This window comes from Oncorhynchus clarkii, chromosome 25 (genome assembly GCF_045791955.1).
Source record: "Oncorhynchus clarkii lewisi isolate Uvic-CL-2024 chromosome 25, UVic_Ocla_1.0, whole genome shotgun sequence".
NCBI classification, from domain to species: domain Eukaryota; kingdom Metazoa; phylum Chordata; class Actinopteri; order Salmoniformes; family Salmonidae; genus Oncorhynchus; species Oncorhynchus clarkii.
This window is the reverse complement of record NC_092171.1, coordinates 47,365,522-47,509,700: the sequence shown is the minus strand read 5'-3', so window position 1 is coordinate 47,509,700 and position 144,179 is coordinate 47,365,522. Positions and strand designations below refer to the sequence as shown.

General features: G+C 38.9%; 23 non-coding genes across 23 annotated transcripts; 21 read left to right on the top strand and 2 right to left on the bottom strand.

The window, feature by feature from the left end:
- Nucleotides 1–17,765: 17,765 nt before the first annotated feature.
- Nucleotides 17,766–17,956, bottom strand: LOC139384240 (U2 spliceosomal RNA). Its single transcript, XR_011628830.1, has one exon. It is a non-coding gene; the product is annotated as a U2 spliceosomal RNA (small nuclear RNA).
- A 22,841-nt stretch (nt 17,957–40,797) lies between these two features.
- trnaf-gaa (transfer RNA phenylalanine (anticodon GAA)) lies at nt 40,798–40,870 on the bottom strand. Its single transcript has one exon. It is a non-coding gene; the product is annotated as a tRNA-Phe (tRNA).
- Nucleotides 40,871–52,100: 11,230 nt separating this feature from the next.
- Nucleotides 52,101–52,172, top strand: trnat-ugu (transfer RNA threonine (anticodon UGU)). The gene has a single exon. It is a non-coding gene; the product is annotated as a tRNA-Thr (tRNA).
- A 1,503-nt stretch (nt 52,173–53,675) lies between these two features.
- On the top strand, nt 53,676–53,747 carry trnaa-cgc (transfer RNA alanine (anticodon CGC)). The gene has a single exon. It is a non-coding gene; the product is annotated as a tRNA-Ala (tRNA).
- Nucleotides 53,748–54,133: 386 nt separating this feature from the next.
- trnat-ugu (transfer RNA threonine (anticodon UGU)) lies at nt 54,134–54,205 on the top strand. The gene has a single exon. It is a non-coding gene; the product is annotated as a tRNA-Thr (tRNA).
- A 1,499-nt stretch (nt 54,206–55,704) lies between these two features.
- Nucleotides 55,705–55,776, top strand: trnaa-cgc (transfer RNA alanine (anticodon CGC)). Its single transcript has one exon. It is a non-coding gene; the product is annotated as a tRNA-Ala (tRNA).
- A 494-nt stretch (nt 55,777–56,270) lies between these two features.
- Nucleotides 56,271–56,342, top strand: trnat-ugu (transfer RNA threonine (anticodon UGU)). The gene has a single exon. It is a non-coding gene; the product is annotated as a tRNA-Thr (tRNA).
- A 1,502-nt stretch (nt 56,343–57,844) lies between these two features.
- trnaa-cgc (transfer RNA alanine (anticodon CGC)) lies at nt 57,845–57,916 on the top strand. The gene has a single exon. It is a non-coding gene; the product is annotated as a tRNA-Ala (tRNA).
- A 392-nt stretch (nt 57,917–58,308) lies between these two features.
- Nucleotides 58,309–58,380, top strand: trnat-ugu (transfer RNA threonine (anticodon UGU)). The gene has a single exon. It is a non-coding gene; the product is annotated as a tRNA-Thr (tRNA).
- A 92-nt stretch (nt 58,381–58,472) lies between these two features.
- trnat-ugu (transfer RNA threonine (anticodon UGU)) lies at nt 58,473–58,544 on the top strand. Its single transcript has one exon. It is a non-coding gene; the product is annotated as a tRNA-Thr (tRNA).
- A 2,494-nt stretch (nt 58,545–61,038) lies between these two features.
- On the top strand, nt 61,039–61,110 carry trnaa-cgc (transfer RNA alanine (anticodon CGC)). The gene has a single exon. It is a non-coding gene; the product is annotated as a tRNA-Ala (tRNA).
- Nucleotides 61,111–61,502: 392 nt separating this feature from the next.
- On the top strand, nt 61,503–61,574 carry trnat-ugu (transfer RNA threonine (anticodon UGU)). Its single transcript has one exon. It is a non-coding gene; the product is annotated as a tRNA-Thr (tRNA).
- A 1,500-nt stretch (nt 61,575–63,074) lies between these two features.
- On the top strand, nt 63,075–63,146 carry trnaa-cgc (transfer RNA alanine (anticodon CGC)). Its single transcript has one exon. It is a non-coding gene; the product is annotated as a tRNA-Ala (tRNA).
- Nucleotides 63,147–63,538: 392 nt separating this feature from the next.
- Nucleotides 63,539–63,610, top strand: trnat-ugu (transfer RNA threonine (anticodon UGU)). Its single transcript has one exon. It is a non-coding gene; the product is annotated as a tRNA-Thr (tRNA).
- A 1,355-nt stretch (nt 63,611–64,965) lies between these two features.
- Nucleotides 64,966–65,037, top strand: trnaa-cgc (transfer RNA alanine (anticodon CGC)). Its single transcript has one exon. It is a non-coding gene; the product is annotated as a tRNA-Ala (tRNA).
- Nucleotides 65,038–65,429: 392 nt separating this feature from the next.
- On the top strand, nt 65,430–65,501 carry trnat-ugu (transfer RNA threonine (anticodon UGU)). The gene has a single exon. It is a non-coding gene; the product is annotated as a tRNA-Thr (tRNA).
- A 1,499-nt stretch (nt 65,502–67,000) lies between these two features.
- Nucleotides 67,001–67,072, top strand: trnaa-cgc (transfer RNA alanine (anticodon CGC)). The gene has a single exon. It is a non-coding gene; the product is annotated as a tRNA-Ala (tRNA).
- Nucleotides 67,073–67,466: 394 nt separating this feature from the next.
- trnat-ugu (transfer RNA threonine (anticodon UGU)) lies at nt 67,467–67,538 on the top strand. The gene has a single exon. It is a non-coding gene; the product is annotated as a tRNA-Thr (tRNA).
- A 1,500-nt stretch (nt 67,539–69,038) lies between these two features.
- Nucleotides 69,039–69,110, top strand: trnaa-cgc (transfer RNA alanine (anticodon CGC)). The gene has a single exon. It is a non-coding gene; the product is annotated as a tRNA-Ala (tRNA).
- Nucleotides 69,111–69,502: 392 nt separating this feature from the next.
- On the top strand, nt 69,503–69,574 carry trnat-ugu (transfer RNA threonine (anticodon UGU)). The gene has a single exon. It is a non-coding gene; the product is annotated as a tRNA-Thr (tRNA).
- A 1,500-nt stretch (nt 69,575–71,074) lies between these two features.
- On the top strand, nt 71,075–71,146 carry trnaa-cgc (transfer RNA alanine (anticodon CGC)). Its single transcript has one exon. It is a non-coding gene; the product is annotated as a tRNA-Ala (tRNA).
- Nucleotides 71,147–71,532: 386 nt separating this feature from the next.
- On the top strand, nt 71,533–71,604 carry trnat-ugu (transfer RNA threonine (anticodon UGU)). Its single transcript has one exon. It is a non-coding gene; the product is annotated as a tRNA-Thr (tRNA).
- A 1,940-nt stretch (nt 71,605–73,544) lies between these two features.
- Nucleotides 73,545–73,616, top strand: trnaa-cgc (transfer RNA alanine (anticodon CGC)). Its single transcript has one exon. It is a non-coding gene; the product is annotated as a tRNA-Ala (tRNA).
- Nucleotides 73,617–144,179: the final 70,563 nt, after the last annotated feature.

Below are 144,179 nucleotides of genomic sequence, written 5' to 3'. Positions count from 1 at the left end.
GTCTCTTTGATTACATTGTTCATCACAACCATGTTGGATCAGACTCCGGAAACCATTAATTCTGCTCCTCATATTCCACTGATAGTCTTGATATGATTATTTTCTGATTCTTTTCTAATTTCTGTGGTACCCAGTTGTCATTATGAAAGTAACAACGCGCGTCTCTGTCATTCGCTAGATGCCTGGTGGGCTGCTGCATTTACCCTTTCTTCAAGAATGAGTGTCTGGACACAGTCTACCACTGCCCTATCTGCAACACTTCGCTGGTTGAAATAAAGAAGTGAAGTGTAGCAGCCATATGGTCCGGACAACTGTACGGTTTCATATGAACCTAAACCTGTGAATATGTTCCTATTCATAATATTTTCTGTTGAACGTCTGTCAATAAAGAGACCAGACTCCAAGAAATTGGGTCCTTGTCATTTATTCACATAGATACCACAGGTTGATCCACGACACACACGTCTATATCACTGTGACAAGTGAGAAAACACAAAGGGGGATCGCCCAATCACACAGGAGCCTATTCTGCTATTTGGACGATTGTTCCCTTGTTGTGGCCAGTGCATTATTCAGTTCAAATAACTAATAAAAAAAAGACAAAGAAAACGTGTTAAATAACTCATTCGAAGGAGACGTAGGGTCTATCCTGGAGGGACTGCTGTGGACATTGTTTTCATTTCTTCTGAAGCGCCGGGTCAGGCCAGCTGATTTTGTGTATTGCTGATGCAGCTCCTGACAACTGGGCTGTAACCACAACACACAACACACTCAGAGGTCCTTGAAAATATTAATAATAGCCGTAACAATATACCAACTTCTCCGGAGACCTGCAGGCTGTCAGCCTGTAGGGCGTGCGGTTTAGGTGCGTTTCAGCTCTAGGCTCTCTTTGTTTCTCAGCTCAGGTGGAGGTGGAGACGTTAGAGAGGGTTGAGTACCTTACATGAAGCTGGATTGTGAATTGTAAGGGTTGATGCTTCTGCTCATGTAGTCTCGGGCTGAGGGTATGGTCACAGTTTCCGGGATGTCTCTGGACATCAACCAGGATTATTTCATGCTTCCCCTTTAGAACGGTCGAAGTCAGCACCATGGTCACCACGTACATGATGTAGATTATGTTGAACACGGCGATAGCACAACATGTTATGCAGCCCCTGAGCATGGCTGATCAGAGGTCGGTAAAGCAACTCCATGCAGCCCGTGATCACAGCCATGAACAGCTCAGTGTTCATCATGATGAGGTACGCCAGCACGGTCCTGGTGCTCTTGGTGGACTCCGGACCCCTGTATGAGCCCTCAGTTGTCCATTTTCCGTTTGCTCTTGGAGGCGAAGTAGCTGAGCACAATACTCACGACCATGGCCAGGCACCCGAGCGTGATGAGGGCTATCTCCGAGTGGGTGTAAGCGTACTCGTAGTCGGGTCTGCCCTCGGAAGGTGACGACTTGGAGTCTGCGTCCAGCTTGCCCGTGGTTCTCGTACTGTGCTTGTTGTTGATGAAGTACAGAATGTTGTTAGGGATGGTCAGAAGCCCCACAATGAGAGAGGTGATTTTATTTGATTTGATTTTATTAGGATCTCTTTTAGTCCCCATTTGGACTAATCTTCCAAGAGTCCTTAACATATACTATAACCAACAGAGATTCATTGACTATACTGACTCGGCTCTAACGGCGTTGGGGGAACAGGTACAGGCTACCAGTAAAATGTCAAAATAGACAGGCTCTCAATTGGCTTTTGGCAGAGAAGGGTGGAGTTTGTGTTATGTACGGGGATGATTGTTGCACCTTTATTCCCAATAACACTGCGCCTAATGGATCTTTTGCAATCGCTATGGCTAAACTTAAAGGTTTACGAGCAGAGGTTAAGGCAAATGCTGGGGTTGACTCTCATGTTTGGGATTGGTTGGACGTAGCATTGGGAAAATGGGGAGCTATGTTTGCTAGGATGGCCATTATGCTGGGCGGGGGGTTATTGGCTCTGGGTATTGTATTTTGTTGTGTTTTACCCTTGGTGAAATCACTTGTGATCCAGACAACGGTTAATTAAGCAGATGTTTGTAAGTAGAGCTGACCCTCCGGTGATAGTTAATCCTGTGCCGGGTAGCCCAGGCCACTATACTGATGAAAATGGACAGTTATGCAATGCGGTTGGTGGACCCCTTGACTGCCCCTTTGGTAATCCAAACTGCCTGTATGGAGTGGTCCCTGGAGGTTGGTACGCTTGCCATGGTTTTCGTAAGGAAGGTTTACCTGTATATGCTGTCATTCCAAATTCATAAGAAAGTATACTGATACATATCCACAAAAAGGGTCATTTCCGTAGTAAATGCAAGAGGTGCTATGTAAGGTTTTAATATATCTGCTTTTGCTCACGGCCTCGTGTTTTTGTATGTTTTGTTGAATGTGTTTGATAGGTATATCAATGAATATATCTGGTTTCTTTTAATTAAAAGTTAGTTTTGCCTTCTAAATACTAGGTTAATTTTAAAAACATGTAGGTAACAGTGGGATATCCCGGTTACAAGTGTCTATGTCCTTAAACTTTTAACCTGTTGGATCTCTAGGGGCGCTATTTCATTTTGGACAAAAAACGTTCCCGTTTAAAGCGCGATATTTTGTCACGAAAAGATGCTTGACTATGCATATTCTTGACAGTTTTTGAAAGAAAACACTCTGAAGTTTCAGAATCTGCAAAGATATGGTCTGTAAGTGCCCCAGAACTCATTCTACAGGCGAAACCAAGATGAAACGTCAAACAGGAAATTAGCAGAATTTCTGAAGCTCTGTTTTCTAATGTCTCCTTATATGGCTGTGAATGCGACAGGAATAAGCTTAGCCCTTCTGCCGTTTCCCCAAGATGTCGGCAGCATTGTGACGCATTTGTAGGCATATCATTGGAAGATTGACCATAAGAGACTACATTTTCCAAGTGTCCGCCTGGTGTCCTGCGTCGAAATTGGTGCGCAAAGCCAGCTGCAAGTATTTTTCCATTTGATTGAGAGGAGAAACCATGCTTCCACGAACGATATATCATCGAAGAGATATGTGAAAAACACCTTGAGGATTGTTTCTAAACCACGTTTGCCATGTTTTCAGTCGATATTATGGAGTTAATTTGGAAAAAAGTTCGCGTTTTGAGGACTGAATTTTCGGGGGTTTTTTGTAGCCAAATGTGATGTACAAAACGGAGCTATTTCTAATACACAAAGAATCTTTTTGGAAAAAACTGAGCATTTGCTATCTAACTGAGAGTTTCCTCATTGAAAACATCCAAAGTTCTTCAAAGGTAAATGTTTTTGTTGAAATGTTGCGTGCTGGATGCTAACGCTAATGCTAACGCTAAATGCTACGCTAGCTAGCTACTTTTACACAAATTATTGTTTTCCTATGGTTGAGAAGCATATTTTGAAAATCTGAGATGACAGTGTTGTTTACAAAAGGCTAAGCTTGAGAGATGGCATATTTATTTCATTTCATTTGCGATTTTCATGAATAGTTAACGTTGCGTTATGGTAATGAGCTTGAGTCTGTATTCACGATACCGGATCCGGGATGGGGAGATCAGAGAGGCTAACAGAGGTTGGTATCGCTGGTATCACTGTTGTTGGAGAGGTGTCTGAGAGGGAGGATCATGTTGAAAGCTTAAATTTAGAATGATGTTGTGTCAATTTTATTTTGTAACTGCATGGAGGCCTCGTGTTTTCTCATATTCAATTTATTATTATACTCATTGCTTTATTATATATATTTTTTTCACATAACTGAGATAACCTCAGGCAAGGCAATGTAATTACATGCTCATGCTTCAACAAAATGTTATGTATTATTTTTATTGTTTCTATACCGAACTAGATCTTTTACTCTTATGAAATACTAGAGATGTTTGGTCTAGTTAGGTTTTCTTTCATATGTTTCTAATTAGATCTTTTACTCCTAGATATGTTACTGTTTGGAGATGTTTGGTCTAGTTGGGTTTTGTAAGTCTTTTATGTTTCAAATAGGATCTGGAGATGTTTGGTCAAGGTGATGTGTAAGTTTTGTTTTTTGTTAATCAACTGTTGGTATTATGCTCCATATATGTCCTTTTAAGTTTTTGGTGCTTATTAAAACCTCTTACTTCTACCCCCTCCTTTTTCGAAAATTCTGTTAAAAATCGCGCAACTTTTCAGCGTCCTGCTACTCATGCCAGGAATATAGTATATGCATATGATTAGTATGTGTGGATAGAAAACACTCTGAAGTTTATAAAACTGGTTAAATCACGGCTGTGACTATAACAGATCGTGTGTTTCATTGAAAAACGCAAGAAAAACTGCTCTCTGAAAGCTAAAAATAATTTCCATAAGTCACTTCCACGAGTTGTTAAAAGAGAACAGAATTGAATATCGACCTGCCTGCAATTCATACAAATTCCACACGATGTCGCCATTGTCGTCATTTTCAATTGAATTAATTGTTGGAAAATCCATCTATCTGGCATCCATTTTCCCAGTCTTCACCCGGATGTTGTTGATGAAGACATTAGCAGCCATTGATTTGCAAGCGAAGACCTATTGAAAATACATCGCCCTGTAATCATTTTGATAGATTATAAACGTTTACTAATACCTAAAGTTGGATTACAAAAGGATTTCGAAGTGTTTTGTGAAAGTTTATCGTCGACTTTTTTAATTTTAAAAAATTACGCAGCGTTTAAAAACTATGTTTTTTTCTGAATGACACAGCTTCCATACAAAGCTATTTTGGGTATATATGGACCGATTTAAACGAAAAAAAGACCCAATAGTGATGTTTATGGGGCATATAGGAGTGCCAAGAAAGAAGCTCGTCAAAGGTAATGAATGTTTTATATTTTATTTCTGCGTTTTGGGTAGCGCCGGCTACCGCAAAATCTGTTGTTTACGTGTCGTGCTGGCATTTTGGGGGGTGCATGCTATCAGATAATAGCTTCTCATGCTTTCGCCGAAAAGCATTTTAAAAATCTGACTTGCTGGCTAGGTTCACAACGAGTGTAGCTTTAATTCAATACCCTGCTTGTGAATTTTGATCAAAGATTGAGTTGTAACGAGTACATTTAGCATTTAGCGTAGCGCATTTGCATTTCCAGGTGCATACTTGAGACGTCTGCGTCTCAAGTATGGTCAAGAAGTTAATTAAGCACCAGATGAGGGTTATTTGGGAGAATGATGTACATATATGGAGGAACAATATACTGTAACAGAAGAGAGAGATACATTTATAGGATATGTAGGATGGACTCATGTATTGTATGTATATAAATCAGAGCCAGAAACTCTGAAAAGGTGTGTGTTCCGCGGACCACTAAGTTCTGCGGACTTAAACACAACTTCGTCTACTACGACAGCAGCAGGGCCATGATCGGAACCTACACCATCGTCATCCCGACAACCGGGAAAGGCAATAGGAAGCCGTACGTACTTCATGCAAGAGGTACTGTTTGTCCTGGGACTCGAGAGCCTCAAGTTCTTGAAAAAGGTCATGGGTAACAAGTTTGAATTGCGGGACATGACCCTCGAGGTGCCCACGCACTTCACAGCTCTCACTCCTTACTTTCAACAAATCTAGCCTGTCCAGTTGTTGCGCACCGAGGACAAAACCATGTCTACCCAGAACAACAATGAGGCGCTGGTCTCTCGCATGGAAGAGATAAACCGTGAGGCCAGCGTTGATTGTTTCACCGAAAACCAAGTGATCTGAAGCACTTCTGCTACGAGAACGGTGGCACTCGCACTGTCTACTTTAGAAGGAGCGGTAAGTTACTGGATGGCCAGCGGTGAACCTGGTACCGGTTGTCATTTTGAGAAAGGGTCAGGCTCAGGCTCCTGAGTTGTACGTGAGGTTTTGCAGGGCTGTGAAGCAATGTTGCGTCAAGGGCAACGGGGAGCTAGTGAGCTGTTGGAATGACACTCTAAAGGAATTGGAGAGGGAGACTTATCACCGGAACCGACATTTATCAGGAGATACACAATCCTGCCTTGAAAGCGTTCATCAAGAGTGTGAATCCAAACAGCTGGCACAATTACATACCAAAGCACGTGGAGTGTATAATTATGGACCCTATCATGGTTGAGGTGGTGGAATCGGACATTAAATTAATTGACAGCAAGATTCCCAATGCGTTCACAGTGGCACAGCTGCTATATTGCCCGACTGAGAAAGTGCAATAATACCTGAAGTTTTGGAATATGTATTCCTCTGACAATATCATTCACATGACCGTAAAAAAGAAGCGTATCAGTATGGTGGAGCAGCAGATGAGAATGGCCTGGGTGGCGTTTCCAGTTACAGTCGAAAGAGATATGGTGATGATATGGAACATCGAAATGGTCTCAGCGTGTGAAGTCTTGTTCAAACATCAGACCCCGGACAACATAGCCAAAAACCCGGGATATGTGGCACGCCCTGATCAAACATGAAACACGCAAGATCAAGGACAAGGAGTTGGTACAGATGTATGCCACCGCCATGGTGCTCTTTATAAAACTCGACACTTATCACAACAAATTGAAGCAAGGGCTGAAGGTAGGAGAAGGAGAGCGTTGTGATCCAGAAAGCGGTTCATCCTCCCCACACTCTACCGAAGTTCAAGATGCTGATGTGTCCTCTAAGTGTCTGGCTGAGTTCGAGGAACACAGCCAAGACGAGGTTATGGCTGGTGTCAGTGAGAAAAATTACAGTCTTTATTCTATCATCACACCGGAATCCATTCCGATTTCCACATGGATCAAGAACATGTTGACTGTGCTGCTGAGCGAACCCTGGTTGAACGATGATAATAATCTCAGGAGAGAAGGTGTTTGTACTCTCCTAGGATTGGATAACACTCTCGTGGATAGAAGATACGGTGACATCCTTCGCGATTGGGTCATTAACCTCCCTGGGATATTCGGGACGCTAGCGTCCCACCTCAACAGCCAGTGAAATTGCAGGGCGCCAAATTCAAAACAACAGAAATCCCTTCATTAAAATTCCTCTAACATATAATTATTTTACACCATTTTAAAGATAAACTTGTTGTAAATCCAGCCACAGTGTCCGATTTCAAAAAGGCTTTACGACGAATGCACACCAAATGATTGTTTGGTCAGCACCTAGTCACAGAAAAACACAGACATTTTTCCAGCCAAGGCGAGGAGTCACAAAAAGCAGAAATAGAGAGAAAATGTATCACTAACCTTTGATGATCTTCATCAGATGACACTCATCAAATCAAATCATATAGCCCTTCGTACATCAGCTGATATCTCAAAGTGCTGTACAGAAACCCAGCCTAAAACCCCAAACAGCAAGCAATGCAGGTGTAGAAGCACGGTGGCTAGGAAAAATCTCCCTAGAAAGGCCTAAACCTAGGAAGAAACCTAGAGAGGAACCAGGCTATGTGGGGTGGCCAGTCCTCTTCTGGCTGTGCCGGGTGGAGATTATAACAGAACAACGCCAAGATGTTCATAAATGACCAGCATGGTCAAATAATAATAATCAAAGGCAGAACAGTTGAAACTGAAGCAGCAGCACGGCCAGGTGGACTGGGGACAGCAAGGAGTCATCATGTCAGGTAGTCCTGACGCATGGTCCTTGGGCTCAGGTCCTCCGAGAGAGAGAAAGAGAGAATTAGAGAGAGCATACTTAAATTCACACAGGACACCAGATAAGACAGAAGAAATACTACAGATATAACAAACTGACCCTAGCCCCTCGACACAAACTACTGCAGCATAAATACTGGAGGCTGAGACAGGAGGGGTCAGGAGACACTGTGGCACCATCCGATGAGACCCCCGGACAGGGCCAAACAGAAAGGATATAACCCCACCCACCCACTTTGCCAAAGCTCTACACAATATTGTGCTGCTGATGCCAGGTGCCATAGCATTCTCTTTCTGCTGTAAAGCAGAGGGTCAGCAGCATGTGGCGCAGGTGATGGGGGACTTAATTTAGCAAAGAACACAGCGACGCCTCCATGCTGTGCCCTTTTGGCCCTGAGGCACATCCATGTCTGCAGAAATACATTTGGGCAGATGAACACCACTTGTGGCAGGAGCTGGATGAACCAGCTTCAGTGGGGGATGGAAACCTTGGCCCTGGGGGCTGCCATTCGGAGTCAGTGTCACTGTGAAAGAAAATGTTCATTGAGAATAGTTTTACATATGAGTCCTGTGTTAACAGGTATAATAAACAGATATATCATTGGGTTAAAATACAGTCAATCAACGAAACAGCGGGCAAATCATTGATGCACAATGATGCCATGACTTGTCTTCAAATCGGTTTCTTTCAGTCAATACGTCCCGCGAAATGACCCATCAGGTTTGATTGTGTTACAAACAAACTAGTTGATTGCAGTGAAACCAAACATGACTGGAAAAGTCACGTTCTGTGTGGGTTATTTACCTGGAATGTGTTGTTGAAAATGGAATGAGACGGAGTTCACGACACAAGAGGTTCACAAAATGTTTCGTGTTAGGCTATAAAAACGGATTTTATCAAACAAAAGATCATTCATTGTGTAACAATGAGCATTGGAATTGCAAACAGACGAAGATCGTCAAAGGTATGCAGTTTGATTATGTTACGCCTGTGCTGGTTGAAATAGTTGTTTTTTATGGGGCTCTATGCTCAGATAATCGCATCGCATTCGCAGTTGGATTAGCAAGATTATAGGCTTTCGATACATGTGAGACACTTGTATTTTCATGAATGTTTAATATGACTATTTATGTAGCGATCACCGTATGTTGTGGAATTTCAGCCCGCTAGCAGGTTCCGTGCTCAGAGGGGTTAATGGTGTTCATGTGTTTTTGATAACAACTTAGCCTGTGGTCATGTCTGGTGTGATGTACCCCTTCTGGTGATTTCTCATACCCCATCCCATGTAGGGATTATCAATGAAAACGTACAGAGATTCCTGGAGATATTCTCTGCATACACTGTGACTCGTGCTATGAGCGTGCGGACACTACGGTCAAATCGGAACACATAACCGAACAGTTAGATAATCCATTGAATGTTTTACCTTTGCCTATGTCCTGTAGTGATCTTGTGATGGAGCAGTCCGCTGATCCTACCTTTATCAGACATTGAAGTCACTGTTACGTGCGTGCTGCACTGAATTAAAGCGTGACTGGGAAGAGGGTTTACGCTGGGAAGAGGGTTTACGCTGGTTTCGGTTATATTGTCCATGTTCCTCTTGATGTATTAAAGGAGCATTGGAAGGTGGTTGAGCCTCCCCCAAATTTGTCATATGTTAGTGTTTCTGACACCGGTTGTATGTAGCTTGTGAAATGGCTAAAGAAAAACTACCTTCCTCTCAGGTGAGGTTGAAAATGTTGTTTGACCGGCGAGATGAGCCGCGACAATTTAATCCAGAGGACCAGGTTCTGGCCCTGTTGCCCATTGTTGGTTCTCCTTTACAGGCCAAATTCAGCGGACCATGTACTGTGGTTTGCCAATTGTCCGATCTGATTGCTACCCCTGAGCGCAGAAAGGCGAATCAGCTCTGCAATGTCAATTTGTTAAAGCCCTATTATGCTAATTTGTCTTCTGAATTGGCTAAAACTGACGTTGTTAGTCCTGTTCTTTTTTGGTGGAATCCGTTGAACTGAGGTCAGCCACTTCACCTTAACATGTAGTGTGATGAACAGGGGGTGCCGGGCCCTGATGGTGGTATTTTGCAGGGTAGGTTGAATTCTGAGTCCCTTGCGAACTTGGAGAGTTTGTTTGGTCACCTGTCTGATTGTCAAGCAGAGTTAACTGATTTGATCACTGATTTTCAGTCTTGTTTTGCTGACACGGATATGGTAGGAGAAAATTAAAAGAACTACTTCTTTCCGAATGAAATATTATAGTTTAATTATATTTTAGGGTACTTGAGGATTAAATAGAAACGCATTGTGACTTGTTGAAACAAAGTTTAGGCGTAGATTTTTGGATTCCTTTCTCTGCATGTTGAACGAGTGGATTACTCAAATCGATGGCGCCAACTAATCGACTTTTTGGGATATGAAGAAGGATGTTATCTAACAAAACAACACTACATGTTATAGCTGTGACCCTTTGGATGATAAATCAGAGGAAGATTTTAAAAAAGTGAATATTTAATTGCTATTTGTGATTTTATGAAACCTGTGACGGTGGAAAAATGTTGTGGGGCGCCGTCCTGAAACACAAGCATGGCATGCTTTTGCTGTAAAGTCTACTGTGATTTGGACACTGCAGTTAGATTAACAAGCTTTCAACCAATAAGACACTTATATGTACGTAAATGTTTAATATCCATAATTTTTAAGATTATTTATTTGAATTGCGAAACCTTCGGTGTCAGCGGAATAGGTCCCTCTAGCGGGACGGCTAGCCTTAAGAAGTTTTAAGTACTTGCTGGATAACCTCTGACTTCCGTTCACGCATGAGGGAGCGTAATCATCGACTGACACGAATTATCATAACGCAACGGACAGAAATATTCCTAGAAAATATTCCTATTCATGAAAATCACAAGTGAAATATATTGAGACACAGCTTAGCCTTTTGTTAATCACCCTGTCATCTCAGATGTTCAAAATATACTTTACAGCCAAAGCTAGACAAGCATTTGTGTAAGTTTATCGATAGCCTAGCATAGCATTTTGTACAGCTAGCAGCAGCTAACTTGGTCACGGAAATCAGAAAATAAATTAAATTGTTTACCTTTAATGAGCTTTGGATGTTTCACTCACGAGACTCCCAGTTAGATAGCCAATGTTCCTTTTTTCCCAAAATATTATTTTTGTAGGCGAAATAGTTCCGTTTGTTCTTCACGTTTGGCTGAGAAATCGCCCGGAAATTGCAGTCACGAAAACGCCGAAAAATATTCCAAATTAGCTCCATAATATCGACAGAAACATGGCAAATATTGTTTATAATCAATCCTCAAGGTGTTTTTCAAATATCTATTCGATAATATATCCACCGGGAAAATTGGTTTTTCAGTAGGACCGATTGGAATAATGGCTACCTCTGTATTTTATGCGAGAGTCACTCTGGGAGCCATCAGGTGACCAGTTGCGCAATGTAGCCGCTTACGGGTATTCTTCAACATAAATGCATAAAACTATGTCACAATGCTGTAGACACCTTGGGGAATATGTAGAAAAAGTAATCTGGTTGATAGCCCATTCATTGCTCAATAGGGACGCATTGGAACGCAGCGCTTTCAAAACATGAGGGACTTCCGGATTTGGATTTTTCTCAGGCAATATCAGTTCTGTTATACTCACAGACAATATTTTTACAGTTTTGGAAACATTAGTGTTTTCTATCCTAAACTGTCAATTATATGCATATTCTAGCATCTTGTCTTGACAAAATATCCCGTTTACTACTGGAACGTTATTTTTCCAAAAATGAAAATACTGCCCCCTAGTCACAAAAGGTTAATGATATCGCTGTACCATCAATCTCCAGTTGGGCCTCCCGTGTCTCTTGGTGAGCAAGCCAGATGGTTCTCTTAAATTTTGCACTGAGTACCGGAAGGTTAGTGTGACACAACCGGACTGTTACCCACTCCCACGGATGGAAGATTGTGTTTACCAGGTTGGTGCTGCCCGGTTTTTCAACAAGTTTGATTGTGGTGCCCAGTCCTGCCTCTCCCTCTCTCGCTCCACAAGCACCATTTTGTTTTGTGATCTGGTTGATTGTTTTTGATTAGGCGCACCGATCAATACTTACACACATTTTACCTTCATCCATGCATCTCCATTACACCCCTCACATGCCTACTTTCACACTTCACAAGTTAGTTTTCTCGTTCAAATCTAGGCTAAGCACTATGCCTCCCTCAACAGTCATATGTCGAACAACATCCCTTATTATACAATTAATTTCCCTCCCAGGAACACTGTACTTCTGACTCAGATACGATACTCCCCATCACTTTATTAGCACAGTTAGCAAAAACCCTTGCCAAAATCTTATCACTATTCCGTAAACTTAAAGGCCTAACATTTTCCAGCCTCTCCCTGCTCCATTTGTTTTTTAATATTTAACACAATGACAATGATTCTGGAACTACCTGTGCCCGTTCCAACAATGCAGGTGCTAAAATATCCACAAATTGATGATACAACTCACTTTTCAGCCCATCTGATCCCTGACTTGTATTCCTATTACAGGCCAATATATCCTCCCGTATCTCCTTAACCATTATATATTTTGTCATACATTTTTCATTCAGCAACAGATCATTTGGCATCAATAAAACATCACACCTCACTACAGCATTGATCGCCCCCCCCCCCCTCTGTCACATCATGACCCTCCACCGTCTCAACTTTTTCCAGCTCTATGTCAAGTAGTTTATAGAGCTATACTCTCCCTCTTTAAAAGAAAATTCCTCCATCTTGAACACTCAACCCTCTAATCTTCTCTTTTAGACCCTCCCACCACAATCCAATATTAACACATTTAAAATCACTCAACGTTTCTGTTTAATTCAATCATCATTCACATCAATATATTTGTATTCTTTTAGTATCTCAGCATTCAAACACCATACACCACCCCCTCTAGTAGGCACACTATGACCCAGCAGGAACCCAAGCGAGGCATGATCACTTACATTTAAATCATACCTAATCTTGTGAACATATTGCACCACATTTACAGCCGCTAAACAATAATCAATGTGGCTTTGCCTGAGACTGTTTAAAACAACCTGCCTCCTCAAGAAAGCTCTCTCACCTGGATGCATACCCTGACATACATCACTCAATGATCCTTCATTACCCCCAGCAAGACTAGCCTAAATGCACTCCTTGACGTGTCCAGTTTAGTAAAACTAATGTTAAAGTTACCCCCACAATGTTGCTCAGGTGACTGAAAAAACACGGTTCGGTCAATCTCATTATTAGGTGCATGAACATTGAAAAAATGTAACACTTAAAAGCCTACCCTCATCCGTGTGCACTTCCCTAATATTCTGCAGACTATCCCGCTTAATTAAAAGACCCCACACATCCTCTCCCTAACATTATTAAAATAAAGCAAATCCATCCATCATACTGTCAGTCCAGTGTCTCTCGAAGGCATTAAATATCAGCCTGAAGTAGGATTACTGTCTGGTCTAACTTTTCCATATGTCTTAGTCTCATTAATATTGACAGATAATGCCCACCATGAGTAGGAGCATTATGTTTATTGTTTCCATCATCAAGACCCAGTTTTTTTCTTCTTGATCTTGACATGCATCCTCACCCTTTGGACTTCATCCGAGGACACATCACCTAAGGAGTCCTGTGTGAGGAGTCACCCTTCACCTCCATACTTTCAGGACTAGTGTCAGATATAAAACCTTCATGCACCTTCAGACAGATCCTGTCACGACCTGGTCTTAGTATTTTGTGTTTTCTTTATTTATTTGGTCAGGCCAGGGTGTGACATGTTTTTTTTTTATGTGGTGTGTTTGTCTTGGGGTTTTTGTTAGGTATTGGGTTTGTGGCTTAGTTGGTGTATCTAGCATAGTCTATGGCTGTCTGGAGTGGTTCTCAATCAGAGGCAGGTGTTTATCGTTGTCACCAAATTTAGGCAGCCATATTCTTTGAGTGTTTCGTGGGTGATTGTTCCTATCTCTGTGTTTGCACCAAATAGGACTGTTTAGGTTTTTCGCACATTTATTGTTTTGTTAGTTTATTCATGTATAGTTCCTTTATTAAAGAACAATGAATAACAACCACGCTGAATTTTGGTCCGCCTCTCTTTCACCCGAAGAAAACCGTTACAGATCCGTGGCCGACACTCCTCCTCCACCCTCCGGCTCCTTTCCATCTTTGACGACGCCGTCCAAGAACTCTCCGTCCATGCTAGACCCGATTCCATCCCCATCTGCCACAGATTCATTACCCGCTTCTCCTTCACCATCCTGGCCTCCTTTTTCTCCATCCTGTCCCCCTCCTCCGCCACACTCTACCACCTCCTCCTGTTCCATGTCATCACCATCTGTCGGCCCAGTACACGCGCAGTGGATGCCGCTCTCACCAGAGCCATTGCAAGGTCTCCCCGTTTTCGTGACGCACTCTCGCATAATGCCCTTGTATTCTGCATCGCCGACATAAAAAAATCATGGCAGTCCCAGACTGCGTGGCCAGGCTGAATACAAATTCGGCACACTTTAACTTGCCTGATGTGTGTCACACAGAAGTATTTGGGCCCCTCCAACATCTCAAACTTTGTTGAATATGGTAAAGAGTGCACCAAGTCTGTGAACCGGACCTTGCAGAGTTTTGTGACATCCGCAATCTCCATTGCCAGCCATTATCTCCTCTTAATCAGAAACTGCCGACACACCCCAATTTGGCAACAACAGCATCATCGCTAATATAAACAGATATATTCATGAAGAACGCAACCAGTTCATCCAATGAAACGCCCCTCGCCATTACAGTACACGATTTGATTTTCAGTCCATCCATCAGTCACTCCTTCCCATGGACATGCAACATCGTTATCTCGTACTCCTGATCCCCCTTGAATCTGTACCCTGTCACTGCCTTGTCATCGTTAGTTTACGATTCCCAGTGATATCCACCACCACAGTACAAGCCCTATCATAGAACTTCTCCCTCGATGGTTATTTTCTCCATGTGCCGCACTCTTTCAGTTTCCTCATGTTGGTCATAGAAGCCATTGTAATCCGTCCGGTTACACAAAGAGACCTTTCCCCCAACACCACAAGCTGCTAGGGGAAAATCAACTCAACTAATAATAAAAATAAACTATTTCAAACAACTTGACAAACAAAATATGTATACCAAAAAGCAGCAAACAATTCCCTCTCCTACAAACCAACTTGCCTGCAACAACTTCCTCAATCACTGACCCTGCTTAGCTTCCTCAGTCGCAGACCAGGCTAGCAGGCCACCCCAGCTAGCAGACAACACAAAACTGAAGACTGTGGGAGGAAAGATAAAAGGATACACAGGGGAGGGGAAATGCAGAAAAGAAAAAAAGAAAATATAAATTAACCTGATGACGGGTTAGGGATCCCTTTTGGGAACGACCCCTCCCACGTTCAGCTGGAACGTGGCGCATGGAACACAAAACTATTCTTAGAAATATTTAACCTCCACACATTAACAAGTCCAATACCTCAAATGAAAGATAAACACCTTGTTCATCTACCCAGCATGTCAGATTTTTTAAATGTTTTACGGCGAAAACACACCACATATTTATATTAGACCACGACCGAAACGAAGACAAGAGGCAGCCATTTTGTCCCAGAAAATATAAAATTATAAAAGCAGGATTAAAAAATAAATCATTCACTAACCTTTAGAAAAACTTCATCAGATGACAGTAATAGGACATGTTACACAGTACATTTTTTTTTTCAACAATATGCCATTTATATCCATAAATGTCCATTTACATTGAATTCATGTTGAGAAAATACTCAAAAATGTCAGCAGAAAATATAGGTAGCGCCGCAAGATAACGTAAATAGACATCAAACTTTGACTAAATATACATGTTCTACATATAGTTAGAAAGATACACTGCTTCTTAATGCAATCGCTTTGTTAAATTTCTTTTTAACGTTACAGAAATCGCTCACTATTCAATATTCTGAGACGGCAATAAGCAATATTTCTCCGCTACAATTTAAGCATAAATATTCCCTTACCTTTGATGGTCTTCGTTCTGAATGTACTGGAAGGGTTCATACTTACCCAAAACATTGTTTGGTTTCAAGTCTTGTGTCTTTGTATTAGCATCTGCTAACAATATGAGCTGAAATGCACCCAAAATGTCCTCTGGTCCGGAAAAGTTGCGCATCAAAACTTCAAAATTACATATTATATGTCGACTAAACAGGTCAAACTAAGTGCAGAATCAAGCTTTAGGATGTTCTAAACGTACAAAACAATTTTCAATTGTTAGTTCTCCTCCGGAGTGCTGGAACAAAGGAATGGCTGGGACCAATTCGCGCCCTAACGCACAGGTATTTTCTCGCGGCACTCACTCAATTCACTCCCATAGGGCCAAAACTCGCGGGATTTGAACGATTAATGCTCTACTGAATGGAAGACATAGAAAGTGTCCCCAGATCCATAGCTGGTTGGGAAGGGTGGGGGCGATCACGTCAAAGTTGCCCCAACTTTCATGACCACAAAACTAGTTTGGAAGAATGCCTGCCCTGTGAGTTCTGCTATACTTAGACATAATTCCAACGGTTTTAGAAGCTTTAGAGTGTTTTCTATCCAATAATAATTATTATATGCATATATTAGCAATTTTTGATAGATTTTTTTTCAGTTTACTATGGGCACGCAATTCCTCCAAAGGGGGCAGTATTCTGCCTAGCCTTAAGAGGTTTTAATAAAGAAAGAAAGGAAAAGTTCCAGCGGGCCTGTAGTCTACCACCAAGACCACCACCTTACCCAGGACAAAATAAAATAATTGTGAAACAGAACAACAATAATACACTTAACAAAAAAACTATTAACCGGGCGCCCTCCGTCCTATGATCTCCTCTCCGATCAAGTGCATTAACTTCTTCGATATAGGGGGCGCTCTTTTAATTTTTGGATGAAAAACGTTCCCGTTTTTAACAAGATATTTTGTCACGAAAAGATGCTTGACTATGCATATAATTGACAGCTTTGGAAAGAAAACACTCTGACGTTTCCAAAACTGCAAAGATATTGTCTGTGAGTGCCACAGAACTGATGTTACAGAAAAAACCCAGATAAAAATACAATCAGGAAGTACCGCATTTTTTGAAACCGCCTCATGGCAATGACTCCTTATATGGCTGTGGAGGAGCTAGGAGTCAGCTTACCTTTTCCACGTTTTCCCCAAGGTGTCTGCAGCACTGTGACGTATTTGTAGGCATATCATTGGAAGATTGACCATAAGAGACTACATTTACCAGGTGCTCGCTTGGTGTCCTCCGTTGCAATTATTGCGTAATCTCCACATGCGTGTATTTTTCCATTTTCTTCAGAGGAGAAACCCAACTGCCACGAATTATTTATCATCGAATAGATATGTGAAAAACACCTTGAGGATTGATTCTAAACAAAGTTTGCCATGTTTCAGTCAATATTATGGAGTTAATTTGGAAAAAGTTTGGCGTTGTAATGACTGAATTTTCGGGGTTTTTTCTTAGCCAAACGTGATGAACAAAACGGAGCGATTTCTCCTACACAACTAATCTTTTGCTATCTGAGAGTCTCCTCATTGAAAAGATCCGAAGTTCTTCAAAGGTAAATTATTTTATTTTAATGCTTTTCTTGTTTTTGTGAAAATGTTGCCTGCTGAATGCTAGGCTATCAATGCTTGTGTAGTTATGGTTGAAAAGCATATTTTGAAAATCTGAGATGACAGTGTTGTTAACAAATTGTGAGCCAATATAGTTATTTCATTTCATTTGCGATTTTCATTAATAGTTAACGTTGCGTTATGGTAATGAGCTTGAGGCTATGATTATGCTCCCGGATACGGAATTGCTCGACGCAAGAAGTTAACTGTAAAAAACTACACTAAGAACAGTTTTTTTTTTTTAAGTTTTGTGACATTTCCTTTTAAACAGCTCTTATATACATAAAAACAGGATTTGAATATTACATTTGAATTTGTTAAAACGGGGGACCACATGAAGGGCACTTCGTCCTTCTTTCAGTTTGGATGTTTATTATTTTTTCTTTCCTTCTCTTCTTCTGCTAACTGTTTACATAGCTTGGTGTATTTTTTTTCCTTGACAATGGGCGAAAAGTGTTGCACCGTTCCTGGAGGTACTGGGTCGATGCGTGGAGCGGAAGGACCGGGTCGATGCGTGGAGCGGAAGGAGCAAGCCTCATTTCCGACTCCCTGTTTGAAAAATCTATTTAATATGTAGTCCCCCGATGGGGGATGTATCAGATATTAAACTGATGAGAACAGATGATGATGATTAAAAGTTTTATTCTTCCTTTCATACATCCAAACGGTGAACAATTCACACATTTATAACATACCCATACAAAAGGTTTTCATAACAAAAAAGCCACTGGTTTCAAAACGTTGTACCACCACATCTTAACCACTTTAGATCCTTGAGGCAGGGTAGTCTAGTGGTTAGCGCGTTGGACTAGTAACCGGAAGGTTGCAAGTTCAAACCCCCGAGCTGAAAAGGTACAAATCTGTCGTTCTGCCCCTGAACAGGCAGTTAACCCCCTAGGCCGTCATTAAAAATAAGAATTTGTTCTTAGCTGACTTGCCTAGTTAAATAAAGGTAAAATTAAAAGTAAGCTGAAAAATGATGTAGGCTAAATACAGAAGGGAAGGCAGTACATCCACCTTCACGGCCAGGACCTTGCCCAAGAAAGACAAGGATCTGTCCTTCCACATTACCAGCTTCCATAATACTAAAAACTTAGATTTTTTCCTTAACCTTGTTCCACCATAAACACTTACATTCTCTTTCTGCTTATCCTCCATTTCACATGTTATCAAAGATGTAAGTTGTTTACAATAATCCTCATCCCCCAAATAACTCTCATTCATACACCACGTACCACCCCCTGTTCTTTCCATACATAAGGGAACATTTCGGCATTTCGTGTATGATCAGTGAGAAAGTCCATATTGCAAATGTACGGTCCCTTACTAGACGTCCGAAATCGTTTGTAAAATTCGCGGTCGGCGTCGGGCCGTGCGGTAGGGCCAGACCTACCGGGAAGTCATCAAATGAACTTTGTCGGACATTCGGTTTCCGTTTTATAAAATAAACAAGTTTTTGACCGTTTTTCCGCTATTACGGAATCATATGGCAATTTGGCAAAACATCACGAATCACGACGGGGCCTTATCTCGAAAACGGAAAATATTTTGAAGCCGAAACTTGGTGAGCGTAGGTTTGGCATAATGGGCAGTTGGCCCCGAACAAGATGGCGTCTAGGCCTCGACGGTTTTTGAGTTATGGCCGTTTTTCTGGGATTAAAGGTCCTAAATGGAAATAGAGAAATTATTTTTCCACTTCAGGTCAAAGTCAAGGAGCCTCCGGTGTCAATAAAAAAAGAACCAGCCATTTATCTATCGTCATTTAAGAGAAACGGAACAATGACAACTTGGCGATGGTCACAAATAGGCGGGTTTTTTTTTCAACGGTTACAGATCCAGTTGCAGGGTGTTCATACGAATCTTTTTAAAGTGTGCTGCGGAGCTCTGCGAGATTTCTGTGATTTTCTATGATTTTCTGAAATAACACACACATACTAAACCCTCCGTAAATAACTCAGTTCTTAACGTAAAGACTTAAAACTCAGGATTCTGTAAAAGCATACCCCAATGAGGATATGTGGTGAATTATAGCTTCCTGTGCCAACCGGAAGTGCCTTAAATGGTGTCTCAGGGGCTGTTTCGAAGGGTTAAAAAAGTCAGATCTGTCCAAAACTTCATATATGTGATTAGGCAACCCCCATGAACTGTAAATCAGTCATTTTTCCCCAAAAAATTCAAAGGAAAAAAAAATCACACTAAAACACAACTTGAATGGAGGGACGTATTGGGGTGCGTAGAGACAGACAGTGGCTGCAATAGTTAGCTTTGTTCGAGCTAAAAAAGAACCGTCAGACCTAGAGTTCCGAAACTTTAGAAACCTGTTCTAGACCTCCGGTCGATGGTGCGTGGTGAGTTACGTGGCTCTAGACGGTTCTCGGACCGAGAAACAGCCTCGTACATTTGCAATACCTTCAATTCATTTTGACCATTACGAAAATGACGACGTTTAGAAAAGTCTCAGAGACGCAAGGCTAGGTGCATTGAAACCGGCTCGGCCCATAGAGACAGACCCCAACGTTTCTGTCCGATAGCTCGTTCAAGGACCCCGTAGCAAGGCATGGAAAAAAGTGGATTTTCAGCACCAATTAGGGTTTTTCTCGGACACCAAATGACCTATCGAGCCGAAACTCGGGATTCGGGGTCGCCTCACATAGGACTTCACATAATGTCCGAACTGGACCCGCAGCTAGAACGTAACTATGTGTTTTACCTTTTTATTATGTTTTAAACTAAAGGCGCTGTGAATTATGGGACTGCTCTGACATATGTGATAGTTGGCTTCTAAATGAGTAGTAAAAAGTGGGTTTGGTGTCATAATGACATCTAATTGACTGATGGACACTGACTTGCTAGTTGACTTTTGTGCATTTGCAATATGTTTAAACGGAGAGGGACCATCACCAAAATGGCATTCTGAAATCAACACAAAAAATGGCATCACCATAGTCTCCAGACTGTGCTGAGTTCAACGAGCTATCCCGCTTGACCGTAGCTCGCTCGGTCTAAGCGCAACGACCATTAGAAAAGTAGGCCCAAAATGAAGCCTGCCCCACAATGTCATTTGCTTTTGAGTGACAGTGAGAGAACCGTTAGGGTGAGAAGAAAAATTCCACCACATGAATGTTCCTAAGGTCCTCCCGATCTGTACAAGCCTAACCTTGACCGTGTGGCATTAACCCTTAAGAGTAAAACAGTGTTTTTTGATCTCACAGATTACAGTGTCATCTCTCCCCATAGGAATACATTGCCTGCACCCCTAATTTCAACCTGAAGTCTATATGGGTTATGAATGCCGTATGAACCTGTCTTCGGTACCAGTCCATCAGGCCACTATGAGGTCTACCTGTGTTGATTCTGAGCTTCCTGGACAAACCGGAAGTGGTTAGAATGCCCCTAAAAGTGTTTACCCATACCCTGCCTGCAGTTTGACAGACATAGTGCATTCAACCCTGTGTAAATCAGTCAGTTCTTAACGTAAGGACTTAAAACTCAGGATTCTGTAACAGCATACCCCAATGGGGATATGTGTTGATTTATAGCTTCCTGTGCCAACCGGAAGTGCCATAATTGGTGTCTCAGGTGTTGTTTCGAAAGGTTAAAAAAGTCAAAACTTCATATGTGTGATTAGGCAACCCCATGAACTGTAAATCAGTCATTTCTCCCATAAAATGTCGAAAAAAAACTAAATCACACACACACACAGCTTGGAAGGAGGGACACATTGGGGTGCGTAGAGACATACACTGCCTGCATTAGTTAACCTTGTTCGAACTTTTAAAGAACCGTCAGACCTAGAGTTCTGAAACTTTAGAAACTTGTTCTAGACCTCAGGTCGATAGTGCGTGGTGAGTTAGGTGGCTCTAGAAGGTTCTCGGACCGAGAACATTTGCAATGACTTCAATTCATTTTGACCATTACGAAAATGACGACATTTAGAAAAGTCTCAGAGACGCAAGACTAGGTGCATTGAAACCGGCTCGGCCCATATAGACGGACCCCAACGTTTCTGTCCGATAGCTCATTCAAGGACCCCGTAGCAAGTCATGGAAAAAAGTGGATTTTCAGCACCAATTAGGGTCTTGCTCGGGCACCAAATGACCTATCGAGCCGAAACGTGGGAGTCGCCTCAGCTAGGCCTACACATAACATCAGAACTGGATCCGTAGCTAGACTGTAACTATGTGTTTTACGTTTTTATTATGGTTTGAACAGAAGGCGTCGTGAATTTTGGCCAGCTCTGAAGTATGTGATAGTTGGCTACTAAACGAGTTGGAAAAAATGGGTTTGGTGTCAGTTTGGTGTCAGAATGATATCTAATTGACTGATGGACGGTGACTTGCTGGTGTCTCTTGTCCATTTGCAATTTGTTTAAACAGTGAGGTATCATCACCAAAGTGACATTCTGAAATCAACCCTAACGATCGATGGAGAGGAACCAGAATCACGTGCATTTGCAATATGATTCAATAGTGAAAAAAACATCACCAATTGGACATGATGAAATCAACACAACGAGCGATGTAAAGGAGCAACAATCACTGCCCGGAAATCCTGTGTCCATCAGGTCAGTCAATTTTGCATTTCTGCAGGATTTTTGAGCATGCCAAATTCGTGATGGTAAATGCCCATTGAAACATATTACAAATGCACATGCATTTGTAATATGATTCTATAGTGAAAAAAACATCACCAAATGGACATGATGAAATCAACACAACGAGTGATGGGAAAGGAACAACTATCACTGCCCGGCCATCCCGAGTTCATCAGGCCAGTCAATTTTGCATTTCTGAGCATGTCAAATTTCTTATGGCATTTGGCCCCAAAAAAGTGACTTTTGACTTTGACTTCCTATGAAATCATATTGCAAATGGACAAAACATATGCCTTATGCACAAGTAAAAAAAAAAAAAAAATGATGATAATAAAAGTTGACAAAAGTTTAGTTTGAGCAAAGTATAGTTTGACTTTTGAGCATACCACATTCGTGATGGTAAATGCCCATTGAAACATATTCAAATCAAATCAAATTTTATTTGTCACATACACATGGTTAGCAGATGTTAATGCGAGTGTAGCGAAATGCTTGTGCTTCTAGGTCCGACAATGCAGTAATAACCAACAAGTAATCTAGCTAACAATTCCAAAACTACTACCTTATAGACACAAGTGTAAGGGGATAAAGAATATGTACATAAAGATATATGAATGAGTGATGGTACAGAGCGGCATAGGCAAGATACAGTAGATGGTATTGAGTGCAGTATATACATGTGAGATGAGTATGTAAACAAAGTGGCATAGTTTAAAGTGGCTAGTGATACATGTATTACATAAAGATGCAGTAGATGATATAGAGTACAGTATATACGTATACATATGAGATGAATAATGTAGGTATGTAAACATTATATTAGGTAGCATTGTTTAAAGTGGCTAGTGATATATTTTACATAATTTCCCATAAATTCCCATTATTAAAGTGGCTGGAGTTGAGTCAGTGTGTTGGCAGCAGCCACTCAATGTTAGTGGTGGCTGTTTAACAGTCTGATGGCCTTGAGATAGAAGCTGTTTTTCAGTCTCTCGGTCCCAGCTTTGATGCACCTGTACTGACCTCGCCTTCTGGATGATAGCGGGGTGAACAGGCAGTGGCTCGGGTGGTTGTTGTCCTTGATGATCTTTATGGCCTTCCTGTGACATCGGGTTTTGTAGGTGTCCTGGAGGGCAGGTAGTTTGCCCCCGGTGATGCGTTGTGTAGACCTCACTAACCTCTGGAGAGCCTTACGGTTGTGGGCGGAGCAGTTGCAGGTACCAGGCGGTGATACAGCCCGACAGGATGCTCTCGATTGTGCATCTGTAGAAGTTTGTGAGTGCTTTTGGTGACAAGCCGAATTTCTTCAGCCTCCTGAGGTTCTTCACGATGCTGTCTGTGTGGGTGGACCAATTCAGTTTGTCTGTGATGTGTACACCGAGGAACTTAAAACTTACTACCCTCTCCACTACTGTTCCATCGATGTGGATAGGGGGGTGTTCCCTCTGCTGTTTCCTGAAGTCCACAATCATCTCCTTAGTTTTGTTGACGTTGAGTGTGAGGTTATTTTCCTGACACTACACTCCGAGGCCCTCACCTCCTCCCTGTAGGCCTTCTCGTCGTTGTTGGTAATCAAGCCTACCACTGTTGTGTCGTCCGCAAACTTGATGATTGAGTTGGAGGCGTGCGTGGCCACGCAGTCGTGGGTGAACAGGGAGTTCAGGAGAGGGCTCAGAACGCACCCTTGTAGGGCCCCAGTGTTGAGGATCAGCGGGGTGGAGATGTTGTTGCCTACCCTCACCACCTGGGGGCGGCCCGTCATGAAGTCCAGTACCCAGTTGCACAGGGCGGGGTCGAGACCCAGGGTCTCGAGCTTGATGACGAGCTTGGAGGGCAATATGGTGTTAAATTCCGAGCTGTAGTCGATGAACAGCATTCTCACATAGGTATTCCTTTTGTCCAGATGGGTTAGGGCAGTGTGCAGTGTGGTTGAGATTGCATCGTCTGTGGACCTATTTGGGCGGTAAGCAAATTGGAGTGGGTCTAGGGTGTCAGGTAGGGTGGAGGTGATATGGTCCTTGACTAGTCTCTCAAAGCACTTCATGATGACGGAAGTGAGTGCTACGGGGCGGTAGTCGTTTAGCTCAGTTACCTTAGCTTTCTTGGGAACAGGAACAATGGTGGTCCTCTTGAAGCATGTGGGAACAACAGACTGGGATAGGGATTGATTGAATATGTCCGTAAACACACCAGCCAGCTGGTCTGCGCATGCTCTGAGGGCGCGGCTGGGGATTCCGTCTGGGCCTGCAGCCTTACGAGGGTTAACACGTTTAAATGTTTTCCTCATGTCGGCTGCAGTGAAGGAGAGTCCGCATGTTTTGGTTGCGGGCCGTGTCAGTGGCACTGTATTGTCCTCAAAGCGGGCAAAAAAGTTATTTAGTCTGCCTGGGAGCAAGACATCCTGGTCCGTGACGGGGCAGGTTTTCTTTTTGTAATCTGTGATTGACTGTAGACCCTGCCACATACCTCTTGTGTCTGAGCCGTTGAATTGAGATTCTACTTTGTCTCCATACTGACGCTTAGCTTGTTTGATTGCCTTGCGGAGGGAATAGCTACACTGTTTGTATTCGGTCATGTTTCCGGTCACCTTGCCCTGATTAAAAGCAGTGGTTCGCGCTTTCAGTTTCACGCGAATGCTGCCATCAATCCACGGTTTCTGGTTTGGGAATGTTTTAATCGTTGCTATGGGAACGACATCTTCAACGCACGTTCTAATGAACTCGCTCACCGAATCAGCGTATTCGTCAATGTTGTTGTTTGATGCACGTGCATTTGCAATATGATTCAACAGTGAAAAAACATCACCAAATGGACATGATGAAGTCAACACAACGAGAGATGGAAAAGAGCAACTATCACTGCCCGGCCATCCTGTGTTCATCAGGCCAGTCAATTTTGCATTTCTGCAGGATTTTTGAGTATGTCAAATTTCTTATGGCATTTGCCCACCCAAAAAGTTACTTTTGACTTCCTATGAAATCATATTGCAAATGGACAAAACATATGCCTTATGCACAAGTAAAAAAAAATAAATGATAATAAAATATGACTAAAGTATGTTGATACAGTTCTTATACGTGTGTCAAAAGAATTTCGAAAAACGGTCCAGAAAGCACTTTTTTAAGGGTGTGTGAAGTTTTTTAATTTTTTTTTGCTATTTTTGACTTTTAACTTCCTATGAAATCATATTGCAAATGGACAAAACATCTGCCTTATGCGCAAGTAAAACAATTTAAAACATTTATAATAAAATTGGACAAAAGTATATTCATAGAGTTCTTACACATGTGTAATTGACAAAAAAATCGAAAGATTTTTGAAAAACGGTCCAGAAAGCACTTCATTAAGGGGTTGCTAGGTTTTTGATTTTTTTTCACTTTTTCAAAATGTTGCTTTTGGATGTTGACTTGTGTTGCATTTGCAATATGAAAAACTACGGTGGAGCGCGCTCGCCACCTGTTGGATTTTCAAAGTGTTACACCCGGCATTTGCCATATGACATTTGCAATCAACTTTGAACGAAACGACGCCAAATTGAGTGTTATTGGACACCGTGTATATGGTTTGTCCAGTGCCGATGACTTCCCATTCATTTTTGTCCATTTCAGGGGGGTGTTCCCTTACATACTCTCCAAGCATATCTATAGCTGTCTCTGGAATCACCTGCGACACACTTTCCATATCACTCTCTTCCTCTCACTCCATAGCCACACTCCCCTCATCTTCTTCAGTAATGAGGTCCATTGTTTGCAGAAATAAGACATCATTCCCCTTCTTACGTTTACATCTGTCTTTAGGCCTGTCACACCTTCTACACATATCACCGATGTTCGAACATTCTCTGGCATAATGTCCTTGTTCACCACATTTTTGACATATAAATTCTGGACATTCTTTAAGTATGTGAATACATAGTCTACATACCTTAACTTGGTGATCATGGATCACTCGGAAATATTCAAATCCCTCGCCTGTAGAACTTTGTTGAGTAAGGCAATGATTGCACACTGTCCGTAAACTTCACCTTACAAAATCTCGTCCCGTCGACAATGTCCGTTCCTGGCCACATCCTCCTCTTGATTGGTGTTGTCGCGTTCACTTTCCATCCTTGTAATTTCTCATATATGTCTTCATCCGTAATATGTGCGGGCAAGTTCAAAAAGGACACCACAGGTTCATCGTTCCCCAGTTCTTTTGCCATGACTTGACAGCTCTTTATTTTTAGTCTTTCTTTTCCCTTCACATGCGACATGGTTATTTCGAACTTATTTCTGTCTTTCGTTCAACATCCCAAAATCGTTCCACATACTTATTTTATTCCTCTCAGCAATTCCATCATTGTCATTTTTTCTTCACCACGTTCACCGTCAGTTCTTTCTCATATTTTCTTCTCCTCAACTCTTTTTTTCTCCGTTGTCCATTCTCATTGTTGTCGTTATTCTTGATGGCGAAGCCTTTGAATCCGTCCGGTTATTTTACGTAGAATCCCCCAAACAGCTCACGCCGTTGGGGGATAAAAACGCAAACATTTACAGAGAAAATAAACTACACTCCCCAAACAAACTTCCAAACTTAAAGTATATAAACCACCAAAAACAAAAACAATTTTCTCTATCCAAACAATCAAACACCTGCTTCTCACTCACTTCCTGAAACTTCCAAAAAGGGGCGTACTCAGGCCGGTATGGTCGTAAGCGAGAAATTATCTCTTGATGCACTATTTAAAGTCAAAGTGAGTCTGATTAACAGATGTTGCATTTTCACCATTTAGATAAGCATCTTTGTGTCACTTAAAAAGTGGAAGAAATTGCATATACTGTAGCCATAATTTGTAGCACATATCGTTGGATGAAATACAAACTAACCTTGCTTACTTATTTCAAAGCGAGGGCACATATTTCAGCCTTGTGGGAAAAAACGGACAAAGAGTTTAAATTCCACAAGGCAGTGATGCTGATGAAATGATGCAAGAGCACCGCCTAGTGGACAAGAAGCGTACAGCACCTGGTATTCCCAGACGGTCTCCCATCCAAGTACTAACCAGGCCCAACCCTGCTTAGCTTCTGAGATCTGACGAGATCAGGCAGACTTTTTTCTTTTTTTTATGCGAAACAGACAATTTTACAGCATTTCAATCATAATTAAAGGATGAACAATTCACCCTTTTACAAAATCAGAAAGAAAATACAATCAATTGACATTTAAATACCTCACTAAATCCAAATTAGTAATTAAAGTAATACCAAACAGAAAAAATATCCTCCATTCCAACCCATAAAAAATCTCCTCCCCCCAATGTTTTACTAAAAGCAATTTTAAAAACACATGAAACCCTCTTAATCTACTACATCCAATGAAAAAGTGCATATAATCTTCCACCCCTATACGACAAATGTCACATTCTCTATTAATATCTCTATTGATTGGATGTAAAACCACATTAGTAAAAATCCTATTATGTTTGACTTTAAAATCATTATCTTCACATTCTATTGAATTACATTTTACATTAACATTCTTCCATGTTGACTTCACATCCAAATCCACAAAAACCTTCAACCACACTTTCTCCGAGGCAGGAACTTTTATCTCCTGCAAAATACATTTACTATATACTGTTTTAACTTTCAAACCTGACAAATCATTTTTCACTCCATTACTTTCATAAAATAAAACCGGTAAACCCCCAGCTCTCTTAACCACCTCTGTATTTATTAAAAACACCCACTCCTCAGGAATACACCTCACAATTTTCTTATACATATTTCCTACAGTAGTTTTGCTTATTTCATCCTCCACCTCAACAATATTGTCATAAATAGCCTGTACAGGAAGAAACCCTGGAATGACTTCATATAAAATATCACAAATCTGTCTCATCCCAGCCCTCAGAGAATATTTACAAAACAACATTGTATTATTATACTTGATCTTTGGATTCAAAAATATTGGCTGATTTAAAATATTTTCCAAAATGTTACAATCATAAGAAATGTGTGGTAAAAACTGCCCCCAAGCCTCAAAAACTTCCTTGTAAAACAAAGGTATATTTCCCAACATTTCCTGTTTTACACACATTAATAAACCATTATCCCCGATCCTCCCAACCTCCTGCAAATACTCGGTAAAAAACTTTTTCCACCCGTAATCTAATTCACCATATAAATACTTCCGAACCATTTTCACTCTTATCGCTATTCTCCTCACCTTTAGATCCACTAACTTCAAACCCCGCTCCTCATAACCTGCAATCAAAGTTTTAAAAGCAATTTTCGCCCCCTTCCCATCCCATAAAAAAATCAACTAAAATCTTATTTATTTCGGATAAAACCCTAAAACATTCATGACGTGAACAAAAATTGACATCAGTAATGAATTTATAACAATAACCTTCCTCTTTAATTTTAGACTTCCATTCCACATATTTACAACCTTCCTAACTTTATTTATCACACCATTCCATGTCAAATCCCTAGCTTCCTTTTCTTTTAACCCTAAAAACACTCCTAACACCTTAAAATAATCTTTGAAAAAATATCATTAACCTTCCCAATATACATTACAACAGACTTTTCCATATTAACTTTAGCCCCTGATGCTCTTCCATATATTTGAAAACCTTCTATTACCCTTTTTACACTGTCCTCATCTCTAACTGTTATAGTTGTGTCATCTGAATATTGGTGAATCAAACTAAAACCCCCCTGTGGAGTCTGGACACAATTAATAAAATTATCCTTCTTAAGAAAAGCCGCTAAAGGTTCAACTGATAAAACATACAATAAAGCTGATAAAGGACATCCCTGTCTTACCGATCTCTCAAGAGTAAAAGAGTCAGTTAAAATCCCATTGTATTTCACCCTACTTTTTGCATTTCTATATAATAATCTAATCCACCCTATTATTTTATTCCCAAAGCCAAATCTTTCCAAAACCCTAAACAGAAAATCATGTTCTTCCCTATCAAAAGCCTTATTTGAATCTATGCTTAACACAATATCCCCATTCATTTTGTGTATCACGTCTCTAATTGTATTAATTGTGTCAGCTATGTCCCTCCCAGGAACACTATAATTCTGTGTTGGTGCAATAATATAATGTAAAACTCTCTTCATCCTATTCGCTAACCTTTTGGCTAAAATCTTGTAATCCACAATCAATAAACTAATAGGCCCATACTTTTCCAATTTTACCTTACTCCCTTTATTTTTATATAAAATAGTTATCATCCCTGTCACCATCGATTCTGAAACACAGTCATTCTCCTCCATATAGTGGTAAACCTCCAATAAAATAGGTGCTAAAAGACATTCATACATTTTATAAAACTCTGCAATGATCCCATCTACACCAGGGCTCTTATTCACCTGTAAATCCTTAATCGTCCCATCACATCTATAACTTCATTTACTGTAATCGTCCCATCACACATCAGCTTATCCTCTACATTAATTTTCACCTCCACACTATCTAAAATCTCCTGTACACACCCCTCATTCACCTCCCCTTTCTTAAATAAGTCCCTATAAAAATTCTGAACCGTCTCTAAAATCTCTACATAATCATCTACTACTTCACCCTTTACATTTTCAATCTGTCTAAGATATGTTCTCCTACTCTTCTCTAATCCTAGAAAAAAAGAAGTCCATTTCTCCCCCTCCAAAAAATACTTTGCTTTGCTTCTTATAATAGCCCCCTTACACTTATCTATGTCATATTTACTCAATTTAGCTTTCAACTTTAAAAACTTTTCTATATTATAATTAGGTTCACTGTCACACTTCCCCATTTCTTCATCCAATTTAGCTCTCAACTCATTTTCTTCTCTTTTCATCCTACCCCTCAGTTTCCTTGCATATCTTATACTAAAACCTTAGATTTTTTCCTTAACCTTGTCCCACCATAAACACTTATCATTATCTTTCTGCTTATCCTCCATTTCACATGTTATCAAAGATTTAAGTTGTTTACAATAATCCTCATCCCCAAATACAGTGCCTTGCGAAAGTATTCGGCCCCCTTGAACTTTGCGACCTTTTGCCACATTTCAGGCTTCAAACATAAAGATATAAAACTGTATTTTTTTGTGAAGAATCAACAACAAGTGGGACACAATCATGAAGTGGAACGACATTTATTGGGTATTTCAAACTTTTTTAACAAATCAAAAACTGAAAAATTGGGCGTGCAAAATTATTCAGCCCCTTTACTTTCAGTGCAGCAAACTCTCTCCAGAAGTTCAGTGAGGATCTCTGAATGATCCAATGTTGACCTAAATGACTAATGATGATAAATACAATCCACCTGTGTGTAATCAAGTCTCCGTATAAATGCACCTGCACTGTGATAGTCTCAGAGGTCCGATAAAAGCGCAGAGAGCATCATGAAGAACAAGGAACACACCAGGCAGGTCCGAGATACTGTTGTGAAGAAGTTTAAAGCCGGATTTGGATACAAAAAGATTTCCCAAGCTTTAAACATCCCAAGGAGCACTGTGCAAGCGATAATATTGAAATGGAAGGAGTATCAGACCACTGCAAATCTACCAAGACCTGGCCGTCCCTCTAAACTTTCAGCTCATACAAGGAGATGACTGATCAGAGATGCAGCCAAGAGGCCCATGATCACTCTGGATGAACTGCAGAGATCTGCAGCTGAGGTGGGAGACTCTGTCCATAGGACAACAATCAGTCGTATATTGCACAAATCTGGCCTTTATGGAAGAGTGGCAAGAAGAAAGCCATTTCTTAAAGATATCCATAAAAAGTGTTGTTTAAAGTTTGCCACAAGCCACCTGGGAGACACACCAAACATGTGGAAGAAGGTGCTCTGGTCAGATGAAACCAAAATGGAACTTTTTGGCAACAATGCAAAACGTTATGTTTGGCGTAAAAGCAACACAGCTGAACACACCATCCCCACTGTCAAACATGGTGGTGGCAGCATCATGGTTTGGGCCTGCTTTTCTTCAACAGGGACAGGGAAGATGGTTAAAATTGATGGGAAGATGGATGAAGCCAAATACAGGACCATTCTGGAAGAAAACCTGATGGAGTCTGCAAAAGACCTGAGACTGGGACGGAGATTTGTCTTCCAACAAGACAATGATCCAAAACATAAAGCAAAATCTACAATGGAATGGTTCAAAAATAAACATATCCAGGTGTTAGAATGGCCAAGTCAAAGTCCAGACCTGAATCCAATCGAGAATCTGTGGAAAGAACTGAAAACTGCTGTTCACAAATGCTCTCCATCCAACCTCACTGAACTCGAGCTGTTTTGCAAGGAGGAATGGGAAAAAATTTCAGTCTCTCGATGTGCAAAACTGATAGAGACATACCCCAAGCGACTTACAGCTGTAATCGCAGCAAAAGGTGGCGCTACAAAGTATTAACTTAAGGGGGCTGAATAATTTTGCACGCCCAATTTTTCAGTTTTTGATTTGTTAAAAAAGTTTGAAATATCCAATAAATGTCGTTCCACTTCATGATTGTGTCCCACTTGTTGTTGATTCTTCACAAAAAAATACAGTTTTATATCTTTATGTTTGAAGCCTGAAATGTGGCAAAAGGTCGCAAAGTTCAAGGGGGCCGAATACTTTCGCAAGGCACTGTAACTATCATTCATACACCACGTACCACCCCCTGTTCCTTCCTTTTCTAAACCCACAAGAAAATTATATATGTAAACACAAGATATCCACGTTCTTCATTTGAACTATATTTTGAAATTTGTCCATTGTCCTTAAACCATTTACATTTAGGGACATAAAATTAACCATTAAAATAAATAATACAATTTTAAAAAGTAACTTAATTATCCTTTACTTGTTGACTTGTTTTTTCCTTTTCCATCCTTTTTCACGTCCCCCGATTTCCACTTCATTAGGCCTCCTCTTATTCTCTCTACCTTTTCAGTGTCGTCTGTATCCGAAACCAACTCTAAATCCATCTCATCTCATCCAACCAAGTCAACTTCTTCTTTCTCGTGTCTGTTGTGCTTTCTGTATCCATTTCCGACTCCTCTATCGTTGTCAGCGTCCCACTCCTCTCCGCTTCCTCTCCTCCCGAGGCACCCGCATGGGCCGAGGCTCCGCTCAAAACCTGTGCGTCCCCAATGCCTCCACCCAGCCCACTCCCCCCTCACCCTGAAAGCTCCCTCTTCTCATCTCTGAATCCATGCTGCTCCCTATTTCATCCTCCCTCTGCTTCGCCACCTTCTCGCTCTCCTCATCTCCGCTCTTTTCCACGTCCTCTTCTGTCATTTTCTTCACCAAGCGGTGATACAGCTGCTTCATCGAATAGCTCTTGACTTCTCTCCACCGGCAAAACCTCTCCACACTTGCACTCCTCTGTTCTTAACCTGCATCCTCCGCAAACTGCCCTCTCCCTTACTCCGACACATTCTCTGGCATAGTGTCCCTGGTTTCCGCACTTAAAACACCTAAAGTCAGGGCAGTCTTTTAAAATATGTCCAGGTTGAATACACAGACGACACACCCTGACCTGCTTGTCATGAATCACCCTGAAATATTCGCCCCCCCTCCTGTGTCTCGAACTTTGTGGAGTACGGCAAAGACTGCACGGTGTCCGTGAACTTCACCTTCTCGTTCCATCCACGATCTCCGTCCCCGGCCAAACTCTCCTTCGGATATCCGTGATGGCGGCTACACCCCAGCTGCGCAGCTTTTCCATTATAGCGCCGTCTCCAATATAAACCGGCAAGTTCATAAACGAGACTATTAGTTCATTTGTCATCACCTCTCTCGCCATTATCTTTGTGTCCTTCATCATGAAACCATCCATTAACCTCTCTTTTCCTTTTGCATCCCGCATCGTAACCTCATATTTCCTGTCTCCTTTTATTCTGCACCCCACAACCTCTCCGCACACTTCCTTAATTGATTTGAATAATTCCATCGTCGTTATTCTGTCTTCTCCCATCAATTCTACTACCACCGTTCGTTCTTTTCCATATTTTAACCCATCTTCAGGTCCATGTTTTGTCCGTTGTACATTGCCTTTGTCCTTGTCCATTCCCTTGTTCTTTGCCATGTTGTCCGTCATAATAAACCAAAATACGCAGCAAAACTCTCCCCCAAGCAGCAAAACTGCAAGGGGGGGAAGAACGAACCAAACTTAAAACTTATTCAACTGCAAAAAACAAGCTTATATTTCGAAAACTGTTGAAATATAACCAAAAAAAGCGCTCAAGAAAAACTCTTGCGCAAACACTCACTCACAGCTCTATCAACCGCACCTGTCTCACTTTCCTCACCGGAAGCGCGTACTCAGGCCGGTATGGTCGTAAGCAAGAAACTATCTCTTGGTGCACTATATAAAGTCAAAGTGAGTCTGATTAACAGATGTTGCATTTTCACCATTTAGATAAGCATCTTTGTGTCACTTAAAAAGTGGAAGAAATTGCATATACTGTAGCCATAATTTGTAGCACATATCGTTGGATGAAATACAAACTAACCTTGCTTACTTATTTCAAAGCGAGGGCACATATTTCAGCCTTGTGGGAAAAAACGGACAAAGAGTTAAAATTCCACAAGGCAGTGATGCTGATGAAATGATGCAAGAAAGCGTATAGCACCTGGTATTCCCAGGCGGTCTCCCATCCAAGTACTAACCAGGCCCGACCCTGCTTAGCTTCCGAGATCAGACGAGATCAGGCGTACTTTTTTTATATATATTTTTTATTATAAAAAAAGTTTCAATTATAATATTTTATAAAATGTACAATACACAAAAACCGAGACTAACATAGGCAGGTGAACAATTCACCCCCTATCAAATCAAAGAACTCAAATAAATAAAATACAACAAATACTAATAAAAACATAACATAAATTCTAATCTCACAAAACAGGCATGTTGAAATCAACTCCCGAACAACTATAAAAACCAAAAGGAAATTAACATACTAATACTTTCAAAAATATAAGTAATTCTTCCTCCATCCACCCTTGAAATCAACCCACTCACCTCCACAAAAGCTTCATCAAAACATTCCCTTCCATAACAATGAAACATATCTATATGCTTTTTAAACAATAGTACAAAAATATCCCACACCCTTACCCTCTTCCCCTCAAGAAAAAGCATAATTCCTCCTACAAACAATAGCATACCTCACAAAACTCAAAGCAACATTCAACAAAACAACATTAACCTGTTGCGTCGACCAAACCCGGATCCGGGATTCTATTTACAGACCTAAGCTCATTACCATAACGCAACGTTAACTATTCATGAAAATCGCAAATGAAATGAAATAAATATGCCATCTCTCAAGCTTAGCCTTTTGTAAACAACACTGTCATCTCAGATTTTCAAAATATGCTTCTCAACCATAGGAAAACAATAATTTGTGTAAAAGTGGCTAGCTAGCGTAGCATTTAGCGTTAGCATTAGCGTTAGCATCCAGCACGCAAGATTTCAACAAAAACATAAAAGCCTTCAAATAAAATCATTTACCTTTGAAGAACTTCGGATGTTTTCAATGAGGAGACTCTCAGTTAGATAGCAGATGCTCAGTTTTTCCAAAAAAGATTCTTTGTGTATTAGAAATAGCTCCGTTTTGTACATCACATTTGGCTACCAAAAAAAAAACGAAAATTCAGTCCTCAAAACGCGAACTTTTTTCCAAATTAACTCCATAATATCGACTGAAAACATGGCAAACGTTGTTTAGAATCAATCCTCAAAGTGTTTTTCACATATCTCTTCAATGATATATCGTTCGTGGAAGCATGGTTTCTCCCCTCAATCAAATGGAAAAGTACAAGCAGCTGGCGTTTGCGCACCGAATTCCACGCAGGACACCAGGCGGACACTTGGAAAATGTAGTCTCTTATGGTCAATCTTCCAATGATATGCCTACAAATACGTCACAATGCTGTAAACACCTTGGGGAAACGACAGAAAGTGTAGGCTCATTCCTTGCGCAATCACAGCCATATAAGGAGACAATGGAAAACAGAGCTTCAGAGATTCTGCTCATTTCCTGCTTGACTCATCATCTTGGTTTCGCCTGTAGAATGAGTTCTGGGGCACTTACAGACAATATATTTGCAGATTCTGAAACTTCAGAGTGTTTTCTTTCAAAAACTGTCAAGAATATGCATAGTCGAGCATCTTTTCGTGACAAAATATCGCGCTTAAAACGGGAACGTTTTTTATCCAAAAATGAAATAGCGCCCCTAGAGATCCAACAGGTTAACACCCTCGCATTTACCAGCCGCGCCAAATAACACCAATTAATTCCACACATATTTTTTTTAAATATCACCCTTCCAGTTTCTATATATCATTCCCTTTACCTTACAAAATAAATATTTTAACTCCTCACATTCCACAAACAAATGCAGTAAATTTTCCGGTGACTCATGACATAAGTTACATTCTCTTTTTATTTCCCTATTGATTTGATGTAAAACCACCTTTGTATATATACGATTATGCCTTATTTTAAAATCGTTACTTTCACATTCCATACTATTATATTTTACATTTAAAGTTTTCCATATTTTTTTACGTCCAAAGTTGGAAGAATTCCTTTCCAAACTTTCTCCGCAGCTGGCCTTTTCACATTTTTCTCTACCATTATTTTAATAGAATCTTTTCACTGGGATACTAGATAAATGAGCCTTCTCCTTACTGTTACCAATAAACAAATTAGGAAAGACAAATAAATATTCTCTAACAACTTCACTATTCATTAAATCCACCCATGTGCTTGGTATACTTTCTTTTATCTTCTCGTACATATTCTTCACTGTTCCCCTACCCACCTCTACATCCCATTCATGGATAGTGTCAAAAATAGCTTCTTCAGGAAAAAAACCTGGAATTACCTCATATGTGTAGTCTTTTATCTGTCTAAGACCTGCACTCATGAATACTTCACTATTTAACACCTTTTCTTCGTACTTAATTTTCTCATTCAGAAAAACAGGGTGATTCATAATTAGGTCAATATGCCCACACTCATAATACACATTAGGCAACAACTCTGCCCATGCATTTAGCACTTCTTTATAAAAATCTGGTACCTTTTCACACATTTTCCTTTTAAGACCCATCAACAAACCATTATCTTCACATCCACCACTCTCATCCAAATAGACAAATATTTCTTTACTGTTTTTATCCTAATAGCTTTTCTTTTAACGTCAAAATCTACAAGTTTTAAACCTCCATCATAGTCTGCTATCAATGTTTTCTGCACAATTCTAACACCTTTACCATCCCATATAAAATTAGACACCACATTATTCAATTCATTTATAACCCACTCTGGCATGTCTAGAACTCCCAAAATATACACAAGTTTAGATGATACCAAAGCATTTACAACAATTACTTTACCTTTTAATTTTAATTTTCTATTTTTCCAGAAATTCAAAGTTAGCTTGATTTTATTGAGGATCCCCGTCCAAGTTATATCCCTTGCCTCTTTCTCCTCTACACCAATATTTACTCCCAGCACCTTCATAAAATCCTTAGCTACCTTAAATGGAATCTCACACTTATTTGCATTGATATCCCCAAAAAACATAATTTCCGTCTTCTCTATATTAACTTCAGCCCCCGATGCCTTACAGTAGATATCTATGATTTTCATAATGCTTTCAATGCTACCTACATCCTTCACAGTAAAAGTAGTGTCATCAGCGTACTGATGTATAACACTGACACCACCACCTGGGATTCCAACACCCCTCACCTCTTTGTCTCCAAGTATAAAACAGCTAAAGGTTCCGTAGAAACACTGTACAATAGAGCTGACAAAGGACAACCCTGCCTCCGTTACATTTAACACAACTTTTTGCTCCACTATACAACAATTAATCCAAGATACAAATTTTGGCCCAAAACCAAACCTCTCCAAAGTCTGTAGCAGAAAACTATGTTCCACTTTATCAAAAGCTTTCTTAAAATCTAAACTTAAAACTATACCACCTTCATTTTTCATTTGCTTAACAACATCTCTAATTGTACAAATTATATCTGCAACATCTCTTCCAGGTATTCCGTAGGCTTGTGTTGATGTAATAATACTCCCAATCACCTTTTTCATCCTATTAGCTAAAACTTTAGTCAGTATTTTATAATCTGAATTTAGAAGACTAATAGGTCTATAATTTTCTAACTTTAACCTACTGCCTCTATTTTTAAATAAGATGGTTAACATACCAATTGACAGACTCAGGGATTTCCTTATTCTCTTCCATATACTGGGTGCCAAAGTATCCACAAAAGCTTTATAGAATTCATTTGTTAAACCATCCAAACCTGGACTTTTATTTCCTTGAGTGTTCTCAATTGCTTCCTTGATTTCTATAATTGAAATCTCTTCATCACACATCCTTCTATCTGCCTGAGATACTTTGGCACTGATTTTCTACAACACTTTTGCAACACACACTTTGTCCACATCATTATTTTTATAAAGATTTCTGTAAAAGGATTCAACTGAATCTACGATGTCAACAAAATCATTTACCTTTACACCTTTTTCATTTTCCAATTCTAAAATATAACTCTTAAATTGCTTTCGTTTTTCAAGACTCAGAAAAAAGAAAAAAGGAAGTACATTTCTCTCCCTCCAAGGCGTACTGTGCCTTACTCCTAACAATAGCACCTAAACATTTCTTTTTTTCCTAAAACCCTAGCTCTGCATGGATTTTCAAATAGTTCTCAACATCATAGTCTGGATCAGCATCTGCCTTTTCAAGTTCACGTAACATCCTATTTCTAAGCATTTTTTCTTTCACCTTATCTACACGGTTACGATTTTTAGAGTACCTAATACCTAATACTTTTTTACTTTAACTTTCACTTCCTCCCACCATAAACACACATTCTCTTTTAACAGTACATTAGACATTTCATCCTCGATACATTCAACAATTTCCTTTATATAACTTTCCTCCTTTAACAGACTGGCATTTAAACACCAGACACCTCCCCCTCTCATCTCCACAGCAAAACCTATCTGAAATGACATTACTGCATGATCACTGTATGCTGTAAAATTATATGACATCTTCTGAACCTGCTGTATCACATCTTCTTTTACTAAACATAAATCAATTCTGCTTTGTTTTAGTTCATTTAACACCACCTGCCTTCTCAAAAACACTCTTCTATTTAAATTTTCAGCCCTCCATATATCTACAAGATTCCCATTTTTCACTAATTCCCATAAAGCATATCTAGACAAATCATGTTTGAAACTATCACATCTCGAGACATCCATTCTAGTACACTTCACGTTAAAATCTCCTACCAGTATACAATTTTCTGAACACAGTGATCTTAGGTTATTAAACATATCTCTCCTTTCTGATTCAATATTCGAAGCATAAACATTAATTAGACGAAAAATGACATTTTGCACTTCAAACTCAATAACAATAAGTCTGCCCTGATTATCTGCATATACCTGCTTGACATTTTGAACCACATCATTTTTTACCAAAATAGCTACTCCACATGTTGTTTCACTTCCGTGACTACAAAACATTAGCTCAGACCATTTGCTCTTAATCTCCAACATGTTGGAGTCTGTCCAATTAGTCTCTTGAAAACACCACGTCAGCTTTCACAGACACCAAAACCTGCTCCAATTTGTTCATATTTCTCAGACTGTTCCTATTTAGTGATGCAACTTTAATCATTGTTAATGTATGCAGAAATATAGTCAAAGACAAACATGTCATTTCAAAATAGACTTTTTCTTTTTACCAGATCCCATCACCTCCCAAGCTTTCGTCAATGATCTCTTATTTCTAGCAAACAGCTGAAAATCCTCACTCTCTATTTCTTCGTCCGACTCATGACTTGGACTTATGAGGGGAGCAACATTCAAGCCTTTTGTAAAATGCGCTTTAACCGTGCCATCAACTCCAGTGGACCCAGCCCTCTCCTTGGTGTCATTTTCACACAGGCTTAAAGCTGGTTCAGGCACCTGAGAAGTACCTTGCACCATCTCTACCTGTGTGTCTAATTCACCAATCCTGTGCTGCTGCTCCACCTTGTCAGCAGCAGAGACCAAGACTGCGTCTCGAGTACTGCCAGAAGGAATTGCATACTCTCCAAGCACATCTATAGCTGTCTCTGGAATCACCTGCGACACACTTTCCATATCACTCTCTTCCTCTCTCTCCATAGCCACACTCCCCTCATCTTCTTCAGTAATGAGGTCCATTGTTTGCAGAAATAAGACATCACTCCCCTTTTTACATTTACATCTGTCCTTAGGTCTGTCACACCTTCTACACATATCACCGATGTTCGAACATTCCCTGGCATAATGCCCTTGTTCACCACATTTATGACATATACATTCTGGACATTCTTTAAGTATGTGTCCCGGTTGAATACATAGTCTACATACCTTAACTTGGTTATCGTGGATCACTCGGAAATATTCAAATCCTTTGACTGTATTGAACTTTGTTGAGTAAGGCAATGATTGCACACTCTCCGTAAACTTCACCTTAAAAAATCTCGTCCCGTCCACAATGTCCGTTACTGGCCACATCCTCCTCTTGATTGGTGTTGTCGCGTTCACTTTCCATCCTTGTAATTTCTCATATATTTCATAATCCGTAATATATGCCGGCAAGTTCAAAAAGGACACCACAAGTTCATCGTTCCCCAGTTCTTTCGCCATGACTTGACAGCTCTTTATTTTTAGCCTGTCTATTAGTCTTTCTTTTCCCTTCGCATGCGACAAGGTTATTTCGTACTTATTTCTTTCGTTCTACATCCCGAAATCGTTCCACATACTTCTTTTATTCCTCTCAGCAATTCCATCGTTGTTATTTTTTCTTCACCAATAACTTCCACGTTCACCGTCAGTTCTTTCTCATATTTTCTTCTCCTCCTCTTCATTCAACGCTCTTTTTTCTTGGTTGTCCATTCTCATTGTTGTCGTTATTCTTGATGGCGAAGCCTTTGAATTCGTCCGGTTATTTTACGTAGAATCCCTCAAACCGCTCACGCCGTTGGGGCATAAAAACGCAAATATTTACAAAGAAAATAAACTACACTCCCCACACAAACTTCCAAACTAAAATTATATAAACCACCAAAAACAAAAACAATTTTCTCTCTCCAAATAATCAAACACCTGCTGCTCACTCACTTCCTGAAACTTCCAAAAAGGGGCATACTCAGGCCGGTTTGGTCGTCACCCTTGACAATTCACAAGCATGTAACTCACATTGTCATTGAGACCCAAAATGTACTTCATAGCTAGTGACCCATGACCTTGGAGTTATTAGCACCATGACAAGAAACTGTCATGTAACAATGACAAGAAACTCTCATGTAACACTGATGTCACAATGTCAGATGAAAAAGTAAGACGTTACTTACTTTCAGAGAGCAGCGTATCACACACTCTAACCAACTGAGCTAACCGGCCGCTAGCTATTGGGCGCAATTTTTGAGATGCACCGAGCCTCTGGAAGTGCTGGAGCGCAAACAAACAAGTCCACCAACAGTATAGCCTGACAAGACTGGACCCTCTAGGTTGCTTCTTGCGTAAATTCCAAACGGCTGGGGAATTAGCTCAAATACTTTGCATGCGTGAGGTAGTGGGATCGATGCCCGCATGCACCAAAATCACATTGTTTTATGGATCCAAGAAAACTCCAGTTCACACTTCATGCAGCCTTGTCGTACGACAACCTACTGTCATGTAACAATGACAAGCAACTTTCCTGTAACACTGATGTCAAAATGTCAGATGAAAAAGCAAGACATTGCTTACTTTCAGAGGAGCAGCGTAGCATACAACATTGAGGCCCACAAACAAACCTGTGTATAGTTTCCTTGAAGCCAGAGCATAAAGAAAGAACAAATACAAATGCCAAAACCCAGGATCTAACCAGGGACCTTTAGATCTTCAGTCTAACGCTCTCCCAACTGAGCTATTTCGGCAATACACTAATTTATTTCTGTGGCACCCTTGACAATTCACATGCATGTGACTCACAATTTTGACACTCAAAATGTACATCACAGCCAGTACGGGGATCAAACCCATGACCTTGGCATTATTAGCACCAGACTCTAACCAACTGAGCTAACCGGCCATTTGTTATTTTGCTCAATTGTTGAAATGCACCGAGCCTCTGCAAGTGCTGGCACGTAAACAAACAAGTCCACCAACAGCATAGCCTGACAAGACTGGACCTTCTAGGTTGCTTCTTGCGGAAATTCCAAACGGCTGGGGAATTAGCTCAAATGCTTTGCATGCGTGAGGTAGTGGGAAATTCCAAACGGCTGGGGAATTAGCTCAAATGCTTTGCATGCGTGAGGTAGTGGGATCGATGCCTGCGTTCTCCAAAAGCAAATTCTTTCATGGATCCAAGAAAACTCCTGTTCATACTTCATGCAGCCTTGTCTTACGACAACCTACTTTCATGTAAACAATGACAAGAAACTGTCATGGAACAATGACAAGAAACTCTCATGTAACACTGATGTCACAATGTCAGATGAAAAAACAAGACATTACTTACTTTCAGAGAGCAGCGTATCACACACGCTAACCAACTGAGCTAACCGGCCGCTGGCTACAGAGCACAGTTGTTGAGATGCACCGAGCCTCTGCAAGTGCTGGAGCGCAAACTAACAAGTCCACCACGACAAGACTGGACACTCTTGGTTGCTCCTTGTGGCAATTCCAAACAGCTGGGGAATTTGATCAATTGGTATTGTGTTTGCTTAGCATGCTATAGGTAGTGGGATCGATGCCCGCATTCCCCAAAAACACATGTATTTGTGGGTCCAAGAAAGCTCCAGTTCACACTTCATGCACCCTTGTCGTTCGACAACCTACTGTCATGTAACAATGACGTCAAAATGTCAGATGAAAAAGCAAGACATTACTTACTTTCAGAGGAGCAGCGTAGCACACACCATTGAGGCCCACAAACAAAGCTGTGTATAGTTTCCTTGAAGCCAGAGCATAAAGAAAGAACAAATACAATACCGAAACCCAGGATCAAATCAGGGACCTTTAGATCTTCAGTCTAACGGTCTCCCAACTGAGCTATTTCGGGAATTCACTAAAATGTATTCTGTGGCACCCTTTACAATTCACATGCATGTGACTCACAATTTTGACACTCATAATGTACATCATTGCCATTACGGGGATCGAACCCATGACCTTGGCGTTATTAGCGCCACACTCTAACCAACTGAGCTAACCGGCCACTTGCTATTGTGCTCAATTGTTGTAAGGGAATACCCCCCTGAAATGGACAAAAATGAATGGCAACATATTAGGTATGTAAGGGCTATCAATGAGTATGCTGAACTATTCAACACGCAACAGACCGAAGAGAAATGCACACTAGCATTTTTCATAGCGAATAGCGAAGAGAAAGGGGAGCAGGCGAGGAGGAGTGAGGATCGGAGCAGGCAGAGAGACAGTCAACCGTGCGCATAGGGTATACCAGTGGTTCCTAACTTTTTTGGTTACTGTACCACCAACCGAATTTAGCCTTGCCCAGAGTACCCCCCCATGTGCATTTTACCAGTAAGCCTATGATCTCAAGTACCCCCTGTGGTTAGACCAAGAACCCTCAGGGGTCCTAGTACCCCTGGTTGGGAACCACTGGGCTATACTGTATGTTCCCCTCTCACCGGGCTCGAATATGACTCTCACATTATTAACTCATGTAGAGTATCTCAACAGCATGGGATGTTAGGTGAGAAGGACATCTCCAATAAGAATCCCTATTGTAAACTGTCTAGGGTGATGACAATAGGGTATTAACTAGAGGTCGGCCGATTAATTAGGGCCGATTTCAAGTTTTCATAACAATCGGAAATCGGTAAATTTGGGCGCCGATTTTGCACCCTTTCCCTTTACCTATTGCAGATTCAGTCTTCCCAGCCTGGTACAGGTCTACAATTTTGTTTCTGGTGTCCTTTGACAGCTCTATGGTCTTGGCCATAGTGGAGTTTGGAGTGTGACTGTTTGAGGTTGTGGACAGGTGTCTTTTATACTGATAACAAGTTCAAACAGGTGCCATTAATACAGGTAACGAGTGGAGGACAGAGGAGCCTCTTAAAGAAGAAGTTACAGGTCTGTGAGAGCCCAAAATCTTGCTTGTTTGTAGGTGACCAAATACTTATTTTCCACCATAATTTGCAAATAAATTCATAAAAAATCCTACAATGTGATTTTCTGGATTTTTTTCTCTCATTTGTCTGTCACAGTTGAAGTGACAGAAGTGTAATGATGAAAATTACAGGCCTCTCTCATCTTTTTAAGTGGGAGAACTTGCACAACTGGTGGCTGACTAAATACTTTTTTGCCCCACTGTATATATATATATATACATACATACATTTTTAATCGGTATCGGTGTTTTTGTGTCCTCCAATAATCGGTATCGGCGTAGAAAAATCATATTCGTTCGACCTCTAGTATTAACTTCAGATGAAATGATTATGAGTTTCTGTTATTGTATCAGGACAGGCTATCCCATGAATTAAATTGAAACAGTAAATGACTCCACCAAGGCAACATACATAAGGTTCAATATGTGAATTATTACATTTTCATAGCACAACATCAAAAATATATAAAAATAATAAACCCCAATGAGTCGTGCACAACCCATGTCCAAATTATTTCAAGCTTATTAACCCGTTGGAGCTTAAAAAAATCAGACAACACACAAAGTCCAGAAGCACCTCTCGTTGTGATTACTCACTACTTGTAGATATTCCTTCAGCGAAGTATGGCAGTTCCTTGCAGGTTTCCTCACAACATCCACAGCAAGCACCACTATCAATGCAGACAGTACTCCTTAGCCGTAACCGATATCCCATGGGAAAATGAACTCGTTAAGCTTTCCCAACCAATTATCTCTCGGTGTTACACAATGCTAGGCTAACCTCAAGGCTGTCAAATACCTCCACGATGAGACGGCAGCTTCAGTCTTTACTAAGTCTTAACAAACTTATAACAACTCTCTTATCAAATTAAATCGGTATTTCCATTCATGTCTTAGTAGGTATGGGTTTTGTTCTCGCTTTGTTGTAATGTAAAACGTCCATCTTTTCTCAACGTCTCTTTCCCTCTTTTTTCCCCAACCTCCCATTAACCAGGTCCACTCTCCCATTGGCCACAGCTTAATTAACAAGCAACCTTATTGGTTAAAACTTTAACTTCAAATCAAACCCAACCATTCACTTACACATTAAATAAATATTTATTCAAAAATAAATGCATTAACAACATTACAATTTAGGAGCAATTCAATCATCTTTTAAATATAATGCCAACTAATTATAACAAATAAACTCAATATTTGGTTTCAACAAGAATATACTCAATACCTAGTTCAAAATCTATTGTTGGCTAAATCTGGAGAAATTACGGACCATGTAAAAAACTGTTGGTCACTAAATCCGGCTAGAAGGACCAAGTAAAAAATGGTTGGCTGGAATGCCCTCACCCGTCTGAGCGGTCGGCTGTGAATGCCTTCACCCACTATATACAGTAGCGACCCGCACAGACAGCTGTATTTTATGTGCTAGGCTATTAGTTGGTTGTGTTGTACTTACCAGTACCCAGTGTTCGCGGGGTCCGACATGCCAATCAACCTGCTATCTGCCAATCACGGATAATTCCTGGAATGTTCTGATGCCAGGCACCCTGGTGGTTGGCGGAGTGGCGTGGAGGGGGGTTGGGCAGGGGGATGGAGCATTGGAAGTTTCCTATAGGGGAAATATACCGTTGAAGTCGGAAGTGTTGATGATTAGTTACAGGAGAAACGAGACCAGATGAGACTCTGGACAAGGCGGATACGGTATATTAAAGGCCGTTTATTCAAGCGTAATGATATCTGGCAAAACGTGCTGCACGGCCCCCATTCGTCCAGCTCTTAGGGAACTATCGGAAGAAGAGAGCTAAAAACATATTGTGCAGTTCATTTTATGCATTGAAATGACGTAGGTAGATTCTGGTAGTCCTGGCTTCTGGTAGATTGCTTGTAGGTGATAGACAGTCCTCTCCAGCCTGGTGTCAGTATCCCATTGGTTCTCGACAGAGTTCTTTGTCTTTGGAGCCCCTCCCGAAGGGTTTAGAGTGTGTGCGTGTATTTATGGGTTTCAGTGTGTACGTTATCTTAGTCAGCCACCAGTGCGGGGGGATTCCAGTGCAGTTAGTATATACAGAAAACAGAGAGAGGGGGAAGGTATAACACAGAGTGCAAGCCAAATTTGCATGGTTAGGCCACAGGCAGACAACAGTCAGTGAATGCGTTATTACATGTGTTAATATGTTATTACAAATCCCCCTCTTCACCTCTAAATAGTAAGAAAAATAGAACAGGAAAATTGTAGTCCCCCTCTTCACGTCTCCAAAGAGAAAACTACTCATATATACATGTTTCAAACTCCACCGGAGGATCCTCCTGTTGTAGGAGGGGGAGCATCAGTGCAGGGTCATTATTTGGTGTAATAGCAGAAGTAATAACTCGAGAAAGCAGGGAGCGGGCACATGGGATGCAACAACAGCCACAGAGGGTTAATATTGCAACAAACACAGAGATAGAGACCAGAATAGAAGAGACCAGGACCTTATATTTACCAAATGCATCCATCCAGGAGTCCCACGTGCTGGTATCAACCCCAGAGTGGGATTTCATTTTACCATTCAGGGTACGCAGGCCTTCTAACGCAACAGTGAGACTGCCACCAGAGGCTGTGTTATTGGGGATAAATGTGCAACATTGCTCCCCAAACATAAAACATATCCCACCCTTCTCAGCCAGCAACATGTCAACGGCAATGCGATTTTGAAAAGCCATAAGGGAGGTGGCAGCCAGTTGACCATGTACGGCCTCAAAACCTTGTTGAGTCCAGTTACCTAATTTTTGGACATTGAAATGTGTATAGTTAATGCGGTCAACATTTTTATTCACAGTGCACCACCAGCAGAGAGATGATTCAAAACCTGCGGCGACCTGGTCCACCAGCTTGTACTCATCAGGGACCCCCCTAGGAACACCTATAGCATCAATATACGTGGGATCCCCAACAGTCAGGGCTGCTTTCCGCTTGGTTCTGGTAGGCAGAAACTGTGGGTCCACAGCCTGTATCCGGGTCACCAAATCACCCACACCTATAGGGTAAACAGAGATAGGCAGCAGAAGTGTTACAAGCGCACAAGTACCCGTAGCATTATTGGGAGTTCTGTCAAAAAACCGAGGTCCCCCACACCACCACCAGATGTCAGCCCTGATCACTGGCTTAAAACCACCAACTACTACGATAGTATTTGTACACCAACCCACAGGGAGCAAACCTAACTGTATTACACCCCCTGTCATGTTAATACAGGAGAATTCGGCCCAGGCAACATCAGAGGAAAATACTGGTGCCCTGACCGTAGCGGGGACAACAGGGTAAACTGCATCCCACAAGGAGCAATTACCAGTCGGATTGTCTTTGTCCATAAGGGGCATTAAACATCCGATCTCGACAGTGGCCGGGACAATGCGGAGCAATGGTCTGGCACCCATGCAAACTACGCAACTAGTGGGGGTTGTATTGGCTGCTTGTTCGGTCAATAATAACCAATTGTTAGACAAACCTGAAACACCTGTAGCAACCCGAATGTTCTCATCCGGGGTAGGGGTAGTGACCACTAAAACAGCAGAACCCCACCCATCCCTGTGCTGGGGTAGGGTATGTGGCTTTGCCATACTGTCACACACCGTCACAGAAGTAGGCTGTGGTTGTGGCGTAAAACAGATATATAGTGTGAAATAGACTTCAGTCCTTTTGATATCTACATATGGGGCCAACGTAAAAACCTGGCAACCCATAGTGGTCCCAGGTCGTACAATCAGCTTTAGTTAAAAACCAGTGCGTGAAAGTGTAAGCCGTTTGCGGCAGGCAAGGACAACCCGTCCCTTGGAATAGCTGGACCAGTCATATCCTGTTTCCGCCACCAAGTTTTTCCAAGACCACTCACCATATCCCCCTTTGGTTATATACCAGTTAAAACTGGAATAGGTCCAGGCAGGTAGCCCCAGACTATTTCGCGCATTACCCAAAAGGCTCCAAGGCAGGTAAGCGGTGGTGGTGGCATTGAAAGGCAAACACAAGGTGGTGCTCTTCAACTCCTGGGGGGTGCACTTAGTGACCCCCACCTCACGCCTAGAAACGGTATGGTCTTGTGGTAGATAAGAGGGAAAAGAGAGAGAGTTAGTTTCACCTGGCAGAGTAGAATTCAGTGTGTGAATCTGTAGTGGGTGCATCTGTTGGTCTATAAGCCATGTGAGTGTGCATACAGTGACTCCTCCTATGAGAAGAAAAATAACAAACAGGGGTCCGGAGATCCCCAACCGTTCCCAAGGAGTACGGTGTGACTTAGTCAGTGAATATGGGGCTGAACCTCCCATTTTCCCTGGCTAAATAGATGTAGAATTTGGGACCGAATGTACACTTCTGTCAGTGTGCGGGAAGGGGTTGGAGCTGGTGTACAATGTGTGAGGTGGTGCCAAGGTGCGCCCAATTTACCTTTGACCTGGACTGAGTGTGAAGTAACCTCCTTCACTTCGTACGGACCAGTCCACCTGGGTTCCAGCCACTTTCTCTTGTGGACCTTTACCCTTACCCAGTCTCCAACTTTTACCTTCAGTGGTGGCGTGTCCCCCGGCAGCTCCCCCTCCTGGACCTTGTGAACCTGGGTAGAGAGTGCTGCAGAGAGAACCGTCAGTTTTTTCACATAATTAGACATTACAATTTATTGCACATCAAGGGCGGGCATATGACCTCCCTCCCTTGGTGGGCCAGGCATGACTCTACCAGTCATTATCTCATGAGGAGAGAGATGGGTGCCTGACCCTGGTGAGGCTCTCATGGCCATCAACGCCAGGGGCAGGGCTTCGACCCATTTCAACTTCGACCCGGGACATACGTTTGACTTGCGCGTTCCATGAGACCTTGGGATTGTGGCCTATAACTGATTTCGCATCCTCCCCCGCCGTTGGAATTGCCTCTACCCATTTGGAAAACCTATCCACCATCACTAATAGGTATTGTTTCCCATTAACCACATCATTCGTCCCCATGTCAGTGTAATCTATGCTAATATCCTGAAATCATGCATTAGGTACTGGGTATGAGCCCATTGGTGTTCGATATGGTTTCTTTGGGTTGTGTCTGTCACAAACATTGCATTCATCACAAAATAAATCATCGTCATAAAATAAGTCAGTCATATTTTTTATGTGAGGGTGCCACCAGATGTGCGAGGCCTTTTGGAGGGTCTTTAGTTTGCCTTAGTGTGTGGGGCCATGTGCTTCTCATAAAAGTTCTGGGTCCATCAGTGTGGACTGCTTCATGGGCATAGGCTGAGTCTCTATAGATATTCAGTCTTTCCTTTTCCTCTGATGAGGGCCTGCGTCAATCCGATGATTTCAGCTAATTGGGCCGATGCTGGTTGAGGGATGATGGCTGATTGAAGGGTGACATCACGAGGTGAGCTGTTTTTTTTCAATAGCTTTTGCTACTGCAGCAACGTATCTGGAGCATGTTGTCTGTCCTACCTCAATGTGGTCAAGTTTGGAAGAGTAGTACATCAAGACCCTTCTCTCCCCCTCTTGTTTCTGGAATAGGACGGATGAGGTGAATCCTTCCCTTTCAGAAACATCCAAATGGAACTTGTTCTTGTAGTCAGGTGCAGTCAGAGCTGCTGCTGCTGATAGATCTGTTTTCAGGAGTGCTATGGCTGTTGATGCTTCAGCTGTCCAGGCCAGGGGTGCATGGAGGTTCCTTGATCGTAGGATGACCGGTGCTGCCACCCCCTCTGGGCCACACACAATGGTACAACACCTGATAGGTGAGGTCAGGTGCATCATGTCTTCGTCCCAGTCTGCAGTGTAGAGGCAGTCATCAGTTTCTGTTGCATTGAGTGTGCAATGGATCTCAGCTTGGGGAGTCTTATATGGGTGCAGAGTGTAGATTTGAGCTTTCAGTTGGTTGAACTTAAACTGGATGTGAGGGGTGGCAGGCCCTGTGGGTAGGCATTTTAGCCAGTACACTTCTGGGGTTTCAGACAGTGTGGGCATCTTTTATGGCCAGGGCATGGTGTTCCCTGCCATACCTTGAAACTGTGGTTGGTTGTAATCTTGCTGTTGCTGCTGCATGTGGCTGGGTCCTGGGTGGTTGTATTGTAGAGGAGGGGGTCCTCTTCTTCCTCCTCCTCATCCTGTGTTCGTGGCTTTGGCTAGTAGTGTTTTCATTGCAGTTGGTGTAGCCATGTAGCGGCTCCTCCATGTAGGCTGGGCATCTGTGCCATCAATGTGGTCTTCCAAGGCTGGTACTCAACGAAGCGTGGATCAGCTGCTGGGCGTAGGGGAAGTTGGTAGGCCCCTTCCTGCTCCTTTCAGTGCTTGTGTCAAGCCTATGATTTCAGCTAATTGTCTGTGTTTGGAGTAGAGGAGAACTGAATAAGATCGTGGCCTCTCTTTAGGAGGCCCGGTTGAGATCCACCTTCCCTTCCTTGTGGGTAGTTCGGCAGGGACCCACCTGGGCCTTGTAATGCTGTGGGGCTTGAGCAATCGGGCCTTTCTTCACAGACGAGGAGGCCTTCTTGAATCCCCACAGTCATGTTCCCTTTTAGCTGTCCTCCCTGCACCATGAAGACCGGGGCCTGTATGGCAGCTGGTGTGGTGTGGGTTTTAAATGGGTTGTGTGGGTGGTGCGCTAATGGATTTTGTGAATAGGGAGGTGGCACTGCAGTCTTCTCTTCCTGTGGCAGTGGCGGGTATAGAGAGAGCGGGGCCGATGGGGTGGTCACGGTGGGCGGTGGTGTTTTGTGGTTGTTGATTGTGCCTTTGCTGACGTCATCTGAGGCCCCAGCAAGCACACCCATCATATCAGGTTTATTTTGTGGGCGTGTCCTTTTTGTCTCCTCTATTGCCCATGTCCCTATTCTCAGCTCCGCCTCCGCTCTCTCTCTATCCTTCGTTCCCTTTTTCTTGAAAAAAAATGGCTGCTATTCTTTTCTGCCTCACTCTCTCTCCAGTGCCTGACTGCCTCCTCTAATTCTCTTTCCATAGTGCTGAGTTGTTCCCTGGATGGGGCAACTCCACCAATGTAACCTGCCTGGGTCCATCTCAGCCTAATTCCCCCCCCATATCTTCTTTATTGATTTATATTCCTGTTTTCCTCCTGCCCTTTCCTGTATTCTCTGATCTAAATATTCATTGAATTTGAGTTTGGGAACGGTAATTGAGGCCATATTGACGATTCACTATGTCTGGGTCGGATAAAAAATTATGTAAAACAATTAAAAACAACTAAATGTTGCACATTGCACTATGGCCCTCCGCAACTATGTGCACTTAGCCCGTCACTTGGTCGAAACCAGCGATGTATCCCTGGTGCCCACACAGACTTATCTCTCGTGTCTCACCCTCGTGCACACAGAGTTTTGTAGAATTGCTGTACTATAATATCGCAAAGGGATATTCGCGAGATAATTATGCGTCTAGGGTATTTTACTGGAGTAATTTTACAGGTTCACACATTTCTACTGCCTGGCGAAATGTTAGTGTCCCAAACGCCTACTTTTGGGTCAATGTCAATGCATTCAGATGCCTTCTATAATATTTGTCAAATTAATTCTAGGCAACCCCAACAGCACAAAGAGAACAGAAATCAATTCGTTACACGGCACGGCGGCCGCACAGCCCCGCCCAAACTTTTGACTCGGCGGTCAAATTTAGAGCCGGTGGTCAGTATCCCTCGGTCTCATGGAACGGTGAATCAGTGACATTAATCTGGAGAGATCAGGTTTAATTCCTTCACTCCTAGTCCAATTATTTAGCTTATTAACTGTTGCTCCTAGTGGGATGCTACTCCACTAGTTACAGTCTTAAATATACGTCTCGATCAATTAACAAAACATTTCATCATCTCATTCATATTTCATTTCACTGAGTTATCGAATCCCTCACCGTAACACCTAAACGATTGCTAAATCGAAAATTGCCAGACTATCTGGACCCGATTAAAACAGTGCATCACATTCCATCAAATTCTGTTATCAAATCCTTCACCGTAACACCTAGTCGATTTACATATCAACTACTGCCAGCCTATTTGGATTAAATTTTAAACAATATATCACATCATATCACATTCTGTCCTCCAATTCCTCACCACGACACCCAGTAATTTTATTACTGTTGCTGGACTATTTGAATCAGATTTGAACAATATATTTACACAGATATCATTATGCAAATGCCTTTGGTTATCGGAACAATTTTCATAAATTTAACGGCAATTCATACTCACGCACTCAGTACTTCTGACCATAATTTGGATATTGAGTTGAATCCCCGATGGCTCCTGTAGACAGGTCGCCCGTCCTTCTAGAATCTGTCGTCAACTTGTCTTTTCTCTCATCAAATCTATGGACCGAATTCATGGATTTCTACCATCCTCTAGCTACCAATTTGTCAATGATTAGTTATTGGAGAAACAAGACCAAGATGAGACTCTGGACAAGGCGGATACGGTATATTTGAGGCTTTTAATCAAGCATAGTGATAGCTGGCAAACGTGCAGCACGGCTCCTATCGTCCACTCTTAGGGAGCTTTCGGAAAAAGAGGGCGTAACACATATTTGGGCAGTACATTTATACATTGAAATGACGTAGGTAGATTCTAGTAGTCCTGGCTCCTGGTTGGTTGTTCGTAGGTGATAGACAGTCCTCTCCAGCCTGTTGTCAGTATCCCATTGGTTCTTGACAGAGTTCTTTGTCTTTGTAGCCCATCCCAAAGGGTTTTGAGCAGTGTATATTCATGGGTTATCAGTGTGTTTAACAACAGTCAGTGAATGCGTCATTACATGTTTTAATATGTTATTACAACACTGTCCATACTTGTATTAAGAATTGCTGCTATCATTTCATTGTAGATTCAATGGAGTGGTGTATATAAAAAGTACATTGTATTAATATTGCATTTTACCTGCAAATAAAATGGGATGGAAGCTCAGAGGGGGAGTGCATGCTATGGTTCAATCCCAAGGTTCTCCACTGAGTTTATCTGTGTGCCAAATTCACATTACACAACTACTACTTTCCAGAATGTTGATAAATATTTTGCAGCGTAGATTGGCATGGTGGCCAAGTGGCAAGGTGTCGGTCTTGTAAACCGAAGATCATGGGTTCAAATCCCATCTGTGCCTTGCTGAAAATTAACTGGTACCATGGAGAGGTTCTTTAACAGGAGGAATTTGAAGAAAAGGCAAGTTGTCTCAATATGGCAACCCTGCTAATATATTGTAAGGGGATGTGTCTCTACGTTAGAGCTAATACTTGAAGTGTATGTGGTCTGAAGTTAATCCACAACTTCTCTGATGAGTATATTTAGTTGTTAAATTAGCATTTGCACAACTCCCACTTTCCAGAATGTTGACATTTTAATAAGGAAATAGATGTGCTAAGTCATCTGTTTTTGTAAACTGAAGCACGTGGGTTCAATCCTTGTTTGACGTTTATGGAAGCTAGCTGATATTATGAAAATGTACTTTCATTAGAACAGTGTAAAGAAAAGGTCAATTGCGTCCAGACTGCAAATGAATCGCACATGCGGGAAGCTGCCGCTGGCTGATCCCGCCCTGGCTTACACAAAAAAAAAACACAATTAACCTGATTTAGAGCCAGACTAGTTACCGTAATTTTCTCACATTGCCATTGCCATTTTTTTCTATTGTCTCTTTTTGGTCCATTTAGATTGCTAATGTCGATTGTATACCATTTCTTTTTTCTAAATGTTAAGGTTAAAAATGTCAAATGTTTTAGGCTCCTAAGTGGACCATAAGGTTAAAAACCAAAACAAATTAAGAAAACTAAACTGAAAAACTAAAAACAAAGAATAAAATAAAAAGGTCATGAAAAACTAAGTAGCTCCGCTCCGCCAGTATGTCTCTTTTGGTTCACTTTTGCCGGTCTCAAGCCAGCCGGGTAAAGGACGAGGGTTGGAATTGTATCATAAAAAAACAAGGATCGACAGAAGAAAGTTCATTTGTAGTTCCAAACATATTTAGGGAGTTTTTTACTCACTTTTTGTCTCTCCCACAATGTTATTCCTCACTCCTACAGTGTCCTTCACATTTACATGCACATTGCCAATTCTGCAAATTAGGTGATGACATGTTTTAGCAACTTCTAGCGACTTTTAGGACAGCCAATAGCTACTTTCCTTACTGAGGTGTTGGCAACACTGCTGACTTTAAACATCGGCTATCTGAGCAGCTAACTGATCGCTGCAGCTGTACATAGCCCATCTGTAAATAGCCCACCCAATCTACCTACCTCATCCCCATATTGTTTTAATTTACATTCTGCTCTTTGCACACCAGTATTTCTACTTGCACATCATCATTTGCTCATCTATCACTCCAGTGTTCATTTGCTAAATTGTAATTACTTCGCTACTATGGCCTATTTATTGCCCTACCTCCATTTGAACGCACTGTATATAGACTTTCTTTTTTTTTTTCTATTGTGTTATTGACTGTACTCTTTATTATTCCATCTGTAACTCTGTGTTGTTGTTTGTGTTGCGCTGCTTTCCTTTATCTTGGCTAGGTCGCAGTTGTAAATGAAAACTTGTTCTCAACTAGCTTACCTGGTTATATAAAGGTGAAATTAAAAAAAACAAGAACAATTTTTCTTTTTCCCAGAAAGGGGATGTAGCTCAGTGGTAGAGCGCATGCTTCGCATGTATGAGGTCCTGGGTTCAATCCCCAGCTTCTCCATTGAAACCTTTGCAATGGCCCATCTCCTACTTTCCAGAATGTTGAAATTCTCAGCAGGAAACAGAAGTGGTTGCCAACTTCAATTGCATCATTTTCAAAAACTGAAGTTCATGGGTTCGATGACTGTCCATACTTGTATTAAGAATTGCTGCTATCATTTCATTGTAGATTCAATGGAGTGGTGTATATAAAAAGTACATTGTATTAATATTGCATTTTACCTGCAAATAAAATGGGATGGAAGCTCAGAGGGGGAGTGCATGCTATTTATGCATGAGGTCCTTGGTTCAATCCCAAGGTTCTCCACTGAGTTTATTTGTGTGCCAAATTCACATTACACAACTACTACTTTCCAGAATGTTGATAAATATTTTGCAGCATAGATTGGCATGGTGGCCAAGTGGCAAGGCGTCGGTCTTGTAAACCGAAGATCATGGGTTCAAATCCCATCTGTGCCTTACTGAAAATTAGCTAGTACGTTTGGAGAGGTTCTTTAACTGGAGGAATTTGAAGAAAAGGCAAGTTGTCTCAATATGGCAACCCTGCTAATATATTGTAAGGGGATGTGTCTCTACGTTAGAGCTAATACTTGAAGTGTATGTGGTCTGAAGTTAATCCACAACTTCTCTGATGAGTATATTTAGTTGTTAAATTAGCATTTGCACAACTCCCACTTTCCAGAATGTTGACATTTTAATAAGGAAATAGATGTGCTAAGTCATCTGTTTTTGTAAACTGAAGCACGTGGGTTCAATCCTTGTTTGACGTTTATGGAAGCTAGCTGATATTATGAAAATGTACTTTCATTAGAACAGTGTAAAGAAAAGGTCAATTGCGTCCAGACTGCAAATGAATCGCACATGCGGGAAGCTGTCGCTGGCTGATCCCGCCCTGGCTTACACAAAAAAAAAACACAATTAACCTGATTTAGAGCCAGACTAGTTACCGTAATTTTCAAAAATTGCCATTTTTTTCTATTGTCTCTTTTTGGTCCATTTAGATTGCTAATGTCGATTGTATACCCTTTCTTTTTTCTAAATGTTAAGGTTAAAAATGTCAAATGTTTTAGGCTCCTAAGTGGACCATAAGGTTAAAAACCAAAACAAATTAAGAAAACTAAACTGAAAAACTAAAAACAAAGAATAAAATAAAAAGGTCATGAAAAACTAAGTAGCTCCGCTCCGCCAGTATGTCTCTTTTTGTTCACTTTTGCCGGTCTCAAGCCAGCCGGGTAAAGGACGAGGGTTGGAATTGTATCATAAAAAAACAAGGATCGACAGAAGAAAGCTCATTTGTAGTTCCAAACATATTTAGGGAGTTTTTTACTCACTTTTTGTCTCTCCCACAATGTTATTCCTCACTCCTACAGTGTCCTTCACATTTACATGCACATTGCCAATTCTGCAAATTAGGTGATGACATGTTTTAGCAACTTCTAGCGACTTTTAGGACAGCCAATAGCTACTTTCCTTACTGAGGTGTTGGCAACACTGCTGACTTTAAACATCGGCTATCTGAGCAGCTAACTGATCGCTGCAGCTGTACATAGCCCATCTGTAAATAGCCCACCCAATCTACCTACCTCATCCCCATATTGTTTTAATTTACATTCTGCTCTTTGCACACCAGTATTTCTACTTGCACATCATCATTTGCTCATCTATCACTCCAGTGTTCATTTGCTAAATTGTAATTACTTCGCTACTATGGCCTATTTATTGCCCTACCTCCATTTGCACGCACTGTATATAGACTTTCTTTTTTTTCTTCTATTGTGTTATTGACTGTACTCTTTATTATTCCATCTGTAACTCTGTGTTGTTGTTTGTGTTGCGCTGCTTTCCTTTATCTTGGCTAGGTCGCAGTTGTAAATGAAAACTTGTTCTCAACTAGCTTACCTGGTTATATAAAGGTGAAATTAAAAAAAACAAGAACAATTTTTTATTTTTCCCAGAAAGGGGATGTAGCTCAGTGGTAGAGCGCATGCTTCGCATGTATGAGGTCCTGGGTTCAATCCCCAGCTACTCCATTGAAACCTTTGCAATGGCCCATCTCCTACTTTCCAGAATGTTGAAATTCTCAGCAGGAAACAGAAGTGGTTGCCAACTTCAATTGCATTATTTTCAAAAACTGAAGTTCATGGGTTCGATGACTGGTCCATACTTGTATTAAGAATTGCTGCTATCATTTCATTGTAGATTCAATGGAGTGGTGTATATAAAAAGTACATTGTATTAATATTGTATTTTACCTGCAAATAAAATGGGATGGAAGCTCAGAGGGGGAGTGCATGCTATTTATGCATGAGGTCCTGCGTTCAATCCCCAGCTTCTCCATTGAAACTTTGGCAACGGCCCATCTCCTACTTTCCGGGATGGAAGCTCAGAGGGGGAGTGCATGCTATTTATGCGTGAGGTCCTTGGTTCAATCCCAAGGTTCTCCACTGAGTTTATTTCTGTGCCAAATTCACATTACACAACTACTACTTTCCAGAATGTTGATAAATATTTTGCAGCATAGATTGGCATGGTGGCCAAGTGGCAAGGCGTCGGTCTTGTAAACTGAAGATCATGGGTTCAAATCCCATCTGTGCCTTACTGAAAATTAGCTGTTACCATGGAGAGCTTCTTTAACTGGAGGAATTTGAAGAAAAGGCAAGTTGTCTCAATATGGCAACCCTGCTAATATATTGTAAGGGGATGTGTCTCTACGGTAGAGCTAATACTTGAAGTGTATGCGGTCTGAAGTTAATCCACAACTTCTCTGATGAGTATATATAGTTGTTAAATTAGCATTTGCACAACTCCCACTTTCCAGAATGTTGACATTTTAATAAGGAAATAGATGTGCTAAGTCATCTGTTTTTGTAAACTGAAGCACGTGGGTTCAATCCTTGTTTGACGTTTATGGAAGCTAGCTGATATTATGAAAATGTACTTTCATTAGAACAGTGTAAAGAAAAGGTCAATTGCGTCCAGACTGCAAATGAATCGCACATGCGGGAAGCTGCCGCTGGCTGATCCCGCCCTGGCTTACACAAAAAAAAACACAATTAACCTGATTTAGAGCCAGACTAGTTACCGTAATTTTCTCACATTGCCATTGCCATTTTTTTCTATTGTCTCTTTTTGGTCCATTTAGATTGCTAATGTCGATTGTATACCATTTCTTTTTTCTAAATGTTAAGGTTAAAAATGTCAAATGTTTTAGGCTCCTAAGTGGACCATAAGGTTAAAAACCAAAACAAATTAAGAAAACTAAACTGAAAAACTAAAAACAAAGAATAAAATAAAAAGGTCATGAAAAACTAAGTAGCTCCGCTCCGCCAGTATGTCTCTTTTGGTTCACTTTTGCCGGTCTCAAGCCAGCCGGGTAAAGGACGAGGGTTGGAATTGTATCATAAAAAAACAAGGATCGACAGAAGAAAGTTCATTTGTAGTTCCAAACATATTTAGGGAGTTTTTTACTCACTTTTTGTCTCTCCCACAATGTTATTCCTCACTCCTACAGTGTCCTTCACATTTACATGCACATTGCCAATTCTGCAAATGAGGTGATGACATGTTTTAGCAACTTCTAGCGACTTTTAGGACAGCCAATAGCTACTTTCCTTACTGAGGTGTTGGCAACACTGCTGACTTTAAACATCGGCTATCTGAGCAGCTAACTGATCGCTGCAGCTGTACATAGCCCATCTGTAAATAGCCCACCCAATCTACCTACCTCATCCCCATATTGTTTTAATTTACATTCTGCTCTTTGCACACCAGTATTTCTACTTGCACATCCTCATTTGCTCATCTATCACTCCAGTGTTCATTTGCTAAATTGTAATTACTTCGCTACTATGGCCTATTTATTGCCCTACCTCCATTTGCACGCACTGTATATAGACTTTCTTTTTTTTCTTCTATTGTGTTATTGACTGTACTCTTTATTATTCCATCTGTAACTCTGTGTTGTTGTTTGTGTTGCGCTGCTTTCCTTTATCTTGGCTAGGTCGCAGTTGTAAATGAAAACTTGTTCTCAACTAGCTTACCTGGTTATATAAAGGTGAAATTTAAAAAAACAAGAAACATTTCTCTTTTTCCCAGAAAGGGGATGTAGCTCAGTGGTAGAGCGCATGCTTCGCATGTATGAGGTCCTGGGTTCAATCCCCAGCTTCTCCATTGAAACCTTTGCAATGGCCCATCTCCTACTTTCCAGAATGTTGAAATTCTCAGCAGGAAACAGTAGTGGTATGGTTGCCAACTTCAATTGCATCATTTTCAAAAACTGAAGTTCATGGGTTCGATGACTGGTCCATACTTGTATTAAGAATTGCTGCTATCATTTCATTGTAGATTCAATGGAGTGGTGTATATAAAAAGTACATTGTATTAATATTGTATTTTACCTGCAAATAAAATGGGATGGAAGCTCAGAGGGGGAGTGTATGCTATTTATGCATGAGGTCCTTGGTTCAATCCCAAGGTTCTCCACTGAGTTTATTTGTGTGCCAAATTCACATTACACAACTACTACTTTCCAGAATGTTGATAAATATTTTGCAGCATAGATTGGCATGGTGGCCAAGTGGCAAGGCGTCGGTCTTGTAAACCGAAGATCATGGGTTCAAATCCCATCTGTGCCTTACTGAAAATTAGCTGGTACCATGGAGAGTTAAATTCACATTACACAACTACTACTTTCCAGAATGTTGATAAATATTTTGCAGCATAGATTGGCATGGTGGCCAAGTGGCAAGGCGTCGGTCTTGTAAACCGAAGATCATGGGTTCAAATCCCATCTGTGCCTTACTGAAAATTAGCTGGTACCAATTTAGCAAATGAACACTGGAGTGATAGATGAGCAAATGAGGATGTGCAAGTAGAAATACTGGTGTGCAAAGAGCAGAATGTAAATTAAAACAATATGGGGATGAGGTAGGTAGATTGGGTGGGCTATTTACAGATGGGCTATGTACAGCTGCAGCGATCAGTTAGCTGCTCAGATAGCCGATGTTTAAAGTCAGCAGTGTTGCCAACACCTCAGTAAGGAAAGTAGCTATTGGCTGTCCTAAAAGTCGCTAGAAGTTGCTAAAACATGTCATCACCTCATTTGCAGAATTGGCAATGTGCATGTAAATGTGAAGGACACTGTAGGAGTGAGGAATAACATTGTGGGAGAGACAAAAAGTGAGTAAAAAACTCCCTAAATATGTTTGGAACTACAAATGAACTTTCTTCTGTCGATCCTTGTTTTTTTATGATACAATTCCAACCCTCGTCCTTTACCCGGCTGGCTTGAGACCGGCAAAAGTGAACCAAAAGAGACATACTGGCGGAGCGGAGCTACTTAGTTTTTCATGACCTTTTTATTTTATTCTTTGTTTTTAGTTTTTCAGTTTAGTTTTCTTAATTTGTTTTGGTTTTTAACCTTATGGTCCACTTAGGAGCCTAAAACATTTGACATTTTTAACCTTAACATTTAGAAAAAAGAAATGGTATACAATCGACATTAGCAATCTAAATGGACCAAAAAGAGACAATAGAAAAAAATGGCAATGGCAATGTGAGAAAATTACGGTAACTAGTCTGGCTCTAAATCAGGTTAATTGTGTTTTTTTTTGTGTAAGCCAGGGCGGGATCAGCCAGCGGCAGCTTCCCGCATGTGCGATTCATTTGCAGTCTGGACGCAATTGACCTTTTCTTTACACTGTTCTAATGAAAGTACATTTTCATAATATCAGCTAGCTTCCATAAACGTCAAACAAGGATTGAACCCACGTGCTTCAGTTTACAAAAACAGATGACTTAGCACATCTATTTCCTTATTAAAATGTCTTTAACTGGAGGAATTTGAAGAAAAGGCAAGTTGTCTCAATATGGCAACCCTGCTAATATATTGTAAGGGGATGTGTCTCTACGGTAGAGCTAATACTTGAAGTGTATGTGGTCTGAAGTTAATCCACAACTTCTCTGATGAGTATATTTAGTTGTTAAATTAGCATTTGCACAACTCCCACTTTCCAGAATGTTGACATTTTAATAAGGAAATAGATGTGCTAAGTCATCTGTTTTTGTAAACTGAAGCACGTGGGTTCAATCCTTGTTTGACGTTTATGGAAGCTAGCTGATATTATGAAAATGTACTTTCATTAGAACAGTGTAAAGAAAAGGTCAATTGCGTCCAGACTGCAAATGAATCGCACATGCGGGAAGCTGCCGCTGGCTGATCCCGCCCTGGCTTACACAAAAAAAAAACACAATTAACCTGATTTAGAGCCAGACTAGTTACCGTAATTTTCTCACATTGCCATTGCCATTTTTTTCTATTGTCTCTTTTTGGTCCATTTAGATTGCTAATGTCGATTGTATACCATTTCTTTTTTCTAAATGTTAAGGTTAAAAATGTCAAATGTTTTAGGCTCCTAAGTGGACCATAAGGTTAAAACCAAAACAAATTAAGAAAACTAAACTGAAAAACTAAAAACAAAGAATAAAATAAAAAGGTCATGAAAAACTAAGTAGCTCCGCTCCGCCAGTATGTCTCTTTTGGTTCACTTTTGCCGGTCTCAAGCCAGCCGGGTAAAGGACGAGGGTTGGAATTGTATCATAATAAAACAAGGATCGACAGAAGAAAGTTCATTTGTAGTTCCAAACATATTTAGGGAGTTTTTTACTCACTTTTTGTCTCTCCCACAATGTTATTCCTCACTCCTCCTTCCTTCACATTTACATGCACATTGCCAATTCTGCAAATTAGGTGATGACATGTTTTAGCAACTTCTAGCGACTTTTAGGACAGCCAATAGCTACTTTCCTTACTGAGGTGTTGGCAACACTGCTGACTTTAAACATCGGCTATCTGAGCAGCTAACTGATTGCTGCAGCTGTACATAGCCCATCTGTAAATAGCCCACCCAATCTACCTACCTCATCCCCATATTGTTTTAATTTACATTCTGCTCTTTGCACACCAGTATTTCTACTTGCACATCATCATTTGCTCATCTATCACTCCAGTGTTCATTTGCTAAATTGTAATTACTTCGCTACTATGGCCTATTTATTGCCCTACCTCCATTTGCACGCACTGTATATAGACTTTCTTTTTTTTCTTCTATTGTGTTATTGACTGTACTCTTTATTATTCCATCTGTAACTCTGTGTTGTTGTTTGTGTTGCGCTGCTTTCCTTTATCTTGGCTAGGTCGCAGTTGTAAATGAAAACTTGTTCTCAACTAGCTTACCTGGTTATATAAAGGTGAAATTTAAAAAAACAAGAAACATTTTTATTTTTCCCAGAAAGGGGATGTAGCTCAGTGGTAGAGCGCATGCTTCGCATGTATGAGGTCCTGGGTTCAATCCCCAGCTTCTCCATTGAAACCTTTGCACTGGCCCATCTCCTACTTTCCAGAATGTTGAAATTCTCAGCAGGAAACAGAAGTGGTATGGTTGCCAACTTCAATTGCATCATTTTCAAAAACTGAAGTTCATGGGTTCAATGACTGGTCCATACTTGTATTAAGAATTGCTGCTATCATTTCATTGTAGATTCAATGGAGTGGTGTATGTAAAAAGTACATTGTATTAATATTGTATTTTACCTGCAAATAAAATGGGATGGAAGCTCAGAGGGGGAGTGCATGCTATTTATGCATGAGGTCCTTGGTTCAATCCCAAGGTTCTCCACTGGGTTCATTTGTGTGCCAAATTCACATTACACAACTACTACTTTCCAGAATGTTGATAAATATTTTGCAGCATAGATTGGCATGGTGGCCAAGTGGCAAGGCGTCGGTCTTGTAAACCGAAGATCATGGGTTCAAATCCCATCTGTGCCTTACTGAACATTAGCTGGTACCATGGAGAGGTTCTTTAACTGGAGGAATTTGAAGAAAAGGCAAGTTGTCTCAATATGGCAACCCTGCTAATATATTGTAAAGGGATGTATCTCTACGGTAGAGCTAATACTTGAAGTGTATGTGGTCTGAAGTTAATCCACAACTTCTCTGATGAGTATATTTAGTTGTTAAATTAGCATTTGCACAACTCCCACTTTCCAGAATGTTGACATTCTAATAAGGAAATAGATGTGCTAAGTCATCTGTTTTTGTAAACTGAAGCACGTGGGTTCAATCCTTGTTTGACGTTTATGGAAGCTAGCTGATATTATGAAAATGTACTTTCATTAGAACAGTGTAAAGAAAAGGCCAATTGCGTCCAGACTGCAAATGAATCGCACATGCGGGAAGCTGCCGCTGGCTGATCCCGCCCTGGCTTACACAAAAAAAAAACACAATTAACCTGATTTAGAGCCAGACTAGTTACCGTAATTTTCTCACATTGCCATTGCCATTTTTTTCTATTGTCTCTTTTTGGTCCATTTAGATTGCTAATGTCGATTGTATACCATTTCTTTTTTCTAAATGTTAAGGTTAAAAATGTCAAATGTTTTAGGCTCCTAAGTGGACCATAAGGTTAAAAACCAAAACAAATTAAGAAAACTAAACTGAAAAACTAAAAACAAAGAATAAAATAAAAAGGTAATGAAAAACTAAGTAGCTCCGCTCCGCCAGTATGTCTCTTTTGGTTCACTTTTGCCGGTCTCAAGCCAGCCGGGTAAAGGACGAGGCTTGGAATTGTATCATAAAAAAACAAGGATCGACAGAAGAAAGTTCATTTGTAGTTCCAAACATATTTAGGGAGTTTTTTACTCACTTTTTGTCTCTCCCACAATGTTATTCCTCACTCCTCCTTCCTTCACATTTACATGCACATTGCCAATTCTGCAAATTAGGTGATGACATGTTTTAGCAACTTCTAGCGACTTTTAGGACAGCCAATAGCTACTTTCCTTACTGAGGTGTTGGCAACACTGCTGACTTTAAACATCGGCTATCTGAGCAGCTAACTGATTGCTGCAGCTGTACATAGCCCATCTGTAAATAGCCCACCCAATCTACCTACCTCATCCCCATATTGTTTTAATTTACATTCTGCTCTTTGCACACCAGTATTTCTACTTGCACATCATCATTTGCTCATCTATCACTCCAGTGTTCATTTGCTAAATTGTAATTACTTCGCTACTATGGCCTATTTATTGCCCTACCTCCATTTGCACGCACTGTATATAGACTTTCTTTTTTTTCTTCTATTGTGTTATTGACTGTACTCTTTATTATTCCATCTGTAACTCTGTGTTGTTGTTTGTGTTGCGCTGCTTTCCTTTATCTTGGCTAGGTCGCAGTTGTAAATGAAAACTTGTTCTCAACTAGCTTACCTGGTTATATAAAGGTGAAATTTAAAAAAACAAGAAACATTTTTCTTTTTCCCAGAAAGGGGATGTAGCTCAGTGGTAGAGCGCATGCTTCGCATGTATGAGGTCCTGGGTTCAATCCCCAGCTTCTCCATTGAAACCTTTGCAACGGCCCATCTCCTACTTTCCAGAATGTTGAAATTCTCAGCAGGAAACAGAAGTGGTATGGTTGCCAACTTCAATTGCATCATTTTCAAAAACTGAAGTTCATGGGTTCGATGACTGGTCCATACTTGTATTAAGAATTGCTGCTATCATTTCATTGTAGATTCAATGGAGTGGTGTATATAAAAAGTACATTGTATTAATATTGTATTTTACCTGCAAATAAAATGGGATGGAAGCTCAGAGGGGGAGTGCATGCTATTTATGCATGAGGTCCTTGCTTCAATCCCAAGGTTCTCCACTGAGTTTATTTGTGTGCCAAATTCACATTACACAACTACTACTTTCCAGAATGTTGATAAATATTTTGCAGCATAGATTGGCATGGTGGCCAAGTGGCAAGGCGTCGGTCTTGTAAACCAAAGATCATGGGTTCAAATCCCATCTGTGCCTTACTGAAAATTAGCTGGTACCATGGAGAGGTTCTTTAACTGGAGGAATTTGAAGAAAAGGCAAGTTGTCTCAATATGGCAACCCTGCTAATATATTGTAAGGGGATGTGTCTCTACGGGAGAGCTAATACTTGAAGTGTATGTGGTCTGAAGTTAATCCACAACTTCTCTGATGAGTATATTTAGTTGTTAAATTAGCATTTGCACAACTCCCACTTTCCAGAATGTTGACATTTTAATAAGGAAATAGATGTGCTAAGTCATCTGTTTTTGTAAACTGAAGCACGTGGGTTCAATCCTTGTTTGACGTTTATGGAAGCTAGCTGATATTATGAAAATGTACTTTCATTAGAACAGTGTAAAGAAAAGGTCAATTGCGTCCAGACTGCAAATGAATCGCACATGCGGGAAGCTGCCGCTGGCTGATCCCGCCCTGGCTTACACAAAAAAAAAACACAATTAACCTGATTTAGAGCCAGACTAGTTACCGTAATTTTCTCACATTGCCATTGCCATTTTTTTCTATTGTCTCTTTTTGGTCCATTTAGATTGCTAATGTCAATTGTATACCATTTCTTTTTTCTAAATGTTAAGGTTAAAAATGTCAAATGTTTTAGGCTCCTAAGTGGACCATAAGGTTAAAAACCAAAACAAATTAAGAAAACTAAACTGAAAAACTAAAAACAAAGAATAAAATAAAAAGGTCATGAAAAACTAAGTAGCTCCGCTCCGCCAGTATGTCTCTTTTGGTTCACTTTTGCCGGTCTCAAGCCAGCCGGGTAAAGGACGAGGGTTGGAATTGTATCATAAAAAAACAAGGATCGACAGAAGAAAGTTCATTTGTAGTTCCAAACATATTTAGGGAGTTTTTTACTCACTTTTTGTCTCTCCCACAATGTTATTCCTCACTCCTCCTTCCTTCACATTTACATGCACATTGCCAATTCTGCAAATTAGGTGATGACATGTTTTAGCAACTTCTAGCGACTTTTAGGACAGCCAATAGCTACTTTCCTTACTGAGGTGTTGGCAACACTGCTGACTTTAAACATCGGCTATCTGAGCAGCTAACTGATCGCTGCAGCTGTACATAGCCCATCTGTAAATAGCCCACCCAATCTACCTACCTCCATTTGCACGCACTGTATATAGACTTTCTTTTTTTTCTTCTATTGTGTTATTGACTGTACTCTTTATTATTCCATCTGTAACTCTGTGTTGTTGTTTGTGTTGCGCTGCTTTCCTTTAACTTGGCTAGGTCGCAGTTGTAAATGAAAACTTGTTCTCAACTAGCTTACCTGGTTATATAAAGGTGAAATTTAAAAAAACAAGAAACATTTTTCTTTTTCCCAGAAAGGGGATGTAGCTCAGTGGTAGAGCGCATGCTTCGCATGTATGAGGTCCTGGGTTCAATCCCCAGCTTCTCCATTGAAACCTTTGCAATGGCCCATCTCCTACTTTCCAGAATGTTGAAATTCTCAGCAGGAAACAGAAGTGGTATGGTTGCCAACTTCAATTGCATCATTTTAAAAAACTGAAGTTCATGGGTTCAATGACTGGTCCATACTTGTATTAAGAATTGCTGCTATCATTTCATTGTAGATTCAATGGAGTGGTGTATATAAAAAGTACATTGTATTAATATTGTATTTTACCTGCAAATAAAATGGGATGGAAGCTCAGAGGGGGAGTGCATGCTATTTATGCATGAGGTCCTTGGTTCAATCCCAAGGTTCTCCACTGAGTTTATTTGTGTGCCAAATTCACATTACACAACTACTACTTTCCAGAATGTTGATAAATATTTTGCAGCATAGATTGGCATGGTGGCCAAGTGGCAAGGCATCGGTCTTGTAAACCGAAGATCATGGGTTCAAATCCCATCTGTGCCTTACTGAAAATTAGCTGGTACCATGCAGAGGTTCTTTAACTGGAGGAATTTGAAGAAAAGGCAAGTTGTCTCAATATGGCAACCCTGCTAATATATTGTAAGGGGATGTGTCTCTACGGTAGAGCTAATACTTGAAGTGTATGTGGTCTGAAGTTAATCCACAACTTCTCTGATGAGTATATTTCGTTGTTAAATTAGCATTTGCACAACTCCCACTTTCCAGAATGTTGACATTTTAATAAGGAAATAGATGTGCTCAGTCATCTGTTTTTGTAAACTGAAGCACGTGGGTTCAATCCTTGTTTGACGTTTATGGAAGCTAGCTGATATTATGAAAATGTACTTTCATTAGAACAGTGTAAAGAAAAGGTCAATTGCGTCCAGACTGCAAATGAATCGCACATGCGGGAAGCTGCCGCTGGCTGATCCCGCCCTGGCTTACACAAAAAAAAAACACAATTAACCTGATTTTGAGCCAGACTAGTTACCGTAATTTTCTCACATTGCCATTGCCATTTTTTTCTATTGTCTCTTTTTGGTCCATTTAGATTGCTAATGTCGATTGTATACCATTTCTTTTTTCTAAATGTTAAGGTTAAAAATGTCAAATGTTTTAGGCTCCTAAGTGGACCATAAGGTTAAAACCAAAACAAATTAAGAAAACTAAACTGAAAAACTAAAAACAAAGAATAAAATAAAAAGGTCATGAAAAACTAAGTAGCTCCGCTCCGCCAGTATGTCTCTTTTGGTTCACTTTTGCCGGTCTCAAGCCAGCCGGATAAAGGACGAGGGTTGGAATTGTATCATAAAAAAACAAGGATCGACAGAAGAAAGTTCATTTGTAGTTCCAAACATATTTAGGGAGTTTTTTACTCACTTTTTGTCTCTCCCACAATGTTATTCCTCACTCCTCCTTCCTTCACATTTACATGCACATTGCCAATTCTGCAAATTAGGTGATGACATGTTTTAGCAACTTCTAGCGACTTTTAGGACAGCCAATAGCTACTTTCCTTACTGAGGTGTTGGCAACACTGCTGACTTTAAACATCGGCTATCTGAGCAGCTAACTGATCGCTGCAGCTGTACATAGCCCATCTGTAAATAGCCCACCCAATCTACCTACCTCATCCCCATATTGTTTTAATTTACATTCTGCTCTTTGCACACCAGTATTTCTACTTGCACATCATCATTTGCTCATCTATCACTCCAGTGTTCATTTGCTAAATTGTAATTACTTCGCTACTATGGCCTATTTATTGCCCTACCTCCATTTGCACGCACTGTATATAGACTTTCTTTTTTTTCTTCTATTGTGTTATTGACTGTACTCTTTATTATTCCATCTGTAACTCTGTGTTGTTGTTTGTGTTGCGCTGCTTTCCTTTATCTTGGCTAGGTCGCAGTTGTAAATGAAAACTTGTTCTCAACTAGCTTACCTGGTTATATAAAGGTGAAATTTAAAAAAACAAGAAACATTTTTCTTTTTCCCAGAAAGGGGATGTAGCTCAGTGGTAGAGCGCATGCTTCGCATGTATGAGGTCCTGGGTTCAATCCCCAGCTTCTCCATTGAAACCTTTGCAATGGCCCATCTCCTACTTTCCAGAATGTTGAAATTCTCAGCAGGAAACAGACGTGGTATGGTAGCCAACTTCAATTGCATCATTTTCAAAAACTGAAGTTCATGGGTTCGATGACTGTCCATACTTGTATTAAGAATTGCTGCTATCATTTCATTGTAGATTCAATGGAGAATAAAAATATATAAAAAGTACATTTTATTAATATTGTATTTTACCTGCAAATAAAATGGGATGGAAGCTCAGAGGGGGAGTGCATGCTATTTATGCATGAGGTCCTTGGTTCAATCCCAAGGTTCTCCACTGGGTTCATTTGTGTGCCAAATTCACATTACACAACTACTACTTTCCAGAATGTTGATAAATATTTTGCAGCATAGATTGGCATGGTGGCCAAGTGGCAAGGCGTCGGTCTTGTAAACCGAAGATCATGGTTTCAAATCCCATCTGTGCCTTACTGAAAATTAGCTGGTACCATGGAGAGGTTCTTTAACTGGAGGAATTTGAAGAAAAGGCAAGTTGTCTCAATATGGCCACCCTGCTAATATATTGTAAGGGGATGTGTCTCTACGGTAGAGCTAATACTTGAAGTGTATGTGGTCTGAAGTTAATCCACAACTTCTCTGATGATTATATTTAGTTGTTAAATTAGCATTTGCACAACTCCCACTTTCCAGAATGTTGACATTCTAATAAGGAAATAGATGTGCTAAGTCATCTGTTTTTGTAAACTGAAGCACGTGGGTTCAATCCTTGTTTGACGTTTATGGAAGCTAGCTGATATTATGAAAATGTACTTTCATTAGAACAGTGTAAAGAAAAGGTCAATTGCGTCCAGACTGCAAATGAATCGCACATGCGGGAAGCTGCCGCTGGCTGATCCCGCCCTGGCTTACACAAAAAAAAAACACAATTAACCTGATTTAGAGCCAGACTAGTTACCGTAATTTTCTCACATTGCCATTGCCATTTTTTTCTATTGTCTCTTTTTGGTCCATTTAGATTGCTAATGTCGATTGTATACCATTTCTTTTTTCTAAATGTTAAGGTTAAAAATGTCAAATGTTTTAGGCTCCTAAGTGGACCATAAGGTTAAAAACCAAAACAAATTAAGAAAACTAAACTGAAAAACTAAAAACAAAGAATAAAATAAAAAGGTAATGAAAAACTAAGTAGCTCCGCTCCGCCAGTATGTCTCTTTTGGTTCACTTTTGCCGGTCTCAAGCCAGCCGGGTAAAGGACGAGGGTTGGAATTGTATCATAAAAAAACAAGGATCGACAGAAGAAAGTTCATTTGTAGTTCCAAACATATTTAGGGAGTTTTTTACTCACTTTTTGTCTCTCCCACAATGTTATTCCTCACTCCTCCTTCCTTCACATTTACATGCACATTGCCAATTCTGCAAATTAGGTGATGACATGTTTTAGCAACTTCTAGCGACTTTTAGGACAGCCAATAGCTACTTTCCTTACTGAGGTGTTGGCAACACTGCTGACTTTAAACATCGGCTATCTGAGCAGCTAACTGATTGCTGCAGCTGTACATAGCCCATCTGTAAATAGCCCACCCAATCTACCTACCTCATCCCCATATTGTTTTAATTTACATTCTGCTCTTTGCACACCAGTATTTCTACTTGCACATCATCATTTGCTCATCTATCACTCCAGTGTTCATTTGCTAAATTGTAATTACTTCGCTACTATGGCCTATTTATTGCCCTACCTCCATTTGCACGCACTGTATATAGACTTTCTTTTTTTTCTTCTATTGTGTTATTGACTGTACTCTTTATTATTCCATCTGTAACTCTGTGTTGTTGTTTGTGTTGCGCTGCTTTCCTTTATCTTGGCTAGGTCGCAGTTGTAAATGAAAACTTGTTCTCAACTAGCTTACCTGGTTATATAAAGGTGAAATTTAAAAAAACAAGAAACATTTTTCTTTTTCCCAGAAAGGGGATGTAGCTCAGTGGTAGAGCGCATGCTTCGCATGTATGAGGTCCTGGGTTCAATCCCCAGCTTCTCCATTGAAACCTTTGCAATGGCCCATCTCCTACTTTCCAGAATGTTGAAATTCTCAGCAGGAAACAGAAGTGGTATGGTTGCCAACTTCAATTGCATCATTTTCAAAAACTGAAGTTCATGGGTTCGATGACTGGTCCATACTTGTATTAAGAATTGCTGCTATCATTTCATTGTAGATTCAATGGAGTGGTGTATATAAAAAGTACATTGTATTAATATTGTATTTTACCTGCAAATAAAATGGGATGGAAGCTCAGAGGGGGAGTGCATGCTATTTATGCATGAGGTCCTTGGTTCAATCCCAAGGTTCTCCACTGGGTTCATTTGTGTGCCAAATTCACATTACACAACTACTACTTTCCAGAATGTTGATAAATATTTTGCAGCATAGATTGGCATGGTGGCCAAGTGGCAAGGCGTCGGTCTTGTAAACCGAAGATCATGGATTCAAATCCCATCTGTGCCTTACTGAAAATTAGCTGGTACCATGGAGAGGTTCTTTAACTGGAGGAATTTGAAGAAAAGGCAAGTTGTCTCAATATGGCAACCCTGCTAATATATTGTAAGGGGATGTGTCTCTACGGTAGAGCTAATACTTGAAGTGTATGTGGTCTGAAGTTAATCCACAACTTCTCTGATGATTATATTTAGTTGTTAAATTAGCATTTGCACAACTCCCACTTTCCAGAATGTTGACATTCTAATAAGGAAATAGATGTGCTAAGTCATCTGTTTTTGTAAACTGAAGCACGTGGGTTCAATCCTTGTTTGACGTTTATGGAAGCTAGCTGATATTATGAAAATGTACTTTCATTAGAACAGTGTAAAGAAAAGGTCAATTGCGTCCAGACTGCAAATGAATCGCACATGCGGGAAGCTGCCGCTGGCTGATCCCGCCCTGGCTTACACAAAAAAAAAACACAATTAACCTGATTTAGAGCCAGACTAGTTACCGTAATTTTCTCACATTGCCATTGCCATTTTTTTCTATTGTCTCTTTTTGGTCCATTTAGATTGCTAATGTCGATTGTATACCATTTCTTTTTTCTAAATGTTAAGGTTAAAAATGTCAAATGTTTTAGGCTCCTAAGTGGACCATAAGGTTAAAAACCAAAACAAATTAAGAAAACTAAACTGAAAAACTAAAAACAAAGAATAAAATAAAAAGGTCATGAAAAACTAAGTAGCTCCGCTCCGCCAGTATGTCTCTTTTGGTTCACTTTTGCCGGTCTCAAGCCAGCCGGGTAAAGGACGAGGGTTGGAATTGTATCATAAAAAAACAAGGATCGACAGAAGAAAGTTCATTTGTAGTTCCAAACATATTTAGGGAGTTTTTTACTCACTTTTTGTCTCTCCCACAATGTTATTCCTCACTCCTCCTTCCTTCACATTTACATGCACATTGCCAATTCTGCAAATTAGGTGATGACATGTTTTAGCAACTTCTAGCGACTTTTAGGACAGCCAATAGCTACTTTCCTTACTGAGGTGTTGGCAACACTGCTGACTTTAAACATCGGCTATCTGAGCAGCTAACTGATTGCTGCAGCTGTACATAGCCCATCTGTAAATAGCCCACCCAATCTACCTACCTCATCCCCATATTGTTTTAATTTACATTCTGCTCTTTGCACACCAGTATTTCTACTTGCACATCATCATTTGCTCATCTATCACTCCAGTGTTCATTTGCTAAATTGTAATTACTTCGCTACTATGGCCTATTTATTGCCCTACCTCCATTTGCACGCACTGTATATAGACTTTCTTTTTTTTCTTCTATTGTGTTATTGACTGTACTCTTTATTATTCCATCTGTAACTCTGTGTTGTTGTTTGTGTTGCGCTGCTTTCCTTTATCTTGGCTAGGTCGCAGTTGTAAATGAAAACTTGTTCTCAACTAGCTTACCTGGTTATATAAAGGTGAAATTTAAAAAAACAAGAAACATTTTTCTTTTTCCCAGAAAGGGGATGTAGCTCAGTGGTAGAGCGCATGCTTCGCATGTATGAGGTCCTGGGTTCAATCCCCAGCTTCTCCATTGAAACCTTTGCGATGGCCCATCTCCTACTTTCCAGAATGTTGAAATTCTCAGCAGGAAACAGAATGTGGTTGCCAACTTCAATTGCATCATTTTCAAAAACTGAAGTTCATGGGTTCGATGACTGGTCCATACTTGTATTAAGAATTGCTGCTATCATTTCATTGTAGATTCAATGGAGTGGTGTATAAAAAGTACATTGTATTAATATTGTATTTTACCTGCAAATAAAATGGGATGGAAGCTCAGAGGGGGAGTGCATGCTATTTATGCATGAGGTCCTTGGTTCAATCCCAAGGTTCTCCACTGGGTTTATTTGTGTGCCAAATTCACATTACACAACTACTACTTTCCAGAATGTTGATAAATATTTTGCAGCATAGATTGGCATGGTGGCCAAGTGGCAAGGCGTCGGTCTTGTAAACCGAAGATCATGGGTTCAAATCCCATCTGTGCCTTACTGAAAATTAGCTGGTACCATGGAGAGGTTCTTTAACTGGAGGAATTTGAAGAAAAGGCAAGTTGTCTCAATATGGCAACCCTGCTAATATATTGTAAGGGGATGTGTCTCTACGGTAGAGCTAATACTTGAAGTGTATGTGGTCTGAAGTTAATCCACAACTTCTCTGATGAGTATATTTAGTTGTTAAATTAGCATTTGCACAACTCCCACTTTCCAGAATGTTGACATTTTAATAAGGAAATAGATGTGCTAAGTCATCTGTTTTTGTAAACTGAAGCACGTGGGTTCAATCCTTGTTTGACGTTTATGGAAGCTAGCTGATATTATGAAAATGTACTTTCATTAGAACAGTGTAAAGAAAAGGTCAATTGCGTCCAGACTGCAAATGAATCGCACATGCGGGAAGCTGCCGCTGGCTGGGTTCAAATCCCATCTGTGCCTTACTGAAAATTAGCTGGTACCATGGAGAGGTTCTTCAACTGGAGGAATTTGAAGAAAAGGCAAGTTGTCTCAATATGGCAACCCTGCTAATATATTGTAAGGGGATGTGTCTCTACGGTAGAGCTAATACTTGAAGTGTATGTGGTCTGAAGTTAATCCACAACTTCTCTGATGAGTATATTTAGTTGTTAAATTAGCATTTGCACAACTCCCACTTTCCAGAATGTTGACATTCTAATAAGGAAATAGATGTGCTAAGTCATCTGTTTTTGTAAACTGAAGCACGTGGGTTCAATCCTTGTTTGACGTTTATGGAAGCTAGCTGATATTATGAAAATGTACTTTCATTAGAACAGTGTAAAGAAAAGGTCAATTGCGTCCAGACTGCAAATGAATCGCACATGCGGGAAGCTGCCGCTGGCTGATCCCGCCCTGGCTTACACAAAAAAAAAACACAATTAACCTGATTTAGAGCCAGACTAGTTACCGTAATTTTCTCACATTGCCATTGCCATTTTTTTCTATTGTCTCTTTTTGGTCCATTTAGATTGCTAATGTCGATTGTATACCATTTCTTTTTTCTAAATGTTAAGGTTAAAAATGTCAAATGTTTTAGGCTCCTAAGTGGACCATAAGGTTAAAAACCAAAACAAATTAAGAAAACTAAACTGAAAAACTAAAAACAAAGAATAAAATAAAAAGGTCATGAAAAACTAAGTAGCTCCGCTCCGCCAGTATGTCTCTTTTGGTTCACTTTTGCCGGTCTCAAGCCAGCCGGGTAAAGGACGAGGGTTGGAATTGTATCATAAAAAAACAAGGATCGACAGAAGAAAGTTCATTTGTAGTTCCAAACATAGAGTTTTTTACTCACTTTTTGTCTCTCCCACAATGTTATTCCTCACTCCTCCTTCCTTCACATTTACATGCACATTGCCAATTCTGCAAATTAGGTGATGACATGTTTTAGCAACTTCTAGCGACTTTTAGGACAGCCAATAGCTACTTTCCTTACTGAGGTGTTGGCAACACTGCTGACTTTAAACATCGGCTATCTGAGCAGCTAACTGATTGCTGCAGCTGTACATAGCCCATCTGTAAATAGCCCACCCAATCTACCTACCTCATCCCCATATTGTTTTAATTTACATTCTGCTCTTTGCACACCAGTATTTCTACTTGCACATCATCATTTGCTCATCTATCACTCCAGTGTTCATTTGCTAAATTGTAATTACTTCGCTACTATGGCCTATTTATTGCCCTACCTCCATTTGCACGCACTGTATATAGACTTTCTTTTTTTTCTTCTATTGTGTTATTGACTGTACTCTTTATTATTCCATCTGTAACTCTGTGTTGTTGTTTGTGTTGCGCTGCTTTCCTTTATCTTGGCTAGGTCGCAGTTGTAAATAAAAACTTGTTCTCAACTAGCTTACCTGGTTATATAAAGGTGAAATTTAAAAAAACCAGAAACATTTTTCTTTTTCCCAGAAAGGGGATGTAGCTCAGTGGTAGAGCGCATGCTTCGCATGTATGAGGTCCTGGGTTCAATCCCCAGTTTCTCCATTGAAACCTTTGCAATGGCCCATCTCCTACTTTCCAGAATGTTGAAATTCTCAGCAGGAAACAGAATGTGGTTGCCAACTTCAATTGCATCATTTTCAAAAACTGAAGTTCATGGGTTCGATGACTGGTCCATACTTGTATTAAGAATTGCTGCTATCATTTCATTGTACATTTAATGGAGTGGTGTATAAAAAGTACATTGTATTAATATTGTATTTTACCTGCAAATAAAATGGATGGAAGCTCAGAGGGGGAGTGCATGCTATTTATGCATGAGGTCCTTGGTTCAATCCCAAGGTTCTCCACTGAGTTTATTTGTGTGCCAAATTCACATTACACAACTACTACTTTCCAGAATGTTGATAAATATTTTGCAGCATAGATTGGCATGGTGGCCAAGTGGCAAGGCGTCGGTCTTGTAAACCGACGCCTTGTAAACCCTAACCCTAACCCTAACCCTAACCCATATAATAGAGGCAGTAGATCGAGCTGGTCTGTCATAATATAAAAGAGACAGCAGATCTAGTTGATCTGTCATAATATAATAGAGACAGTAGATCTAGCTGGTCTGTCAAAATACAATAGACACAGTAGATCTAGCTGGTCTATCATAATACAATAGAGACAGCAGATCTAGCTGGTCTGTCATAATATAATAGATACAATAGATCTAGCTGGTCTGTCATAATATAATAGAGACAGTAGATCTAGCTGGTCTATCATAATATAATAGAGACATAGAGACAGTAGATCTAGCCGGTCTGTCATATTATAATAGAGACAGTAGATCTAGCTGGTCTGTCATAATATAATGGAGACAGTAGATCCAGCTAGTCTGTAATAATATAATAGAGACAGTAGATCAGGATGGTCTGTCATAATATAATAGAGACAGTAGATCTAGCTGGTCTGTCAAAATACAATAGAGACAGTAGATCTAGCTGGTCTATCATAATACACAAGAGACTGTAGATCCAGCTAGTCTGTAATAATATAATAGAGACAGTAGATCAAGCTGGTCTGTCATAATATAACAGAGACAGTATATATAGCTGGTCTGTCATAATATAATAGAGACAGTAGATCTAGCTGGTCTGTCATAATATAATAGAGACAGTAGATCTAGCTGTTGTTTGTCATAATACAATAGAGACAATCAATCTAGCTGGTCTGTCATAATACAATAGAATCAGTAGACCTAGCTGGTCTGTCATAATATAATAGAGACAGTATATCTAGTTGGTCTGTCATAATATAATAGAGACAGAGAGACTGTAGAGCTAGCTGGTCTGTCATATTATAATAGAGACAGTAGATCTAGCTGTTCTGTCATAATACAATACAGACAATCGATCTAGCTGTTCGTCATTATATAATAGAGACAGTAGATCTAGCTGGTCTGTCATAATACAATAGAATCAGTAGATCCAGCTGGTCTGTCAAAATATAATAGAGATAGTATATCTAGTTGATCTGTCATAATATAATAGAGACATAGATAAAGTAGATCTAGCTGGTCTGTCATATTATAATAGAGAAGGTAGATCTAGCTGGTCTGTCATAATATAATAGAGACAGTAGATCTAGCTGTTCTGTCATAATACAATAGAGACAATCGATCTAGCTGGTCTGTCATAATATAATAGAGACAGTAGATCTAGCTGGTCTGTCAAAATATAATAGAGACAGTAGATCTAGCTGGTCTGTCATATTATAATAGAGACAGTAGATCTAGCTGGTCTGGCATAATATAATAGAGACAGTAGATCGAGCTGGTCTGCCATAACACAATAGAGACAGTAGATCAAGCTGGTCTGTCATAATATAATAGAGACAGTAGATCTAGCTGGTCTGTCATAATATAATAGAGACAGTAGATCTAGATGGTCTGTCATAAAATAACAGAGACAGTAGTTCTAGCTAGTTTGTAATAATATAATAGAGACAGTAGATCAAGCTGGTCTGTCATAATATAATAGAGACAGTAGATCTAGCTGGTCTGTCATAATATAATAGAGACAGTAGATCTAGCTGTTGTTTGTCATAATACAATAGAGACAATCAATCTAGCTGGTCTGTCATAATACAATAGAATCAGTAGACCTAGCTGGTCTGTCATAATATAATAGAGACAGTATATCTAGTTGGTCTGTCATAATATAATAGAGACAGAGAGACTGTAGAGCTAGCTGGTCTGTCATATTATAATAGAGACAGTAGATCTAGCTGTTCTGTCATAATACAATACAGACAATCGATCTAGCTGTTCGTCATTATATAATAGAGACAGTAGATCTAGCTGGTCTGTCATAATACAATAGAATCAGTAGATCCAGCTGGTCTGTCAAAATATAATAGAGATAGTATATCTAGTTGATCTGTCATAATATAATAGAGACATAGATAAAGTAGATCTAGCTGGTCTGTCATATTATAATAGAGAAGGTAGATCTAGCTGGTCTGTCATAATATAATAGAGACAGTAGATCTAGCTGTTCTGTCATAATACAATAGAGACAATCGATCTAGCTGGTCTGTCATAATATAATAGAGACAGTAGATCTAGCTGGTCTGTCAAAATATAATAGAGACAGTAGATCTAGCTGGTCTGTCATATTATAATAGAGACAGTAGATCTAGCTGGTCTGGCATAATATAATAGAGACAGTAGATCGAGCTGGTCTGCCATAACACAATAGAGACAGTAGATCAAGCTGGTCTGTCATAATATAATAGAGACAGTAGATCTAGCTGGTCTGTCATAATATAATAGAGACAGTAGATCTAGCTGGTCTGTCATAAAATAACAGAGACAGTAGTTCTAGCTAGTTTGTAATAATATAATAGAGACAGTAGATCAAGCTGGTCTGTCATAATATAATAGAGACATAGAGACAGTAGATCTAGCCGGTCTGTCATATTATAATAGAGACAGTAGATCTAGCTGGTCTGTCATAATATAATAGAGACAGTAGATCTAGCTGGTCTGTCATAATATAAAAGAGACAGCAGATCTAGTTGATCTGTCATAATATAATAGAGACAGTAGATCTAGCTGGTCTGTCATAATATAACAGAGACAGTAGATCTAGCTGGTCTGTCATAATATAACAGAGACAGTAGATCTAGCTGGTCTGTCATAATATAACAGAGACAGTAGATCAAGCTGGTCTATCATAATATAATAGAGACATAGAGACAGTAGATCTAGCCGGTCTGTCATATTATAAAGAGACAGTAGATCTAGCTGGTCTGTCATAATATAATAGAGACAGTAGATCTAGCTGGTCTGTCATAATATAAAAGAGACAGCAGATCTAGCTGGTCTGTCATTATATAAAAGAGACAGCAGATCTAGTTGATCTGTCATAATATAATAGAGACAGTAGATCTAGCTGGTCTGTCAAAATACAATAGACACAGTAGATCTAGCTGGTCTATCATAATACAATAGAGACAGCAGATCTAGCTGTTCTGTCATAATATAATAGAGACAGTAGATCTAGCTGGTCTGTCATAATATAATAGAGACAATAGATCTAGCTGGTCTGTCATAATATAATAGAGACAGTAGATCTAGCTGGTCTATCATAATATAATAGAGACATAGAGACAGTAGATCTAGCCGGTCTGTCATAATATAATAGAGACAGTAGATCTAGCTGGTCTGTCATAATATAATGGAGACAGTAGATCCAGCAAGTCTGTAATAATATAATAGAGACAGTAGATCAGGCTGGTCTGTCATAATATAATAGAGACAGTAGATCTAGCTGGTCTATCATAATACACAAGAGACTGTAGATCCAGCTAGTCTGTAATAATATAATAGAGACAGTAGATCAAGCTTGTCTGTCATAATATAACAGAGACAGTATATTTAGCTGGTCTGTCATAATATAATAGAGACAGTAGATCTAGCTGGTCTGTCATAATATAATAGAGACAGTAGATCTAGCTGTTGTTTGTCATAATACAATAGAGACAATCAATGTAGCTGGTCTGTCATAATACAATAGAGACAGTATATCTAGTTGGTCTGTCATAATATAATAGAGACAGAGAGACTGTAGATCTAGCTGATCTGTCATATTATAATAGAGACAGTAGATCTAGCTGTTCTGTCATAATACAATACAGACAATCGATCTAGCTGTTCGTCATTATATAATAGAGACAGTAGATCTAGCTGGTCTGTCATAATACAATAGAATCAGTAGATCCAGCTGGTCTGTCAAAATATAATAGAGATAGTATATCTAGTTGATCTGTCATAATATAATAGAGACATAGACAAAGTAGATCTAGCTGGTCTGTCATATTATAATAGAGAAGGTAGATCTAGCTGGTCTGTCATAATATAATAGAGACAGTAGATCTAGCTGTTCTGTCATAATACAATAGAGACAATCGATCTAGCTGGTCTGTCAAAATATAATAGAGACAGTAGATCTAGCTGGTCTGTCATAATATAATAGAGACAGAGACAGTAGATCTAGCTGGTCTGTCATATTATAATAGAGACAGTAGATCTAGCTGGTCTATCATAATATAATAGAGACATAGAGACAGTAGATCTAGCCGGTCTGTCATATTATAATAGAGACAGTAGATCTAGCTGGTCTGTCATAATATAATGGAGACAGTAGATCCAGCTAGTCTGTAATAATATAATAGAGACAGTAGATCAGGATGGTCTGTCATAATATAATAGAGACAGTAGATCTAGCTGGTCTGTCAAAATACAATAGAGACAGTAGATCTAGCTGGTCTATCATAATACACAAGAGACTGTAGATCCAGCTAGTCTGTAATAATATAATTGAGACAGTAGATCAAGCTGGTCTGTCATAATATAACAGAGATAGTATATATAGCTGGTCTGTCATAATATAATAGAGACAGTAGATCTAGCTGGTCTGTCATAATACAATGGAGACAATCGATATAGCTGGTCTGTCATAATACAATAGAATCAGTAGATCTAGCTGGTCTGTCATAATATAATAGAGATAGTATATCTAATTTGTCTGTCATAATATAATAGAGACAGAGACAGTAGATCTAGCTGGTCTGTCATATTATAATAGAGACAGTAGATCTTGCTGGTCCGTCATAATATAATAGAGACAGTAGATCTAGCTGGTCTGTCATAAAAGAACAGAGACACTAGTTCTAGCTAGTCTGTAATAATATAATAGAGACAGTAGATCAAGCTGGTCTGTCATAATATAATAGAGACAGTAGATCTAGCTGGTCTATCATAATACACAAGAGACTGTAGATCCAGCTAGTCTGTAATAATATAATAGAGACAGTAGATCAAGCTTGTCTGTCATAATATAACAGAGACAGTATATATAGCTGGTCTGTCATAATATAATAGAGACAGTAGATCTAGCTGGTCTGTCATAATATAATAGAGACAGTAGCTCTAGCTGTTGTTTGTCATAATACAATAGAGACAATCAATCTAGCTGGTCTGTCATAATACAATAGAGACAGTATATCTAGTTGGTCTGTCATAATATAATAGAGACAGAGAGACTGTAGATCTAGCTGATCTGTCATATTATAATAGAGACAGTAGATCTAGCTGTTCTGTCATAATACAATACAGACAATCGATCTAGCTGTTCGTCATTATATAATAGAGACAGTAGATCTAGCTGGTCTGTCATAATACAATAGAATCAGTAGATCCAGCTGGTCTGTCAAAATATAATAGAGATAGTATATCTAGTTGATCTGTCATAATATAATAGAGACATAGACAAAGTAGATCTAGCTGGTCTGTCATATTATAATAGAGAAGGTAGATCTAGCTGGTCTGTCATAATATAATAGAGACAGTAGATCTAGCTGTTCTGTCATAATACAATAGAGACAATCGATCTAGCTGGTCTGTCAAAATATAATAGAGACAGTAGATCTAGCTGGTCTGTCATAATATAATAGAGACAGAGACAGTAGATCTAGCTGGTCTGTCATATTATAATAGAGACAGTAGATCTAGCTGGTCTATCATAATATAATAGAGACATAGAGACAGTAGATCTAGCCGGTCTGTCATATTATAATAGAGACAGTAGATCTAGCTGGTCTGTCATAATATAATGGAGACAGTAGATCCAGCTAGTCTGTAATAATATAATAGAGACAGTAGATCAGGATGGTCTGTCATAATATAATAGAGACAGTAGATCTAGCTGGTCTGTCAAAATACAATAGAGACAGTAGATCTAGCTGGTCTATCATAATACACAAGAGACTGTAGATCCAGCTAGTCTGTAATAATATAATAGAGACAGTAGATCAAGCTGGTCTGTCATAATATAACAGAGACAGTATATATAGCTGGTCTGTCATAATATAATAGAGACAGTAGATCTAGCTGGTCTGTCATAATACAATGGAGACAATCGATCTAGCTGGTCTGTCATAATACAATAGAATCAGTAGATCTAGCTGGTCTGTCATAATATAATAGAGACAGTATATCTAATTTGTCTGTCATAATATAATAGAGACAGAGACAGTAGATCTAGCTGGTCTGTCATATTATAATAGAGACAGTAGATCTTGCTGGTCCGTCATAATATATTAGAGACAGTAGATCTAGCTGGTCTGTCATAAAAGAACAGAGACACTAGTTCTAGCTAGTCTGTAATAATATAATAGAGACAGTAGATCAAGCTGGTCTGTCATAATATAATAGAGACAGTAGATCTAGCTGTTCTGTCATAATACAATAGAGACAATCGATCTAGCTGGTCTGTCATAATATAATAGAGGCAGTAGATCTAGCTGGTCTGTCATAATATAATAGAGACAGTAGATCTAGCTGGTCTGTCATATTATAATAGAGACAATAGATCTAGCTGGTCTGTCATAATATAGAGACAGTAGTTCTAGCTGGTCTGTCATAATATAATAGAGACATAGAGACAGTAGATCTAGCTGGTCTGTCATAATACAATAGAGACAGTAGATCTAGCTGTTCTGTCATAATACAATGGAGACAATCGATCTAGCTGGTCTGTCATAATACAATAGAATCAGTAGATCTAGCTGGTCTGTCATAATATAATAGAGACAGTATATCTAATTTGTCTGTCATAATATAATAGAGACAGAGACAGTAGATCTAGCTGGTCTGTCATATTATAATAGAGACAGTAGATCTTGCTGGTCCGTCATAATATAATAGAGACAGTAGATCTAGCTGTTCGTCATTATATAATAGAGACAGTAGATCTAGCTGGTCTGTCATAATATAACAGAGACAGTAGATCTTGCTGGTCTGTCATAATATAACAGAGACAGTAGATCTAGCTGTTCTGTCATAATACAATACAGACAATCAATCGAGCTGTTCGTCATTATATAATAGAGACAGTAGATCTAGCTGGTCTGTCATTATATAATAGAGACAGTAGATCTAGCTGGTCTGTCATAATACAATAGAATCAGAAGATCCAGCTGGTCTGTCAAAATATAATAGAGATAGTATATCTAGTTGATCTGTCATAATATAATAGAGACATAGATAAAGTAGATCTAGCTGGTCTGTCATATTATAATAGAGAAGGTAGATCTAGCTGGTCTGTCATAATATAATAGAGACAGTAGATCTAGCTGTTCTGTCATGATACAATAGAGACAATCAATCTAGCTGCTCTGTCATAATATAATAGAGACAGTAGATCTAGCTGGTCTGTCATAATATAATAGAAACAGTAGATCTAGCTGGTCTGTCATAATATAATAGAGACATAGAGAGAGTAGATCTAGCTGGTCTGTCATATTATAATAGAGACAGTAGATCTAGCTGGTCTGTCATAATATAATAGAGACAGTAGATCGAGCTGGTCTGCCATAACATAATAGAGACAGCAGATCTAGCTGTTCTGTCATAATACAATAGAGACAATCGATCTAGCTGGTATGTCATAATACAATAGAATCAGTAATCTAGCTGGTATGTCAAAATATAATAGAGACAATAGAGCTAGCTGGTCTGTCATATTATAATAGAGAAGGTAGATCTAGCTGGTCTTTCATAATATAATAGAGACAGTAGATCTAGCTGTTCTGTCATAATACAATAAAGACAATCGATCTAGCTGTTCTGTCATAATATAATAGAGACAGTAGATCTAGCTGGTCTGTCATAATATAATAGAGACAGTAGATCTAGCTGGTCTGTCATATTATAATAGAGACAGTAGTTCTAGCTAGTCTGTAATAATATAATAGAGACAGTAGATTGAGCTGGTCTGCCATAACATAATAGAGGGAGCAGATCTAGCTGTTCTGTCATAATATAATAGAGGCAGTAGATCTAGCTGGTCTGTCATAATATAATAGAGACAGTAGATCTAGCTGGTCTGTCATAAAAGAACAGAGACAGTAGTTCTAGCTAGTCTGTAATAATATAATAGAGACAGTAGATCTAGCTGTTCTGTCATAATATAATAGAGACAGTAGTTCTAGCTGGTCTGTCATAAAAGAACAGAGACACTAGTTCTAGCTAGTCTGTAATAATATAATAGAGACAGTAGATCAAGCTGGTCTGTCATAATATAATAGAGACAGTAGATCTAGCTGGTCTGTCATAAAAGAACAGAGACACTAGTTCTAGCTAGTCTGTAATAATATAATAGAGACAGTAGATCAAGCTGGTCTGTCATAATATAATAGAGACAGTAGATCTAGCTGTTCTGTCATAATACAATAGAGACAATCGATCTAGCTGGTCTGTCATAATATAATAGAGGCAGTAGATCTAGCTGGTCTGTCATAATATAATAGAGACAGTAGATCTAGCTGGTCTGTCATATTATAATAGAGACAGTAGATCTAGCTGGTCTGTCATAATATAGAGACAGTAGTTCTAGCTGGTCTGTCATAATATAATAGAGACATAGAGACAGTAGATCTAGCTGGTCTGTCATCATACAATAGCGACAGTAGATCTAGCTGTTCTGTCATAATACAATGGAGACAATCGATCTAGCTGGTCTGTCATAATACAATAGAATCAGTAGATCTAGCTGGTCTGTCATAAAATAATAGAGACAGTATATCTAATTTGTCTGTCATAATATAATAGAGACAGAGACAGTAGATCTAGCTGGTCTGTCATATTATAATAGAGACAGTAGATCTTGCTGGTCCGTCATAATATAATAGAGACAGTAGATCTAGCTGTTCGTCATTATATAATAGAGACAGTAGATCTAGCTGGTCTGTCATAATATAACAGAGACAGTAGATCTTGCTGGTCCGTCATAATATAACAGAGACAGTAGATCTAGCTGTTCTGTCATAATACAATACAGACAATAAATCGAGCTGTTCGTCATTATATAATAGAGACAGTAGATCTAGCTGGTCTGTCATTATATAATAGAGACAGTAGATCTAGCTGGTCTGTCATAATATAATAGAGACATAGATAAAGTAGATCTAGCTGGTCTGTCATATTATAATAGAGAAGGTAGATCTAGCTGGTCTGTCATAATATAATAGAGACAGTAGATCTAGTTGATCTGTCATAATATAATAGAGACATAGATAAAGTAGATCTAGCTGGTCTGTCATATTATAATAGAGAAGGTAGATCTAGCTGGTCTGTCATAATATAATAGAGACAGTAGATCTAGCTGTTCTGTCATGATACAATAGAGACAATCAATCTAGCTGCTCTGTCATAATATAATAGAGACAGTAGATCTAGCTGGTCTGTCATCATATAATAGAAACAGTAGATCTAGCTGGTCTGTCATAATATAATAGAGACATAGAGACAGTAGATCTAGCTGGTCTGTCATATTATAATAGAGACAGTAGTTCTAGCTAGTCTGTAATAATATAATAGAGACAGTAGATTGAGCTGGTCTGCCATAACATAATAGAGAGAGCAGATCTAGCTGTTCTGTCATAATATAATAGAGGCAGTAGATCTAGCTGGTCTGTCATAATATAATAGAGACAGTAGATCTAGCTGGTCTGTCATAAAAGAACAGAGACAATCGATCTAGCTGGTCTGTCATAATATAATAGAGGCAGTAGATCTAGCTGGTCTGTCATAATATAATAGAGACAGTAGATCTAGCTGGTCTGTCATATTATAATAGAGACAGTAGATCTAGCTGGTCTGTCATAATATAGAGACAGTAGTTCTAGCTGGTCTGTCATAATATAATAGAGACATAGAGACAGTAGATCTAGCTGGTCTGTCATAATACAATAGAGACAGTAGATCTAGCTGTTCTGTCATAATACAATGGAGACAATCGATCTAGCTGGTCTGTCATAATACAATAGAATCAGTAGATCTAGCTGGTCTGTCATAAAATAATAGAGACAGTATATCTAATTTGTCTGTCATAATATAATAGAGACAGAGACAGTAGGTCTAGCTGGTCTGTCATATTATAATAGAGACAGTAGATCTTGCTGGTCCGTCATAATATAATAGAGACAGTAGATCTAGCTGTTCGTCATTATATAATAGAGACAGTAGATCTAGCTGGTCTGTCATAATATAACAGAGACAGTAGATCTTGCTGGTCCGTCATAATATAACAGAGACAGTAGATCTAGCTGTTCTGTCATAATACAATACAGACAATCAATCGAGCTGTTCGTCATTATATAATAGAGACAGTAGATCTAGCTGGTCTGTCATTATATAATAGAGACAGTAGATCTAGCTGGTCTTTCATAATACAATAGAATCAGAAGATCCAGCTGGTCTGTCAAAATATAATAGAGATAGTATATCTAGTTGATCTGTCATAATATAATAGAGACATAGATAAAGTAGATCTAGCTGGTCTGTCATATTATAATAGAGAAGGTAGATCTAGCTGGTCTGTCATAATATAATAGAGACAGTAGATCTAGCTGTTCTGTCATGATACAATAGAGACAATCAATCTAGCTGCTCTGTCATAATATAATAGAGACAGTAGATCTAGCTGGTCTGTCATAATATAATAGAAACAGTAGATCTAGCTGGTCTGTCATAATATAATAGAGACATAGAGACAGTAGATCTAGCTGGTCTGTCATATTATAATAGAGACAGTAGATCTAGCTGGTCTGTCATAATATAATAGAGACAGTAGATCGAGCTGGTCTGCCATAACATAATAGAGACAGCAGATCTAGCTGTTCTGTCATAATACAATAGAGACAATCGATCTAGCTGGTATGTCATAATACAATAGAATAAGTAATCTAGCTGGTATGTCAAAATATAATAGAGACAATAGATCTAGCTGGTCTGTCATATTATAATAGAGAAGGTAGATCTAGCTGGTCTGTCATAATATAATAGAGACAGTAGATCTAGCTGTTCTGTCATAATACAATAAAGACAATCGATCTAGCTGTTCTGTCATAATATAATAGAGACAGTAGATCTAGCTGGTCTGTCATAATATAATAGAGACAGTAGATCTAGCTGGTCTGTCATATTATAATAGAGACAGTAGTTCTAGCTAGTCTGTAATAATATAATAGAGACAGTAGATTGAGCTGGTCTGCCATAACATAATAGAGAGAGCAGATCTAGCTGTTCTGTCATAATATAATAGAGGCAGTAGATCTAGCTGGTCTGTCATAATATAATAGAGACAGTTGATCTAGCTGGTCTGTCATAAAAGAACAGAGACAGTAGTTCTAGCTAGTCTGTAATAATATAATAGAGACAGTAGATCGAGCTGGTCTGCCATAACATAATAGAGACAGCAGATCTAGCTGTTCTGTCATAATATAATAGAGACAGTAGTTCTAGCTGGTCTGTCATAACATAATAGAGACATAGAGACAGCAGATCTAGCTGTTCTGTCATAATATAATAGAGACAGCAGATCTAGCTGTTCTGTCATAATACAATGGAGACAATCGATCTAGCTGGTCTGTCATAATATAATAGAGACATAGAGACAGTAGATCTAGCTGGTCTGTCATAATACAATAGAGGCAGTAGATCTAGCTGGTCTGTCATAATATAATAGAGACAGTAGATCTAGCTGGTCTGTCATAAAAGAACAGAGACAGTAGTTCTAGCTAGTCTGTAATAATATAATAGAGACAATCGATCTAGCTGTTCGTCATTATATAATAGAGACAGTAGATCTAGCTGGTCTGTCATTATATAATAGAGACAGTAGATCTAGCTGGTCTTTCATAATACAATAGAATCAGAAGATCCAGCTGGTCTGTCAAAATATAATAGAGATAGTATATCTAGTTGATCTGTCATAATATAATAGAGACATAGATAAAGTAGATCTAGCTGGTCTGTCATATTATAATAGAGAAGGTAGATCTAGCTGGTCTGTCATAATATAATAGAGACAGTAGATCTAGCTGTTCTGTCATGATACAATAGAGACAATCAATCTAGCTGCTCTGTCATAATATAATAGAGACAGTAGATCTAGCTGGTCTGTCATAATATAATAGAAACAGTAGATCTAGCTGGTCTGTCATAATATAATAGAGACATAGAGACAGTAGATCGAGCTGGTCTGCCATAACATAATAGAGACAGCAGATCTAGCTGTTCTGTCATAATATAATAGAGACAGTAGTTCTAGCTGGTCTGTCATAACATAATATAGACATAGAGACAGCAGATCTAGCTGTTCTGTCATAACATAATAGAGACAGCAGATCTAGCTGTTCTGTCATAATACAATGGAGACAATCGATCTAGCTGGTCTGTCATAATACAATAGAATCAGTAGATCTAGCTGGTCTGTCATAATATAATAGAGAGTATATCTAATTTGTCTGTCATAATATAATAGAGACAGAGACAGTAGATCTAGATGGTCTGTCATATTATAATAGAGACAGTAGATCTAGCTGTTCTGTCATAATACAATAGAGACAATCGATCTAGCTGTTCGTCATTATATAATAGAGACAGTAGATCTAGCTGGTCTGTCATAATATAACAGAGACAGTAGATCTTGCTGGTCCGTCATAATATAATAGAGACAGCAGATCTAGTTGGTCTGTCATAATATAATAGAGACAGCAGATCTAGCTGTTCTGTCATAATATAATAGAGACAGTAGATCTAGCTGGTCTGTCATAATATAATAGAGACAGTATAATGAGCTGGTCTGTCATAATATAATAGAGACAGTAGATCTAGCTGGTCTGTCATATTATAATAGAGACAATAGATCTAGCTGGTCTGTCATAATATAGAGACAGTAGTTCTAGCTGGTCTGTCATAATATAATAGAGACATAGAGACAGTAGATCTAGCTGGTCTGTCATAATACAATAGAGACAGTAGATCTAGCTGTTCTGTCATAATACAATGGAGACAATCGATCTAGCTGGTCTGTCATAATACAATAGAATCAGTAGATCTAGCTGGTCTGTCATAATATAATAGAGACAGTATATCTAATTTGTCTGTCATAATATAATAGAGACAGAGACAGTAGATCTAGCTGGTCTGTCATATTATAATAGAGACAGTAGATCTTGCTGGTCCGTCATAATATAATAGAGACAGTAGATCTAGCTGTTCGTCATTATATAATAGAGACAGTAGATCTAGCTGGTCTGTCATAATATAACAGAGACAGTAGATCTTGCTGGTCTGTCATAATATAACAGAGACAGTAGATCTAGCTGTTCTGTCATAATACAATACAGACAATCAATCGAGCTGTTCGTCATTATATAATAGAGACAGTAGATCTAGCTGGTCTGTCATTATATAATAGAGACAGTAGATCTAGCTGGTCTGTCATAATACAATAGAATCAGAAGATCCAGCTGGTCTGTCAAAATATAATAGAGATAGTATATCTAGTTGATCTGTCATAATATAATAGAGACATAGATAAAGTAGATCTAGCTGGTCTGTCATATTATAATAGAGAAGGTAGATCTAGCTGGTCTGTCATAATATAATAGAGACAGTAGATCTAGCTGTTCTGTCATGATACAATAGAGACAATCAATCTAGCTGCTCTGTCATAATATAATAGAGACAGTAGATCTAGCTGGTCTGTCATAATATAATAGAAACAGTAGATCTAGCTGGTCTGTCATAATATAATAGAGACATAGAGAGAGTAGATCTAGCTGGTCTGTCATATTATAATAGAGACAGTAGATCTAGCTGGTCTGTCATAATATAATAGAGACAGTAGATCGAGCTGGTCTGCCATAACATAATAGAGACAGCAGATCTAGCTGTTCTGTCATAATACAATAGAGACAATCGATCTAGCTGGTATGTCATAATACAATAGAATCAGTAATCTAGCTGGTATGTCAAAATATAATAGAGACAATAGAGCTAGCTGGTCTGTCATATTATAATAGAGAAGGTAGATCTAGCTGGTCTTTCATAATATAATAGAGACAGTAGATCTAGCTGTTCTGTCATAATACAATAAAGACAATCGATCTAGCTGTTCTGTCATAATATAATAGAGACAGTAGATCTAGCTGGTCTGTCATAATATAATAGAGACAGTAGATCTAGCTGGTCTGTCATATTATAATAGAGACAGTAGTTCTAGCTAGTCTGTAATAATATAATAGAGACAGTAGATTGAGCTGGTCTGCCATAACATAATAGAGGGAGCAGATCTAGCTGTTCTGTCATAATATAATAGAGGCAGTAGATCTAGCTGGTCTGTCATAATATAATAGAGACAGTAGATCTAGCTGGTCTGTCATAAAAGAACAGAGACAGTAGTTCTAGCTAGTCTGTAATAATATAATAGAGACAGTAGATCTAGCTGTTCTGTCATAATATAATAGAGACAGTAGTTCTAGCTGGTCTGTCATAAAAGAACAGAGACACTAGTTCTAGCTAGTCTGTAATAATATAATAGAGACAGTAGATCAAGCTGGTCTGTCATAATATAATAGAGACAGTAGATCTAGCTGGTCTGTCATAAAAGAACAGAGACACTAGTTCTAGCTAGTCTGTAATAATATAATAGAGACAGTAGATCAAGCTGGTCTGTCATAATATAATAGAGACAGTAGATCTAGCTGTTCTGTCATAATACAATAGAGACAATCGATCTAGCTGGTCTGTCATAATATAATAGAGGCAGTAGATCTAGCTGGTCTGTCATAATATAATAGAGACAGTAGATCTAGCTGGTCTGTCATATTATAATAGAGACAGTAGATCTAGCTGGTCTGTCATAATATAGAGACAGTAGTTCTAGCTGGTCTGTCATAATATAATAGAGACATAGAGACAGTAGATCTAGCTGGTCTGTCATCATACAATAGAGACAGTAGATCTAGCTGTTCTGTCATAATACAATGGAGACAATCGATCTAGCTGGTCTGTCATAATACAATAGAATCAGTAGATCTAGCTGGTCTGTCATAAAATAATAGAGACAGTATATCTAATTTGTCTGTCATAATATAATAGAGACAGAGACAGTAGATCTAGCTGGTCTGTCATATTATAATAGAGACAGTAGATCTTGCTGGTCCGTCATAATATAATAGAGACAGTAGATCTAGCTGTTCGTCATTATATAATAGAGACAGTAGATCTAGCTGGTCTGTCATAATATAACAGAGACAGTAGATCTTGCTGGTCCGTCATAATATAACAGAGACAGTAGATCTAGCTGTTCTGTCATAATACAATACAGACAATAAATCGAGCTGTTCGTCATTATATAATAGAGACAGTAGATCTAGCTGGTCTGTCATTATATAATAGAGACAGTAGATCTAGCTGGTCTGTCATAATATAATAGAGACATAGATAAAGTAGATCTAGCTGGTCTGTCATATTATAATAGAGAAGGTAGATCTAGCTGGTCTGTCATAATATAATAGAGACAGTAGATCTAGTTGATCTGTCATAATATAATAGAGACATAGATAAAGTAGATCTAGCTGGTCTGTCATATTATAATAGAGAAGGTAGATCTAGCTGGTCTGTCATAATATAATAGAGACAGTAGATCTAGCTGTTCTGTCATGATACAATAGAGACAATCAATCTAGCTGCTCTGTCATAATATAATAGAGACAGTAGATCTAGCTGGTCTGTCATCATATAATAGAAACAGTAGATCTAGCTGGTCTGTCATAATATAATAGAGACATAGAGACAGTAGATCTAGCTGGTCTGTCATATTATAATAGAGACAGTAGTTCTAGCTAGTCTGTAATAATATAATAGAGACAGTAGATTGAGCTGGTCTGCCATAACATAATAGAGAGAGCAGATCTAGCTGTTCTGTCATAATATAATAGAGGCAGTAGATCTAGCTGGTCTGTCATAATATAATAGAGACAGTAGATCTAGCTGGTCTGTCATAAAAGAACAGAGACAATCGATCTAGCTGGTCTGTCATAATATAATAGAGGCAGTAGATCTAGCTGGTCTGTCATAATATAATAGAGACAGTAGATCTAGCTGGTCTGTCATATTATAATAGAGACAGTAGATCTAGCTGGTCTGTCATAATATAGAGACAGTAGTTCTAGCTGGTCTGTCATAATATAATAGAGACATAGAGACAGTAGATCTAGCTGGTCTGTCATAATACAATAGAGACAGTAGATCTAGCTGTTCTGTCATAATACAATGGAGACAATCGATCTAGCTGGTCTGTCATAATACAATAGAATCAGTAGATCTAGCTGGTCTGTCATAAAATAATAGAGACAGTATATCTAATTTGTCTGTCATAATATAATAGAGACAGAGACAGTAGGTCTAGCTGGTCTGTCATATTATAATAGAGACAGTAGATCTTGCTGGTCCGTCATAATATAATAGAGACAGTAGATCTAGCTGTTCGTCATTATATAATAGAGACAGTAGATCTAGCTGGTCTGTCATAATATAACAGAGACAGTAGATCTTGCTGGTCCGTCATAATATAACAGAGACAGTAGATCTAGCTGTTCTGTCATAATACAATACAGACAATCAATCGAGCTGTTCGTCATTATATAATAGAGACAGTAGATCTAGCTGGTCTGTCATTATATAATAGAGACAGTAGATCTAGCTGGTCTTTCATAATACAATAGAATCAGAAGATCCAGCTGGTCTGTCAAAATATAATAGAGATAGTATATCTAGTTGATCTGTCATAATATAATAGAGACATAGATAAAGTAGATCTAGCTGGTCTGTCATATTATAATAGAGAAGGTAGATCTAGCTGGTCTGTCATAATATAATAGAGACAGTAGATCTAGCTGTTCTGTCATGATACAATAGAGACAATCAATCTAGCTGCTCTGTCATAATATAATAGAGACAGTAGATCTAGCTGGTCTGTCATAATATAATAGAAACAGTAGATCTAGCTGGTCTGTCATAATATAATAGAGACATAGAGACAGTAGATCTAGCTGGTCTGTCATATTATAAAAGAGACAGTAGATCTAGCTGGTCTGTCATAATATAATAGAGACAGTAGATCGAGCTGGTCTGCCATAACATAATAGAGACAGCAGATCTAGCTGTTCTGTCATAATACAATAGAGACAATCGATCTAGCTGGTATGTCATAATACAATAGAATAAGTAATCTAGCTGGTATGTCAAAATATAATAGAGACAATAGATCTAGCTGGTCTGTCATATTATAATAGAGAAGGTAGATCTAGCTGGTCTGTCATAATATAATAGAGACAGTAGATCTAGCTGTTCTGTCATAATACAATAAAGACAATCGATCTAGCTGTTCTGTCATAATATAATAGAGACAGTAGATCTAGCTGGTCTGTCATAATATAATAGAGACAGTAGATCTAGCTGGTCTGTCATATTATAATAGAGACAGTAGTTCTAGCTAGTCTGTAATAATATAATAGAGACAGTAGATTGAGCTGGTCTGCCATAACATAATAGAGAGAGCAGATCTAGCTGTTCTGTCATAATATAATAGAGGCAGTAGATCTAGCTGGTCTGTCATAATATAATAGAGACAGTTGATCTAGCTGGTCTGTCATAAAAGAACAGAGACAGTAGTTCTAGCTGGTCTGTCATAACATAATAGAGACATAGAGACAGCAGATCTAGCTGTTCTGTCATAATATAATAGAGACAGCAGATCTAGCTGTTCTGTCATAATACAATGGAGACAATCGATCTAGCTGGTCTGTCATAATATAATAGAGACATAGAGACAGTAGATCTAGCTGGTCTGTCATAATACAATAGAGGCAGTAGATCTAGCTGGTCTGTCATAATATAATAGAGACAGTAGATCTAGCTGGTCTGTCATAAAAGAACAGAGACAGTAGTTCTAGCTAGTCTGTAATAATATAATAGAGACAATCGATCTAGCTGTTCGTCATTATATAATAGAGACAGTAGATCTAGCTGGTCTGTCATTATATAATAGAGACAGTAGATCTAGCTGGTCTTTCATAATACAATAGAATCAGAAGATCCAGCTGGTCTGTCAAAATATAATAGAGATAGTATATCTAGTTGATCTGTCATAATATAATAGAGACATAGATAAAGTAGATCTAGCTGGTCTGTCATATTATAATAGAGAAGGTAGATCTAGCTGGTCTGTCATAATATAATAGAGACAGTAGATCTAGCTGTTCTGTCATGATACAATAGAGACAATCAATCTAGCTGCTCTGTCATAATATAATAGAGACAGTAGATCTAGCTGGTCTGTCATAATATAATAGAAACAGTAGATCTAGCTGGTCTGTCATAATATAATAGAGACATAGAGACAGTAGATCGAGCTGGTCTGCCATAACATAATAGAGACAGCAGATCTAGCTGTTCTGTCATAATATAATAGAGACAGTAGTTCTAGCTGGTCTGTCATAACATAATATAGACATAGAGACAGCAGATCTAGCTGTTCTGTCATAACATAATAGAGACAGCAGATCTAGCTGTTCTGTCATAATACAATGGAGACAATCGATCTAGCTGGTCTGTCATAATACAATAGAATCAGTAGATCTAGCTGGTCTGTCATAATATAATAGAGAGTATATCTAATTTGTCTGTCATAATATAATAGAGACAGAGACAGTAGATCTAGATGGTCTGTCATATTATAATAGAGACAGTAGATCTAGCTGTTCTGTCATAATACAATAGAGACAATCGATCTAGCTGTTCGTCATTATATAATAGAGACAGTAGATCTAGCTGGTCTGTCATAATATAACAGAGACAGTAGATCTTGCTGGTCCGTCATAATATAATAGAGACAGCAGATCTAGTTGGTCTGTCATAATATAATAGAGACAGCAGATCTAGCTGTTCTGTCATAATATAATAGAGACAGTAGATCTAGCTGGTCTGTCATAATATAATAGAGACAGTATAACGAGCTGGTCTGTCATAATATAATAGAGACAGTAGATCTAGCTGGTCTATCATAATACAATAGAGACATAGAGACAGTAGATCTAGCCGGTCTGTCATATTATAATAGAGACAGTAGATCTAGCTGGTCTGTCATAATATAATAGAGACAGTAGATCTAGCTGGTCTGTCATAATATAATAGAGACAATCGATCTAGCTGGTCTGTCATAATATAATAGAGACAGTAGATCTAGCTGGTCTGTCATAATATAATAGAGACAGTAGATCTAGCTGGTCTATCATAATACAATAGAGACATAGAGACAGTAGATCTAGCCGGTCTGTCATATTATAATAGAGACAGTAGATCTAGCTGGTCTGTCATAATATAATAGAGACAGTAGATCTAGCTGGTCTGTCATAATATAAAAGAGACAGCAGATCTAGTTGATCTGTCATAATATAATAGAGACAGTAGATCTAGCTGGTCTGTCATAATTTAACAGAGGCAGTAGATCTAGCTGGTCTGTCATACTATAACAGAGACAGTAGATCTAGCTGGTCTGTCATAATATAAAAGAGACAGTAGATCTAGCTGGTCTATCATAATACACAAGAGACTGTAGATCCAGCTAGTCTGTAATAATATAATAGAGACAGTAGATCAGGCTGGTCTGTCATAATATAATAGAGACAGTAGATCTAGCTGGTCTGTCAAAATACAATAGAGACAGTAGATCTAGCTGGTCTATCATAATACACAAGAGACTGTAGATCCAGCTAGTCTGTAATAATATAATAGAGACAGTAGATCAAGCTGGTCTGTCATAATATAACAGAGACAGTATATATAGCTGGTCTGTCATAATATAATAGAGACAGTAGATCTAGCTGGTCTGTCATAATATAATAGAGACAGTAGATCTAGCTGTTGTTTGTCATAATACAATAGAGACAATCAATCTAGCTGGTCTGTCATAATACAATAGAGACAGTATATCTAGTTGGTCTGTCATAATATAATAGAGACAGAGAGACTGTAGATCTAGCTGGTCTGTCATATTATAATAGAGACAGTAGATCTAGCTGGTCTGCCATAATACAATAGAATCAGTAGATCCAGCTGGTCTGTCATAATATAATAGAGACAGCAGATCTAATTGGTCTGTCATAATATAATAGAGACAGCAGATCTAGTTGGTCTGTCATAATATAATAGAGACGGCAGATCTAGCTGTTCTGTCATAATATAATAGAGACAGAAGATCTAGCTGGTCTGTCATAATATAATAGAGACAGTTGATCTAGCTGGTCTGTCATAATATAACAGAGACAGTAGATCTAGCTGGTCTGTCATAAAATAACAGAGACAGTAGATCTAGCTGGTCTGTCATAATATAACAGAGACAGTAGATCTATCTGGTCTATCATAATACACAAGAGACTGTAGATCCAGCTAGTCTGTAATAATATAATAGAGAAAGTAGATATAGCTGGTCTGTCATAATATAATAGAGACAGTATATCTAGCTGGTCTGTCAAAATACAAGAGACAGCAGATCTAGCTGGTCTATCATAATACAATAGAGACAGCAGATCTAGCTGTTCTGTCCTAATATAATAGAGACAGTAGATCTAGCTGGTCTGTCTTAATATAATAGAGACAGTAGATCTAGCTGTTCTGTCACAATATAATAGAGACAGAAGATCTAGCTGGTCTATCATAATATAATAGAGACATAGAGACAGTAGATCTAGCCGGTCTGTCATATTATAATAGAGACAGTAGATCTAGCTGGTCTGTCATAATATAATAGAGACAGTAGATTGAGCTGGTCTGTCATAATATAATAGAGACAGTGGATCTAGCGGTTCTGTCATAATACAATAGAGACAATCGATCTAGCTGTTCGTCATTATATAATAGAGACAGTAGATCTAGCTGGTCTGTCATAATATAATAGAGACAGTAGATCTTGCTGGTCCATCATAATATAATAGTGACAGTAGATCTAGTTGGTCTGTCATAATATAATAGATCTAGCTGGCCTGTCATAATATAATAGAGACAGTAGATCTTACTGGTCTGTCATAATATAATAGAGACAGAGACAGTAGATCTAGCTGGTCTGTCATAATATAATAGAGACAGTAGATCTAGCTGGTCTGTCATAATACAATAGATCTAGCTAGTCTGTCATAATATAACAGAGACAGTAGATCTAGCTGGTCTGTCATAATATAATAGAGACATAGAGACAGTAGATCTAGCTGGTCTGTCATAATACAATAGATCTAGCTAGTCTGTCATAATATAACAGAGACAGTAGATCTAGCTGGTCTGTCATACTATAATAGAGACAGTAGATCTAGCTGTTCTGTCATGATACAATAGAGACAATCAATCTAGCTGCTCTGTCATAATATAATAGAGACAGTAGATCTAGCTGGTCTGTCATAATATAATAGAAACAGTAGATCTAGCTGGTCTGTCATAATATAATAGAGACATAGAGACAGTAGATCTAGCTGGTCTGTCATATTATAATAGAGACAGTAGATCTAGCTGGTCTGTCATAATATAATAGAGACAGTAGATCGAGCTGGTCTGCCATAACATAATAGAGACAGCAGATCTAGCTGTTCTGTCATAATACAATAGAGACAATCGATCTAGCTGGTATGTCATAATACAATAGAATCAGTAATCTAGCTGGTATGTCAAAATATAATAGAGACAATAGATCTAGCTGGTCTGTCATATTATAATAGAGAAGGTAGATCTAGCTGGTCTGTCATAATATAATAGAGACAGTAGATCTAGCTGTTCTGTCATAATACAATAAAGACAATCGATCTAGCTGTTCTGTCATAATATAATAGAGACAGTAGATCTAGCTGGTCTGTCATAATATAATAGAGACAGTAGATCTAGCTGGTCTGTCATATTATAATAGAGACAGTAGTTCTAGCTAGTCTGTAATAATATAATAGAGACAGTAGATCGAGCTGGTCTGCCATAACATAATAGAGACAGCAGATCTAGCTGTTCTGTCATAATATAATAGAGACAGTAGTTCTAGCTGGTCTGTCATAACATAATAGAGACATAGAGACAGCAGATCTAGCTGTTCTGTCATAATATAATAGAGACAGCAGATCTAGCTGTTCTGTCATAATACAATGGAGACAATCGATCTAGCTGGTCTGTCATAATATAATAGAGACATAGAGACAGTAGATCTAGCTGGTCTGTCATAATACAATAGAGGCAGTAGATCTAGCTGGTCTGTCATAATATAATAGAGACAGTAGATCTAGCTGGTCTGTCATAAAATAACAGAGACAGTAGTTCTAGCTAGTCTGTAATAATATAATAGAGACAGTAGATCGAGCTGGTCTGCCATAACATAATAGAGACAGCAGATCTAGCTGTTCTGTCATAATATAATAGAGACAGTAGTTCTAGCTGGTCTGTCATAACATAATAGAGACATAGAGACAGCAGATCTAGCTGTTCTGTCATAACATAATAGAGACAGCAGATCTATCTGTTCTGTCATAATACAATGGAGACAATCGATCTAGCTGGTCTGTCATAATACAATAGAATCAGTAGATCTAGCTGGTCTGTCATAATATAATAGAAACAGTAGATCTAGCTGGTCTGTCATAATATAATAGAGACATAGAGACAGTAGATCTAGCTGGTCTGTCATATTATATTAGAGACAGTAGATCTAGCTGGTCTGTCATAATATAATAGAGACAGTAGATCGAGCTGGTCTGCCATAACATAATAGAGACAGCAGATCTAGCTGTTCTGTCATAATACAATAGAGACAATCGATCTAGCTGGTATATCATAATACAATAGAATCAGTAATCTAGCTGGTATGTCAAAATATAATAGAGACAATAGATCTAGCTGGTCTGTCATATTATAATAGAGAAGGTAGATCTAGCTGGTCTGTCATAATATAATAGAGACAGTAGATCTAGCTGTTCTGTCATAATACAATAAAGACAATCGATCTAGCTGTTCTGTCATATTATAATAGAGACAGTAGTTCTAGCTAGTCTGTAATAATATAATAGAGACAGTAGATTGAGCTGGTCTGCCATAACATAATAGAGAGAGCAGATCTAGCTGTTCTGTCATAATATAATAGAGGCAGTAGATCTAGCTGGTCTGTCATAATATAATAGAGACAGTAGATCTAGCTGGTCTGTCATAAAAGAACAGAGACACTAGTTCTAGCTAGTCTGTAATAATATAATAGAGACAGTAGATCAAGCTGGTCTGTCATAATATAATAGAGACAGTAGATCTAGCTGGTCTGTCATAAAAGAACAGAGACACTAGTTCTAGCTAGTCTGTAATAAAAGTCTGTCATAAAAGAACAGAGACAGTAGTTCTAGCTAGTCTGTAATAATATAATAGAGACAGTAGATCGAGCTGGTCTGCCATAACATAATAGAGACAGCAGATCTAGCTGTTCTGTCATAATATAATAGAGACAGTAGTTCTAGCTGGTCTGTCATAACATAATAGAGACATAGAGACAGCAGATCTAGCTGTTCTGTCATAACATAATAGAGACAGCAGATCTAGCTGTTCTGTCATAATACAATGGAGACAATCGATCTAGCTGGTCTGTCATAATACAATAGAATCAGTAGATCTAGCTGGTCTGTCATAATATAATAGAAACAGTAGATCTAGCTGGTCTGTCATAATATAATAGAGACATAGAGACAGTAGATCTAGCTGGTCTGTCATATTATAATAGAAACAGTAGATCTAGCTGGTCTGTCATAATATAATAGAGACAGTAGATCGAGCTGGTCTGCCATAACATAATAGAGACAGCAGATCTAGCTGTTCTGTCATAATACAATAGAGACAATCGATCTAGCTGGTATGTCATAATACAATAGAATCAGTAATCTAGCTGGTATGTCAAAATATAATAGAGACAATAGATCTAGCTGGTCTGTCATATTATAATAGAGAAGGTAGATCTAGCTGGTCTGTCATAATATAATAGAGACAGTAGATCTAGCTGTTCTGTCATAATACAATAAAGACAATCGATCTAGCTGTTCTGTCATAATATAATAGAGACAGTAGATCTAGCTGGTCTGTCATAATATAATAGAGACAGTAGATCTAGCTGGTCTGTCATATTATAATAGAGACAGTAGTTCTAGCTAGTCTGTAATAATATAATAGAGACAGTAGATTGAGCTGGTCTGCCATAACATAATAGAGAGAGCAGATCTAGCTGTTCTGTCATAATATAATAGAGGCAGTAGATCTAGCTGGTCTGTCATAATATAATAGAGACAGTAGATCTAGCTGGTCTGTCATAAAAGAACAGAGACAGTAGTTCTAGCTAGTCTGTAATAATATAATAGAGACAGTAGATCTAGCTGTTCTGTCATAATATAATAGAGACAGTAGTTCTAGCTGGTCTGTCATAAAAGAACAGAGACACTAGTTCTAGCTAGTCTGTAATAATATAATAGAGACAGTAGATCAAGCTGGTCTGTCATAATATAATAGAGACAGTAGATCTAGCTGGTCTGTCATAAAAGAACAGAGACACTAGTTCTAGCTAGTCTGTAATATTATAATAGAGACAGTAGATCAAGCTGGTCTGTCATAATATAATAGAGACAGTAGATCTAGCTGTTCTGTCATAATACAATAGAGACAATCGATCTAGCTGGTCTGTCATAATATAATAGAGGCAGTAGATCTAGCTGGTCTGTCATAATATAATAGAGACAGTAGATCTAGCTGGTCTGTCATATTATAATAGAGACAGTAGATCTAGCTGGTCTGTCATAATATAGAGACAGTAGTTCTAGCTGGTCTGTCATAATATAATAGAGACATAGAGACAGTAGATCTAGCTGGTCTGTCATAATACAATAGAGACAGTAGATCTAGCTGTTCTGTCATAATACAATGGAGACAATCGATCTAGCTGGTCTGTCATAATACAATAGAATCAGTAGATCTAGCTGGTCTGTCATAATATAATAGAGACAGTATATCTAATTTGTCTGTCATAATATAATAGAGACAGAGACAGTAGATCTAGCTGGTCTGTCATATTATAATAGAGACAGTAGATCTTGCTGGTCCGTCATAATATAATAAAGACAGTAGATCTAGCTGTTCGTCATTATATAATAGAGACAGTAGATCTAGCTGGTCTGTCATAATATAACAGAGACAGTAGATCTTGCTGGTCCGTCATAATATAACAGAGACAGTAGATCTAGCTGTTCTGTCATAATACAATACAGACAATCAATCGAGCTGTTCGTCATTATATAATAGAGACAGTAGATCTAGCTGGTCTGTCATTATATAATAGAGACAGTAGATCTAGCTGGTCTGTCATAATACAATAGAATCAGAAGATCCAGCTGGTCTGTCAAAATATAATAGAGATAGTATATCTAGTTGATCTGTCATAATATAATAGAGACATAGATAAAGTAGATCTAGCTGGTCTGTCATAATATAATAGAGACAGTAGATCTAGCTGTTCTGTCATGATACAATAGAGACAATCAATCTAGCTGCTCTGTCATAATATAATAGAGACAGTAGATCTAGCTGGTCTGTCATAATATAATAGAAACAGTAGATCTAGCTGGTCTGTCATAATATAATAGAGACATAGAGACAGTAGATCTAGCTGGTCTGTCATAATATAATAGAGACAGTAGATCTAGCTGGTCTGTCATAAAAGAACAGAGACAGTAGTTCTAGCTAGTCTGTAATAATATAATAGAGACAGTAGATCGAGCTGGTCTGCCATAACATAATAGAGACAGCAGATCTAGCTGTTCTGTCATAATATAATAGAGACAGTAGTTCTAGCTGGTCTGTCATAACATAATAGAGACATAGAGACAGCAGATCTAGCTGTTCTGTCATAACATAATAGAGACAGCAGATCTAGCTGTTCTGTCATAATACAATGGAGACAATCGATCTAGCTGGTCTGTCATAATACAATAGAATCAGTAGATCTAGCTGGTCTGTCATAATATAATAGAAACAGTAGATCTAGCTGGTCTGTCATAATATAATAGAGACATAGAGACAGTAGATCTAGCTGGTCTGTCATATTATAATAGAAACAGTAGATCTAGCTGGTCTGTCATAATATAGGGCGGCAGGGTAGCCTAGTGGTTAGAGCGTTGGACTAGTAACCGGAAGGTTGCGAGTTCAAACCCCCGAGCTGACAAGGTACAAATCTGTCGTTCTGCCCCTGAACAGGCAGTTAACCCACTGTTCCCAGGCCGTCATTGAAAATAAGAATTTGTTCTTAACTGACTTGCCTGGTTAAATAAAGGTAAAAAAAAAAATAATAATAAAATAATAGAGACAGTAGATCGAGCTGGTCTGCCATAACATAATAGAGACAGCAGATCTAGCTGTTCTGTCATAATACAATAGAGACAATCGATCTAGCTGGTATGTCATAATACAATAGAATCAGTAATCTAGCTGGTATGTCAAAATATAATAGAGACAATAGATCTAGCTGGTCTGTCATAATATAATAGAGACAGTAGATCTAGCTGTTCTGTCATAATACAATAAAGAATTATTAAATTATATTAATTAAATTAAATTATATAATAGAGACAGTAGATCTAGCTGTTCTGTCATAATATAATAGAGACAGTAGATCTAGCTGGTCTGTCATAATATAATAGAGACAGTAGATCTAGCTGGTCTGTCATATTATAATAGAGACAGTAGTTCTAGCTAGTCTGTAATAATATAATAGAGACAGTAGATTGAGCTGGTCTGCCATAACATAATAGAGAGAGCAGATCTAGCTGTTCTGTCATAATATAATAGAGGCAGTAGATCTAGCTGGTCTGTCATAATATAATAGAGACAGTAGATCTAGCTGGTCTGTCATAAAAGAACAGAGACAGTAGTTCTAGCTAGTCTGTAATAATATAATAGAGACAGTAGATCTAGCTGTTCTGTCATAATATAATAGAGACAGTAGTTCTAGCTGGTCTGTCATAAAAGAACAGAGACACTAGTTCTAGCTAGTCTGTAATATTATAATAGAGACAGTAGATCAAGCTGGTCTGTCAAAATATAATAGAGACAGTAGATCTAGCTGTTCTGTCATAATACAATAGAGACAATCGATCTAGCTGGTCTGTCATAATATAATAGAGGCAGTAGATCTAGCTGGTCTGTCATAATATAATAGAGACAGTAGATCTAGCTGGTCTGTCATATTATAATAGAGACAGTAGATCTAGCTGGTCTGTCATAATATAGAGACAGTAGTTCTAGCTGGTCTGTCATAATATAATAGAGACATAGAGACAGTAGATCTAGCTGGTCTGTCATAATACAATAGAGACAGTAGATCTAGCTGTTCTGTCATAATACAATGGAGACAATCGATCTAGCTGGTCTGTCATAATACAATAGAATCAGTAGATCTAGCTGGTCTGTCATAATATAATAGAGACAGTATATCTAATTTGTCTGTCATAATATAATAGAGACAGAGACAGTAGATCTAGCTGGTCTGTCATATTATAATAGAGACAGTAGATCTTGCTGGTCCGTCATAATATAATAGAGACAGTAGATCTAGCTGTTCGTCATTATATAATAGAGACAGTAGATCTAGCTGGTCTGTCATAATATAACAGAGACAGTAGATCTTGCTGGTCCGTCATAATATAACAGAGACAGTAGATCTAGCTGTTCTGTCATAATACAATACAGACAATCAATCGAGCTGTTCGTCATTATATAATAGAGACAGTAGATCTAGCTGGTCTGTCATTATATAATAGAGACAGTAGATCTAGCTGGTCTGTCATAATACAATAGAATCAGAAGATCCAGCTGGTCTGTCAAAATATAATAGAGATAGTATATCTAGTTGATCTGTCATAATATAATAGAGACATAGATAAAGTAGATCTAGCTGGTCTGTCATAATATAATAGAGACAGTAGATCTAGCTGTTCTGTCATGATACAATAGAGACAATCAATCTAGCTGCTCTGTCATAATATAATAGAGACAGTAGATCTAGCTGGTCTGTCATAATATAATAGAAACAGTAGATCTAGCTGGTCTGTCATAATATAATAGAGACATAGAGACAGTAGATCTAGCTGGTCTGTCATAATATAATAGAGACAGTAGATCTAGCTGGTCTGTCATAAAAGAACAGAGACAGTAGTTCTAGCTAGTCTGTAATAATATAATAGAGACAGTAGATCGAGCTGGTCTGCCATAACATAATAGAGACAGCAGATCTAGCTGTTCTGTCATAATATAATAGAGACAGTAGTTCTAGCTGGTCTGTCATAACATAATAGAGACATAGAGACAGCAGATCTAGCTGTTCTGTCATAACATAATAGAGACAGCAGATCTATCTGTTCTGTCATAATACAATGGAGACAATCGATCTAGCTGGTCTGTCATAATACAATAGAATCAGTAGATCTAGCTGGTCTGTCATAATATAATAGAAACAGTAGATCTAGCTGGTCTGTCATAATATAATAGAGACATAGAGACAGTAGATCTAGCTGGTCTGTCATATTATATTAGAGACAGTAGATCTAGCTGGTCTGTCATAATATAATAGAGACAGTAGATCGAGCTGGTCTGCCATAACATAATAGAGACAGCAGATCTAGCTGTTCTGTCATAATACAATAGAGACAATCGATCTAGCTGGTATATCATAATACAATAGAATCAGTAATCTAGCTGGTATGTCAAAATATAATAGAGACAATAGATCTAGCTGGTCTGTCATATTATAATAGAGAAGGTAGATCTAGCTGGTCTGTCATAATATAATAGAGACAGTAGATCTAGCTGTTCTGTCATAATACAATAAAGATAATCGATCTAGCTGTTCTGTCATATTATAATAGAGACAGTAGTTCTAGCTAGTCTGTAATAATATAATAGAGACAGTAGATTGAGCTGGTCTGCCATAACATAATAGAGAGAGCAGATCTAGCTGTTCTGTCATAATATAATAGAGGCAGTAGATCTAGCTGGTCTGTCATAATATAATAGAGACAGTAGATCTAGCTGGTCTGTCATAAAAGAACAGAGACAGTAGTTCTAGCTAGTCTGTAATAATATAATAGAGACAGTAGATCTAGCTGTTCTGTCATAATATTATAGAGACAGTAGTTCTAGCTGGTCTGTCATAAAAGAACAGAGACACTAGTTCTAGCTAGTCTGTAATAATATAATAGAGACAGTAGATCAAGCTGGTCTGTCATAATATAATAGAGACAGTAGATCTAGCTGGTCTGTCATAAAAGAACAGAGACACTAGTTCTAGCTAGTCTGTAATAAAAGTCTGTCATAAAAGAACAGAGACAGTAGTTCTAGCTAGTCTGTAATAATATAATAGAGACAGTAGATCGAGCTGGTCTGCCATAACATAATAGAGACAGCAGATCTAGCTGTTCTGTCATAATATAATAGAGACAGTAGTTCTAGCTGGTCTGTCATAACATAATAGAGACATAGAGACAGCAGATCTAGCTGTTCTGTCATAACATAATAGAGACAGCAGATCTAGCTGTTCTGTCATAATACAATGGAGACAATCGATCTAGCTGGTCTGTCATAATACAATAGAATCAGTAGATCTAGCTGGTCTGTCATAATATAATAGAAACAGTAGATCTAGCTGGTCTGTCATAATATAATAGAGACATAGAGACAGTAGATCTAGCTGGTCTGTCATATTATAATAGAAACAGTAGATCTAGCTGGTCTGTCATAATATAATAGAGACAGTAGATCGAGCTGGTCTGCCATAACATAATAGAGACAGCAGATCTAGCTGTTCTGTCATAATACAATAGAGACAATCGATCTAGCTGGTATGTCATAATACAATAGAATCAGTAATCTAGCTGGTATGTCAAAATATAATAGAGACAATAGATCTAGCTGTTCTGTCATATTATAATAGAGAAGGTAGATCTAGCTGGTCTGTCATAATATAATAGAGACAGTAGATCTAGCTGGTCTGTCATATTATAATAGAGACAGTAGTTCTAGCTAGTCTGTAATAATATAATAGAGACAGTAGATTGAGCTGGTCTGCCATAACATAATAGAGAGAGCAGATCTAGCTGTTCTGTCATAACATAATAGAGGCAGTAGATCTAGCTGGTCTGTCATAATATAATAGAGACAGTAGATCTAGCTGGTCTGTCATAAAAGAACAGAGACAGTAGTTCTAGCTAGTCTGTAATAATATAATAGAGACAGTAGATCTAGCTGTTCTGTCATAATATAATAGAGACAGTTGTTCTAGCTGGTCTGTCATAAAAGAACAGAGACACTAGTTCTAGCTAGTCTGTAATAATATAAAAGAGACAGTAGATCAAGCTGGTCTGTCATAATATAATAGAGACAGTAGATCTAGCTGGTCTGTCATAAAAGAACAGAGACACTAGTTCTAGCTAGTCTGTAATATTATAATAGAGACAGTAGATCAAGCTGGTCTGTCATAATATAATAGAGACAGTAGATCTAGCTGTTCTGTCATAATACAATAGAGACAATCGATCTAGCTGGTCTGTCATAATATAATAGAGGCAGTAGATCTAGCTGGTCTGTCATAATATAATAGAGACAGTAGATCTAGCTGGTCTGTCATATTATAATAGAGACAGTAGATCTAGCTGGTCTGTCATAATATAGAGACAGTAGTTCTAGCTGGTCTGTCATAATATAATAGAGACATAGAGACAGTAAATCTAGCTGGTCTGTCATAATACAATAGAGACAGTAGATCTAGCTGTTCTGTCATAATACAATGGAGACAATCGATCTAGCTGGTCTGTCATAATACAATAGAATCAGTAGATCTAGCTGGTCTGTCATAATATAATAGAGACAGTATATCTAATTTGTCTGTCATAATATAATAGAGACAGAGACAGTAGATCTAGCTGGTCTGTCATATTATAATAGAGACAGTAGATCTTGCTGGTCCGTCATAATATAATAGAGACAGTAGATCTAGCTGTTCGTCATTATATAATAGAGACAGTAGATCTAGCTGGTCTGTCATAATATAACAGAGACAGTAGATCTTGCTGGTCCGTCATAATATAACAGAGACAGTAGATCTAGCTGTTCTGTCATAATACAATACAGACAATCAATCGAGCTGTTCGTCATTATATAATAGAGACAGTAGATCTAGCTGGTCTGTCATTATATAATAGAGACAGTAGATCTAGCTGGTCTGTCATAATACAATAGAATCAGAAGATCCAGCTGGTCTGTCAAAATATAATAGAGATAGTATATCTAGTTGATCTGTCATAATATAATAGAGACATAGATAAAGTAGATCTAGCTGGTCTGTCATAATATAATAGAGACAGTAGATCTAGCTGTTCTGTCATGATACAATAGAGACAATCAATCTAGCTGCTCTGTCATAATATAATAGAGACAGTAGATCTAGCTGGTCTGTCATAATATAATAGAAACAGTAGATCTAGCTGGTCTGTCATAATATAATAGAGACATAGAGACAGTAGATCTAGCTGGTCTGTCATAATATAATAGAGACAGTAGATCTAGCTGGTCTGTCATAAAAGAACAGAGACAGTAGTTCTAGCTAGTCTGTAATAATATAATAGAGACAGTAGATCGAGCTGGTCTGCCATAACATAATAGAGACAGCAGATCTAGCTGTTCTGTCATAATATAATAGAGACAGTAGTTCTAGCTGGTCTGTCATAACATAATAGAGACATAGAGACAGCAGATCTAGCTGTTCTGTCATAATATAATAGAGACAGCAGATCTAGCTGTTCTGTCATAATATAATAGAGACATAGAGACAGTAGATCTAGCTGGTCTGTCATAATACAATAGAGGCAGTAGATCTAGCTGGTCTGTCATAATATAATAGAGACAGTAGATCTAGCTGGTCTGTCATAAAAGAACAGAGACAGTAGTTCTAGCTAGTCTGTAATAATATAATAGAGACAGTAGATTGAGCTGGTCTGCCATAACATAATAGAGAGAGCAGATCTAGCTGTTCTGTCATAATATAATAGAGGCAGTAGATCTAGCTGGTCTGTCATAATATAATAGAGACAGTAGATCTAGCTGGTCTGTCATAAAAGAACAGAGACAGTAGTTCTAGCTAGTCTGTAATAATATAATAGAGACAGTAGATCTAGCTGTTCTGTCATAATATTATAGAGACAGTAGTTCTAGCTGGTCTGTCATAAAAGAACAGAGACACTAGTTCTAGCTAGTCTGTAATAATATAATAGAGACAGTAGATCAAGCTGGTCTGTCATAATATAATAGAGACAGTAGATCTAGCTGGTCTGTCATAAAAGAACAGAGACACTAGTTCTAGCTAGTCTGTAATAAAAGTCTGTCATAAAAGAACAGAGACAGTAGTTCTAGCTAGTCTGTAATAATATAATAGAGACAGTAGATCGAGCTGGTCTGCCATAACATAATAGAGACAGCAGATCTAGCTGTTCTGTCATAATATAATAGAGACAGTAGTTCTAGCTGGTCTGTCATAACATAATAGAGACATAGAGACAGCAGATCTAGCTGTTCTGTCATAACATAATAGAGACAGCAGATCTAGCTGTTCTGTCATAATACAATGGAGACAATCGATCTAGCTGGTCTGTCATAATACAATAGAATCAGTAGATCTAGCTGGTCTGTCATAATATAATAGAAACAGTAGATCTAGCTGGTCTGTCATAATATAATAGAGACATAGAGACAGTAGATCTAGCTGGTCTGTCATATTATAATAGAAACAGTAGATCTAGCTGGTCTGTCATAATATAATAGAGACAGTAGATCGAGCTGGTCTGCCATAACATAATAGAGACAGCAGATCTAGCTGTTCTGTCATAATACAATAGAGACAATCGATCTAGCTGGTATGTCATAATACAATAGAATCAGTAATCTAGCTGGTATGTCAAAATATAATAGAGACAATAGATCTAGCTGTTCTGTCATATTATAATAGAGAAGGTAGATCTAGCTGGTCTGTCATAATATAATAGAGACAGTAGATCTAGCTGGTCTGTCATATTATAATAGAGACAGTAGTTCTAGCTAGTCTGTAATAATATAATAGAGACAGTAGATTGAGCTGGTCTGCCATAACATAATAGAGAGAGCAGATCTAGCTGTTCTGTCATAACATAATAGAGGCAGTAGATCTAGCTGGTCTGTCATAATATAATAGAGACAGTAGATCTAGCTGGTCTGTCATAAAAGAACAGAGACAGTAGTTCTAGCTAGTCTGTAATAATATAATAGAGACAGTAGATCTAGCTGTTCTGTCATAATATAATAGAGACAGTTGTTCTAGCTGGTCTGTCATAAAAGAACAGAGACACTAGTTCTAGCTAGTCTGTAATAATATAAAAGAGACAGTAGATCAAGCTGGTCTGTCATAATATAATAGAGACAGTAGATCTAGCTGGTCTGTCATAAAAGAACAGAGACACTAGTTCTAGCTAGTCTGTAATATTATAATAGAGACAGTAGATCAAGCTGGTCTGTCATAATATAATAGAGACAGTAGATCTAGCTGTTCTGTCATAATACAATAGAGACAATCGATCTAGCTGGTCTGTCATAATATAATAGAGGCAGTAGATCTAGCTGGTCTGTCATAATATAATAGAGACAGTAGATCTAGCTGGTCTGTCATATTATAATAGAGACAGTAGATCTAGCTGGTCTGTCATAATATAGAGACAGTAGTTCTAGCTGGTCTGTCATAATATAATAGAGACATAGAGACAGTAAATCTAGCTGGTCTGTCATAATACAATAGAGACAGTAGATCTAGCTGTTCTGTCATAATACAATGGAGACAATCGATCTAGCTGGTCTGTCATAATACAATAGAATCAGTAGATCTAGCTGGTCTGTCATAATATAATAGAGACAGTATATCTAATTTGTCTGTCATAATATAATAGAGACAGAGACAGTAGATCTAGCTGGTCTGTCATATTATAATAGAGACAGTAGATCTTGCTGGTCCGTCATAATATAATAGAGACAGTAGATCTAGCTGTTCGTCATTATATAATAGAGACAGTAGATCTAGCTGGTCTGTCATAATATAACAGAGACAGTAGATCTTGCTGGTCCGTCATAATATAACAGAGACAGTAGATCTAGCTGTTCTGTCATAATACAATACAGACAATCAATCGAGCTGTTCGTCATTATATAATAGAGACAGTAGATCTAGCTGGTCTGTCATTATATAATAGAGACAGTAGATCTAGCTGGTCTGTCATAATACAATAGAATCAGAAGATCCAGCTGGTCTGTCAAAATATAATAGAGATAGTATATCTAGTTGATCTGTCATAATATAATAGAGACATAGATAAAGTAGATCTAGCTGGTCTGTCATAATATAATAGAGACAGTAGATCTAGCTGTTCTGTCATGATACAATAGAGACAATCAATCTAGCTGCTCTGTCATAATATAATAGAGACAGTAGATCTAGCTGGTCTGTCATAATATAATAGAAACAGTAGATCTAGCTGGTCTGTCATAATATAATAGAGACATAGAGACAGTAGATCTAGCTGGTCTGTCATAATATAATAGAGACAGTAGATCTAGCTGGTCTGTCATAAAAGAACAGAGACAGTAGTTCTAGCTAGTCTGTAATAATATAATAGAGACAGTAGATCGAGCTGGTCTGCCATAACATAATAGAGACAGCAGATCTAGCTGTTCTGTCATAATATAATAGAGACAGTAGTTCTAGCTGGTCTGTCATAACATAATAGAGACATAGAGACAGCAGATCTAGCTGTTCTGTCATAATATAATAGAGACAGCAGATCTAGCTGTTCTGTCATAATATAATAGAGACATAGAGACAGTAGATCTAGCTGGTCTGTCATAATACAATAGAGGCAGTAGATCTAGCTGGTCTGTCATAATATAATAGAGACAGTAGATCTAGCTGGTCTGTCATAAAAGAACAGAGACAGTAGTTCTAGCTAGTCTGTAATAATATAATAGAGACAGTAGATCGAGCTGGTCTGCCATAACATAATAGAGACAGTAGTTCTAGCTGGTCTGTCATAACATAATAGAGACATAGAGACAGCAGATCTAGCTGTTCTGTCATAACATAATAGAGACAGCAGATCTAGCTGTTCTGTCATAATACAATGGAGACAATCGATCTAGCTGGTCTGTCATAATACAATAGAATCAGTAGATCTAGCTGGTCTGTCATAATATAATAGAGACAGTATATCTAATTTGTCTGTCATAATATAATAGAGACAGAGACAGTAGATCTAGATGGTCTGTCATATTATAATAGAGACAGTAGATCTAGCTGTTCTGTCATAATACAATAGAGACAATCGATCTAGCTGTTCGTCATTATATAATAGAGACAGTAGATCTAGCTGGTCTGTCATAATATAACAGAGACAGTAGATCTTGCTGGTCCGTCATAATATAATAGAGACAGCAGATCTAGTTGGTCTGTCATAATATAATAGAGACAGCAGATCTAGCTGTTCTGTCATAATATAATAGAGACAGTAGATCTAGCTGGTCTGTCATAATATAATAGAGACAGTATAACGAGCTGGTCTGTCAAAATACAATAGACACAGTAGATCTAGCTGGTCTATCATAATACAATAGAGACAGCAGATCTAGCTGTTCTGTCATAATATAATAGAGAAAGTAGATCTAGCTGGTCTGTCATAATATAATAGAGACAATCGATCTAGCTGGTCTGTCATAATATAATAGAGACAGTAGATCTAGCTGGTCTGTCATAATATAATAGAGACAGTAGATCTAGCTGGTCTGTCATAATATAATAGAGACAATAGATCTAGCTGGTCTGTCATAATATAAAAGAGACAGCAGATCTAGTTGATCTGTCATAATATAATAGAGACAGTAGATCTAGCTGGTCTGTCATAATATAACAGAGACAGTAGATCTAGCTGGTCTGTCATAATATAACAGAGACAGTAGATCTAGCTGGTCTGTCATAATATAAAAGAGACAGTAGATCTAGCTGGTCTATCATAATACACAAGAGACTGTAGATCCAGCTAGTCTGTAATAATATAATAGAGACAGTAGATCAGGCTGGTCTGTCATAATATAATAGAGACAGTAGATCTAGCTGGTCTGTCAAAATACAATAGAGACAGTAGATCTAGCTGGTCTATCATAATACACAAGAGACTGTAGATCCAGCTAGTCTGTAATAATATAATAGAGACAGTAGATCAAGCTGGTCTGTCATAATATAACAGAGACAGTATATATAGCTGGTCTGTCATAATATAATAGAGACAGTAGATCTAGCTGGTCTGTCATAATATAATAGAGACAGTAGATCTAGCTGTTGTTTGTCATAATACAATAGAGACAATCAATCTAGCTGGTCTGTCATAATACAATAGAGACAGTATATCTAGTTGGTCTGTCATAATATAATAGAGACAGTAGATCTAGCTGGTCTATCATAATACAATAGAATCAGTAGATCCATCTGGTCTGTCAAAATATAATAGAGATAGTATATCTAGTTGATCTGTCATAATATAATAGAGACATAGATAAAGTAGATCTAGCTGGTCTGTCATATTATAATAGAGAAGGTAGATCTAGCTGGTCTGTCATAATATAATAGAGACAGTAGATCTAGCTGGTCTGTCATAATATAATAGAGACAGTATATCAACTTGGTCTGTCATAATATAATAGAAACAGTAGATCTAGCTGGTCTGTCATAATACAATCGATCTAGCTGGTCTGTCATAATACAATAGAATCAGTAGATCTTGCTGGTCTGTCATAATATAATAGAGACAGTATATCTAGCTGGTCTGTCATAATATAATAGAGACAGTATATCTACCTGGTCTGTCATAAAATAATATAAACAGTAGATCTAGCTGGTCTGTCATAATATAATAGTGACAGTAGATCTAACTGGTCTGTCATAATCCAATAGATCTAGCTGGTCTGTCATAATATAATAGAGACAGTAGATCTTACTGGTCTGTCATAATATAATAGAGACAGAGAAAGTAGATCTAGCTGGTCTGTCATAATATAATAGAGACAGTAGATCTAGCTGGTCCGTCATAATATAATAGAGACAGTAGATCTAGCTGGTCTGTCATAATATAATAGAGACAGCAGATCTAATTGGTCTGTCATAATATAATAGAGACAGTAGATCTAGCTGGTCTGTCATAATATAATAGAGACAGCAGATCTAATTGGTCTGTCATAATATAATAGAGACAGCAGATCTAGTTGGTCTGTCATAATATAATAGAGACGGCAGCCCAAGATATCAGAACTTATTGCCATATATCTAGAAATCAAATGTATTGCTAAATTATTGACAGATTTTTGTAGTACATGCTCCCAAGTCATGTTAACCCTTTCATTTGATCTTTATTGTTCTGTCATAATATAATAGAGACAGTAGATCTAGCTGGTCTGTCATAATATAGAGACAGTAGTTCTAGCTGGTCTGTCATAATATAATAGAGACATAGAGACAGTAGATCTAGCTGGTCTGTCATAATACAATAGAGACAGTAGATCTAGCTGGTCTGTCATAATATAATAGAGACAGTAGATCTAGCTGGTCTGTCATATTATAATAGAGACAGTAGATCTAGCTGGTCTGTCATAATATAGAGACAGTAGTTCTAGCTGGTCTGTCATAATATAATAGAGACATAGAGACAGTAGATCTAGCTGGTCTGTCATAATACAATAGAGACAGTAGATCTAGCTGTTCTGTCATAATACAATGGAGACAATCGATCTAGCTGGTCTGTCATAATACAATAGAATCAGTAGATCTAGCTGGTCTGTCATAATATAATAGAGACAGTATATCTAATTTGTCTGTCATAATATAATAGAGACAGAGACAGTAGATCTAGCTGGTCTGTCATATTATAATAGAGACAGTAGATCTTGCTGGTCCGTCATAATATAATAGAGACAGTAGATCTAGCTGTTCGTCATTATATAATAGAGACAGTAGATCTAGCTGGTCTGTCATAATATAACAGAGACAGTAGATCTAGCTGGTCTGTCATAATATAATAGAGACAGTATATCAACTTGGTCTGTCATAATATAATAGAAACAGTAGATCTAGCTGGTCTGTCATAATACAATCGATCTAGCTGGTCTGTCATAATACAATAGAATCAGTAGATCTTGCTGGTCTGTCATAATATAATAGAGACAGTATATCTAGCTGGTCTGTCATAATATAATAGAGACAGTATATCTACCTGGTCTGTCATAAAATAATAGAAACAGTAGATCTAGCTGGTCTGTCATAATATAATAGTGACAGTAGATCTAACTGGTCTGTCATAATCCAATAGATCTAGCTGGTCTGTCATAATATAATAGAGACAGTAGATCTTACTGATCTGTCATAATATAATAGAGACAGAGAAAGTAGATCTAGCTGGTCTGTCATAATATAATAGAGACAGTAGATCTAGCTGGTCCGTCATAATATAATAGAGACAGTAGATCTAGCTGGTCTGTCATAATATAATAGAGACAGCAGATCTAATTGGTCTGTCATAATATAATAGAGACAGTAGATCTAGCTGGTCTGTCATAATATAATAGAGACAGCAGATCTAATTGGTCTGTCATAATATAATAGAGACAGCAGATCTAGTTGGTCTGTCATAATATAATAGAGACGGCAGATCTAGCTGTTCTGTCATAATATAATAGAGACAGTAGATCTAGCTGGTCTGTCATAATATAGAGACAGTAGTTCTAGCTGGTCTGTCATAATATAATAGAGACATAGAGACAGTAGATCTAGCTGGTCTGTCATAATACAATAGAGACAGTAGATCTAGCTGGTCTGTCATAATATAATAGAGACAGTAGATCTAGCTGGTCTGTCATATTATAATAGAGACAGTAGATCTAGCTGGTCTGTCATAATATAGAGACAGTAGTTCTAGCTGGTCTGTCATAATATAATAGAGACATAGAGACAGTAGATCTAGCTGGTCTGTCATAATACAATAGAGACAGTAGATCTAGCTGTTCTGTCATAATACAATGGAGACAATCGATCTAGCTGGTCTGTCATAATACAATAGAATCAGTAGATCTAGCTGGTCTGTCATAATATAATAGAGACAGTATATCTAATTTGTCTGTCATAATATAATAGAGACAGAGACAGTAGATCTAGCTGGTCTGTCATATTATAATAGAGACAGTAGATCTTGCTGGTCCGTCATAATATAATAGAGACAGTAGATCTAGCTGTTCGTCATTATATAATAGAGACAGTAGATCTAGCTGGTCTGTCATAATATAACAGAGACAGTAGATCTTGCTGGTCCGTCATAATATAACAGAGACAGTAGATCTAGCTGTTCTGTCATAATACAATACAGACAATCAATCGAGCTGTTCGTCATTATATAATAGAGACAGTAGATCTAGCTGGTCTGTCATTATATAATAGAGACAGTAGATCTAGCTGGTCTGTCATAATACAATAGAATCAGAAGATCCAGCTGGTCTGTCAAAATATAATAGAGATAGTATATCTAGTTGATCTGTCATAATATAATAGAGACATAGATAAAGTAGATCTAGCTGGTCTGTCACATTATAATAGAGAATGTAGATCTAGCTGGTCTGTCATAATATAATAGAGACAGTAGATCTAGCTGTTCTGTCATGATACAATAGAGACAATCAATCTAGCTGCTCTGTCATAATATAATAGAGACAGTAGATCTAGCTGGTCTGTCATAATATAATAGAAACAGTAGATCTAGCTGGTCTGTCATAATATAATAGAGACATAGAGACAGTAGATCTAGCTGGTCTGTCATAATATAATAGAGACAGTAGATCTAGCTGGTCTGTCATAATATAATAGAGACAGTAGATCGAGCTGGTCTGCCATAACATAATAGAGACAGCAGATCTAGCTGTTCTGTCATAATACAATAGAGACAATCGATCTAGCTGGTATGTCATGATACAATAGAATCAGTAATCTAGCTGGTATGTCAAAATATAATAGAGACAATAGATCTAGCTGGTCTGTCATATTATAATAGAGAAGGTAGATCTAGCTGGTCTGTCATAATATAATAGAGACAGTAGATCTAGCTGTTCTGTCTTAATACAATAAAGACAATCGATCTAGCTGTTCTGTCATAATATAATAGAGACAGTAGATTGAGCTGGTCTGCCATAACATAATAGAGAGAGCAGATCTAGCTGTTCTGTCATAATATAATAGAGGCAGTAGATCTAGCTGGTCTGTCATAATATAATAGAGACAGTAGATCTAGCTGGTCTGTCATAAAAGAACAGAGACAGTAGTTCTAGCTAGTCTGTAATAATATAATAGAGACAGTAGATCAAGCTGGTCTGTCATAATATAATAGAGACAGTAGATCTAGCTGGTCTGTCATAAAAGAACAGAGACACTAGTTCTAGCTAGTCTGTAATAATATAATAGAGACAGTAGATCAAGCTGGTCTGTCATAATATAATAGAGACAGTAGATCTAGCTGTTCTGTCATAATACAATAGAGACAATCGATCTAGCTGGTCTGTCATAATATAATAGAGGCAGTAGATCTAGCTGGTCTGTCATAATATAATAGAGACAGTAGATCTAGCTTGTCTATCATAATATAATAGAGACATAGAGACAGTAGATCTAGCCGGTCTGTCATATTATAATAGAGACAGTAGATCTAGCTGGTCTGTCATAATATAATAGAGACAGTAGATCTAGCTGGTCTGTCATAATATAAAAGAGACAGCAGATCTAGTTGATCTGTCATAATATAATAGAGACAGTAGATCTAGCTGGTCTGTCATAATATAACAGAGACAGTAGATCTAGCTGGTCTGTCATAATATAACAGAGACAGTAGATCTAGCTGGTCTGTCATAATATAACAGAGACAGTAGATCTAGCTGGTCTATCATAATACACAAGAGACTGTAGATCCAGCTAGTCTGTAATAATATAATAGAGACAGTAGATCAGGCTGGTCTGTCATAATATAATAGAGACAGTAGATCTAGCTGGTCTGTCAAAATACAATAGAGACAGTAGATCTATCTGGTCTATCATAATACACAAGAGACTGTAGATCCAGCTAGTCTGTAATAATATAATAGAGACAGTAGATCAAGCTGGTCTGTCATAATATAACAGAGACAGTATATATAGCTGGTCTGTCATAATATAATAGAGACAGTAGATCTAGCTGGTCTGTCATAATATAATAGAGACAGTATAACGAGCTGGTCTGTCAAAATACAATAGACACAGTAGATCTAGCTGGTCTATCATAATACAATAGAGACAGCAGATCTAGCTGTTCTGTCATAATATAATAGAGACAGTAGATCTAGCTGGTCTGTCATGATATAATAGAGACAATCGATCTAGCTGGTCTGTCATAATATAATAGAGACAGTAGATCTAGCTGGTCTGTCATAATATAATAGAGACAGTAGATCTAGCTGGTCTATCATAATATAATAGAGACATAGAGACAGTAGATCAAGCCGGTCTGTCATATTATAATAGAGACAGTAGATCTAGCTGGTCTGTCATAATATAATAGAGACAGAAGATCTAGCTGGTCTGTCATAATATAAAAGAGACAGCAGATCTAGTTGATCTGTCATAATATAATAGAGACAGTAGATCTAGCTGGTCTGTCATAATATAACAGAGACAGTAGATCTAGCTGGTCTGTCATAATATAACAGAGACAGTAGATCTAGCTGGTCTGTCATAATATAACAGAGACAGTAGATCTAGCTGGTCTATCATAATACACAAGAGACTGTAGATCCAGCTAATAGAGACAGAGACAGTAGATCTAGCTGGTCTGTCATATTATAATAGAGACAGTAGATCTTGCTGGTCCGTCATAATATAATAGAGACAGTAGATCTAGCTGTTCGTCATTATATAATAGAGACAGTAGATCTAGCTGGTCTGTCATAATATAACAGAGACAGTAGATCTTGCTGGTCCGTCATAATATAACAGAGACAGTAGATCTAGCTGTTCTGTCACAATACAATACAGACAATCGATCTAGCTGTTCGTCATTATATAATAGAGACAGTAGATCTTGCTGGTCCGTCATAATATAATAGAGACAGCAGATCTAGTTGGTCTGTCATAATATAATAGAGACAGCAGATCTAGCTGTTCTGTCATAATACAATACAGACAATCGATCTAGCTGTTCGTCATAATATAATAGAGACAGTATAACGAGCTGGTCTGTCAAAATACAATAGACACAGTAGATCTAGCTGGTCTATCATAATACAATAGAGACAGCAGATCTAGCTGTTCTGTCATAATATAATAGAGACAGTAGATCTAGCTGGTCTGTCATAATATAATAGAGACAATCGATCTAGCTGGTCTGTCATAATATAATAGAGACAGTAGATCTAGCTGGTCTGTCATAATATAATAGAGACAGTAGATCTAGCTGGTCTATCATAATATAATAGAGACATAGAGACAGTAGATCTAGCCGGTTTGTCATATTATAATAGAGACAGTAGATCTAGCTGGTCTGTCATAATATAATAGAGACAGTAGATCTAGCTGGTCTGTCATAATATAAAAGAGACAGCAGATCTAGTTGATCTGTCATAATATAATAGAGACAGTAGATCTAGCTGGTCTGTCATAATATAACAGAGACAGTAGATCTAGCTGTTCTGTCATAATATAATAGAGACAGAAGATCTAGCTGGTCTGTCATAATATAATAGAGACAGTTGATCTAGCTGGTCTGTCAAAATACAATAGAGACAGTAGATCTAGCTGGTCTGTCATAATACAGTAGATCTAGCTGGTCTATCATAATACACAAGAGACTGTAGATCCAGCTAGTCTGTAATAATATAATAGAGACAGTAGATCAAGCTGGTCTGTCATAATATAACAGAGACAGTAGATCTAGCTGGTCTGTCATAATATAACAGAGACAGTAGATCTAGCTGGTCTATGATAATACACAAGAGACTGTAGATCCAGCTAATAGAGACAGAGACAGTAGATCTAGCGGGTCTGTCATATTATAATAGAGACAGTAGATCTTGCTGGTCCGTCATAATATAATAGAGACAGTAGATCTAGCTGTTCGTCATTATATAATAGAGACAGTAGATCTAGCTGGTCTGTCATAATATAACAGAGACAGTAGATCTTGCTGGTCCGTCATAATATAACAGAGACAGTAGATCTAGCTGTTCTGTCACAATACAATACAGACAATCGATCTAGCTGTTCGTCATTATATAATAGAGACAGTAGATCTTGCTGGTCCGTCATAATATAATAAAGACAGCAGATCTAGTTGGTCTGTCATAATATAATAGAGACAGCAGATCTAGCTGTTCTGTCATAATACAATACAGACAATCGATCTAGCTGTTCGTCATAATATAATAGAGACAGTATAACGAGCTGGTCTGTCAAAATACAATAGACACAGTAGATCTAGCTGGTCTATCATAATACAATAGAGACAGCAGATCTAGCTGTTCTGTCATTATATAATAGAGACAGTAGATCTAGCTGGTCTGTCATAATATAATAGAGACAATCGATCTAGCTGGTCTGTCATAATATAATAGAGACAGTAGATCTAGCTGGTCTGTCATAATATAATAGAGACAGTAGATCTAGCTGGTCTATCATAATATAATAGAGACATAGAGACAGTAGATCTAGCCGGTTTGTCATATTATAATAGAGACAGTAGATCTAGCTGGTCTGTCATAATATAATAGAGACAGTAGATCTAGCTGGTCTGTCATAATATAAAAGAGACAGCAGATCTAGTTGATCTGTCATAATATAATAGAGACAGTAGATCTAGCTGGTCTGTCATAATATAACAGAGACAGTAGATCTAGCTGTTCTGTCATAATATAATAGAGACAGAAGATCTAGCTGGTCTGTCATAATATAATAGAGACAGTTGATCTAGCTGGTCTGTCAAAATACAATAGAGACAGTAGATCTAGCTGGTCTGTCATAATACAGTAGATCTAGCTGGTCTATCATAATACACAAGAGACTGTAGATCCAGCTAGTCTGTAATAATATAATAGAGACAGTAGATCAAGCTGGTCTGTCATAATATAACAGAGACAGTAGATCTAGCTGGTCTGTCATAATATAACAGAGACAGTAGATCTAGCTGGTCTATGATAATACACAAGAGACTGTAGATCCAGCTAATAGAGACAGAGACAGTAGATCTAGCGGGTCTGTCATATTATAATAGAGACAGTAGATCTTGCTGGTCCGTCATAATATAATAGAGACAGTAGATCTAGCTGTTCGTCATTATATAATAGAGACAGTAGATCTAGCTGGTCTGTCATAATATAACAGAGACAGTAGATCTTGCTGGTCCGTCATAATATAACAGAGACAGTAGATCTAGCTGTTCTGTCACAATACAATACAGACAATCGATCTAGCTGTTCGTCATTATATAATAGAGACAGTAGATCTTGCTGGTCCGTCATAATATAATAGAGACAGCAGATCTAGTTGGTCTGTCATAATATAATAGAGACAGCAGATCTAGCTGTTCTGTCATAATACAATACAGACAATCGATCTAGCTGTTCGTCATAATATAATAGAGACAGTATAACGAGCTGGTCTGTCAAAATACAATAGACACAGTAGATCTAGCTGGTCTATCATAATACAATAGAGACAGCAGATCTAGCTGTTCTGTCATAATATAATAGAGACAGTAGATCTAGCTGGTCTGTCATAATATAATAGAGACAATCGATCTAGCTGGTCTGTCATAATATAATAGAGACAGTAGATCTAGCTGGTCTGTCATAATATAATAGAGACAGTAGATCTAGCTGGTCTATCATAATATAATAGAGACATAGAGACAGTAGATCTAGCCGGTTTGTCATATTATAATAGAGACAGTAGATCTAGCTGGTCTGTCATAATATAATAGAGACAGTAGATCTAGCTGGTCTGTCATAATATAAAAGAGACAGCAGATCTAGTTGATCTGTCATAATATAATAGAGACAGTAGATCTAGCTGGTCTGTCATAATATAACAGAGACAGTAGATCTAGCTGTTCTGTCATAATATAATAGAGACAGAAGATCTAGCTGGTCTGTCATAATATAATAGAGACAGTTGATCTAGCTGGTCTGTCAAAATACAATAGAGACAGTAGATCTAGCTGGTCTGTCATAATACAGTAGATCTAGCTGGTCTATCATAATACACAAGAGACTGTAGATCCAGCTAGTCTGTAATAATATAATAGAGACAGTAGATCAAGCTGGTCTGTCATAATATAACAGAGACAGTATATATAGCTGGTCTGTCATAATATAATATAGACAGTAGATCTAGCTGGTCTGTCATAATATAATAGACAGTAGATCTAGCTGTTGTTTGTCATAATACAATAGAGACAATCAATCTAGCTGGTCTGTCATATTATAATAGAGACAGTAGATCTAGCTGGTCTGTCATAATATAATAGAGACAGTAGATCTAGCTGGTCTGTCATAATTTAAAATAGACAGCAGATCTAGTTGATCTGTCATAATATAATAGAGACAGTAGATCTAGCTGGTCTATCATAATACAATAGAGACAGCAGATCTAGCTGTTCTGTCATAATATAATAGAGACAGTAGATCTAGCTGGTCTGTCATAATATAATAGAAACAATCGATCTAGCTGGTCTGTCATAATATAATAGAGACAGTAGATCTAGCTGGTCTGTCATAATATAATAGAGACAGTAGATCTAGCTGGTCTATCATAATATAATGGAGACATAGAGACAGTAGATCTAGCCGGTTTGTCATATTATAATAGAGACAGTAGATCTAGCTGGTCTGTCATAATATAATAGAGACAGTAGATCTAGCTGGTCTGTCATAATATAAAAGAGACAGCAGATCTAGTTGATCTGTCATAATATAATAGAGACAGTAGATCTAGCTGGTCTGTCATAATATAACAGAGACAGTAGATCTAGCTGTTCTGTCATAATATAATAGAGACAGAAGATCTAGCTGGTCTGTCATAATATAATAGAGACAGTTGATCTAGCTGGTCTGTCAAAATACAATAGAGACAGTAGATCTAGCTGGTCTGTCATAATACAGTAGATCTAGCTGGTCTATCATAATACACAAGAGACTGTAGACCCAGCTAGTCTGTAATAATATAATAGAGACAGTAGATCAAGCTGGTCTGTCATAATATAACAGAGACAGTATATATAGCTGGTCTGTCATAATATAATAGAGACAGTAGATCTAGCTGGTCTGTCATAATATAATAGACAGTAGATCTAGCTGTTGTTTGTCATAATACAATAGAGACAATCAATCTAGCTGGTCTGTCATATTATAATAGAGACAGTAGATCTAGCTGGTCTGTCATAATATAATAGAGACAGTAGATCTAGCTGGTCTGTCATAATATACAAGAGACAGCAGATCTAGTTGATCTGTCATAATATAATAGAGACAGTAGATCTAGCTGGTCTGTCATAATATAACAGAGACAGTAGATCTTGCTGGTCCGTCATAATATAATAGAGACAGCAGATCTAGTTGGTCTGTCATAATATAATAGAGACAGCAGATCTAGCTGTTCTGTCATAATGTAATAGAGACAGTAGATCTAGCTGGTCTGTCATAATATAATAGAGACAGAATAACGAGCTGGTCTGTCAAAATACAATAGACACAGTAGATCTAGCTGGTCTATCATAATACAATAGAGACAGCAGATCTAGCTGTTCTGTCATAATATAATAGAGACAGTAGATCTAGCTGGTCTGTCATGATATAATAGAGACAATCGATCTAGCTGGTCTGTCATAGTATAATAGAGACAGTAGATCTAGCTGGTCTGTCATAATATAATAGAGACAGTAGATCTAGCTGGTCTATCATAATATAATTGAGACATAGAGACAGTAGATCTAGCCGGTCTGTCATATTATAATAGAGACAGTAGATCTAGCTGGTCTGTCATAATATAATAGAGACAGTAGATCTAGCTGGTCTGTCATAATATAAAAGAGACAGCAGATCTAGTTGATCTGTCATAATATAATAGAGACAGTAGATCTAGCTGGTCTGTCATAATATAACAGAGACAGTAGATCTAGCTGGTCTGTCATAATATAACAGAGACAGTAGATCTAGCTGGTCTGTCATAATATAACAGAGACAGTAGATCTAGCTGGTCTATCATAATACACAAGAGACTGTAGATCCAGCTAATAGAGACAGAGACAGTAGATCTAGCTGGTCTGTCATATTATAATAGAGACAGTAGATCTTGCTGGTCACTCATAATATAATAGAGACAGTAGATCTAGGTGTTCGTCATTATATAATAGAGACAGTAGATCTAGCTGGTCTGTCATAATATAACAGAGACAGTAGATCTTGCTGGTCCGTCATAATATAACAGAGACAGTAGATCTAGCTGTTCTGTCATAATACAATACAGACAATCGATCTAGCTGTTCGTCATTATATAATAGAGACAGTAGATCTAGCTGGTCTGTCATTATATAATAGAGACAGTAGATCTAGCTGGTCTGTCATAATACAATAAAATCAGAAGATCCAGCTGGTCTGTCAAAATATAATAGAGATAGTATATCTAGTTGATCTGTCATAATATAATAAAGACAAAGATAAAGTAGATCTAGCTGGTCTGTCATATTATAATAGAGAAGGTAGATCTAGCTGGTCTGTTATAATATAATAGAGACAGTAGATCTAGCTGTTCTGTCATGATACAATAGAGACAATCAATCTAGCTGGTCTGTAATAATATAATAGAGACAGTAGATCTAGCTGGTCTGTCATAATATAATAGAAACAGTAGATCTAGCTGGTCTGTCATAATATAATAGAGACATAGAGACAGTAGATCTAGCTGGTCTGTCATATTATAATAGAGACAGTAGATCTAGCTGGTCTGTCATAATATAATAGAGACAGTAGATCTAGCTGGTCTGTTATAATATAATAGAGACAGTAGATCTAGCTGGTATGTCATAATACAATAGAATCAGTAATCTAGCTGGTATGTCAAAATATAATAGAGACAATAGATCTAGCTGGTCTGTCATATTATAATAGAGAAGGTAGATCTAGCTGGTCTGTCATAATATAATAGAGACAGTAGATCTAGCTGGTCTGTCATAATATAATAGAGACAGTAGATCTAGCTGGTCTGTCATATTATAATAGAGACAGTAGATCAAGCTGGTCTGTCATAATATAATAGAGACAGTAGATCGAGCTGGTCTGCCATAATATAATAGAGACAGCAGATCTAGCTGTTCTGTCATAATATAATAGAGACAGTAGATCGAGCTGGTCTGCCATAACATAATAGAGACAGCAGATTTAGCTGTTCTGTCATAATACAATAGAGACAGTAGATCTAGCTAGTCTGTCATAATATAATAGTGACAGTAGATCTAGCTGGTCTGTCATAAAAGAACAGAGACAGTAGTTCTAGCTAGTCTGTAATAATATAATAGAGACAGTAGATCAAGCTAGTCTGCCATAACATAATAGAGACAGCAGATCTAGCTGTTCTGTCATAATATAATAGAGGCAGTAGATCTAGCTGGTCTGTCATAATATAATAGAGACAGCAGATCTAGCTGGTCTGTCATAATATAATAGAGGCAGTAGATCTAGCTGGTCTGTCATAATATAATAGAGACAGTAGATCTAGCTGGTCTGTCATAATATAATAGAGGCAGTAGATCTAGCTGGTCTGTCATAATATAATAGAGACAGTAGATCGAGCTGGTCTGCCATAACATAATAGAGACAGCAGATCTAGCTGTTCTGTCATAATATAATAGAGACAGTAGTTCTAGCTGGTCTGTCATAACATAGTAGAGACATAGAGACAGCAGATCTAGCTGTTCTGTCATATCATAATAGAGACAGCAGATCTAGCTGTTCTGTCATAATACAATGGAGACAATCGATCTAGCTGGTCTGTCATAATATAATAGAGACATAGAGACAGTAGATCTAGCTGGTCTGTAATAATACAATAGAGGCAGTAGATCTAGCTGGCCTGTCATAATATAACAGAGACAGTAGATCTAGCTGGTCTGTCATAAAAGAACAGAGACAGTAGTTCTAGCTAGTCTGTAATAATATAATAGAGACAGTAGATCGAGCTGGTCTGCCATAACATAATAGAGACAGCAGATCTAGCTGTTCTGTCATAATATAATAGAGACAGTAGTTCTAGCTGGTCTGTTATAACATAATAGAGACATAGAGACAGCAGATCTAGCTGTTCTGTCATAACATAATAGAGACAGCAGATCTAGCTGTTCTGTCATAATTCAATGGAGACAATCGATCTAGCTGGTCTGTCATAATATAATAGAGACAGTTGATCTAGCTGGTCTGTCATAATATAATAGAGACAGTATATCTAATTTGTCTGTCATAATATAATAGAGACAGAGTCAGTAGATCTAGATGGTCTGTCATATTATAATAGAGACAGTAGATCTAGCTGTTCTGTCATAATACAATAGAGACAATCGATCTAGCTGTTCATCATTATATAATAGAGACAGTAGATCTAGCTGGTCTGTCATAATATAACAGAGACAGTAGATCTTGCTGGTCCGTCATCATATAATAGAGACAGCAGATCTAGTTGGTCTGTCATAATATAATAGAGACAGCAGATCTAGCTGTTTTGTCATAATATAATAGAGACAGTAGATCTAGCTGGTCTGTCATAATATAAAAGAGACAGTATAACGAGCTGGTCTGTCAAAATACAATAGACACAGTAGATCTAGCTGGTCTATCATAATACAATAGAGACAGCAGATCTAGCTGTTCTGTCATAATACAATAGAGACAGTAGATCTAGCTGGTCTGTCATAATATAATAGAGACAGTAGATCTAGCTGGTCTGTCATAATATAATAGAGACAGTAGATCTAGCTGGTCTATCATAATATAATAGAGACATAGAGACAGTAGATCTAGCCGGTTTGTCATATTATAATAGAGACAGTAGATCTAGCTGGTCTGTCATAATATAATAGAGACAGTAGATCTAGCTGGTCTGTCATAATATAAAAGAGACAGCAGATCTAGTTGATCTGTCATAATATAATAGAGACAGTAGATCTAGCTGGTCTGTCATAATATAACAGAGACAGTAGATCTAGCTGTTCTGTCATAATATAATAGAGACAGAAGATCTAGCTGGTCTGTCATAATATAATAGAGACAGTTGATCTAGCTGGTCTGTCAAAATACAATAGAGACAGTAGATCTAGCTGGTCTGTCATAATACAGTAGATCTAGCTGGTCTATCATAATACACAAGAGACTGTAGATCCAGCTAGTCTGTAATAATATAATAGAGACAGTAGATCAAGCTGGTCTGTCATAATATAATAGAGATAGTATATCTAGCTGGTCTGTCAAAATACAAGAGACAGTAGATCTAGCTGGTCTATCATAATACAATAGAGACAGCAGATCTAGCTGGTCTATCATAATATAATAGAGACATAGAGACAGTAGATCTAGCCGGTCTGTCATATTATAATAGAGACAGTAGATCTAGCTGGTCTGTCATAATATAATAGAGACAGTAGATCGAGCTGGTCTGTCATAATATAATAGAGACAGTGGATCTAGCGGTTCTGTCATAATACAATAGAGACAATCGATCTAGCTGTCCGTCATTATATAATAGAGACAGTAGATCTAGCTGGTCTGTCATAATATAATAGAGACAGTAGATCTTGATGGTCCATCATAATATAATAGAGACAGCAGATCTAGCTGTTCTGTCATAATATAATAGAGACAGAAGATCTAGCTGGTCTGTCATAATATAATAGAGACAGTATATCTAGCTGGTCTGTCAAAATACAATAGAGACAGTAGATCTAGCTGGTCTATCATAATATAATAGAGACAGTAGATCTTGCTGGTCCATCATAATATAATAGAGACAGCAGATCTAGTTGGAATGTCATAATATAATAGAGACGGCAGATCTAGCTGTTCTGTCATAATACAATGGAGACAGCAGATCTAGATGTTCTGTCCTAATATAATAGAGACAGAAGATCTAGCTGGTCGATTATAATATAATAGAGACATAGAGACAGTAGATCTAGCCGGTCTGTCATATTATAATAGAGATGGTAGATCTAGCTGGTCTGTCATAATATAATAGAGACAGTAGATCGAGCTGGTCTGTCATAATTTAATAGAGACAGTAGATCTAGCGGTTCTGTCATAATACAATAGAGACAATTGATCTAGATGTTCGTAATTATATAACAGAGACAGTAGATCTAGCTGGTCTGTCATAATATAATAAAGACAATAGATCTTGCTAGTCCATCATAATATAATAGAGACAGTAGATCTAGTTGGTCTGTCATAATATAATAGATCTATCTGGCCTGTCATAATATAATAGAGACAGTAGATCTTACTGGTCTGTCATAATATAATAGAGACAGCAGATCTAGTTGGTCTGTCATAATATAATACAGACAACAGATCGACCTGGTCTGTCATAATATAATAGAAACAGTAGATCTAGCTGGTCTGTCATAATATAATAGAGACAGTAGATCTAACTGGTCTGTCATAATACAATAGATCTAGCTGGTCTCTCATAATATAATAGAGACAGTAGATCTTACTGGTCTGTCATAATATAATAGAGACAGTAGATCTAGCTGGTCTATCATAATATAATAGAGACATAGAGACAGTAGATCTAGCTGGTCTGTCATAATATAATAGAGACAGCAGATCTAGTTGGTCTGTCATAATATAATAGAGACAGCAGATCTAGCTGGTCTGTCATAATATAATAGACACAGTAGATCTAGCTGGTCTGTCATAATATAATAGAGAAAGTAGATCAAGCTGGTCTGTCATAATATAATAGAGACAGTAGATCTAGCTGGTCTGTCAAAACACAATAGAGACAGTAGATCAAGCTGGTCTGTCATAATATAATAGAGACAGTAGATCAAGCTGGTCTGTCATAATATAATAGAGACAGTATATCTAGCTGGTCTGTCATCATATAATAGATACAGTATATCTAGTTGGCCTGTCATAATATAATAGAGACAGAGAGACTGTAGATATAGCTGGTCTGTCATATTATAATAGAGACAGTAGATCTAGCTGTTCTGTCATAATACAATACAGACAATCGATCTAGCTGTTCGTCATTATATAATAGAGACAGTAGATCTAGCTGGTCTGTCATTATATAATAGAGACAGTAGATCTAGCTGGTCTGTCATAATAAAATAGAGACAGTATATCTAGTTGGCCTGTCATAATATAATAGAGACAGAGAGACTGTAGATCTAGCTGGTCTGTCATATTATAATAGAGACAGTAGATCTAGCTGTTCTGTCATAATATAATAGAGACAGTAGATCTAGCTGGTCTGTCATAATATAATAGCGATAGTATATCTAGTTGATCTGTCATAATATAATAGAGACATAGATAAAGTAGATCTAGCTGGTCTGTCATATTATAATAGAGAAGGTAGATCTAGCTGGTCTGTCATAATATAATAGAGACAGTAGATCTAGCTGTTCTGTCATAATACAATAGAGACAATCAATCTAGCTGGTCTGTCATAATATAATAGAGACAGTAGATCTAGCTGGTCTGTCATAATATAATAGAGACAGTAGATCTAGCTGGTCTGTCATAATATAATAGAGGCATAGAGAAAGTAGATCTAGCTGGTCTGTCATATTATAAGAGAGACAGTAGATCTAGCTGGTCTGTCATAATATAATAGAGACAGTAGATCGAGCTGGTCTGCCATAACATAATAGAGACAGCAGATCTAGCTGTTCTGTCATAATACAATAGAGACAATCGATCTAGCTGGTATGTCATAATATAATAGAGACAGTAGATCTAGCTGGTCTGTCATAATATAATAGAGACAGTAGATCGAGCTGGTTTGTCATATTATGATAAAGACAGTAGATCTAGCTGGTCTGTCATAATATAATAGAGACAGTAGATCGAGCTGGTCTGCCATAATATAATAGAGACAGCAGATCTAGCTGGTCTGTCATAATATAATAGAGACATAGAGACAGTAGATCTAGCTGGTCTATCATAATACAAGAGAGGCAGTAGATCTAGCTGGTCTGTCACAATATAATAGAGACATTAGATCTAGCTGGTCTGTCATAAAATAACAGAGACAGTAGTTCTAGCTGTTCTGTCATAATACAATGGAGACAATCGATCTAGCTGGTCTGTCATAATATAATAGAGACAGAATATCTAATTTGTCTGTCATAATATAATAGAGACAGAGACAGTAGATCTAGCTGGTCTGTCATATTATAATAGAGACAGTAGATCTAGCTGTTCTGTCATAATACAATAGAGACAATCGATCTAGCTGTTCGTCATTATATAATAGAGACAGTAGATCTAGCTGGTCTGTCATTATATAATAGAGACAGTAGATCTAGCTGGTCTGTCATAATACAATAGAGACAATCAATCTAGCTGGTCTGTCATAATATAATAGAGACATAGAGACAGTAGATCTAGCTGGTCTGTCATATTATAATAGAGACACTAGATCTAGCTGGTCTGTCATAATATAATAGAGACAGTAGATCGAGCTGGTCTGCCATAACATAATAGAGACAGCAGATCTAGCTGTTCTGTCATAATACAATACAGACAACAGATCTACCTGGTCTGAAACAGTAGATCTAGCTGGTCTGTCATAATATAATAGAGACAGTAGATCTAACTGGTCTGTCATAATACAATAGATCTAGCTGGTCTCTCATAATATAATAGAGACAGTAGATCTTACTGGTCTGTCATAATATAATAGAGACAGTAGATCTAGCTGGTCTATCATAATACAATAGATCTAGCTAGTCTGTCATAATATAACAGAGACAGTAGATCTAGCTGGTCTGTCATAATATAATAGAGACAGCAGATCTAGTTGGTCTGTCATAATATAATAGAGACAGCAGATCTAGCTGGTCTGTCATAATATAATAGACACAGTAGATCTAGCTGGTCTGTCATAATATAATAGAGACAGTAGATCAAGATGGTCTGTCATAATATAATAGAGACAGTAGATCTAGCTGGTCTGTCAAAACACAATAGAGACAGTAGATCAAGCTGGTCTGTCATAATATAATAGAGACAGTAGATCAAGCTGGTCTGTCATAATATAATAGAGACAGTATATCTAGCTGGTCTGTCATCGTATAATAGAGACAGTATATCTGTAACGACGTTCGTCTGTAGAAGGAGAAGCGGACCAAAAAGCAGCGTGGTGGTTACTCATGTTCTTTAATTAATGGAAACTGAACGATACATGAAATAACTTAACTCTACAAAACAACAAACAGAACGTGAAAACCTATACAGCCTATCCTGTGACAACAAACACAGTGACAGGAACAATCACCCACAAACAAACAGTGAAACCCAGGCTACCTAAGTATGATTCTCAATCAGAGACAACTAATGACACCTGCCTCTGATTGAGAACCATACTAGGCCGAAAACATAGAACTGACCCAAAACATAGAAAAACAAACATAGACTGCCCACCCAACTCACGCCCTGACCATACTAAATAAATGCAAAACAAAGGAAATAGAGGTCAGAACGTGACAGTACCCCCCCCCAAAGGTGCGGACTCCGGCCGCAAAACCTTGACCTATAGGGGAGGGTCTGGGTGGGCGTCTGTCCGCGGTGGCGGCTCTGGCGCGGGACGCGGACCCCACTTCGCCATTGTCTCAGTCCGCCTTATTGTCCGCCTCCGTGGCTTACTCACCATGCCCACCCCTCTCAATGACCCCACTGGACAGAGGGGCTGCTTGGGACAGAGGGGCAGCTCGGGACAGAGGTGAAGCAGCTGCTCGGGACAGAGGGACAGCTGCTCGGGACAGAGGGACAGCTGCTCGGGACAGAGGGACAGCTGCTCGGGACAGAGGGACAGCTGCTCGGGACAGAGGGACAGCTGCTCGGGACAGAGGGGCAGCTGCTCCGGGCGGAGGGGCTCTAGCGGCCCCTGGCTGACTGGCGGCACTGGTGGCCCCTGGCTGACTGGCGGCACTGGCGGCCCCTGGCTGACTGGCGGCACTGGCGGCCCCTGGCTGACGGGCGGCACTGGCGGCCCCTGGCTGACGGGCGGCACTGGCGGCCCCTGGCTGACTGGCGGCACTGGCGGCCCCTGGCTGACGGGCGGCACTGGCGGCCCCTGGCTGACGGGCGGCACTGGCGGCCCCTGGCTGACGGGCGGCACTGGCGGCCCCTGGCTGACGGGCGGCATTGGCGGCTCCTGGCAGACGGGCGGCACTGGCGGCGCTGGGCAGACGGGCGGCACTGGCGGCGCTGGGCAGACGGGCGGCACTGGCGGCGCTGGGCAGACGGGCGGCGCTGGCGGCGCTGGGCAGACGGGCGGCGCTGGCGGCGTTGGGCAGACGGGCGGCGCTGGCGGCGCTGGGCAGACGGGCGGCGCTGGCGGCGTTGGGCAGACGGGCGGCGCTGGCGCTTGGCAGACGGGAGGCTCCGGCAGAGGCACCGGACAGGCGGGAGGCTCCGGCAGAGGCGCCGGACAGGCGGGAGACTCCGGCAGCGCTGGAGAGGAGGAAGGCTCTGGTAGCGCCGGAGAGGCGGGAGACTCCGGCAGCGCTGGAGAGGAGGAAGGCTCTGGACGGATGGGCCGGAGAGACAGCCTGGTACGGGGAGCTGCCACCGGAGGGCTGGGGTGTGGAGGTGGTGACGGATAGACCGGGCCGTGCAGGCGCACTGGAGCTCTTGAGCACCGAGCCTGCCCAACCTTACCCGGTTGAATGGTCCCGGTCGCCCTGCCCGTGCGGCGAGGTGGAATAGCCCGCACTGGGCTATGCAGGCGAACCGGGGACACCGTGCGCAAGGCTGGTGCCATGTAAGCCGGCCCAAGGAGACGCACTGGAGACCAGATGCGTAGAGCCGGCTTCATGGCACTTGGCTCGATGCCCACTCTAGCCCGGCCGATACGCGGAGCTGGAATGTACCGCACCGGGCTGTGCACCCGCACTGGGGACACCGTGCGCTCCACAGCATAACACGGTGCCTGCCCGGTCTCTCTAGCCCCCCGGTAACCACAGGAAGTTGGCTCAGGTCTCCTACCTGGCGTAGCCATACTCCCTGTTAGCCCCCCCCCAAGAAATTTTTGGGGCTGACTCCCGGGCTTCCATCCACGACGCCGCGCTGCCTCCTCATACCAGCGCCTCTCCGCTTTCGCCGCCTCCCGTTCTTCCTTGGGGCGGCGATACTCTCCTGGCTGAGCCCAAGGTCCTTTACCGTCTAGTTCGTCCTCCCATGTCCATACCTCCTCGCGCTGCTCCTGCTGCTGCTTTTTCCTTTGCCCATTACCACACCGCTTGGTCCTGTTGTGGTGGGTGATTCTGTAACGACGTTCGTCTGTAGAAGGAGAAGCGGACCAAAAAGCAGCGTGGTGGTTACTCATGTTCTTTAATTAATGGAAACTGAACGATACATGAAATAACTTAACTCTACAAAACAACAAACAGAACGTGAAAACCTATACAGCCTATCCTGTGACAACAAACACAGTGACAGGAACAATCACCCACAAACAAACAGTGAAACCCAGGCTACCTAAGTATGATTCTCAATCAGAGACAACTAATGACACCTGCCTCTGATTGAGAACCATACTAGGCCGAAAACATAGAACTGACCCAAAACATAGAAAAACAAACATAGACTGCCCACCCAACTCACGCCCTGACCATACTAAATAAATGCAAAACAAAGGAAATAGAGGTCAGAACGTGACAATATCTAGCTGGTCTGTCATAATATAATAGAGACAGTAGATCTAGCTGGTCTGTCATATTATGATAGAGACAGTAGATCTAGCTGGTCTGTCATAATATAATAGAGACAGTAGATCAAGCTGGTTTGTCATATTATGATAGAGACAGTAGATCTAGCTGGTCTGTCATAATATAATAGAGACACTAGATCGAGCTGGTCTGCCATAATATAATAGAGACAGCAGATCTAGCTGGTCTGTCATAATATAATAGAGACATAGAGACAGTAGATCTAGCTGGTCTATCATAATACAATAGAGGCAGTAGATCTAGCTGGTCTGTCATAATATAATAGAGACAGTAGATCGAGCTGGTCTGCCATAATATAATAGAGACAGCAGATCTAGCTGGTCTGTCATAATATAATAGAGACATAGAGACAGTAGATCTAGCTGGTCTATCATAATACAATAGAGGCAGTAGATCTAGCTGGTCTGTCATAATATAATAGAGACATTAGATCTAGCTGGTCTGTCATAAAATAACAGAGACAGTAGTTCTAGCTGTTCTGTCATAATACAATGGAGACAATCGATCTAGCTGGTCTGTCATAATATAATAGAGACAGTATATCTAATTTGTCTGTTATAATATAATAGAGACAGAGACAGTAGATCTAGCTGGTCTGTCATATTATAATAGAGACAGTAGATCTAGCTGTTCTGTCATAATACAATAGAGACAATCGATCTAGCTGTTCGTCATTATATAATAGAGACAGTAGATCTAGCTGGTCTGTCATAATATAACAGAGACAGTAGATCTTGCTGGTCCGTCATAATATAATAGAGACAGTAGATCTAGCTGTTCTGTCATAATACAATACAGACAATCGATCTAGCTGTTCGTCATTATATAATAGAGACAGTAGATCTAGCTGGTCTGTCATTATATAATAGAGACAGTAGATCTAGCTGGTCTGTCATAATACAATAGAGACAATCAATCTAACTGGTCTGTCATAATATAATAGACAGTAGATCTAGCTGGTCTGTCATAATATAATAGAGACAGTAGATCGAGCTGGTCTGCCATAACATAATAGAGACAGCAGATCTAGCTGTTCTGTCATAATACAATAGAGACAATCGATCTAGCTGGTATGTCATAATACAATAGAATCAGTAATCTAGCTGGTCGGTCAAAATATAATAGAGACAGTAGATCTAGCTGGTCTGTCATATTATAATAGAGACATTAGATCTAGCTGTTCTGTCATAATACAATAGAGACAATCGATCTAGCTGGTCTGTCATAATATAATAGAGACAGTAGATGTAGCTGGTCTGTCATAATATAATAGAGACAGTAGATCTAGCTGGTCTGTCATATTATAATAGAGACAGCAGATCTAGCTGGTCTGTCATAATATAATAGAGACAGTAGATCGAGCTGGTCTGCCATAATATAATAGAGACAGCAGATCTAGCTGTTCTGTCATAATATAATAGAGACAGTAGTTCTAGCTGGTCTGTCATAATATAATAGAGACATAGAGACAGTAGATCTAGCTGGTCTGTCATAATACAATAGAGACAGTAGATCTAGCTGGTCTGTCATAATATAATAGAGACAGTAGATCTAGCTGGTCTGTCATAAAATAACCGAGACAGTAGTTCTAGCTGGTCTGTCATCGTATAATAGAGACAGTATATCTGTAACGACGTTCGTCTGTAGAAGGAGAAGCGGACCAAAAAGCAGCGTGGTGGTTACTCATGTTCTTTAATTAATGGAAACTGAACGATACATGAAATAACTTAACTCTACAAAACAACAAACAGAACGTGAAAACCTATACAGCCTATCCTGTGACAACAAACACAGTGACAGGAACAATCACCCACAAACAAACAGTGAAACCCAGGCTACCTAAGTATGATTCTCAATCAGAGACAACTAATGACACCTGCCTCTGATTGAGAACCATACTAGGCCGAAAACATAGAACTGACCCAAAACATAGAAAAACAAACATAGACTGCCCACCCAACTCACGCCCTGACCATACTAAATAAATGCAAAACAAAGGAAATAGAGGTCAGAACGTGACAGTACCCCCCCCCCAAAGGTGCGGACTCCGGCCGCAAAACCTTGACCTATAGGGGAGGGTCTGGGTGGGCGTCTGTCCGCGGTGGCGGCTCTGGCGCGGGACGCAGACCCCACTTCGCCATTGTCTCAGTCCGCCTTATTGTCCGCCTCCGTGGCTTACTCACCATGCCCACCCCTCTCAATGACCCCACTGGACAGAGGGGCTGCTTGGGACAGAGGGGCAGCTCGGGACAGAGGTGAAGCAGCTGCTCGGGACAGAGGGACAGCTGCTCGGGACAGAGGGACAGCTGCTCGGGACAGAGGGACAGCTGCTCGGGACAGAGGGACAGCTGCTCGGGACAGAGGGACAGCTGCTCGGGACAGAGGGGCAGCTGCTCCGGGCGGAGGGGCTCTAGCGGCCCCTGGCTGACTGGCGGCACTGGTGGCCCCTGGCTGACTGGCGGCACTGGCGGCCCCTGGCTGACTGGCGGCACTGGCGGCCCCTGGCTGACGGGCGGCACTGGCGGCCCCTGGCTGACGGGCGGCACTGGCGGCCCCTGGCTGACTGGCGGCACTGGCGGCCCCTGGCTGACGGGCGGCACTGGCGGCCCCTGGCTGACGGGCGGCACTGGCGGCCCCTGGCTGACGGGCGGCACTGGCGGCCCCTGGCTGACGGGCGGCATTGGCGGCTCCTGGCAGACGGGCGGCACTGGCGGCGCTGGGCAGACGGGCGGCACTGGCGGCGCTGGGCAGACGGGCGGCACTGGCGGCGCTGGGCAGACGGGCGGCGCTGGCGGCGCTGGGCAGACGGGCGGCGCTGGCGGCGTTGGGCAGACGGGCGGCGCTGGCGGCGCTGGGCAGACGGGCGGCGCTGGCGGCGTTGGGCAGACGGGCGGCGCTGGCGCTGGGCAGACGGGAGGCTCCGGCAGAGGCACCGGACAGGCGGGAGGCTCCGGCAGAGGCGCCGGACAGGCGGGAGACTCCGGCAGCGCTGGAGAGGAGGAAGGCTCTGGTAGCGCCGGAGAGGCGGGAGACTCCGGCAGCGCTGGAGAGGAGGAAGGCTCTGGACGGATGGGCCGGAGAGACAGCCTGGTACGGGGAGCTGCCACCGGAGGGCTGGGGTGTGGAGGTGGTGACGGATAGACCGGGCCGTGCAGGCGCACTGGAGCTCTTGAGCACCGAGCCTGCCCAACCTTACCCGGTTGAATGGTCCCGGTCGCCCTGCCCGTGCGGCGAGGTGGAATAGCCCGCACTGGGCTATGCAGGCGAACCGGGGACACCGTGCGCAAGGCTGGTGCCATGTAAGCCGGCCCAAGGAGACGCACTGGAGACCAGATGCGTAGAGCCGGCTTCATGGCACTTGGCTCGATGCCCACTCTAGCCCGGCCGATACGCGGAGCTGGAATGTACCGCACCGGGCTGTGCACCCGCACTGGGGACACCGTGCGCTCCACAGCATAACACGGTGCCTGCCCGGTCTCTCTAGCCCCCCGGTAACCACAGGAAGTTGGCTCAGGTCTCCTACCTGGCGTAGCCATACTCCCTGTTAGCCCCCCCCCAAGAAATTTTTGGGGCTGACTCCCGGGCTTCCATCCACGACGCCGCGCTGCCTCCTCATACCAGCGCCTCTCCGCTTTCGCCGCCTCCCGTTCTTCCTTGGGGCGGCGATACTCTCCTGGCTGAGCCCAAGGTCCTTTACCGTCTAGTTCGTCCTCCCATGTCCATACCTCCTCGCGCTGCTCCTGCTGCTGCTTTTTCCTTTGCCCATTACCACACCGCTTGGTCCTGTTGTGGTGGGTGATTCTGTAACGACGTTCGTCTGTAGAAGGAGAAGCGGACCAAAAAGCAGCGTGGTGGTTACTCATGTTCTTTAATTAATGGAAACTGAACGATACATGAAATAACTTAACTCTACAAAACAACAAACAGAACGTGAAAACCTATACAGCCTATCCTGTGACAACAAACACAGTGACAGGAACAATCACCCACAAACAAACAGTGAAACCCAGGCTACCTAAGTATGATTCTCAATCAGAGACAACTAATGACACCTGCCTCTGATTGAGAACCATACTAGGCCGAAAACATAGAACTGACCCAAAACATAGAAAAACAAACATAGACTGCCCACCCAACTCACGCCCTGACCATACTAAATAAATGCAAAACAAAGGAAATAGAGGTCAGAACGTGACAATATCTAGCTGGTCTGTCATAATATAATAGAGACAGTAGATCTAGCTGGTCTGTCATATTATGATAGAGACAGTAGATCTAGCTGGTCTGTCATAATATAATAGAGACAGTAGATCAAGCTGGTTTGTCATATTATGATAGAGACAGTAGATCTAGCTGGTCTGTCATAATATAATAGAGACACTAGATCGAGCTGGTCTGCCATAATATAATAGAGACAGCAGATCTAGCTGGTCTGTCATAATATAATAGAGACATAGAGACAGTAGATCTAGCTGGTCTATCATAATACAATAGAGGCAGTAGATCTAGCTGGTCTGTCATAATATAATAGAGACAGTAGATCGAGCTGGTCTGCCATAATATAATAGAGACAGCAGATCTAGCTGGTCTGTCATAATATAATAGAGACATAGAGACAGTAGATCTAGCTGGTCTATCATAATACAATAGAGGCAGTAGATCTAGCTGGTCTGTCATAATATAATAGAGACATTAGATCTAGCTGGTCTGTCATAAAATAACAGAGACAGTAGTTCTAGCTGTTCTGTCATAATACAATGGAGACAATCGATCTAGCTGGTCTGTCATAATATAATAGAGACAGTATATCTAATTTGTCTGTTATAATATAATAGAGACAGAGACAGTAGATCTAGCTGGTCTGTCATATTATAATAGAGACAGTAGATCTAGCTGTTCTGTCATAATACAATAGAGACAATCGATCTAGCTGTTCGTCATTATATAATAGAGACAGTAGATCTAGCTGGTCTGTCATAATATAACAGAGACAGTAGATCTTGCTGGTCCGTCATAATATAATAGAGACAGTAGATCTAGCTGTTCTGTCATAATACAATACAGACAATCGATCTAGCTGTTCGTCATTATATAATAGAGACAGTAGATCTAGCTGGTCTGTCATTATATAATAGAGACAGTAGATCTAGCTGGTCTGTCATAATACAATAGAGACAATCAATCTAACTGGTCTGTCATAATATAATAGACAGTAGATCTAGCTGGTCTGTCATAATATAATAGAGACAGTAGATCGAGCTGGTCTGCCATAACATAATAGAGACAGCAGATCTAGCTGTTCTGTCATAATACAATAGAGACAATCGATCTAGCTGGTATGTCATAATACAATAGAATCAGTAATCTAGCTGGTCGGTCAAAATATAATAGAGACAGTAGATCTAGCTGGTCTGTCATATTATAATAGAGACATTAGATCTAGCTGTTCTGTCATAATACAATAGAGACAATCGATCTAGCTGGTCTGTCATAATATAATAGAGACAGTAGATGTAGCTGGTCTGTCATAATATAATAGAGACAGTAGATCTAGCTGGTCTGTCATATTATAATAGAGACAGCAGATCTAGCTGGTCTGTCATAATATAATAGAGACAGTAGATCGAGCTGGTCTGCCATAATATAATAGAGACAGCAGATCTAGCTGTTCTGTCATAATATAATAGAGACAGTAGTTCTAGCTGGTCTGTCATAATATAATAGAGACATAGAGACAGTAGATCTAGCTGGTCTGTCATAATACAATAGAGACAGTAGATCTAGCTGGTCTGTCATAATATAATAGAGACAGTAGATCTAGCTGGTCTGTCATAAAATAACCGAGACAGTAGTTCTAGCTAGTCTGTAATAATATAATAGAGACAGTATATCTAGCTGTTCTGTCATAATAAAATGGAGACAATCGATCTAGCTGGTCTGTCATAATACAATAGAATCAGTAGATCTAGCTGGTTTGTCATAATATAATAGAGACAGTATATCTAATTTGTCTGTCATAATATAATAGAGACAGAGACAGTAGATCTAGCTGGTCTGTCATATTATAATAGAGACAGTAGATCTAGCTGTTCTGTCATAATACATTAGAGAAAATCAATCTAGCTGTTCGTCATTATATAATAGAGACAGTAGATCTAGCTGGTCTGTCATAATATAACAGAGACAGTAGATCTTGCTGGTCCGTCATAATATAATAGAGACAGCAGATCTAGTTGGTCTGTCATAATATAATAGAGACAGCAGATCTAGTTGTTTTGTCATAATATAATAGAGACAGTAGATCTAGCTGGTCTGTCATAATATAATAGAGACATAGAGACAGTAGATCTAGCTGGTCTGTCATAATACAATAGAGGCAGTAGATCTAGCTGGTCTGTCATAATATAATAGAGACAGTAGATCTAGCTGGTCTGTCATAAAATAACCGAGACAGTAGTTGTAGCTAGTCTGTAATAATATTATAGAGACAGTAGATCGAGCTGGTCTGCCATAACATAATAGAGACAGCAGATCTAGCTGTTCTGTCATAATATAATAGAGACAGTAGTTCTAGCTGGTCTGTCATAATATAATAGAGACATAGAGACAGTAGATCTAGCTGGTCTGTCATAATACAATAGAGACAGTAGATCTAGCTGTTCTGTCATAATACAATGGAGACAATCGATCTAGCTGGTCTGTCATAATACAATAGAATCAGTAGATCTAGCTGGTCTGTCATAATATAATAGAGACAGTATATCTAATTTGTCTGTCATAATATAATAGAGACAGAGACAGTAGATCTAGCTGGTCTGTCATATTATAATAGAGACAGTAGATCTAGCTGTTCTGTCATAATTCAATAGAGAAAATCGATCTAGCTGTTCGTCATTATATAATAGAGACAGTAGATCTAGCTGGTCTGTCATAATATAACAGAGACAGTAGATCTTGCTGGTCCGTCATAATATAATAGAGACAGCAGATTTAGTTGGTCTGTCATAATATAATAGAGACAGCAGATCTAGCTGTTTTGTCATAATATAATAGAGACAGTAGATCTAGCAGGTCTGTCATATTATAATAGAGACAGTATATCGAGCTGGTCTGTCAAAATAAAAAAAGAGACAGTAGATCTAGCTGGTCTATCATAATACAATAGAGACAGCAGATCTAGCTGTTCTGTCATAATATAATAGAGACAGTAGATCTAGCTGGTCTGTCATAATATAATAGAGACAGTATATCTAATTTGTCTGTCATAATATAATAGAGACAGAGACAGTAGATATAGCTGGTCTGTCATAATATAATAGAGACAGTATATCGAGCTGCTCTGTCAAAATACAAAAGAGACAGTAGATCTAGCTGGTCTATCATAATACAATAGAGACAGCAGATCTAGCTGGTCTGTCACAATATAATAGAGACAGTAGATCGAGCTGGTCTGCCATAATATAATAGAGACAGCAGATCTAGCTGTTCTGTCATAATATAATAGAGACAGTAGTTCTAGCTGGTCTGTCATAATATAATAGAGACATAGAGACAGTAGATCTAGCTGGTCTGTCATAATACAATAGAATCAGTAGATCTAGCTGGTCTGTCATAATATAATAGAGACAGTATATCTAATTTGTCTGTCATAATATAATAGAGACAGAGACAGTAGATCTAGCTGGTCTGTCATATTATAATAGAGACAGTAGATCTAGCTGTTCTGTCATAATACAATAGAGAAAATCAATCTAGCTGTTCGTCATTATATAATAGAGACAGTAGATCTAGCTGGTCTGTCATAATATAACAGAGACAGTAGATCTTGCTGGTCCGTCATAATATAATAGAGACAGCAGATCTAGTTGGTCTGTCATAATATAATAGAGACAGCAGATCTAGTTGTTTTGTCATAATATAATAGAGACAGTAGATCTAGCTGGTCTGTCATAATATAATAGAGACATAGAGACAGTAGATCTAGCTGGTCTGTCATAATACAATAGAGGCAGTAGATCTAGCTAGTCTGTCATAATATAATAGAGACAGTAGATCTAGCTGGTCTGTCATAAAATAACCGAGACAGTAGTTCTAGCTAGTCTGTAATAATATAATAGAGACAGTAGATCGAGCTGGTCTGCCATAACGTAATAGAGACAGCAGATCTAGCTGTTCTGTCATAATATAATAGAGACAGTAGTTCTAGCTGGTCTGTCATAATATAATAGAGACATAGAGACAGTAGATCTAGCTGGTCTGTCATAATACAATAGAGACAGTAGATCTAGCTGTTCTGTCATAATACAATGGAGACAATCGATCTAGCTGGTCTGTCATAATACAATAGAATCAGTAGATCTAGCTGGTCTGTCATAATATAATAGAGACAGTATATCTAATTTGTCTGTCATAATATAATAGAGACAGAGACAGTAGATCTAGCTGGTCTGTCATATTATAATAGAGACAGTAGATCTAGCTGTTCTGTCATAATACAATAGAGAAAATCGATCTAGCTGTTCGTCATTATATAATAGAGACAGTAGATCTAGCTGGTCTGTCATAATATAACAGAGACAGTAGATCTTGCTGGTCCGTCATAATATAATAGAGACAGCAGACTTAGTTGGTCTGTCATAATATAATAGAGACAGCAGATCTAGCTGTTTTGTCATAATATAATAGAGACAGTAGATCTAGCAGGTCTGTCATATTATAATAGAGACAGTATATCGAGCTGGTCTGTCAAAATAAAAAAAGAGACAGTAGATCAAGCTGGTCTATCATAATACAATAGAGACAGCAGATCTAGCTGTTCTGTCATAATATAATAGAGACAGTAGATATAGCTGGTCTGTCATAATATAATAGAGACAGTATATCTAATTTGTCTGTCATAATATAATAGAGACAGAGACAGTAGATCTAGCTGGTCTGTCATAATATAATAGAGACAGTAGATCTAGCTGGTCTGTCATAATATAATAGAGACAGTATATCGAGCTGCTCTGTCAAAATACAAAAGAGACAGTAGATCTAGCTGGTCTATCATAATACAATAGAGACAGCAGATCTAGCTGTTCTGTCATAATATAATAGAGACAGTAGATCTAGCTGGTCTGTCATAATATAATAGAGACAGTAGATCTAGCTGGTCTGTCATAATATAATAGAGACAGTAGATCTAGCTGGTCTGTCATAATATAATAGAGACAGTAGATCTAGCTGGTCTATCATAATATAATAGAGACATAGAGACAGTAGATCGAGCTGGTCTGCCATAACATAATAGATACAGCAGATCTAGCTGTTCTGTCATAATATAATAGAGACAGTAGTTCTAGCTGGTCTGTCATAATATAATAGAGACATAGAGACAGTAGATCTAGCTGGTCTGTCATAATATAATAGAGACAGTAGATCTAGCTGGAATGTCATAAAAGAACAGAGACAGTAGTTCTAGCTAGTCTGTAATAATATAATAGAGACAGTAGATCAAGCTGGTCTGTCATAATATAATAGAGACAGTAGATCTAGCTGTTCTGTCATAATACAATAGAGACAATCGATATAGCTGGTATGTCATAATACAATAGAATCAGTAATCTAGCTGGTCTGTCAAAATATAATAGAGACAGTAGATCTAGCTGGTCTGTCATATTATAATAGAGAAGGTAGATCTAGCTGGTCTGTCATAATATAATAGAGACAGTAGATCTAGCTGTTCTTTCATAATACAATAGAGACAATCGATCTAGCTGGTATGTCATAATACAATAGAATCAGTAATCTAGCTGTTCTGTCATAATACAATAGAGACAGTAGATCTAGCTGTTCTGTCATAATACAATGGAGACAATCGATCTAGCTGGTCTGTCATAATACAATAGAATCAGTAGATCTAGCTGGTCTGTCATAATATAATAGAGACAGTATATCTAATTTGTCTGTCATAATATAATAGAGACAGAGACAGTAGATCTAGCTGGTCTGTCATATTATAATAGAGACAGTAGATCTAGCTGTTCTGTCATAATACAATAGAGAAAATCGATCTAGCTGTTCGTCATTATATAATAGAGACAGTAGATCTAGCTGGTCTGTCATAATATAACAGAGACAGTAGATCTTGCTGGTCCGTCATAATATATAGAGACAGCAGATCTAGTTGGTCTGTCATATTATAATAGAGACAGTAGATCTAGCTGTTTTGTCATAATATAATAGAGACAGTAGATCTAGCTGGTCTGTCATAATATAATAGAGACAGTATATCGAGCTGGTCTGTCAAAATACAAAAGAGACAGTAGATCTAGCTGGTCTATCATAATACAATAGAGACAGCAGATCTAGCTGTTCTGTCATAATATAATAGAGACAGTAGATCTAGCTGGTCTGTCATAATATAATAGAGACAGTATATCTAATTTGTCTGTCATAATATAATAGAGACAGAGACAGTAGATCTAGCTGGTCTGTCATAATATAATAGAGACAGTAGATCTAGCTGGTCTGTCATAATATAATAGAGACAGTATATCGAGCTGCTCTGTCAAAATACAAAAGAGACAGTAGATCTAGCTGGTCTATCATAATACAATAGAGAGAGCAGATCTAGCTGTTCTGTCATAATATAATAGAGACAGTAGATCTAGCTGGTCTGTCATAATATAATAGAGACAGTAGATCTAGCTGGTCTGTCATAATATAATAGAGACAGTAGATCTAGCTGGTCTGTCATAATATAATAGAGACAGTAGATCTAGCTGGTCTATCATAATATAATAGAGACATAGAGACAGTAGACCTAGCCGGTCTGTCATATTATAATAGAGACAGTAGATCTAGCTGGTCTGTCATAATATAATAGAGACAGTAGATCTAGCTGGTCTGCCATAACATAATAGAGACAGCAGATCTAGTTGGTCTGTCACAATATAATAGAGACAGTAGATCTAGCTGGTCTGTCATAATATAACAGAGACAGTAGATCTAGCTGGTCTGTCATAATATAACAGAGACAGTAGATCTAGCCGGTCTGTCATAATATAACAGAGACAGTAGATCTAGCTGGTCTGTCATAATATAATAGAGACAGAGACAGTAGATCTAGCTGGTCTGTCATATTATAATAGAGACAGTAGATCTAGCTGGTCTGGCATAATATAATAGAGACAGAAAATCGAGCTGGTCTGCCATAACATAATAGATACAGCAGATCTAGCTGTTCTGTCATAATATAATAGAGACATAGAGACAGTAGTTCTAGCTGGTCTGTCATAATATAATAGAGACAGTAGATCTAGCCGGTCTGCCATAAAAGAACAGAGACAGTAGTTCTAGCTAGTCTGTAATAATATAATAGAGACAGTAGATCAAGCTGGTCTGTCATAATATAATAGAGACAGTAGATCTAGCTGTTCTGTCATAATACAATAGAGACAATCGATCTAGCTGGTATGTCATAATACAATAGAATCAGTAATCTAGCTGGTCTGTCTAAATATAATAGAGACAGTAGATCTAGCTGGTCTGTCATATTATAATAGAGAAGGTAGATCTAGCTGGTCTGTCATAATATAATAGAGACAGTAAATCTAGCTGTTCTGTCATAATACAATAGAGACAATCGATTTAGCTGGTCTGTCATAATATAATAGAGGCAGTAGATCTAGCTGGTCTGTCATAATATAATAGAGACAGTAGATCTAGCTGGTCTGTCATATTATAATAGAGACAGTAGATCTAGCTGGTCTGTCATAATATAATAGAGACAGTAGATCGAGCTGGTCTGTCATAATATAATAGAGACAGCAGATTTAGCTGTTCTGTCATAATATAATAGAGACAGTAGTTCTAGCTGGTCTGTCATAATATAATAGAGACAGAGACAGTAGATCTAGCTGGTCTGTCATAATATAACAGAGACAGTAGATCTAGCTGGTCTGTCATAATATAACAGAGACAGTAGATCTAGCCGGTCTGTCATAATATAACAGAGACAGTAGATCTAGCTGGTCTGTCATAATATAATAGAAACAGAGACAGTAGATCTAGCTGGTCTGTCATATTATAATAGAGACAGTAGATCTAGCTGGTCTGGCATAATATAATAGAGAAAGAAAATCGAGCTGGTCTGCCATAACATAATAGATACAGCAGATCTAGCTGTTCTGTCATAATATAATAGAGACATAGAGACAGTAGTTCTAGCTGGTCTGTCATAATATAATAGAGACAGTAGATCTAGCTGGTCTGCCATAAAAGAACAGAGACAGTAGTTCTAGCTAGTCTGTCATAATATAATAGAGACAGTAGATCTAGCTGTTCTGTCATAATACAATAGAGACAATCGATCTAGCTGGTATGTCATAATACAATAGAATCAGTAATCTAGCTAGTCTGTCATAATATAATAGAGACAGTAGATCTAGCTGGTCTGTCATATTATAATAGAGAAGGTAGATCTAGCTGGTCTGTCATAATATAATAGAGACAGTAGATCTAGCTGTTCTGTCATAATACAATAGAGACAATCGATTTAGCTGGTCTGTCATAATATAATAGAGGCAGTAGATCTAGCTGGTCTGTCATAATATAATAGAGACAGTAGATCTAGCTGGTCTGTCATATTATAATAGAGACAGTAGATCTAGCTGGTCTGTCATAATATAATAGAGACAGTAGATCGAGCTGGTCTGTCATAATATAATAGAGACAGCAGATTTAGCTGTTCTGTCATAATATAATAGAGACAGTAGTTCTAGCTGGTCTGTCATAATATAATAGAGACAGAGACAGTAGATCTAGCTGGTCTGTCATAATACAATAGAGGCAGTAGATCTAGCTGGTCTGTCATAATATAATAGAGACAGTAGATCTAGCTGGTCTGTCATAATAGAATAGAGACAGTAGATCTAGCTGTTCTGTCATAATACAATAGAGACAATCGATCTAGCTGGTCTGTCATAATATAATAGAGGCAGTAGA